Source organism: Oncorhynchus nerka, linkage group LG27 (genome assembly GCF_034236695.1).
Source record: "Oncorhynchus nerka isolate Pitt River linkage group LG27, Oner_Uvic_2.0, whole genome shotgun sequence".
Taxonomy (NCBI): domain Eukaryota; kingdom Metazoa; phylum Chordata; class Actinopteri; order Salmoniformes; family Salmonidae; genus Oncorhynchus; species Oncorhynchus nerka.
This window is the reverse complement of record NC_088422.1, coordinates 10687229-10809124: the sequence shown is the minus strand read 5'-3', so window position 1 is coordinate 10809124 and position 121896 is coordinate 10687229. Positions and strand designations below refer to the sequence as shown.

The following is a 121896-nucleotide window of genomic DNA, read 5'->3' as shown; positions in this document are numbered from 1 at the left end:
GTTGTCTTCTCTCGAATGAGACATTGGTCGTATTTTTTTGCGATATTCCTACCTCTAGAAATGTGTAAGTTAACAGAGGGTCTAACACATATATTTGTGCATTGCATAGTGCCGCCGCGAAGGTCAGACTCCACTCTTTGAGCCACATCGACCTGCAAGTTGAACGTGATGAGATTGTAGACTCCTAAAAAGCTACCCAACCAGCCCATAGAGAGAACATTACATTCTGGGTTTTGTTGTCGACTTCAGCTGCAACATATTTCAGCAACGATTTTCACATGTTGCTACCAACCTTATTATAACGACAAAATAAAACATTTGTTCACAAAAAATATTGTTCTCACGTAGTGTTATGTAACACTGTAAAGTATAGGAATGAGTGTATTTTTCCTTTAATGTTTAGACAATTATTGTTCATATCATGAATAAATACAGGTTACTGATACTTCTCTACTATTCGAAATTCCGTTACCCGGAAGTACTTTTTAAGTGTTACTGACGAGACGCTGATCTAGTCTGGATTCATCAGTCTTCACAACGGTATCGCCAGTATTTATAACTTCTTCCACCTTCAATCCATTTCACCCTCAAAATGTCTAAACTACAGCTGCTTAATGTGATTCTCAAAGAAAAATTAACTTCAGTTCCTTTGGAGATATCAGTGGCAGTCCAAAAAACGATGGCAGAGTACCTAGATGAAATCTTCCGTTTGAAACGGGCGAATGCACGTCTACGAAAACTGCTGGATTTGGTTTTTAAACCAGAGATAAAGTTGCATAGATTAGCAGGTTTGTGTCTTTTTGTCATTCGTTATGCATTGTAGCCTAATTGTCGTCATTTACATTTTAGATGTATATCATATATGACCGCGTTTTTCATGAATTTCATGATATTTTGAAGCATTTTCAAAACTGGTACTGGATACCGGAAGTAAAGCAGAAATTTAAGTAACTATCCCTATTTTTAGTGGAAGTCACTAGACCTATTTCTTGTCTCTTTTCAGTGTTTACGGTTTAATCAAATGTCATCCTTTCTCGTTCCCTCCAGTCCTCCAGCAGCTCAGTCTCACTGAAGAGGAGATTAACCCAGAGCAGCAGGAATGGAACCCTGGTCTGGGTCCAGTGGAGTCTGATGCAGAAGAGTCTATATGGGACTCTTTCAACATCATAACTGAAGAGAACCAAACAGAATCTGATGGCGAGAGCTACGGTGAGTCCGAATTAACCAGTGATTATGAGCCCCCCTCTGAAGTAAATGCAGACAGTGACAACAGTGGAAGTCATAAAGGAAAATGGGATGGAGTGGAGAAGAGAATATCACTGTCAGGGTTAAAGCCTCTTAAATCAAAGCGAAGAAGAGGACGGCCAAGAAAAGAAACCAGTGAGTTGCCTGATCTGATATGTGACGTGTGCGGGAAATGCTTGGCGAATGAGCGTAGTCTGAAAAGGCATCGGCAAAGCCGGCACAGTAAAGACAGACCATACATGTGTGACACATGTGGACACTGTTTTGCCATGAACTGCTCCCTGAGGAGGCACATGAAGATTCACATGGAGGAGAGACAACATGGCTGCACTGAATGTGGCAGACGTTTTTTTCACAAGAAAAGCCTGAAAAATCACATGGATACTCATAAAGGGCTAGTTTTTAAATGTGATTTTTGTGGAAAATGTGTGACGACAAAAGCAAGTCTGAAACTGCATCGGCGAATTCACACTGGGGAGAAATCGCATCCGTGCAAAGAATGTGACAAAGCCTTCTACCGTGAGTCAGACTTGATAAAGCACACGAGAACTCACACTGGGGAGAAACCATTCCGGTGCAAAGAATGTGGCAGATGCTTCGTGGAGAAGGGAACCCTGACAAAGCATATGATGACTCACACAGAGGAGAAACCACATCGCTGCAACAAATGTGGCAGATGCTTCGGTCTGAAGGGAAACCTGACAGTGCATATGAGGACCCACACAGGGGAGGGGGTTCAGTGTCATATGTGTGGAACTCACTTGAAATTAGCATCAAGTCTGAAAAGACATCTACAAACTCACAGAAGGAATATTAACAATAACGCACTCTCCCCTGGTTCCCAGTCGAAGCGTACATCCTCTTCAATACCCTGGTGCTTGTCTACGGAGCAGCAAGGGGAACTGCCCCTCCCTACCTTCAGGCTATGCTCAAACCCTACACCCCAATCCGAGCATTCCATTCTGCCACCTCTGGTCTCTTGGCCCCCCCATCCCTATGAGGGGCTGGCCCCCACTCATACCAGTCAAAGCTCTTCTCTTCCCTGGCACCCAAATGGTGGAACAAGCTTCCCCCAAATGAAAATGACTGAAAATCTACTTCTTCACTAAATATCTTGACTAAATCCCACAGCCCCCCCCCCCCCCCCCCCCCAAATAAAAATAAACAATAACAAACAAGCATTTGCACTTGTCGTTTCTAGCACTGACCTTGCTGACTACTTTGAGGTCAAATGTACTTACTAAGACTGATATGTGGTTGTCTCACTGAGCTGTCTTAAAGCTATAATCTGCAGTTGAAACATTAACAAAGCGTCACCCTACCACTGTTTTGGTAAACAACTGAGGGAAGGGCCTGGAGAAATGTAACCAGTCAGATTCATAGACCGAGTTATGGATGCAAGTTTTAACCATGTTTTGAGTCTATGCAGTGTTCATATTTAAGTTGTTTTACAAACATTGGAGCTTATATTTTGGGTTCTGAAGTGGTATGACAGTTGAACTAAGCTATTTTATTTATTTAACCTTTTTTTAACTGGGCAAGTCAGTTAAGAGAAAAATGTATTTTACAATGACGGCTAAACCCTCTATTAACCCGGACGACGCTGGGCCAATTGTGCCCCACCCTATGGGACTCCCGATCACATCCGGTTGTGATACAGGCCCGGGATCGAACCAGGGTCTGTACTGACGCCTCTAGTACTGAGATGCAGTGCCTTAGACTGCTGCACCACTCGGGAGCCTTATAATGACGCATTTAAAGTTTTATATTCTTCAAGAATCAATGGGTATTTCTAAATAATTTCTAAATCCAAAAATGGATGTAGCAACTAAGGATTTGAGCTTTAAGTCGAATGCACTAACTGTAAGTCACTCTGGAGAAGACCGTCTGCTAATGTTAATGTCTGAGAACACGTAACAATGCCTTCTGTTTAAAATGGGTTTGTTCGAAGATCGAAGAGACAACTATCAAGAGGACATACCCATCAGGTAGGTCACTGCTCTTGGTTAAAAGAACAGCCTGCAATCTTGGAATCTGTTCAATGGTAATTTGAATTAATACAGCCTACCCTATTCATTTCTGACATATGTAACTTTGTAATGCACAACTGAAACTCAGAATATTATATTATATTACTATGTTGTTTACTAACAAGAAGAATGTAAACAACCAATATCTTCAAAATGTTAAAATATAATGTGGATGTTATGGCTGTCAGTCTTTGTATATAGAGTGCTGTCTATGAATGTAAGAGGGTTACATTTCCCTATCCCCATTTTTGTTGGAAAAACAATTGGTGGGGGCAATTATAGCCTTGCAGACCTTTGGCATTCTAGTTGTCAATTTGTTGAGGTAATCTGAAGAGATTTCACCCCATGCTTCCTGAAGCACCTCCCACAATTTGAATTGGCTTGATGGGCACTTCTTTCGAACCATACGGTCAAGCTGCTCCCACAACAGCTCAATAGGGTTGAGATCAGGTGACTGTGCTGGCCACTCCACTATAGATAGAATACCAGTTGACTGCTTCTTCCTTAAATAGTTATTGCCTAGTTTGGAGCTGTGCTTTGGGTCATTGTCCTGTTGTAGGAGGAAATTGGCTCCAATTAAGCGCCATCCACAGGGTATGGCATGGCGTTGCAAAATGGAGTGAAGATCCCTTCAAGATCCCTTTTACCCTGCACAAATCTCCCACTTTACCACCACCAAAGCACCCCCAGACCATTACATTGCCTCCACCATGTTTGACAGTTGGCATCAAGCACTCCTCCGGCATCTTTTCATTTTTTCTGCGTCTCAGGAATGTTCTTCTTTGTGATCCGAACACCTCAAACTTAGATTTGTCTGTCCATAACACTTTTTTCCAATCTTCCTCTGTTCAGTGTCTGCGTTCTTTTGCCCATCTTAATCTTTTAATTTGATTGGCCAGTCTGAGATATGGCTTTTTTTCTTTGTAAGTCTGCCTAGAAGTCCAGCATCCCGGAGTCACCTCTTCAATGTTGACGTTGAGACTGGTGTTTTGTGGGTACAATTTAATGAAGCTGCCAGTTGAGGACTTCTGAGGCGTCTGTTTATCAAACTAGATTCCTCTTTGTCCTCTTTCTCAGTTGTGCACCGGGGCCTCCCACTCCTATTTCTATTCTGGTTAGAGGCAGTTTGTGCTGTTCTGTGAAGGTAGTAGTACACAGCGTTGTACAAGATCTTCAGTTTCTTGGCAATTTCTCACATGGAATAGCCTTCATTTCTCAGAACAAGAATAGACTGACGTGTTTCAGAAGAAAGGTCTTTCTGATTCCCAGCCACATGGGCACCCCTATAATTAACACATACCACTACTTTCCCCAGTACTACACATTCCTTTGTCTCATACCCTTCTGCACACCTAGGAACCTCCCTCTAACACACTGCTGCCACATGCCCATAAGCTTGACACCTGTAACAACTGTGGATGCACGATATATCAGTGAGCATTTCAGAATCGGCCCGATGTCTAGTTTAACGCCGATGTGCACAACTGATGTCAAAGCTGATACCTATATAACGTATGTAGATGACGTGCATAATTACATAATGTAGGTAGATGACGTGCATACCTATATAACGTAGGTAGATGACGTGCATACCTATATAACGTAGGTAGATGACGTGCATACCTATATAACGTAGGTAGATGACGTGCATACCTATATAACGTAGGTAGATGACGTGCATACCTATATAACGTAGGTAGATGACGTGCATACCTATATAACGTAGGTAGATGACGTGCATACTTATATAACGTAGGTAGATGACGTGCATATATAACGTAGGTAGATGACGTGCTTATATAACGTAGGTAGATGACGTGCATATATAACGTAGGTAGATGACGTGCATACCTATATAACGTAGGTAGATGACGTGCATATATAATGTAGGTAGATGACGTGCATACCTATATAACGTAGGTAGATGACGTGCATATATAATGTAGGTAGATGACGTGCATACCTATATAACGTAGGTAGATGACGTGCATACCTATATAACGTAGGTAGATGACGTGCATACCTATATAACGTAGGTAGATGACGTGCATACCTATATAACGTAGGTAGATGACGTGCATACCTATATAACGTAGGTAGATGACGTGCATACTTATATAACGTAGGTAGATGACGTGCATACTTATATAACGTAGGTAGATGACGTGCATACTTATATAACGTAGGTAGATGACGTGCATATATAACGTAGGTAGATGACGTGCATATATAACGTAGGTAGATGACGTGCATATATAACGTAGGTAGATGACGTACATGCATATAACGTAGGTAGATGACGTGCATACCTATATAACGTAGGTAGATGACGTGCTTATATAACGTAGGTAGATGACGTGCATACCTATATAACGTAGGTAGATGACGTGCATACCTATATAACGTAGGTAGATGACGTGCATACCTATATAACGTAGGTAGATGACGTGCATACCTATATAACGTAGGTAGATGACGTGCATACCTATATAACGTAGGTAGATGACGTGCATACCTATATAACGTAGGTAGATGACGTGCATACCTATATAACGTAGGTAGATGACGTGCTTATATAACGTAGGTAGATGACGCGCTTACCTATATAACGTAGGTAGATGACGCGCATACCTATATAACGTAGGTAGATGACGTGCTTATATAACGTAGGTAGATGACGTGCTTATATAACGTAGGTAGATGACGTGCATACCTATATAACGTAGGTAGATGACGTGCATACCTATATAACGTAGGTAGATGACGTGCATACCTATATAACGTAGGTAGATGACGCGCATACCTATATAACGTAGGTAGATGACGTGCTTATATAACGTAGGTAGATGACGTGCATACCTATATAACGTAGGTAACTGATGTGCATACCTATATAACGTAGGTAGATGACGTGCATACCTATATAACGTAGGTAGATGACGTGCATACCTATATAACGTAGGTAACTGACGTGCATACCTATATAACGTAGGTAGATGACGTCATGCCGCCACAGAAAATACAGCGCTACACAGAACAAAGGCAGAAAAATACTAAGCTCATACTTCCAAATAAACAAGTTCAAGTCCAGCAGTCATTTGAAAGAGTAAGAACATTTCAGCGAGACAACTCAAAAGGTGAAATCCATTAATGCCAAGATAATGGAATTTATTGCCCTTGACAATCAACCATTATCTGTTGTGGATGATGTTGGCTTTCGCCGACTGGTCGAGCACCTCGAGCCCTGGCACACAATGCCAAGTAGGCGCTATTTTTCAGATGTTGCCCTACCGGAGTTACACAGTATTTGAGCTACTTGCTATGGGCGTCACTGCTATTAGCTTCACGACTGACATGTGGACCAGCGATGTCAGCCCCATGACCATGCTGAGTCTGACAGCACAGTGGGTTGACGAGGATCTCGTACTGAGGAAAGCCGTATTGCATGCTCAAGAATGTGCTGGTTCTCATAACACTGCTGCCATTTCAATGGCATTTGAGAACATGTTTGAAACTTGGAAAGATGAACACACAACTAGCTCCATTCGAACAACTGACTGGAGAAATAAGCTCATCAACTGTGCCTGCAGCAGACGTGATACCCTCTGTCATGGTATTGAAACTCCTGCTCAACAAAACTGCCGACACAGACCATGGGGTTAACACTTGCAAAAGTACTGTACTAGAGGCTGTGAACAAGCGATTCGGTGGCATTCTCTCTGAGCCTTTTTACTGTGTCGCCACCGTGCTCGATGCTAGGTACAAGGACCGTTACTTCGATGCAGACAAGAAACAGGGTTTACGTGAAATGTTAGACACAGCTGGACAAGATGGAAATGGACACAGTGACAGTGAAGCACAGAGGAAGAGAGACCACGAACAGATAGCTGAAACTTCGCTGCTTGACATGTATGATTAAATCCTGGTTGAGACTGAACAAATTAACAATGAAACAGCACAGCAAGTAGGTGAAAGAAAGAGGTTTTGATTATGTTTTACTGGTAATGGGGACATACCATGGGGCGGCAGGGTAGCCTAGTGGTTAGAGCGTTGGACTAGTATCCGGAAGGTTGCAAGTTCAAACCCCCGAGCTGACAAGGTACAAATCTGTTGTTCTGCCCCTGAACAGGCAGTTAACCCACTGTTCCTAGGCCACCATTGAAAATAAGAATTTGTTCTTAACTGACTTGCCTAGTTAAATAAAGGTAAAATAAATGTTAAAAATACCGAAATGCCAACTAAATTTCCTTGCGAGCAAAACAATTCACATCTCTTGCCCCAGAAAAGTGGGATGCATGCCAGCAAAGCCACTACACAACACTAAACAATACATTAATTGCACTATAACGGTGCCAAACTGTGCCCACAAACTGTTAGGGCCTACATAAAGCTGTCCCAACATCTTACCACTGCTACACCTGGCTATCATTGAAACCGTTCATTTACTGCCTTAAAAAAAAAACGTGGTTTCTAATAACAATTGATATGTATAAACTATGGCATAGGGGGACGACAAGCGGATAGGCGTTATTTCGATTAAGAAATTAATGTTTGTAAGTCGCTCTGGATAAGAGCGTCTGCTAAATGACTTAAATGTAAATGTAATGAGCGAGCTAGGATGGACGTCAACTATGTAAAGAAAAAAGTATTTAATAAGAATATTTCATTCATTCAGATCTAGGATGTGTTATTTTAGTGTTCCCTTAATTTTTTGGAGCAGTGTGTATATATATATATATTAGTATGTTGTTTGTTTGCTGATGTGACACATATTAATGCCAAAATAACATGCTAAACGGGCACCCCCCCAAAAAAACTGTATATATATATATATATATATATATATATATATATTATTTTTTAAGTCAGATGTTTACATACACATTAGCCAAATATATTTAAACTCAGTTTTTCCACAATTCCTGACATTTAATCCTAGTAAATATTCCCTGTTTTAGGTCAGTTAGGATCACCAATTTATTTTAAGAATGTGAAATGTCAGAATAATAGTAGAGAGACTGATTTATTTCAGCTTTTATTTCTTTCATCACATTCCCAGTAGGTCAGAAGTTTACATACACTCAATTAGTATTTAGTAGCATTGCCTTTAAATTGTTTAACTTGGGTCAAACTTGGGTTTTCAGGTAGCCTTCCACAATAAATTGGGTTCATTTTGGCCCATTCCTCCTTACAGAGCTGGTGTAGGTGTGCTCACACACACCTTTTTGTTCTGCCCACAAATTTTCTATGGGATTGAGGTCAGGTATTGATGGCCACTCCAATACCTTGACTTTGTTGTCCTTAAGCCATTTTGCCATAACTTTGGAAGTATGCATGGGGTCATTGTCCATTTGGAACACGAATTGTGAATTATAAGTGAAATAATCTGTCTGTAAACAATTGTTGGAAAAATGACTTGTGTCATGCACAAAGTAGATGTCCTAACCAACTTGCGAAAACTATAGTTTGTTAACAATACATTTGTGGAGTGGTTGAAAAACGAGTTTTAATGACTCCAATCTAAGTGTATGTAAACTTCCGACTTCAACTGTACATACATACGTGTACAGTACACTTGTACATACATTCAAAACTGCCCCCCCCAAATTCTTCCTCCATATTCCAAGTATACGTGTCCTTATTATGAAAATACTGAACTTCTCCTGACAAACATCTTGTTCTTACCCTCTCAAGGGACGCGATTTTACTGGCTGTCACAATCTCCGTACAATCAGCACGAACACCTCGAGATGTAGCGCTCAACTGTGCATCCCACTTGTAAAGCCATTGTGAATATTTTCCATCATTTGCGCCTTAATTACTGGTATTAATTTAGTGACCCGGCAGGGGTTTAACCATGCCGCGTTCATGTACTAGTCGGAACTACTTAACTTGGAAATGTCAGAATTGCTAACTGGTTGTAGTTATACACGTGCTGCGTTCAAATCAGCAAGTCGGACATTTCCGAGTTTTCTATTTGCGACTAGCACGTGAATGCGGCATTATTCTTGCTGACTTCATAACGGTGTTTCTTCCGGGATCACCGTCATCACTCCGCTACGGAGGTGTCCTTACTGGCAGCTAATTGTTAATCTGTATTTAAACGGACCTAATTTAATACAATTCACGACTGGAGTAGTATTGCACATCTGAAATATGAAGGGAATGAAACCGCACCTCATTCTGTTGCTGCTCTTCGCGTCTTTGCTTTGTGCAGAGACGGCCAGAAGCCGGAAAGATTCCACCAACCAGAATAGTTTCAGAAGGGCGGCTAACGGATTCTACCAAATGTTAAGCAATATTTTTGGAGAGGACAACATCAGAGGTCTTTACAAGGTTAGTAATGATTGATCAGCAAACCAAGTGTTCCGTCCAATTTAAGCTAATGTTATATGACAAGAGGTGTCCAAAGAAATGGTGGTAGTAGCTAACGGGCAGGTAGAGAGCTTGCTAACCAAGGGCGCCTAGACATTAAATGCATAAATGGTTGCCATTTTGAAAATAGTCTAGCTAGCAAGATAAGATGGACAAGCCAATAAGTAATATATTTAGATATCTAATTTTTATGTGGCACGACACATTTTCATGACTATTTATAGGTAGAAGAAACTAACGCTTTGAATCCTGACCAGACACAGACTTCATGCACCTGACCTAGCCTCAGAGAGGAAAGGGGAATACCTAGTCCGTTGTACAACTGAATGCATCTTCCGCATTTAACCCAACCCCTCTGAATCGGAGCGGTGAGGGGAGCTGCCTTAATCGATATCCACGTGATCGGGAAACGTGGGTTCACTTCCTTGCTCAGGCGCAGAACGACAGATTTTTACCTTGTCAGCTCGGGGATTCGATCCAACAACCTTTCGGTTACTGACCCAACGCTGTGTCTCGGTTTCGGCCACTCATCTGCCTTGGCAACATTTCAGTGTTCTCTTGGAATCGCATCTTTAAAAAAAATTAAAGCCTATTTGAGTTGTCCCTGTTGAAATTCGAGACATGAGGCTAGCATAGCGTCTCCCTCTCCATTGAATACCGGTGGTTGACGTCACATTTTATATCTATATATCACACACACACTGGATTTGACTGTATAATTTAAAACAGATATGCCCATTCAGGTCAACATTCTCTGATGTGCGCACCAACTATCTTTGTGGTATCATTTGAAAGTTTACATTTGAATTTATTTATATTTTAGTTCGGGCTGTGAAGATATCAGTATCACTATTTTTTTCCCCCATGGATAAAATGAAACCACAAAGCAAACTCTTTGGTCCTTTTATAAACCTGCTGTATGCAAAATAATGTGTGCTATATCTTGGAAATAAATACAATTGAATCTAGATGAAAACATAATGATGTTTGTTTCCAATATTAGGGCTGTTTGCCTAACGAAGTAAAATGATTTTTGTTTAATTGCCACGACACTATCAAGCATCTTGATTAGAGGTCGCCCGAATAATCGGCATGGCCAATTTGATTAGGGCCGATTTCCAAGTTTTCATAATAATCAGCAATTTTGGACGCCGATTCCATTGCACTCCATGAGGAGACTGCGTGGCAGCCTGACCACCTGATACGCGAGAGCAGCAAGGCGGTGAGGTAAGTTGCTAGCTAGCATTAAACTTACCTTATAAAAAACAATCAATCTGAACATAATCACCAGTTGATCAACACATGGTTGATGATATTGCTAGTTTAACTAGCTTGTCCTGCGTTGCAAATAATCAATATGGTGGATGCTAATTTATCGTCGAATCACAGCCTACTTCGCTAAACGGGTGATGATTTAACAAGTGTATTCGTGAAAAAAACACTGTCGTTGCACCAAAGTACCTAACCATGAACATCAATGCCTTTATTAAAATCAATACACAAGTATATTTTTAAAAACCTGCATTAGTTAAAAGAAATTAATGTTAGCAGCCAATATTAACTAGGGAAATTGTGTCACTTCTCTTGCATTCTGAGCAAGCAGAGTCGGGGTATATGCAGCAGTTTGGGCCGCTGGCTCGTTGCAAACTGTGAAGACCATTTCTTCCTAACAAAGACCGTATTTAATTTGGCAGAATTTTACATAATTATGACATTACATTGAAGGTTGTGCAATGTAACAGCAGTATTTAGACATATTGATGCCACCCGTTCGATAAAATACAGAACAGTTTTACTTATTTCACTGAAAGAATAAACATTTTGTTTTCGAAATGATCGTTTCAGGATTTGACCATATTAATGACCTAAGGCTCGTATTTCTGTGTGTTTATTATATTATAATTAAGTCTAGGATTTGATAGAGCAGTCTGACTGAGCGGTGGTAGGCAGCAGCAGGCTCGTAAGCATTCATTCAAACAGCACTTTCCTGCGTTTGCCAGCAGCTCTTCGCAATGCTTGAAGCACAGTGCTGTTTATGACTTCAAGCTTATCACCTCCCGAGATTAGGCTGGCAATACTATAGTGCCTATAAGGACATCCAATAGTCAAAGGTATATGAAATACAAATGGTATAGTGAGATATAGTCCTATAATTCCTATAATAACTACAACCTAAAACTTCTTACGTGGGAATATTGAACACTCATGTTAAAAGGAACCACCAGCTTTCATATGTTCTCATGTTCTGAGCAAGGAACTTAAACGTTAGCTTTCTTACATGGCATATATTGCACTTTTACTTTCTTCTCCAACACTTTGTTTTTTCATTATTTACACCAAATTGAACATGTTTCATTATTTATTTGAGGCTTAATTGATTTTATTGATGTATTATATTAAGTTAAAATAAGCGTTCATTCAGTATTGTTGTAATTGCCATTATTACAAATGAATAAACACCAATTAATCGGCCAATTTTTTTATTTATTTTTGTATCGGCCTTTTTTGGTCCTCTAATAATCGGTATCGGCGTTGAAAAATCATAATCGGTCAACCTCTAGTCCTTATTTTAGTACATTTATCTGCAAAAACATAATATCCAAAATGACTTACTGTCACGCGCGCGTACATTTTACATATGGATGGTCCCAGGAATCGAACCCACTACCCTGACATTACAAGCGCCATGCTCTACCAACTGAGCTACAGAGGACCATGTGTCACACCCACTCAAGAGAATATTGTGTCTCAAACGATGGGGCGCAACACAGAGACCTTAAATGATATAAAATAGGGCCTAAACTACAACTTGCTAAAGGTAAAAGTTCAAAAGAAAATCTATAAAATTCTCCAGAAATATTTTTTTTGACAACCCTGTTTTTAAACTTTCAAATTATATAAATCTCAACCATTTATGTTTTCCAGAGATGAAGACATGGATGTCTCATGTTATGGTGGGGTATGCTAAATGGGTCAACTTTAAGCACCTCTTCAGTGTTTTGGCATTAAGTTCCATAAAGCACATTCTACAACGCGTACATACGTATGGAAGGTTTCATTCAAATCAAAAGGGGTGCTGTCAAGAAGGGATTGAAGTCAAATGGATTTCCCCAAAATGTCACCTCTTTGTTTACAGTTCTTCTCCAAGACGACGGAACGCTTTGTCCATGGTGTCGACTCTTTCCTGGACACTATTTGGAAGATGTGGACAGATCTGTTGGATGTGATGGGCATTGATGGTAAGTGGATTTTTATTTAGTGGGTATGTTCGATGTCGGGACATGTCTGTGATATGTTGTAAATTATGACTGTGCCTGGGAAGTTTGTCTATTGTCCTCTGTTATCCATGTACTGTCGCTTATTCTTTCCTCTCTCCCCAGCCTCCAACCTGAGCCACTACTTCAGCCCAACGTCTTTGACAAACTCCCCGGCTCGTGCCCTGCTCCTAGTGGCTGCTGTGTTGGTGGCTTACTGGTTCCTCTCCCTGTTTCTGGGGGGATTCTTCTACCTGCTGCACATCGTATTTGGCCGCTTCTTCTGGCTGGCCCGAGTTACACTCTTTGCCCTCTCTTGCCTGTATATCTTGCAGAAGTTTGAGGGGGACCCCGAGCGTGCTGTGCTCCCTCTCTGCTTCGTAATGGCTGTGTACTTCATGACAGGGCCTGTGGGGGCGTACTGGCGTAGAGGTGGGGGTACTGCCTCTCTGGAGGAGAAGATCAATCACCTGGACACCCAGATCCGCTTGCTCAACATCCGGCTGAGCAGGGTCATCGACAGCCTGGAGCGCGCCGGGGAGAAGTAGAGCTGACCCCACACACCCACCGCTGACAACGGCTGTATCCATAGGGTGGCTGGAGGTTTGGGTGTATAAGGGCAGGAGAATCTAAGCAGATCGAGGCTTTCTGTTATGAGAAAGAGCTTGTTTTTTAGTGTTTTTTAATTTGTATTTTTATCCTGACTTGTTGATATTTTGTTATATTGTTTAACAACTGCTGATGGTTGCTCTTTTTGGAAATTGTGTTCAATGAAAAAATGGGATGGATGTTTGTTTTGGGTATGTGATGGTGTCATAGCGGGACCAGACACAACTGTAAGTATTTCATCCCAGTTAGCTCAGTAGTTAGTAGACCAATGGCAGTTTTACTTATTGCATTTTTTCCGTCCTGACACTGAGATGTATAGTCAAAAATAATGTCACCATTCCATTTTAGCAGTAGGTCATTCCTGGCGTATTTCAGGACCTCTCTTTCTATATAATGGACATACTGTGTGTGTGTGTGTGCAAGCGTGTGCGTTTCATGCATGTGAATCATTGGAAAAGCACTGGGGAAAAAAGTTAAGACTGGCGAAACCTGGGCAGGCACGAAAATCTCAGGGAGACATTTTTAAAAAAGAATATCAAGAACAATTATGTGAATATACCCCACATCAATATCAACTTAACCCTTTACACTCATGGGAATTGACCTATATGGATAGGGCTAAATTGGTAGCAATTGAAAGGCAACAGTTTGGAGATTAGGGGAAAATGATTAAGACAAGTTGAGGACACAATAGTTCACACGACTGAATCCAAACATTACACTGTCGATTTTATGTGCATTTTACATTGACTGTACTTTTCACCCCATTTGTTGATAACGAAATCTGAAAATACTCTGGATACATTCAGTAACATGATGAGAATATTCCTGGATTAAAAATAAATAAAAAATCCTCTCACTAATAGGTCTTTTGACCAGGGAAACAGATCATATTTTTGGTGCACATAGAAAAGAGTCATGAGTGTATTCAGGTGTGTGTTCTTCAGCGATATTTTTTTCTTCACAATAGACAAACGGGTTCATTTTGTTTAAAACAACCCAGGGTATGACGCCATGTCATCTTGTAACTATACATCAAACAAAGTGATCATAAACGGTGACACTGTATGTATTAGTTTAATGATATGGAAATGTGAAGTGCACATTTGGACTCACAGGTGTTTGGCTTGTATCACATCAGTGGTATTTATTCTGATCCTCAATGTCTCATCTTAGAAATTACATAGAGTCCTCTTAATTTACAGCATTTCCCTCAGACAACAGAAAAAGCAGAAGTTGCCAAATTAGTGGGAGGGATGGTGACCACTTCTTGTGGCTTGAGGTGCTCAAGTTCAGAACATCTGTCAGTCAAAACCCAAACAGAGCTGTGAAGCGCAGAGCCTGAGCTATGATGTCATATATAGCATGTTACTGTACAGACACTGAGCTATGATGTCATTTATAGCATGTTACTGTACAGTCACTGAGCTATGATGTCATCTGTAGCATGTTACTGTACAGACACTGAGCTATGATGTCATGTATAGCATGTTACTGTACAGTCACTGAGCTATGATGTCATTTATAGCATGTTACTGTACAGTCACTGAGCTATGATGTCATGTATAGCATGTTACTGTATAGACACTGAGCTATGATGTCATGTATAGCATGTTACTGTACAGTCACTGAGCTATGATGTCATTTATAGCATGTTACTGTACAGTCACTGAGCTATGATGTCATTTATAGCATGTTACTGTAGTCACTGAGCTATGATGTCATGTATAGAATGTTACTGTAGTCACTGAGCTATGATGTCATTTATAGCATGTTACTGTACAGTCACTGAGCTATGATGTCATGTATAGAATGTTACTGTACAGTCACTGAGCTATGATGTCATTTATAGCATGTTACTGTAGTCACTGAGCTATGTCATCTGTAGCATGTTACTGTACAGTCACTGAGCTATGATGTCATTTATAGCATGTTACTGTATAGACACTGAGCTATGATGTCATTTATAGCATGTTACTGTACAGACACTGAGCTATGATGTCATTTATAGCATGTTACTGTACAGACACTGAGCTATGATGTCATTTATAGCATGTTACTGTAGTCACTGAGCTATGATGTCATCTGTAGCATGTTACTGTACAGTCACTGAGCTATGATGTCATTTATAGCATGTTACTGTAGTCACTGAGCTATGATGTCATCTGTAGCATGTTACTCAACAGCCACTGTGTTCCAATTTAGGCGTTTATCAGTGCCCAAATCTGTCATTTTCAACCCGTATTATAGGTGTCAGTGTAAAGGCCTACTATGTTACAGTGACACTGATTTTGTTGCACAGCCGTGTTTGAATCGTGGCCAGCCATCTGCAGAGGGATGGAAGGTCTACCTTTATACTCGGGCTCATCATCCACATTGAGATAAGGGTGTTAATGGTAGAAATACCATAATAAAGTATAGTTATAATGGAAGCGTATTAGTAGTTCCCATAAAAACATAATTCTATTTGCCGTGTGACAAGTCCTCCCTGTTTCAGTGGATGGCACATTATGCATGCCTAGACTATATCTGTACTTGTTGTGAATTTGGATGCACTTTTTGGTCATTCCTGCTTTGCATAATTGTACATCGCAAAGTGTACATTTTTATAGGGCTATAGTGTGTAATTTCTTAAAAGGGAATTTTATCATTTAACTCTAATCTACTTTTGTGCTACATTTGATTGTGTTTTCATTAGAATTATATATATATATATATATATATATATATATATAGGCTCATAGAAGTCCATTTTGTTGGGCGGGTGTTCAGTAAGTGGTTTGGTTTAGTTGGTGCCAGTTCAAATGTTGTCATTGGCTACCATACCATCTCTCCAACCCCACCCCTCCAGAAGTGAACTTGTCTACACAAATGTAGTTTTGATTATGTACTGTATAGCGTATGTGCTATTCTATAGCAAAATGTTACAATGTTGTATTTGTTAAGTCAGTATTTTAACATTGTAAGCGTTGGAAATATTTAAGAATTTAATGAGTATTAAATGTGTATTGATTTGTAAAAATAGGTCATCTTGGATCATTTTGTACTGATTCATGTACTGTAGAGACAACCATGTATTTTCCAGCCAACACACATCATGCTGTCATCCATAGGTTCATCACAGCAGAGGGTAGACTTGAGTATTTGCGACAACTGTAAGATGTAGTCTGCTGCTGAGTTGTCATACAAATCCTCAATAATAGAATTCTCAGCATTTGATCTTTATTTCAGGTTTGAGAAAGGACTAGGCCCAATATTGAATGATGGTGTATGAGGTCCCAACCCCTTATACATTCTCTGTCTCTCTCTCTTTCCCTCTCTCTCTTTCGCTCTCTTTCTCTCTCTCTCTCTCTGCATCTCTCTTTCGCTCTGTCTCTCTCTTTTGCTCTCTGTCTCGCGCTCTCTGTCCTCTCTCTCTGTCTCACGCTGTCTGTCTCTTGTGCCTCTTTGGCCTTGACACTGCAGCAGATTTAGTCAGATCTTTACTATCCATCACCTTGATGATGTTGACACAGTAAAATGGCAGCAGAATGTCTAGACTTGATGAACTTTAAATCTCTCACTGAGTAGAGTAATAACTATAACGGTCAATAAGACCCATATCCATTCCAACTGAACATCCGTTCTTTTCCGTCTATGTAGTCCCCACATGTGCTGTGCCAAAATGAACGTTCTTCATCTTTCTGTTTGAAGCACTTAGTCTTGTGAAACTTGAGTATATTTCCCTGTAGTTTTTTTAGCATTTCCTTTTGTGTTCATATCTTGTTTTTCTACCTCCTGTTTTCCTTTGTGGGGATGTTCTTCTACCCTACTGCCTGCTGTTGAACCATGTCATATATTGAAAAGTGTTGTGGAAATGAGTCTTCGAGAGGAGAGAGGAGTCATTTTGAAGTGAAATTGAGGTCCCAAGATTTGAATAAATCAACTTTATCACCACATTAAGGCTTGACTGTTTGCTTTGCACAAAGTCAAAAACATAAGCAATTCGATATATAATTTCAGTGACGTGACCACTAAGTACATGTTCTCTTCTCTCTTTGTGTTTTGCGTAATGAATGCTGAATAACTAGAAGAGTTTGGTTTCCACACAAGTGTAGCTGATTAGTAAAGTACAGACAAAAAAAGTAAAGAGACATCTTGCACATCACATCATTGCTCAAAATTGGCAGTGGCTATCTTTCAAGTGATGTAATTGTGATGTGGACACAGGAGTACACTCACTCACTCCCGCCAATTGTGGCCTTGACAATGACCTTAGGCCACTGTTACAGGAGCCTTTTCCAAACTTTTACTTTGACTCTCCCTTCGTTCATATTTCAGCCAGTCCCACCAAACCTGGCGTTTTTGGCAGGTGGAACAGGTCTTTCACATCTTCCCAAGCCATGTACAAAGATCTTTCCCAATTGCTGCACTTCAATCCAGCTTGTTTGTCTTCTCACTGCATAGGCTGAGTGTACTCCAATGCTTCCCGCAGTTGTGTCAAGTTGGCTGGATGTCCTTTGGGTGGTGGGCCATTCTTGATACACACGGGAAAAACACAGCAGTGTTGCAGTTCTTGACACACTCAAAATGGTGCGCCTGGCTCCTACTACCATACCCCATTCAAAGGCACTTAAATATTTTGTCTTGCCTATTCACCCTCTGAAATGCACACATACAAAATACATGTCTCAAGGCTTAAAAATCCTTCTTTAACTTGTCTCCTCCCCTTCATCTACATGTCTCCTCCCCTTCATCTACATGTCTCCTCCCCTTCATTTACACTGATGGAAGTGGATTTAACAAGTGACATCAATAAGGGGATCACAGCTTTCACCTGGATTCACCTGGTCAGTCAATGTCATGGAAAGAGCAGGTGTTCTTAATGTTTTGTCTTACTCAGTGTATAATGAGCATGTGTTGGTACAGATGGCATTGATGCCCTCAACATATTGATTCAAATCTATAAGCTAATTAGGCTTGACTTACTTACTCATCAGTGAATCAAGGTCTATTCTTTCATTAGGCTGAGATGTTCATTCTTGCTTTATTTGCACTATTATTTAGGATTTCTCATATCCAAGGAATGCTTCCATACACTAATGGTCATGCAAACAGATGGACAGTGGGCTTACATTTTTCTGGCCTCATCAACACGAGTATTAGTAAGTCAAAAACATACCAATTTATGAATTGCTCTCTTAAAAGGTGCAATATGCAATATATAGTGCTCTTGAATGGTCATTTCAATTCATAATCTATACCCATTGCTGAAGAATATAATTTATAAATTCCCAATGAGCTTTACAACGGTCTCAAGTGTCATAAGCAAGCAATGCCTTTAAAAACAAGTCATTTATAGGTTCAATGTATTGTATGTTTCGAACAGGGGTGTCAAACTCATTCCCCAGGAGGCCTGAGATTCTGCGGGTTTTCTTTCAATTAGGACCTAATTAGTGCCCTTTATTCATCAATCTAGTACAAGGGAGGAGTGTGAAACCCCACAGACACTCGGCCCTCCGTGGAATGAGTTTGACAAGTGGTTTAGAACTGTCATGTTGATTGAAGTCCTGGACTGTCAGTCCTTGTGTTCATAATTCTGTCAATTTGGCAGAATTCCCCTAAGCTTTGTATCAAACCAAGTGGTGGGGTTGCTGTACAACTGGAAAACAAATTAAGGATTGTGTCTTTAACTGTAACAAATGAGTGATATCTACACATCCTGTTAGAGGAAGCTGGTGATGAGATAACCCTTTTCATGTGTATTAACTAGTTCACTCACTCACTGTTAAAAATGGAATAGTATCAAACACTGTATGCTAATATTAACAATCAAGAACATGAGATATGTGCTAAATAAAAAGTTGACCGTGTTCAGTGCTACTTTTACTGTAGTCGATGAACAGGGCACAGGTACAGCATCTATTGTACAAGGTGCTGGGATCTTTTATTGTGGGTTTCACAATCTGATATAAACAAAAGTTTGAACAAAAGTCTCACAGTTTTTCTTACTTGGGTAGAAGGTGGCAATGGATGTTATCTGACCTGCACTGGCCTTTATGTTGCTGGTCCATCAACTAGCTACACAGGTCTCAGTTCTAAGTCCAGGGCGTAGTGCGTTTTCCTCCACTCGTAATCACACCATGACCTGGACCAGAGCTATAATATGGCATGTTGCGTTAGACACACTGATCTACAGGCTCCCTCTCATTGATCTTTCACAACACAAGTTCTCGCTCTCTTTTCACTTGCATCATCGCCCCGATCCATAATCAGACTTTGATTTGGCATTCAAGAGTAATGAAAATCCATCCACTCAGCTCTTTTTTTTTTTTGGTAAGCTGGACTGCTGCTTTAGAAATAATTATCTAGGTGTTTCAAAACTCTTTGCTTTTCAAAACTATTTTCTCTTTCACTGTGAAACAACAAAGCATATTTGTCTACCTCATGCTGTAGCAGTCTGAGAGTTATCAAGAAAAACAGTGAAATTATTTATTGAATGTAAGCATTTGATATAGTTTATTTTCTGAAAATAAACAACTGATCTTCTCTTTCACGGTTCTGGACAGTGAAAGTGACTGAGGAGGGGCATGACATATAGCAATTTGATTGGGAACACCTCTAAAACGCTCTCTAGTTCTGAGAGTTTTATTGGTGAATCCCCTCATTCGAGAGCTGTCACTGATCAAGATTGTATATTTCATTGGACATCAGTGCCGCCAGTCAACACGGTCGACCCATACTTTTGCATACGACGTGTCTCGGCTGATGTGGAGCCAGTTTTTATTCGACCAATCAGGTTGCAGACAAACTGGTGGCGTGCCCCCGCGTGATATTATTCCGCTTGAACGTTCTGACCCCCAAAGATCACAGTCTTTTACATGTATTTTGATCAAACATATTTTGTAACTTGAACATATTATGCAATTGCAACCATTCTACAAAGTTAACAGCGTATTGTCATGATTTTATAGAAAAGTGTGCTTGTTTGTATTTAAAAATAAATTTACCAAAAAAATATTCATAACAATGCACAACACCCGTTTATGCCCCAAGTGCATGTTTTTGTGAAAGAAATGAGGCTGAGGTGGAACAGTTTAAACAGGACTTGAACCAAACCCGATGGTCAGGGGTCCGCACAATACCATCTGTGCCAAAAAGGTCCAGACCTATTGGCAGAGGCCTCAGTGCACATGCCACGCATGCATTTTGCTCTCTCAAAAAACAGCCTGCCATTAAAATCCCTTTTGGAACAGTAGGTCAATAATTCTGATGAGAAACGACAGGTACACCGTCCCTTGCCACCAGTGATTGAGGGAAAGTACTTTTGTAATGCAATTTACTCGTATTTTTTTTTACAGTTTGTATCCAATAATCATGCACAATTCGAGGATATTGGTTAGATATCACACTGGTTTAACACTAAATTGATTTATTATGGAAGAAATAGATTGCGTCTTTAAGCGGAAGGATACTTTGTGTTATTGTGACAGCCGCGTCACCTCACGGTGGGAGGGATCTTTACTGGCTTTATCCTTGCAGCTTGTCCGCATGGAATGACAGTCCAATCTGGCCTTCTGTCTCATACTCATTCTTGGAAGTGTGCTGCCTGTTTTAGCTACAGTAGCTAGCTTGTTATAAAGGACGACAGACTCATTTTTTAACGGAGGCGACAACAAGGCAACAACAATGTCAAAAGACACCGAACGTATGAGCGAGAAGATAATGGAGTCGAAGGTATTATGGTACCCAGACTCAAAGAAGAACACACAGATGGACAGATTCAGGACACAGGTGAACAGAGACTTTGGGCTTAATCTAGGTGAGTGACCCGGCGAGGGAGCAGCTTTTCAGACGGGACAGTCATGCTAGTCACCTCTAATTTAACGTTCGGTACCAATCGATTCATTTTGCTAGGGAGAATCAACACACTGCATCATTAGCAAATGTAGCTGTGTGCATATTTCATAATATTGCTATATGCTAGCCTAAGTACTGTAGTTGCCCCACGATGGAGCTGTCATAATTTCCAATCGTTTTTCCACCATACATGTTTTTCCCATAGGGAATTTTAGAAACACTGTTTCGTGTAGGTTTACCGTGGCGTGTTTTGATAACTTGTCCGAGAGACATTTACATGGTTAACTTATCAATATATCCTGCTCAGCTGTATTCACTCTCAGATTCGAAAACGCTAATTAGCGTCAAAGTAGACGGCATACAAAACAACAAATCCCTGCAAGCTATCTCTAGCCGACACCTTTGCTAACAGGTATTGTGCCAATTTAAAACTTGCACAAGACCGCTTTCAGAATTGTCAATTAAAAAAAAAAGAAGACTTTATTAATGACTAATTAGTTAATCCAAAAATTCTGACATTCGGCTCGATTCGGCACTCTCGTCCAAAGCATGGCATTTGTAGTTCTTTATGATAGCCACATTAGCAGTTTAACATTTCATTTTGCCGGGGTGTGGTGAATATATTGATGTCACCTTGTCCCAGAGAGATCGCCAGTTATCAAAACATCACGCCAGGGTAAGCCTACACAAAACACATACCTTATTTTAAGTGTTTTTAAAATCCCCTATGGGGAAAATAGAATAGTGGAAAATCGATTTGAACCATTTCCTTGTATGACCGCTAGGTTTTATGGGTATTATGAAACATACTGTGGTTCTCTATAGTTATTGAACCAAGCATGCCATTACAATGGTATATTCTGAATCAGGGGAGGATGGCGAACAATCAACACTTTTTTTTATTTTTATTGTGACTTATATTCTTCAGAAGATTTAAATCTGTAAAAATGTTGTTTTGCTTGATTGGTTCAATAGCTACTGCCGAGGGAACTGAACATGCAAATATAAAACTAACTTTACCAAGGTGCAAAACCAAACCATATACAAAATAGGGTAAACGGTATGTTCCTGTAGTTATTTTTGTCTAAAATGTGTAGCAGCTGGAGGACAAACCTTGTGATTGATCTCTTTGATGTCATTCCCCCTTGCAGCCAACTACAATGACCTGTACCAGTGGTCTGTGGAGAGCTACCCTGAGTTCTGGGCTGAGGTGTGGCGTTTCTGTGGGGTAGTAAGCTCCAGGATGTATGAGGAGGTGTGTCTACCCACTGTTTCCTGCTCTCTTATGTACATAACACTGAATAAATGGATGGGTGCATCCTAAATGCCACCCTAATCTCTATAGTAGTGCACTTCTTTTGACCATGGTCCATAGGGCTCTGACAGCTGTTTGGGACACAGACTGTTTGGGACACAGACATTGCCTTTTTTTATTGTGCTTTTTCATCCATCTAGTGCAGTAACACCTTCTACAATGTGATCTCTCACAATTTGTGTCATTATGATTAGGTAGAGTTTATAAAGTTCTTTGAGCGGTCCAATCGATTTATCTATTCAGTCAGTTATTACTTATCGGTACCCTTGTGCTTCGAGCAGAGCAGTATTACGTTGTAGTCATTATTCCCTTACCCCAGGTTTGAACCATGTAGAACATTAGCCATTTCCCCTCCTCCCCTCTTCCTCAGGTGGTGGATATCTCCAAGAGGATATCGGACGTCCCAGAGTGGTTCAAAGGAAGCCGCATGAACTATGCTGAGAACCTGCTAAAGCACAAAGACCAGGACAAGGTGGCCCTCTATGCTGCTAGTAAGTACGGCTGAGGCAATTCAGTCCATTTTTTTAGGCTTTTTTTCTCAATTTTTATTGGTCAGTTTCCAAGATCCCATTCATCTGCAGTTGTGTAAATGTCCTAAATCAGCACCAGCACCCTGTGCTTCCAGACATGTTTTTATACTATAATTATTGTGCTTTAAAAATATATATTTATAGCTAGTGTGTCAACTATGAAATAAAGGGTCACAATGATATTCTTAATGGCCATTATAATTCCTTAGCTTAATTCCTGTTGACTGTACATTTCTTTGGATAAAAATGTCTGCTAAATGGCATATCTTACACATATAGATAATTTTCTGAAGCACTGAGAAGATTATTCCAAAGGTCACCTTGACAACCCCGTCCAAAATAGTACCTGTAATTCTGCTGTTTTATTTCCCCCAATAAGCTCTCCTAATTCAACATGTTTTTGGCCGACGACGGGTCCATACGGTATGCAGGGCAGTGTGATTTCATTAGGAGCCACAGGGTTTTCAGGCTCCTGCTCGCTCCTTGGGTTTTTAATATCCTGATGGGGATCCTCTTGTTATCATTCGATGCGGTCTCCACCCCACCCACCGCCCACCTCCTGTAAGTTAATTAGGAGAGGAGCGCTATTATTCAGGTGGCAGTGCACTACTGCTTAATGTGTCCTGTATCAGCACTGTAGGTCAGAGCAGGTTCCTGTATCGTTCCTGTATCGGCCCTGTAGGTCAGAGCAGGTTCCTGTATCTGCCCTGTAGGTCAGAGCAGGTTCCTGTATCGTTCCTGTATCTGCCCTGTAGGTCAGAGCAGGTTCCTGTATCGTTCCTGTATCGGCCCTGTAGGTCAGAGCGGGTTCCTGTATCGGCCCTGTAGGTCAGAGCGGGTTCTTGTATCGGCCCTGTAGGTCAGAGCGGGTTCTTGTATCGGCCCTGTAGGTCAGAGCAGGTTCCTGTATCGTTCCTGTATCGGCCCTCTAGGTCAGAGCGGGTTCCTGTATCGGCCCTGTAGGTCAGAGCGGGTTCCTGTATCGGCCCTGTAGGTCAGAGCGGGTTCTTGTATCGGCCCTGTAGGTCAGAGCGGGTTCTTGTATCGGCCCTGTAGGTCAGAGCGGGTTCCTGTATCGGCCCTGTAGGTCAGAGCGGGTTCCTGTATCGGCCCTGTAGGTCAGAGCGGGTTCCTGTATCGGCCCTGTAGGTCAGAGCAGGTTCCTGTATCGGCCCTGTAGGTCAGAGCGGGTTCCTGTATCGGCCCTGTAGGTCAGAGCAGGTTATTACTTGGATAGCTTTGCATACACTAACTATAGCCCTTTTCTCTGTAATTTGGTCTGGTAAAGCACAGGACTAGTATTACAAGAGAATGTTGGTTATGTATTTATTACCCCAGAATGTCCATTATTCCAGAGGACGTTTCAGCCCGGATTTGTGTTATTACCAAACTGACCCACTGTAATTCACATTTATTTATTTTTCATTAAATTGACAGATTTGTAATCTAGACGTGAAGATATTTCACCATGTCTAGGCGATTAACAGGCACCGCTGATCACTAGGCGATTAACAGGCACCCAACGTTCTAGAACCATACCAAAGCATCCTCGGTGTAGTGTCGCCACAATGTCTGGATTGAGGAAGTTTAATCATTAGGATAGTTTAGTGCTCTGCAGTACAAGACTTCCTAAATGGCCCCATGCCTGCAGATGCAGTTTAGCTGCTTTGCGATGTATTAACAACAAGGGTTGAGTTAAATGGTTTTTATACGGACTCATTTGGCGACGTTCAATTCATTGGCGCACAACTTATAAGCACAAGCATTCACTGAAACGCTCTTCATATATTGGCTATGCGCAGCACTTTATTTATATATTTTTACCCCCTTTTTCTCTCCAATTTCGTGGTATCCAATTGTTAGTAGTTACTGTCTTGTCTCTACAACTTCCGTACGGGCTCGGGAGAGAAAAAGGCCGAAAGCCATGCGTCCTCCGAAACACGACCCAACCAAGCCGCACTGCTTCTTAACACAGCGCGCGTCCAACCCGGAAGCCAGCCGCACCAATGTGTCGGAGGAAACACCGTACACCTAGCGACCTGGTCAGCGTGCACTGTGCACGGCCCGCCACAGGAGTCGCTGGTGCGCGATGAGACAAGGATATTCCTACTGGTCAAACCCTCCCTAACCCGGACAACGCTAGGCCAATTGTGCGTCGCCCCACGGACCTCCCGGTTACGACAGAGCCTGGGCGCTAACACTGAGTCTCTGGTGGCACTGCACTTTGTTTTTAAACTCCATTTATCAAATCAAGTGACTGTTTTTGTTTTTCTTGCTGAAACTGCCATAAACACCTGTCAAACATTTCTCTTCGCATGGGACTAATATTATCAGAGGACCTTGGAATTAGTCGATTCGGACGGGATTTAACTTACGGATGTGCTGATTTGTGGTCATGCACCTAGGTTATGTAATTGTCTCCACCAGCAAATCTAATCCAGTGCGAATAGGGCTTTAGTTTCTGTCTACCTCTCATTTTCTCTCACGGTCTCTCCCTCCTCTCTCTCCTCTCTCCCTCCTCTCTCCTCTCTCCCTCCTCTCTCCCTCTCTCCCTCCTCTCTCTCTCTAAGCCGAGGAAAATGACGAGATCACCAAGGTGACTTTCGGGGAGCTGAGGCGCGATGTGGCGCTGTTCGCCGCCGCCATGAGGAAGATGGGTGTCGGGACAGGCGACAGAGTCGTAGGTGAGTCACCATGTAGCATTACCACCAAACCACTACACTCACAAAGGTCAAGAGGAGAGGCTCTCTGTCTGACGACAGTGTGACAGTCCAGCTAGAAACATGCACACCACAAATCACCCTGACGTTTCGTCAAGCACTAGGCTCTGCATCTGAAATGGCACCCTACTCCCTACACCGAGTGCACTACTTTTGACCGACCAGGGTCCATAGGGAGAGTCCTACCATAATCTCCCCTTCTCCCTCACTCTGGGCCCCCTGCACGGAGCTTGTCAGACCTTCTCTTCTGCAATTGGTCAAGGAACACCCCTGCCTGCTTCATCCTGACCTGTGATTGGTGCAGATTTAACCCCCCCCCCTGGCCTCTGTCTATATAGAGGCCTTTGTTGGCATGGGGTAACTGCAGCAAATTCTAAATGGCCCTATTCATCCATCCCTACTCCCCACCACAGTAGAACACTGTAATATAACTCAGGCAGTCTAACATGTTTCACCCGACTAGTCCTACTTGAAGAGCTAGTTTACTTTGATTTGATCCAAAGCAATATGTTTTGGTATGGGACTCAAACCAAGTGTCCTGGCGTGGCAACAATATGTTTTGGTATGGGACTCAAACCCAGTGTCCTGGTGTGGCAGCAATATGTTTTGGTATGGGACTCAAACCCAGTGTCCTGGTGTGGCAGCAATATGTTTTGGTATGGGACTCGAACCCAGTGTCCTGGCGTGGCAAGCCCCATGCTGTACCAACTGAGGCAGACCGGACCTGCTTCCCTCTTCACAAGACACTAGTATTTAATGCCGTGGTCAAGGCTACGAAGGCGCCAGTGTTCAAAAGCTCATATCAGACAGAGGGCCTAATGCTTCTTAGGTAGTAATGAGTTTTAGTTTAGAAAGTTCTCTCTCCACAGAAGCGACAGTTACAGGGGTGGTTAAAAACAGCTTGGTTGCCGTAAGAACATCAGGGGAAACTGTACGGAAGGGAGGTGTGCTTCAAAATAGCCCTTTTACATAGACAAAAAGAGGGACAACCACCGACCGAGAGCTTTTTAACAGACAGAATTAGGAAAAAAAGACACGCAGAGAAACAGCCAGGAGGACTTCTCAAGTTTACCTTAATTGCAGCATATTTGTGTCGGCTTTTAGCCAGACAATCTGCTGAGTTCAACTATAAATAGAGGCTACATTTATCCTCAAGCTGACTACTACTACTCTCCCCCCCCCCCCCCCCCCCCCGCCTATTTTGATGTGTCATTTTTATTGAAGTTTATAAATAACAGCTAAATACTGCATACATCTATAAATAGTAGGCTACCCCGCATTATGAAACCATCCTGAGTAAGCCGGTGTTTTGATGGTGGGCTGACTGTATTATTTGGTGTTAATAATGTTGTTTTTTTTAACGCACAACCACTTTCTATTCACTCTGGAACAGCGGGTGAGGACAACTCAAATCATGCAGGGTCAGGTAGGCTACATAGGGACGGCAGGGTAGCCTAGTGGTTAGAGCGTTTGACTAGTAACCGGAAGGTTGCAAGTTCAAACCCGCAGTTAACCCACTGTTCCTAGGCAGTCATTGAAAATAAGATTTTTTTCTTAACTGACTTGCCTAGTTAAATAAAGGTTAAAAAAATATATATAGGACAGTTTATTATATATACAGTTGAAGTTGCAAAGCAACCCCACAACATGATGCTGCCCACCCCTGTGCTTCACGGTTGGGATGGTGTTCTTTGGCTTGCAAGCCTCCCCTTTTCCTCCAAACATAACGATGGTCATTATGGCCAAACAGTTCTATTTTTGTTGCATCAAACCAGAGGACATTTCTCCAAAAAGTACGATATTTGTCCCCAGGTGCACTTGCAAACCGTAGTCTGGCTTTTTTTTATGGTGGTTTTGGAGCAGTGGCCTTTCATTTTACTGTGGATATAGATTTGTATTACAGCACACACACCCACACAGAGATACACCTAGTATTACAGAACGCACTCATATATCACCAATTAGTGTAGGGGCAGTTTCACCACATACCAAGGCAAGATGACCGACATGGGCTAGTCTGCTAGTTCTATGGTAGCTTCAGTAGGAGAGCTGAACAAACCTTTTGAATCACAGAAAAAGACCAACGACTGTGACTTGTATTATTATTTTTAGAGATGGACTCTCCCTGCTGTTCTGTGTTGTCATTTTGGGTTTTCAATTTGTGCATAATAGTCTTCAATCATGTTTTCAAATTGTCCGGTGCAAACCTAAAGATGGCGGAAGCAGTATATCATAACATTACTCAACCTGTAGGTTGCACTGTATCTGCACAGTGTACGGTAAACCATAATTGTTGATATATGTGTGCGTTCTGTAATACTAGGTGTATCTCTGGGTGTGTGCGTGCTGTAATGCTAGGTGTATCTCTGTGGGTGTGTGCGTTCTGTAATGCTAGGTGTATCTGTGTGCGTGCTGTAATGCTAGGTGTATCTCTGTGGGTGTGTGCGTTCTGTAATGCTAGGTGTATGGGTGTGTGTGTGCGTGCTGTAATGTTAGGTGTATCTCTGTGGGTGTGTGCGTTCTGTAATACTAGGTGTATCTCTGTATGGCTGTGTGTGTGCTGTAATACTAGGTGTATCTCTGTATGGGTGTGTGCGTGCTGTAATGCTAGGTGTATCTCTGTATGGGTGTGTGTGTGCTGTAATACTAGGTGTATCTCTGTGGGTGTGTGCGTGCTGTAATGCTAGGTGTATCTCTGTGTGTGTGTGCTACGTGTCCTTGTCCCACTGTTTGATAACGTGTGGACTTCCTTTTCAGTGTGGGGGAGAGAAATATAACCACTCAGCAGATGAAACCAGTCAAGGTTTATGGCTGCAGTCAAAACACACTTCTCCATCTATCCTTCTAGAAATGAACCCTTCAGCTGCAGACTGCTGGTTCTCACTGTTCTCTCCTTCATTTAACCTTGTGTGTATTACATAGAAATGTCATTCTAGTTCTGTGGTGTCCTGTTTGACCTATGTCCGTCTATTAATATCACATGTAAACTGCAGATCAATTCATTTGGTAAGAGAAACATGAATACATGTATTGCTGAGTAAGTTCCAGTTAAATGTTTTTCTCTCAGAAGCTTTTGGAAGATGGACTTGTAAACTCAGCAAAAAAAAAAGAAACGTCCTCTCACTGTCAACTGCGTTTATTTTCAGCAAACTTAACATGTGTTAATATTTGTATGGACATAACAAGATTGACCAACTGAGACATAAACTGAACAAGTTCCACAGACATGTGACTAACAGAAAGGGACACATTATTCCATGAACAAAGAGGCGGGAGGTCAAAAGTAACAGTCAGTATCTTGTGTGGCTGCAATGTACTGCAGTGCATCTCCTCATTGACTGTACCAGATTTGCCAGTTCTTGCTGTGAGATGTTACTCCACTCTTCCACCAATGCACCTGCAATTTCCTGGACATTTCTTGGGGGGAATGGCCCTAGCCCTCACCCTCCGATCCTACAGGTCCCAGACGTGCTCAATGGGATTGAGATCCGGGTTCTTTGCTGGCCAAGGCAGAACACTGACATTACGGTTTTGCAGGAAATCATGCACAGGACAAGCAGTATGGCTGGTGGCATTGTCATGCTGGAGGGTCATGTCAGGATGAGCCTGCAGGAAGGGTACCACATGAGGGAGGAGGATGTCTTCTCTGTAACACACAGCGTTGAGATTGCCTGCAATGACAACAGGCTCAGTCCGATGATGCTGTGACACACCACCCCAGACCATGACGGACCCTCCACCTCCAAATCGATCCCGCTCCAGAGTACAGGCCTCAGTGTAACGCTCATTCCTTCGATGATAAACGCAAATCCAACCATCACCCCTGGTGAGACAAAACCGTGACTCGTCAGTGAAGAGCACTTTTTGCCAGTCCTGTCTGGTCCAGCAATGGTGGGTTTGTGCCCATAGGTGACGTTGTTGCCGGTGATGTCTGGTGAGGACCTGCCTTACAACAGGCCTACAAGCCCTCAGTCCAGCCTCTCTCAGCCTATTGCGGACAGTCTGAGCACTCATGGAGGGAATGTGCATTCCTGGTGTAACTCGGGCAATTGTTGATGTTGCCATCCTGTACCTGTCCCGCAGGTGTGGTGTTCGGATGTACCGATCCTGTGCAGGTGTTACACGTGGTCTGCCACTGTGAGGACGATCAGCTGTCCGTCCTGTCTCCCTGTTGCGCTGTCTTAGGCGTCTCACAGTACAGACATTGCAATGTATTGCCCTGGCCACATCTGCAGTCCTCATGCCTCCTTGCAGCTTGCCTAAGGCACGTTCACGCAGATGAGCAGGGACCCTGGGCATCTTTCTTTTGGTGTTTTTCAGAGTCAGTAGAAAGGCCTCTTTTAGTGTCCTGAGTTTTCATAACTGATCTTAATTGCCATCCGTCTGTAAGCTGTTAGTGTTTTAACAACCGTTCCACAGGTGCATGTTTATTAGTTGTTTATGGTTCATTGAACAAGCATGGGAAACACTGTTTAAACCCTTTACAATGAAGATCTGTGAAGTTATTTGGATTTTTACAAGTTATCTTTGAAAGACAGGGTCCTGAAAAAAGGGATAGTTTTTTTGTTGCTGAGTTTAGTTAGACACTAACACTTTGACCAGGCCTATATCTAAACCGTATGATCAAAGCCCCAACCAAGCAATACCTACAACATGCTTTTCTGTTGAAGACCAACCAATCTCCTCTTGACTATCTCCCGGGCCTTCCTCATTGTTCAGACTGATACTGTATCCTCTTAGCACTTCCTTATTACCCCAGGCTCATTAGCATGGTTGTACACTCACAACTTTATCATAGTCAGTTTCTCTCTACCACACTAGTTCCATCTAGTTTGTGGATGGAGGAAGTAGGTTACACAATATAATTAGGTTACATATTGTGTTTAAAGTTTATTTTTATTTTTTTAGGATCACCATAAACTATTGCCAGTGGCGGCAGCTAGTCTTAATGGAGTCCAGTGTTGTAGGCTACATTAATTGGCCCAGTGGGTCCTGGTCCTGGGGACCCAAAGAGTTGCACAGTTATTTTTTTTCACACCTTATTTCAAATAATAAAAGGGTTGGTGATGAGTTGATTAATGTGTTAGTACGAGGACCAAAACAACAATGAGTTCTTTGCGTCCCAGGAACAGGATTGCGAGAGTCTGACAGCCAATAGGTGTGGCTCTTGCTGTTGAAGGTTTCCACCGAGTAAGTGCAAGGTGTGTGTCACAACTCTACAGACAGTCATGAAGGCTTCTACTTTCTTTTTTACATTTTTTTTTTAAAGCTTGGATTGTGTCCTTTCTCCCTACCCCCTCTGTGTGCCTCTAAACCAGTTAGGGGATTACCTGATCACCAGGATATCAGGTCAGCCCGTTTGCCACACTGACTACCTGGATTAACCTACAGGAGAGACACACGCTCATACCGGTTACCTGATTTATCAGACACTTACTGTAAGGCGCTAGGTAAAACTACACGGCACAGTTCATGGAAGTCCATTTTTGTTTTTCAATAAAGCAGCTATCGGCTAAATCAGTCCGAGTAATAAAAAACAGACAAGTGCAGAACACACAATAGCCAGCGAAAGTGTGATTTGTTACAGGGTTATGGTTGCAGGCCGATGCTTGACATTGCTGGCATACTTGTTTTGCCACCTAAACATGCTGCTGTTCACCTAAGTTAGCGTATGCTTCCCAGACAACATTTTATTTTAGGTTTGTTTTGGTGTTTGGCAGGTGTTTTTGTGGGGCTGTTTGAGCTCATTTTTTTCCGGAGGCAAGCTGACGTTCGGTAGCCGAACGTACTTGTACATTTTACACCTTTTTCTCCCCAATTTCGTGATATTCAATTGGTAGTAAGTCTTGTCCCATTGCTGCAAATCTGTACGGACACGGAGAGGCGAAAGTCGAGAGCCATGTGTCCTCCGAAACGCGACTGTGTCTTGACACACTGCTCGCTGCACCAATGTGTTGGAGGAAACACCATCCAGCTGGCAACCGAAGTCTGCTTGAATGCGCCCGGCCCGCCACAGGAGTCGCTAGAGCGCGATGGAACAAGGACATCCCGGCCGGGTCTGTAGTGACGCCTCTTGCACAGCGATGCACTGCCTCAGACTGCTGCTCCACTCGGAAGGCCTGTCGACGGCCCTTTATCTGTGATTGGTCGACTGTAGGGAATCTTCAATCAAGTCTTTGTCTCTGCAAAAATGTATGTTTATGACGGATTTCTTGAGTTATCTTAGATTGATTTTGACTTTTGAAGTGTTAGTGTGTACCCTGTTGATACGGTGTCTCAAGAGGGACAAATGAGTAATATTGCATTTTTTTTTTCTTGTTTTTCAAGTATTTTAGGGAGTATGAGAGACACGGACTTGCACTTCACCTAGCCCAGTTCTGCTAGGAGCAAACTGAACCTATGTATGTGGACACCTTCTTTAGGCAGCGTACATATCACTGCTGATACCTGACCCCTGACCTGAGGCAGCACTCAAGCTGCTGGAGGCGTGTAGGACTCAACTAGGGCTTGCGTCCCAAATGGCACCCTATCCCTTACAGAGCTCTGGTCAAAAGTAGTGCACTATATAGGGGAAAGGGGTCCAAAGTAGTGCACCCTAGTCCTCTGATTTTCACTCTTATTGGTTTCTTCCGGGGATGACTACCTGTTCCTAGAATGAACGCCCCACAGTGTTATACGCTTCATTATCCTGCTCTCTGTTCCACGACCTGTCCTTTTATCCTGCGCTCTCTGTTCCACGACCTGTCCTTAATCCAGTTCCGTAAGCTGCTGGTTTCTCTCCACCCTATGAAATTAGATTTGTGTCCTGGTGAGTCACAAGTAACAAGGGCGATGGCGTTCCTGCCGGAGAAAGGATTCATGAGTTATCGTAACATTGATCATTTGAATGCCCTCCAAAATAAACCATCTCTTTTTTCCTCTCTCTGTCGCTCTCTCAGGCTATCTACCCAATGGGATCCATGCAGTGGAGGCCATGTTGGCTGCGGCCAGCATCGGGGCCATCTGGTCGTCCACATCTGTGGACTTTGGAGTCAACGTAAGGATGACCTCGACTGCATCTTATGACACCCTGTTCCCCGTCCAGTCCACCGCGACGCCCTGTTCCCCGTCCAGTCCACCGCGACGCCCTGTTCCCCGTCCAGTCCACCGCGACGCCCTGTTCCCCGTCCAGTCCACCACCGCGACGCCCTGTTCCCCGTCCAGTCCACCACCGCGACGCCCTGTTCCCCGTCCAGTCCACCACCGCGACGCCCTGTTCCCCGTCCAGTCCACCACCGCGACGCCCTGTTCCCGTCCAGTCCACCACCGCGACGCCCTGTTCCCCGTCCAGTCCACCACCGCGACGCCCTGTTCCCCGTCCAGTCCACCACCGCGACGCCTGTTCCCCGTCCAGTCCACCACCGCGACGCCCTGTTCCCCGTCCAGTCCACCACCGCGACGCCCTGTTCCCGTCCAGTCCACCACCGCGACGGCCTGTTCCCGTCCAGTCCACCACCGCGACGCCCTGTTCCCGTCCAGTCCACCACCGCGACGCCCTGTTCCCCGTCCAGTCCACCACCGCGACGCCCTGTTCCCCGTCCAGTCCACCACCGCGACGCCCTGTTCCCCGTCCAGTCCACCACCGCGACGCCCTGTTCCCCGTCCAGTCCACCACCGCGACGCCCTGTTCCCCGTCCAGTCCACCACCGCGACGCTCCAGTCCACCACTTTTGACCACGGGGAAGTGAGGGGGGGGGGTGGTGTATAAGAGGGTCTAGGTCAGCAGTCATGGTTAATGGGCAGGTGAGGGTATCCTCTAATTTAGGAATAGTACTTTGTTTGTCTTGCTAATGGCTCCGGGGGGGGGCTCTGTTATGGCCCCTAGTTGGATATACAGTACTTTTGGGACTGTCTCTGTGTGATCTTTTACTGCCCCCTTGTGGCAAAGAGTATTTCAGCACCAAGCAGTGTAGCACATCAGCATCGTCAAAATGCATGTTAGATATGGCTTGTATGTAATACTAAAGAGAAAGTCTTGTCTATTTGTAGTGTTTCACTGCCGTTTCGGATGATTTGGATCACAGTTCCCTAGCTGACTGTGGAATAGGAATTTCCAGGTGAACAAGGAAGAGAACTTATCAAGAAGAAAATAAGAAATTACTAGTTTGCAAACAGGGTGAACAATATCCCACACAGGAGCAGAGAATGTCTAGTTGGCCTTATCTGAGGAGAACATTTTAAAATCTTATTTCAAAATAGTTTAAGCTAGTTTACTATTAAAAATATATATATATATATATAACTCTTAATGCTTTGTGGAGAACAGTAGAAATGGCCCAAGTCATTATCACATTGGTTGCTGTAGCTTCGTTCACCTCATGCGATCTACAAACACACAGCCTATTTAGCTATACGATTAGCTGCTACCCATTAACTCCGCGCCAGGATTAAAAACTATAATTGAAAAAGTTCACAGGGATCTGTCAGCAGAAAGTTTTTTTAAAAAGCATTTTCATTACAAAACTCTTTTTTTTTTCAATTTCTACGGCTAATATTTCTGCACATTTTGCCGTAGATAATATATTAACATGGCATAAGCTGAGTGAGAGTGACTAACAAAATCTGTGGGGGCACCCTGGAGGTCAAGGGGCACCCCGTGCCTGGTTTTGAATTTTTCCATGATAGCTGGTCAAATTAGTCTAGCCAATCTACATTTAATAAAAAATATATATATATATTTACTAACATGGTCTAATTGGGGTGACTTTTCTTTGAGTGACAGAGTGGGGAAATACTGATGCACCTTGTGTATTCTACTATTCTAACTGTCAACAGGAAGTTGAAAACCAGACTTATTTCTTCATGTATCTACGGCCCAGTTGGTACTGTATGTATGCTCCGTGCTCATTAGAAACCCTCTGTGACTAGTGTCCATACTGAGGACCACATTAATCTCAGTGTGACTAGTGTCCATACTGAGGACCACATTAAACTCAGTGTTACTGTAGTGTCCATACTGAGGACCACATTAAACTCAGTGTGACTGTAAAGTCCACATTAGAAACCAGTGTAATCAATGTCATCCTCTGGGGTTCTTTTTTCATTTTACGTTGTTTAACTGTATGAATAGTTTTTCCCAAAAATGTATCCATTGTCTCTGTGCTCTCTCTGTCTCTGTGCCCTCTCTGTCTCTGTGCCCTCTCTGTCTCTGTGCTCTCTCTCTGTCTCTGTGCCCTCTCTCTGTCTCTGTGCCCTCTCTCTGTCTCTGTGCCCTCTCTCTGTCTCTGTGCCCTCTCTCTCTGTCTCTGTGCCCTCTCTCTCTGTCTCTGTGCCCTCTCTCTGTCTCTGTGCCCTCTCTCTCTGTCTCTGTGCCCTCTCTCTCTGTCTCTGTGCCCTCTCTCTCTGTCTCTGTGCCCTCTCTCTCTGTCTCTGTGCCCTCTCTCTCTGTCTCTGTGCCCTCTCTCTCTGTCTCTGTGCCCTCTCTCTCGGTCTCTGTGCCCTCTCTCTCGGTCTCTGTGCTCTCTCTCTGGGTCTCTGTGCCCTCTCTCTGGGTCTCTGTGCCCTCTCTCTCTGTCTCTGTGCCCTCTCTCTCTGTCTCTGTGCCCTCTCTCTCTGTCTCTGTGCCCTCTCTCTCTGTCTCTGTGCCCTCTCTCTCTGTCTCTGTGCCCTCTCTCTGTGCCCTCTCTCTCTGTCTCTGTGCTCTCTCTCTGTCTCTGTGCTCTCTCTCTGTCTCTGTGCTCTCTCTCTGTCTCTGTGCTCTCTCTCTGTCTCTGTGCTCTCTCTCTGTCTCTGTCTCTGTCTCTGTTCTCTGTCTCTGTGCTCTCTCTCTGTCTCTGTGCTCTCTCTCTGTCTCTGTGCTCTCTCTCTCAGGGTGTGTTGGACAGGTTCTCTCAGATCCAGCCAAAACTCATCTTCTCAGTTGCAGCGGTGGTGTACAACGGCAAACAGCACGACCACATGGAGAAACTACACAGTGTGGTCAAAGGTAGTGCAATACCTTGTTTCTGGGTCCTTTTGTGTGTGTGTGTGTGTATAATGTCACTACCACGGTCTGTTCATAGGACTGCCCGATCTCCAGAAGGTGGTTGTCATTCCCTACGTACGAAGCAAACAAGACACTGATCTTTCCAGGATCCCTAATAGGTGTGTATTTCTGACTGAGTCAGGTTGACCCTTTTATGGGAGCTGGTCAAACGTAGTGCTCTAATATAGGACACAAGGTGCAGTTTGGGACGTACTTTCTGTGTTTTCTCATTTAACCTCGTTTACCTAATGTGAAGTGTTTGTGGTATGTTAATTTTCTTCAACATAACTAATACTCTTGCAGCTCTGGATAAGAGCGTCTGCTAAATGACTTAAATGTAAATGTATGTCTCTCCCACATGGGCTAAACATTTATCTGAGTTGTCTCTTTTTAACCTCTTCCTGTTTTACTCTTTTACCATGTCTTCATCTCTTTGTTTCCGCTCTTTCTCTCCCTCCCTCCCTCCCCTCCCTCCCAGTGTGTATCTGGATGACTTTTTGGCCACAGGGAAGGAGGGGGACCAGGCCCCTCAGCTGGAATTTGAGCAGCTGCCCTTCTCTCACCCCCTGTTTATCATGTACTCCTCTGGGACCACCGGATCCCCCAAGTGTATGGTGCACTCGGCAGGGGTAAGATACAGCTGTCTCTCTGATACCCACGCACGCATATGGCTGCTGGGTCAGACCTCATCTGTACACCGTTCTGTCACCCACATCACACTGAACTCCAACAGACATTGGAACACAAAGTAGGATTCAGAAAATAAATAACATTCCAGAAGAAATGCCAAACCAAAGCAACTATCCTGCATTGTTGGGTGCATCACCGTGTGACTTTTTAAAACAGTTATTATTTCTAAATTAAAACAACATTCAAACAACATCCTTGCTACAAATTCCATATAGGCTACAACACTGCCCTGGTTTCTTCCACCAGATGGCAGCAACTGTCCATCAGACAAACTTTTCCCATTTGTATTTTTTCCCCTTTATGTGACTGTTTCACATAAAGGCCTGTTTTTATAGAGGTGTATTAATCTGAGCATAAGTGTGATCTATGTTTAGTAGGGAAATAAACTGTAGACAACACCATTTTAAATGGATGGAATAAGGCTGGAACAGATGAATGTGGATGGTGTTTTTAGTTATGGCGAGCTGTTTAAAAACACTGGAGTGTACTGTATGTCTAATTCACAATCATTTAGCCTTCCAAGGGGTGAAACAATTGAAACCCCCCCCCCCCCCCCCCACTAAGTTCACTTGTTAGTTCAGACATCCGTGTGTGTTTGAGGGTTTCGACACCACTTTTAGCTTCTCTCGGTCTCCCTCCCTCTGCGTCCTGCTTTCCTTGCATTGTACAATTTCCTCTTCGTTCTCTCTCGCTCTCTTTCCCTCCTCTCCACCCCTTCTCCGGATAATTAGATAGTTATGCGGCATTCGACTCTGGTGGTGCCCGCCAGCACAGGCAATTAAACTGGCACTAGAGGCACCTTGTTAGGCTTTGTTAGGAATGCTGTCAAACCCAAACATCGCCCGCTATGGAAACAAGAGAAGAGGCATGGCATCTCTCTCACAAATCAGCCATCGGAGCACGCTCTCCGCATACACTTCTCATCCCGCTCTCCTCATCTCGTAATTACTTACCCCCCCCTCTGGCTCCAACGGCCCTGGCACTCACACAGTCACTTAAACGCCAAAAGTCCTTCTGCCAATGCACACTTAGATTAGAGACAGAGGGGTCCCGTTGTGTCAGGGATGTCAACTTTTTTTCTTCCTCAGGCATAAGGACAATGTAGGAATGTTGAGGGATGCACTGACAAATTATTAGCTAGCCTATTTTCCCAGACTGGGACATTTAGGCTACACACACTGAAAAATATAATTTTTAAAAAAATCTAAATTTCCATAATTTGACTAAATGCTGTTTAAACAATGCCAACAATAAGAGCGTCTGCTAAATGACTTAAATGTAAATGTAAATGTTTTAAGGCTTTGAAGTGTTTGATATGTGTCAAAGATATTGGGATGTTCAGGAAAGGACAATCAACATGTCAAAACACTCTCAGGCCATCTTGGTTGGATGCACGTGGTACGTTTATGTAGTGGAGAAGTGAACTAGCAGTTTAGCTCGTGTAGATTTTGGAGAGAGGTGCCTCTCAGTCCAGGGCCTGTAGAGGGCTGATCTACTGCAGGATCAGTTCAGAGAGGTGCCTCTCAGTCCAGGGCCTGTAGAGGGCTGATCTACTGCAGGATCAGTTCAGAGAGGTGCCTCTCAGTCCAGGGCCTGTAGAGGGCTGATCTACTGCAGGATCAGTTCAGAGAGAGGTGCCTCTCAGTCCAGGGCCTGTAGAGGGCTGATCTACTGCAGGATCAGTTCAGAGAGGGTGCCTCTCAGTCCAGGGCCTGTAGAGGGCTGATCTACTGCAGGATCAGTTCAGAGAGAGGTGCCTCTCAGTCCAGGGCCTGTAGAGGGCTGATCTACTGTAGGATCAGTTCAGAGAGAGGTGCCTCTCAGTCCAGGGCCTGTAGAGGGCTGATCTACTGCAGGATCAGTTCAGCCTTTTAGATCATAATGAACCAGATGATATGGATAAGAGACACCTCATTCTAGATCAGCACTCCTACTGGACCAGGGGTTAGTGCAGTCTCTCATTCAGGGGACAGGGTAACCTCTGGTAACTGGGTCACCAGGATACGTCTCTGAGCTATGGAACGCCGTTTGGGTCTTCGCGTGTCAAAGATACATGTCAAATAAGCTTGTTGAACAATCAGGACCTGATAAATGATTGCGCGTCACATGATTTAACAAGTTCATTAAAAAAAATGTTTCCATACTTAGTACACTTTAACTCGTGTTTCGTATGTCACAGCGATTCAACGAGTACATACGGTATGAAGCTGGTAAAGTTTTGTCCCACGCACACGCTTCTGCCGCACACACGTCCCCAAGTTCTGGGACACTGCTGGCTGGTCAGAAAACAAAGCTAGCTAGCTTGTGAACGCAAACAATGTCCCCCCCCCCCCCCCAAAATGCAGCAAAATGACATCTGTTCAGTAGCTACAGTTGAAGTGGGAAGTTTACATACACCTTAGCCAAATGCATTTAATCTCAGTTTTTCACAATTCCTGACATTTAATCCAAGTAAAGATTCCCTGTTTTAGGTCAGTTAGGATCACCACTTTATTTTAAGAATGTGAAATGTCAGAATAATAGCAGAGAATGATTTCTTTCAGCTTTTATTTATTTCATCACATTCCCAGTGTATCAGAAGTTTACATACACTCAATTAGTATTTGGTGGCATTGCCTTTAAATTGTTTAACTTGGGTCAAATGTTTTGGGTAGCCTTCCACAAGCTTCCCACAATATGTTGGGTGAATTTTGGCCCATTCCTCCTGACAGAGCTGGTGTAACGGAGTCAGGTTTGTAGGCCTCCTTGCTCGCACACACTTTTTCAGTTCTGCCCACAAACTGAATTTAGGTCAGGGCTTTGTTATGGCCACTCCAGTACCTTGACTTTGTTGTCCTTAAGCCATTTTGCCACAACTTTGGAAGTATGCTTGGGGTCATTGTCCATTTGGAAGACCCATTTGCGATCAAGATTTAACTTCCTACCTGATGTCTTGGGATGTTGCTTCAAAATATCCACAATATATTTTGTGAAATGCACCAGTCCCTCCTGCAGCAAAGCACCCCACAACATGTTGCTGCCACCCCCTTGCTTCACAGTTGTCATGACGTTGGCCTGGCGGTAGGTTTATGACAGTTGTAAATATCTCCCCCCCCCCCTTTGTCCTCTCTCTACCCTACTGAGGTTACATTTGCAAACCCCTTGTTTAACATAGGGATCCTGGGAACATCAGAAGGTGGGGGGAAATGAACAATATTCTGGTAATCCGATCAATTGAACATATGCGGTGGTACTTAATGAATATGATGTCAGTTCGGTTGTCATCTGAGACATTCATCAATGATAGGATGACATAAACTCTACAGTGGAAAGTCTGCACATTGTAGTTATCGGGTTCACATGGAATTGTTGTTCAATTTAAATGTTTGAAAAAATATATATTGGTGAAGAGATTAAATGTAATTTTAGCTTCCAAATGAGAGATTTGGGTTTTCATAAGGTTAGGGCTCTGCTCAATCAGTGGCCCGCCCCTGTGAAGAGACATGGGTTAAAAAAATTCAAACACGCCCTCCTCTCCCTTCCTATATAAAGCCTTGACGACAATAAACCTCTGAGGATGACGGTCCAATGTCAGAATGGTTCAGATGATAACTACAGAACGAAGCCAACATCAGCGTGAGCTTTGGTTGCGGATGGTATGAACTTTGAACTCTTATTCACTACAGAAGTGATACCTCCCAGCCGTTGAGTTAGCAACAGCAGCTGCAAATGAGGGTTAGGAAGGAACAGACAAGAGTATCCCATCTATCACACAACAATGTTGGTACAACGTATCCAATTGACCACCAGAGACATTCTTCAAAGTACTCGGTTTGGCAATACGGCCTTCCATCTACCACCAACCTACTGAAGCGCAGCTCAGAGTAAATATTTATTGCATTTTCCTTTTCCAAATGGGCGGTAATTTAGAATGCATAACATACTGTATTTACGATAGCACAGCTTCTTCCTTTGTTACTCAGTCTTCCCGCTCTTTCACTCAAACCCAGCCCCTTTTCTTTTGTAACATGCTGTCATATCTGTTCCGCCCGCTAGGGATGTTTTCCTTTATGACGTAACTTGTAATCAAGTTACGATTAATTATTTGTATGTGTGTTTAGTTAGGTATTTAACAAATAAATAATTAAACCCAATTTTGTATTGCTGATTCAACTTGTTAGCCAGGGTTCGTGCAGATAGTTGACTGAATTAAGATGACGATTAATATCGACTGCTATTGATGTAAAATATTACTACGTCTTTAAGAGTTTATTCGGAAGATAACAGCTCTATAAATATTATTTTGTGGTGCCCTGACTCTAGTTAATTACATTTACATGATTAGCTCAATCGGGTAATATTAATTACAGAGAAATGATTTTATAGAATAATATGTCATATCACTTAATCCGGCATAGCCAAAGACGCAACAGTTGGGATTGTGTTCTTCGGTTTGCAAGCTCCCCCTTTTCCTCCAAACATAACGATGGTCACTATGGCCAGACAGATTTTTTGTTTCATCAAACCAGAGGACAATTCCCCAAAAAGTAAGATCTTTGTCCCCATGTGCAGTTGCAAAATGTAGTCTGGCTTTGTTATGGCAGTTTTGGCGCAGTGGTTTCTTCCTTGCTGAGCGGCCTTTCAGGTTAGGACTCGTTTTACTGTGGTTTTTGATACTTTTGTACCTGTTTCCTCCAGCATCTTCTCAAGGTCCTTTGCTGTTGTTCTGGGATTGATTTGCACTTTTCGCACCAAAGTATGTTCATCTCTAGGAGACAGAACGTGTCTCCTTCCTGAGCGGTATGACTGCTGCGTGGTCCCATGGTGTTTATACTTGCGTACTATTGTTTGTACAGATGAATGTGGTACCTTCAGGCGTTTGGAAATTGCTCCCAAGGATGAACCAGACTTGTGGAGGTCTACAATTTTTTTTCTGTGGTCTTTGCTGATTTCTTTTGATTTTCCCATGATGTCAAGCAAAGAGGCACTCAGTTGGAAGGTAGGCCTTGAAATACATCCACAGGTACACCTCCAATTGACAGTTAGCCTATCAGAAGCTTCTAAAGCCATGATGTAATTTTCTGGACATTTCCAAGCTGTTTAAAGGCACAGTCAACTTGGAATTGTGATACAGCGAATTATAAGTGTAATAATCTGTCTGTAAACAATTATTGTTAAAATTACTTGTCATGCACAAAGTAGATGTCCTAACTGACTTGCCAAAACTATAGTTTGTTAACAAGAAATTTGTGGAGTGGTTGAAAAACGAGTTTTAATGACTCCAATCTAAGTGTATGTAAACTTCCCACTTCAACTGTAGGTGTCATCTAAAATCGTGTGCGTATTTGGTTGATGCTGGACGGACCTGTTCCGGTCAAGCCACACTAGTCAGATGAAGCTAGCCAGCTGCTTATAACGTTAGCTTGGGGCAACAGGGTTAGGTAGCTGGCAAGCTTCTTTAGTTTGTTATTTAGCTTAGGGCTGTTCCTAACTTTAAAAATCTATATATTATCCAACTGACAGTCGTCTGACCAATTGATTGGTTGAAAGAACAATTTTCAAATGTGTATTTTTCCATACAGTGCATTCCTAAAATATTCAGACTCCTTTTTCCACATTTTGTTACGTTAGTCTTATTCTAAAATATATATATTTTTTAAAGTCCTCATCAATATACATCCCATAATGACAAAGCGAAAACAGGTTTTTAGACATGTTTGACTTAACTATTCTGACCCTGAGCTCAGTTGCATCCTGTTTACATTGATCAGATCTTCAGATGTTTATTGATTTCAATCCACCTGTGTTAAATTTAATTGATTGGACATGATTTGGAAAGGCACACAACCATGAGGTCAAAGGAATTGTCCGTAGAGCTCTGAGACAGGATTGTGCCGAGGCACATCCCTACAGTGAAGCATCATGCTGTGGGGATGTTTTTCTGCGGAAGGGACTGGGTCACCAGGATCGAGGGTAAGATGAACGAAGCAAAGTACAGACATCCTTGATGAAAAGCTGCTCCAGAGCTCTCAGGACCTCACTGTTTGATTAAAATAACTAAGACAAACAAATGACTCGGGAGCCAGAGGTCAAGATAACCAGAAGGGGGGGGGGAATATATCTCTGTCGCTCGTCATGTTAACTCTGTCTCTCCCTCCCCGTAGGGGACGCTTATCCAGCATCTAAAAGAGCACGTTCTCCATGGCAACGTGACCAGCAGTGATGTCGTCATCTACTACACCACGGTGAGTCATCTTGTCAGATCAAAATGTCTTCCTGTCGTCGCTAAAACCACAAGTTGACAAAACATCCCATTATAACCTGATCAAGTCGTCAACACAAAACGTCCCAATGACCCCCCCACACACACACACACACACACAAAAAAAAAGAGTTATTCGCAACCTGTTTTGCCAGTCCGAATACAGGTTGACAAGTAACTAACCAATCACTTTTTTTTTTTTTTCTTCTTCGAAGACCACAAGAACACAGGATGCTAAAGTTAAAATCCTATTCGTCAAGTGGTTGAAAACCTTTGGGGAAAGGTCAAGACTGATAAAGTGCAACCTCGCCGCAATGTAATTGACAGCCACGTACTGACAGGGGTACCAGAGAAATCACAGTGGAATTCATTCCTTACACATAGAAGGGTAGCAAACATTTTTTTACAGAACAGACGCATTCACGTACGTCTCACACACACACATAAACACACCACAGATATGCTCTCTTTTGCATTCCTACCATGGGCCTATGAGGGTGGGAAGCCTGGGTGTTTCCTGACGGTCCCTTCCCCTCTTGTTTCCATCAGACGGGCTGGATGATGTGGAACTGGCTGGTGACGTCGCTGGCCATAGGGGCCTCTGTGGTTCTGTACGACGGCTCACCTCTCATGCCCACACCCAACGTCCTCTGGGACCTTGTGGACCAATTGGGGTGAGTCTAATCTTTACCAACTTCCCTAACTAAATACGTCTGTTGGGAAAATAGGGGATACGAGCGAACAATTCTTCTGATGTGCTGTTTTTTTTCCACGGGGAGGTCTGCACCTGGCATTTGTGGCATCTATCACCCCCCCGAACCAAATCCAGTAGCCGTTCTGAGATTGTGGGAGGAAGGATGACAGTTTTAAGGATGGCATTACCTAGACCAGTGTTTCCCAACCCAGTCCTCAGGGCCTGCCTGACATTCAACAAGATTTAAATGATGTACAAATAGCTGTTCTGTTAGTTCTATTCTGCCACAAGCTCACCTGATTCATGATTTAGTTGATTAGATAAATTGGGTGTGATCATGCTGAAAAGTCCCATAGGGGGAATGGCTCGGGGAGGGGGGGAGAGGATGTTGGTAAGCACTAACTTACTGCATGTAGCAGTCCACTCAGGTCCCCAGAGTGTCTGCACCAGTGCCCTCTAGGTTGAGCTTCCCCTTCCCCAATCCTAACTTTAACCATTAGTAGGGAAATTATTCAACTGACCATGCTCTGCAATCTAGGGCAAACTTCACCCTGGAGCGAAGAGGGAAGGTGGGCTGTTAGCTGGCAGTTACCGTGGAGACTGACAAGCCTGTAAACCAAATGGGAGGTGTGGTGGGTGACATTTATTTAAATGATGTTGAGAGTGGGATGAAAACAACTTGGATTCCACTAGGCTGCAGGCAAGATTATTTTGGGTTTTATCGATTCATCCTTGGGAATCATTCCTCGTCTAGGTATATGTAATAGTAGTCGCCTGTTGAGACTCCCCTCAGAACACGTGTGTGTGTGTGTGTACACACCTAATCCTGTGTCTTGGCTGGGATGAAGCGGCCCCTTGTTTTCTCATTGTGTTCCCACCACTGTTCTCCCTCAAAGGGGGGAAATCAACAAAAAAAACAGTTATAAAAATATCTAGTTGTAGCTGACGTACTGCAGGACGTTCAGGCCTACGCACACCAACCCATTTGATGTACATACAGCCTGTATGAAACATCCTCACACTCGTAGTTTATACATATCAAATGAACCCCTAGTCTGCTGTATCTTTAGTGAGGGACCACTAGACTCTGGGGGTTAATCCAGACCTCTTTAGTGAGGGACCACTAGACTCTGGGGGTTAATCCAGACCTCTTTAGTGAGGGACCACTAGACTCTGGGGGTTAATCCAGACCTCTTTAGCGAGGGACCACTAGACTCTGGGGGTTAATCCAGACCGCTTTACCTAGGATAGGATAAAGTAATCCTTCTCACCCCCCCTTAAAAGATTTAGATGCACTATTGTAAAGTGGCTGTTCCACTGGATGTCTTAAAGTGAACGCACCAATTTGTAAGTCGCTCTGGATAAGAGCGTCTGCTAAATGACTTAAATGTAAATGTTTAGCGAGGGACCACTAGACTCTGGGGGTTAATCCAGACCTCTTTAGTGAGGGACCACTAGACTCTGGGGGTTAATCCAGACCTCTTTAGTGAGGGACCACTAGACTCTGGGGGTTAATCCAGACCTCTTTAGTGAGGGACCACTAGACTCTGGGGGATAATCCAGACATTTTGGCTGCTCTTCATCCCACCTTCCTCTGTTCTTTCTCTTCTGCATCCATCTATATTCCTCATGAGTGTGTTATGTTTTCCTGATTATGGTTGTCCAAAGAGGTATCTCAGACATTGTGGTCGTCTGAGTGTTGAACACTATCTTGAAATGCTGGAAAGCAACAACATGAAAAAATAACCTTTTTTTATTTAGGCAGGGTGACTCATTGAGACCAATGTCTATTTTTCAAGGGAGCAAATGGTTAAAATTAACTAGGCAAGTCTGTTAAGAACACATTCTTATTTACGACGGCCTAGGAACAGTGGGTTAACTGCCTTGTTCAGGGGCAGAAGGACAGATTTTTAACTTGTCAGCTCGGGGATTCGATCTAGCTACCTTTCGGTTACTGGCCCAACGCTCTTGCATGGCAAGACCAGCAGCAATTAGGTCCTCTACCAACAATCTGTATTGGTGGCTGGCATGTGAGAGCCACGTTTTCCTTGCAGATGAAATCACAACATGTCATCTTTTTTGACTAACATTCTACTAACCTTATCGTCGAGTTACCTTCACGAGCAAAGTTGATCTCGAGTCGAATGCCAACTCGCTCTGTAACTCCCTGTCCTCCCCATCCCCCTTTGTGACCTGCTGGTAGAAGGTTGTTTGGGGATTGTCTGAAGGTTGTCAATGGGTTCTCTGATACATGGTGCTTGTCTGAGGAATTGAGAGAGCAGGAGGAGACCTCTAGGAGGAGCTCACACTACATAAATGGCTGATCATTGATTCCCTATGGAAGAAACATGGACAGAGACTGTTCAGCTGTGCAAAAAGATCCCAATGAAGCACTCATTCAGGCAGCCCACTCTAAAAACAATCCCCTTTTTTTAATATCTCTCCCATTGAATGGTGGAAGTAGACGGTAAAACAGGATCGATACATGTGATTGTCTTCCTCTTGTATTCTACCTGAATGAGAACAGAAGGGCGGGTGCGTGTAGTCGAGGATAAAGGAGAGTTGTTCCTCTTCAGCAGAGTCCCTTTGTTTCTCAGTCTGATGGATTTCCTGGGACAAATTAGCCTGGTTTCTTGTTCACCACTGGACAGTGTCCGCGTGGAGCCGACCTACACAGAGGACTTGTTGGTCTACAATACCAGGCGCCGTTGGAATGACTGTTTCTGTGATCTTATGGAAACCCGTGCAGCGCTGTAATCCATACCAGACTTGGCCCTAGTTTTGCAGTGGAGTGAATGCCATACACCCAGTTAGTCTGCTGCATACAGTGGTTCCCTCTTTTAAAAGTTGAGAGCTTACGCCGCGGGACTTGGAGGTAATTCGTGGTTTAGTACGGTACCCTGCGTCACCACTTCTTTGCTCCAGACCACCACAAGGGGGAGTTGGAGCACTGATATATGATTTTGGGTCCTACTGTGTCTCTGACAATGAATGGGCGACATACACCTAAATAGAAGACTTCAGTATTACTTACTGAAACTGTTACACTAAGGTTTTTATTCTTTAGTTTTGGTTTTACTGTAGTACTGTAGCCCACTCCCGATCAGTCATGTTGTACAGTGCCTGAGTGCATAACAGTGTCTTGCTACAGATGCTGGTTCAATATCGTGCTGGCCTTGACCGGGAGACCCATGAGACTGTTGATTTTTGGTTTCTCTCCCTCTTAAAAACAAAAATTATTCTAAATAACAAACGGGCTATATTTACAAATTAGTAACAGTCTCACCCCATGTTCAAAAATGGCATTTTTCTCACTCGTATGTTAGTAGATAACCAAATCATCTCCAAAAATATATATATTTTTAAACAAAGCGATTTATTATTCATTTAGAATGATATAAAAGCCTGTTGGATATTCTCACAGATCTGTTATTAGCAGGACAATATATATTGGTCGTATTGGTCATGGCTCCCGAGTGGCGCACAATGGGATTGCCTTGCAGTTCTCCAGCTGTATCCACTGAAAGTGCTCAAGGTTCAGGGCACGGGATGGTCCTCAGAGCCGCGCACAGAAGACTTACCTAGCCCATGGGGAAGGACCCCCACCCTGCCACAATAGCTACACTTTAAGGGGCATTGCATTAATAATGGCGCTGACTAAGGAAACGTTCCCTCTGTTCTTAGTGCCAGTCTGCACATTCAAACTAAAACAATAGAACTAATTATGGCATCCTTATGCTTTAATAAAATTATGATAAAAATAGTCTTTCAAAATGCTAATGTTTATTTAGTTATGGATCCATAATGAATTACTATGGGAATAAATAGCACTGAATTACAGAAATATCCTTCAATCCTCTATGTAATTATTGGCGGAGAGTCACGTCATATTTTTCGATATACTGTAGGCCTACCGTAGGTGACACGAGTCTCTCTAGTGTTGCGTTATGTGCTGTTAAAAGTGGTGTAGGTGTTATTTAATTAAAGAGCATATTGAAGCCCGAGGCAATATGATTTATTTAACTAGGCAAGTCAGTTAAGTGTTAAGAACAAATGATTATTTACAAGGACAGACTTCCTCCCTGTCGGGGAATTGAACCCCGGTCTCCCGCAGGACACTGGATTCTTTAGCTAAATAGACCAGTACTGTCCTCCCAACCTTCACGTTGTACAGTGCCATCTTTTCCATTCCATCCTAACAGAAACCCAGAGGCTTTTTTTGTTTTCCATTGAATAGAAACACCATAATATTAATCTAATGAATTAAACATAATAATAATAATAATAATATATATCTTAGTACCAGTCATGTCTGGACACACCTCATTCCAGGATTTTTCTTTATTTTTACTAATTTCTACATTGTCGAATAATAGTGAAGACATCAAAACTACTATGCCATTTGTTAATAACAAATTCCTATTTACAAGGACAGCCATTGGTAAATTGAACCCCAGTCTCCCGCGTGCTCGCAATCCCCATTACAGCCATAATTGAAGGCTACCAAATGCTTTTCAAAGATTCCCTCTGGTGGTCAAACTAGCACTCACTAGCATTAATGGTGCCGGTGGTTCACACTTGAATAACGTACCATAGAATTCTGTGGCACCGTTCAAGCTACGCCTCAACTTTCAAAGGAGGAACAACCGTATCATGTCCTAATGAGGTGACCGGTGTATTGTTGGCATATACACTGCATGGTCTTAAAACAAGTGTAAGCTAGTAATGATGACATTTAAATACACACAATAAAACCATCCATTTGAGTCTTATTGCTTAAGGCAACTATTAATATTAAGGGCTCAATATAGTTTGTTGTAATGATGGTTTGTTGTTGAAACATCATGGCTCATAGCTCTCCCAGGGGCATTGATGTGCAGTGAGTGTGCGAAATGCACTCTACACATTTTAAATATTATTATTAATGTGTACAGCTGGGTGTTTAGTGAAGCGAACAGCGCCATCTAAAGGTTACAGGTGAAAGGTCGGGCCCAAACACAGCTGGCTTTATATCATTATTCTGCCATAAAAAAAAAAATGAACTACCTTCTTCTGTCCATAAAATATCCAAATAAATGTTGGATAATGTATGGCTGCTTTTAGCTAATATTACTATATACAGCGCCTTCAGGAGGTATTCAGAGCCCTTGACTTTTGCCACATTTAGTTGTTCCTGCCTGATTTTAATTAGAGATTTGTTTTCTCACTGGTCTACATACAATACCTCATAATGTCAAAGTGGAATTACGTTTCTACATTTTTTTTTAAAACAAATTTAATAAAAAATGGGAAAAAAATGTCTTAAGTCAATAAGTATTCAACCCCTTTGTTATGGCAAGCCTAAATAAGTTCAGTAAACATTTTCTTAACTATTCACATAATAGTGATTTAACATGTTTATAATAACTACCCCAGCTCTAAGGTCCACTCTGACATGTCTTAATCCATTCCTTACATATGTTGTTGAAACTGTTTGATATTACTGCCCTGTCGGAGTTAGAAGCATATTGCTACACATCCGCTGAACACACGTATGTGACCAACACATTTGATTTGTCTTTTGTTTTGTAACATATTTTCACTTTGTCATTATGTGGATGGTTGAGGGGAAAAAAATCTGTTTCGTCCATTTTGAATTCAGGCTGTAACATAATAAATTGTGGAATAAGTCAAGGGGTACCTATACTGTTGATTATCATGGATGATCAGTCCTTGCATCCATAGCTCTGTCTATGAATTTGATTGGTTACATTTTCTCCAGCCCCATCCCTCAGCTTTTTACCAAAATAGGGGCAGATATTTTTGGAAAAATAGATTAATCTGATTACAATATTTTTGCTGGTATTGTAACTGATTACAGTTAGTTTTTTTGTTATCAGATTACATAAATCAAAATCAAATCAAATGTGTGTGTGTATATATATATATATAGCCCTTCGTACATCAGCTGATATCTCAAAGTGCTGTACAGAAACCCAGCCTAAAACCCCAAACAGCAAGCAATGCAGGTGTAGAAGCACAGTGGCTAGGAAAAACTCCCTAGAAAGGCCAAAACCTAGGAAGAAACCTAGAGAGGAACCAGGCTGTGTGGTGGCATTTACCGATGGACTATGTACAGCTGCAGCGATCGGTTAGCTGCTCAGACTGGCTGGTCTAATGATACAAATGAACAGTCACATGAGACATTGTAGGAAAAGCATTAAAGGTCCAATGGAGCCATTTTTATCTCAATATCAAATAGTTTCTTGGTAACGATTTTAAGTACCTTACTGTATTTGGTATTTCATTAGGATTCCCATTAGCTGTTGCAAAAGCAGCAGCTACTCTTCCTGGGGTCCACACAAAACACAAAACATGAACCATAATACAGAACACTTAATAGACAACAGCTCAAGGACAGAACTACGTACATTTTGGAAAGTGACAAAAACACAGCCTACATATCAATACAAACTATCTAGGTCAAATAGGGGCGAGACGTTGTGGTGAGGTGTTGCTTTGTCTGTCTTTTTAAACCAGGTTTGCTGTTCACTTGAGCAATATGAGATGGAATGGAGTTCCATGCAATAATGGCTCTATATAATACTGTAGGCTTTCTTGAATTTGATCTGGATTTGGGGACTGTGAAAAGAACGCTGGTGGCATGTCTGGTGTGTGTGTATAGATATCAGTGCTGTGTGTAAGTTGACTATGCAAACAATTTTGGATTTGAAACACAATGTTTCTTATAAAAAGAAGTGATGCAGTCACTCTCCACTCTCCACTTAACCAAGAGACTGGCATTCATAGTGATTGTTTTCAATTAAAATGGTCAAAAATGAACAACTTCTCAGCAAATAGCAATTTCTCAAGCATCAATTTAGCTAGGACTGTCTGGGAGTGGTCTGAGGGGGGAGGGACCACAAATGGTGCTGTTATTGACCGAAAGGTTTGGAACTCCTTATTGGTCTGACTAATTTACTGTCTGGTGACATCACCATGGAAGGGGAAAACTGTCCAACCAAAAACAGGCTGACAATTCAGGCGGTGTTTTTCAAACAGCTCTTACACTAAAGGGGAATTTTCATAATTTTCACAGTATTGTTTCAACCTCCATATTGTGGAAGTATAAATATATGTTAAACACAGGAATATCACGTTTTTCACTGTACTGGGCCTTTTTTTTTTAAAGCACCGTTCTGATTTTGACGATGTGTGGGTTGAAATGAGTAACGAGCTCGAGCTGTCGCTTGTCTTAAGGCCATTCAACCTTTTCAATGCATGTATCCCTATGGACCCTGGTCTAAAGTAGTGCACTATATAGGGGATACGGTGCCATTTGGGGACAACTCAGCTGCTCATTTATTTTATCAGGGCTGTGGTGGGCGGGGCAACAGGACAGGGGTGGGACCTCGTCACCTCATCCGTACTACGATATTGCTTTGTTAAGAACAGGCTCCATCTGAGCCCCCCCCCATCGTGTGACCCTCTCACAGCCTTGGTTGGGGGCTTCCATTTACGGGTTATCGATCGCCATCAAGACAGGACAAATCACGGTCACCAATCAATGTCTGCTTATTGCTGCGGGTCGTTGTGTGGTCCACCTGAACAGAACAAGGACCATTTTATATTATTTTGTGTCTCTTACTGTCACAATAGAAACTGTATACATTTGTTGATTGGTCAGGTGGTTGTCGTCCAGATTGAGGCGTTTTTGTCGATTCAGAGCATTTTATTTACGCATTCAGAAAGTGTTCACTGCCCTGGACAACCTGAATTTAAAATGGATTACATTTACATTTTGTCACTGGCCTGCACACTATTCTATAATGTCAGTGGAATCACGGCTTAAAGGGAAATCCAACCACGTCCGGAAGCAAGACAGTGTACGCGACATGTCTAACATGTTCTTCGCTGGCTTTGATACAGCGTCATCGACGCGGCCCGCTATCAGGGACTGTGGGCTCTCCTTCTCCGTGGCCGACGTGAGTAAAACCGTTTAAGCGTGTTAACCCTCGCAAGGCTGCCGGCCCAGAGGGCATCCCTAGCCGTGTTCTCAGAGCATGCGCAGATCAGCTGGCTGGTGTGGTTACAGAGATATATTCAATCTCTCACTATCCCAGTCTGTTGTCCCCCACATGTTTCAAGATGGCCACCATTGACTGGTCAAGGATCATATCACCTCCACCCTACCTGACACCCTGGAGCCACTCCAATTTGCTTACCGCCCCAATAGATGCACAGACGATGCAATCGCCGCCACACTGCTCTGTCCCATCTGGACAAGAGGAATACCTATGTAAGAATGCTGTTCATTGACTACAGCTCAGCATTCAACACCATAGTACCCTCCAAGCTCATCAAGCTCGAGGCCCTGGGTCTGAACCCTGCCCTGTGCAACTGGTTCCTGGACTTCCTGATGGGTCGCCCCCGGGTGGTGAAGGTAGGAAAGAACACCTCTTCGCTGATCCTGAACACTGGGACCCCATAAGGGTGCCCTCTCCTGTACTCCCTTATCACCCATGACTGCGTGGCCGTGTACGCCTCTAACTCAAACATCACATTTTCAGACGACACAACAGTGGTAGGCTTGATTACCAACAATGATGAGACAGCCTACAGGGAGGAGGTGAGGGCTCTGGGAGTGTGGTGCCAGGAAAATAACCTCTCACTCAACGTCAACAAAACAAAAGATGCTCGTGGACTTCAGGAAACCGCAGAGGGAGCACGCCCCCCCAATCCACATCGACGGGACAGCAGTGGAGAAGGTGGAAAGCTTCAAGTTCCTCAGCGTACACATTACTGACAAACTGAAACGGTCCTCCCACACAGACAGTGTGGTGAAGAAGGCTAAACAGCGCAACAGGAGGCTGAAGAAATTTGGCTTGGCACCTAAAACTCTCACAAACTTTTACAGATGCACAATTGAGAGCATCTGTCAGGCTGTATCACCGCCTGGTACAGCAACTGCACCGCCCACAACCGCAAAGCTCTCCAGTGGGTGGTGCGGTCTGGGGGAGAACTTCCCACCCTCCTGGACACCTATAGCACTCAATGTTATAGAAAGGCCAAAAAGATCATCAAGGACATTAACCACTGGAGGCACTGCCTGTTCACCCTGCTTAACATCCAGAAGGTGAGGTCGGTACAGGTGCATCAAAGATGGGACCAATAGACTGAAGAACAGCTTCATTCTCAAGGCCATCAGACTGTTAAACAGCCATCACTAGCACATCAGAGGCGGCTGCCTATAGACATAGATTAGGAATCACTGGCCACTTAGAAATGGATCACTAGCCACTTTAATAATGTCTCCGTATCTTGCATGACTCATCTCATATGTATAAACTATACTATTCTACGGTATCTTAGTCTCTTTAATTGTGTGTAAATATTGCATCACCCATCTCTTGTGTGTATATAGTGTATTCTATACTATGCCACTCTCTTAGTCCAATGCCGCACATGTATGTATATATTCTTAATCCATTCCTTACACCCAACATGGACGTAAATCGAAGTATGTTACGAAACTGTTAGATGTTACTTGTTAGATATTACTGCACTGCATCTGCTAACCACGTGACCAATAACATATGCTAAACACGTGTATGTGGCCAATGAATTTGATTTTGAGTGTCTTAGCCTTTGTCTTATCCTTTATGTTCTTATTATCCTCTTATCCTTTGTCTTATCCTTTGCTCTTATTATCCTCCTATCCTTTGTTCTTATTATCCTCTTATCCTTTGTCTTATCCTTTGCTCTTATTATCCTCTTATCCTTTGTCTTATCCTTTATGTTCTTATTATCCTCTTATCCTTTGTCTTATCCTTTGTCTTATCCTTTGTCTTATCCTTTGCTCTTATTATCCTCTTATCCTTTGTCTTATCCTTTATGTTCTTATTATCCTCTTATCCTTTGTCTTATCCTTTGTCTTATCCTTTGTCTTATCCTTTATGTTCTTATTATCCTCTTATCCTTTGTCTTATCCTTTGCTCTTATTATCCTCTTATCCTTTGTCTTATCCTTTGTCTTATCCTTTGTTCTTATTATCCTCTTATCCTTTGTCTTATCCTTTGCTCTTATTATCCTCCTATCCTTTGTTCTTATTATCCTCTTATCCGTTGTCTTGTTACCATGTCTTATTTTCCCCACCTTGTTTTTCTCTTCTTTAGCATCACTATTTTTGGGACCGGGGCAAAATGGCTGGCTGTTCTGGAGGAGAGAGATCTGAAGCCTGGTGAGTAGACCGACAGAGACCCGCAAGACTAGTGGACAGGTATAGCAACGATTTTATGTGACTCCGTTGTTAAAGGCACGACGCTTACAACTCCAGGGTCACGAGTTCCAAACTGCTGCTAAATGACATCCTGTATAGCAGCGCATCTGAACCTACCGTCTCCAGGTAACTGCCAGAATAAAGGAAATGCCCATATAAAGAGTCTTAATAGGGTGTCGGGTCACCACAAGCCAGAACATTGGACTGAGATCTGAGACTGAGAATTATGGCGTATGGCTTCCATCATCATCTTCATGCTAATCAATGGAGGCATTGTCATCCTATGGTGGCATAGCCACGGTAGTCAAAATAATGGCCTGCCCAGCATTTTTCCGACATGACCCTAAGCATGATGGGATGTTAACTGCTTCATTAACTCAGGAACCACACCTGTGTGGAAGCACCTGCTTTCAATATACTTTGTATCCCTCGTTTACTTACAGGCTTCCATTATTTTTGACAGTTACCTGTAGCCCTTAGAGGCTTCAGCCTGAGTGTGGCCCAGTGGGATGCTTGTTAAAAGCAAGGTCTGCGCTCCTTGTCACCTCCCCAAGTATTCATTCATTTGAAACTCCTCTCTGCTCTTCAGATGCTGGGTGAGTGCGTTGGAAGAGGAATGATGATGAACTAAATTAGTGGAGAGGCCCATCTCTCCTCCCTCGTTTAAACATGCAGATGAGCTTTAATAGCGGAGATGTATTCTACAGTCGGCTCTAGGGGCTCCACTAGTCCCAACCCACTGTTATAATCACAACCCCATCTTTATTCAGTGTGTGTGTAGGCCTAGTGGCTATCTCAGTGGGGAGTTGGTGTGTTGGCATATGCTCCTGGTGAGTCGCTGATATTTTAGGGGATGGGGGATGCTTCCTGGCCCCTCCGGAGGTCCTGTGCCTGTGTTGACATTTTTGACTGACACCTGGTGGCCTGGTGGGGCGTGGCGACTCCTGTGGTGGGCTCAGATCTGGGAGGTACACCCCTCCCAACCAGCCCAGCGGGGAACACTGGCACATCGCCCAACTTCTGTGTGTACGCCGTCTCCGTCTTGCCCTGTACATCCCAGTCAGTTGTAGTTATGTGCTGTAGTCTGTTCTGTGCTGTTCTAGATGTCTCTGAGAGATCTGGGCATATATTCATGAAGTGTCCTAGAGATTTAAAAGGCTCGACTCCCCTCTGTTGAGTACTGGTCTGTCGTCTCATGTCTCTCTCCTTTCTTTCGTTGCAGCGAACACACACGCGCTGCAGACCCTGCACACCATCCTGTCCACGGGCTCTCCCCTGAAGCCCCAGAGCTATGAGTACGTATACCGCTGCATCAAGAACAACGTGCTGCTGGGCTCCATCTCAGGTGAGACGCACACCATGACACCATACAACACAAAGCATCTGACGACTCACACTCATATGTGTTTTACATTTGACACGGTACGAAACCGAGGGGGAGAGAGTCAAGTGGGAGGAACAGTGGGAAGGGTGGATTGAGGGTCTTGAACCCCCGGTCTCCGTTGGGGAGTATTATGTGTGTGTGTGAGATCATCCTTACCACTAGACGACCGGCTCTGAACAAATCACAGTGGGTACGCTCGACTCAATACACTGTAATGGCATTATGATGCCGGGTAAAGGAACATGCAGCCTTTTCATCTAGAAGATTCTCAGTACTGCCAGACAACTGGTTGCCTGTCCGTTCGTCCCGATTTTTAACTGCACCTTTTAATTGGACGTTGCACCCCATATAAAAGCGGCAGGTGTGTATCTGAGGTCAGGTGGAGTCCACGACTCAATCATTCACTCCTGAAGGAAACGACACCTTGTGATGTCCCTGTATGTGTGCTGTCTGTGTCACTTTCCCATCGGGGGCGGCGGGCACAAAGGAAGGAGAATTAACACGGTAAGCTATGCCGTTGGGCACGTCTGATCCGCTCAACAGCACTCCTAAAATAACATTATCACTTGAAGCTGCTGCCACTCAAGTCCACCGTGTGCATCTGACAGTGGGAACAACTTCCTGCAAGATTAGTTCTGTCTTAGAAAAAGTTTATTCTCAAGGCAGCCAGGACCCAAAGACTCCATTCTTCAAGTGGCACATTTTGGCACTCCGGATGCATTTATACCCATGCAGATCTGTATAACCGACTGGCCTGTTACACACTGTCCGTTTGTCCCGATGCAGACCGACTGGCCTGTTACACACTACCATGTACCCTACCAGTGAGTTAAAGTGTACAGTTTTTCCTACCACACTTCCATCATCTAAGCCTTGACATTATTGTAAATGAGTGTGGGTGTGAGCCCTGTTCCAGGAGTCTGTCTGCATCCCAAATTACATCCTATTCCCTAGATAGTGCACTACTTTAGACCAGGCCCCATAGGATCACATGGCCATAAGGTTCTGGTGGAAAAGTAGTGCACTATGTAGGTAATAGTGGCATTTAGGACACACATGTCATTGGTGGTGGGAGTATTTCTTCAGTAGAGAAAGGTTCAGCTTTCTACAGTGCTCGCTTGACAGACGGGCTTTCAGAGAAGTCTCTGACACCCTTAGCACCACTCGGCACTTAACATTTACAAGATGGATTTGAGCGACGTTTCGTGGCAGTGGACGCCATGTGTCTTTCATCGAAATGTCAGCTGCCGCAGGCACAAGTGTCTGCTGCCTGAAAGGAACACACACAAGCAAAGCAGACTGAGGAATCTTGTGTGTGACTCAACGCATGGCTGTGTGTTTTTACAATGTGAACGTACGATGCATTCGGGAAAGTATTCAGACCCCTTTTTCCAAATGCTTATTCTAAAATTGAATTTCAAAAAAAAATTCTTACCCTCATCATACAATACTCCATTAATGACAAAGCAAAAACCAGTATTGTAGAAATGTTTTGCTAATAACAAAATTAAATCACATTTGCTTAAGTATTCAGACCCTTTACTCAGAACTTTGTTGAAGCCCTTTGGCAGCGATTACAGACTCAAGTCTTCTTGGGTATGACGCTACAAGCTTGGCACACCTCTATTTGGGGAGTTTCTCCCATTTCTTCTCTGCAGATCCTCTCAAGCTCTCAGGTTGGATGTGGAATGTTGCGGGCACAGCTATTTTCAGGTCTTGAGATGTTCGATCAGGTTCAAGTCCAGGCTCTGGCTGGGCCACTCAAGGAAATTCAGAAACTTGTTCCAAAGTTACTCCTGCGTTGTCTTGTTTGTGTGCTTAGCGTCATTGTCGTGTTAGACTGGGGGCGAAAGTTCCCCTTCCGAGGTCCAGAGCGCTCTGGAGCAGGTTTTCATCAGGGATATCTGTACTTTGCTCCGTTCATCTTTCCCTCGATCCTGACTAGTCTCACAGTCCCTGCCGCTTAGAAACATCCCCACAGCATGATGCTGCCACCACCATGCTTCACCGTAGGGATGGTACCGGTTTCCTCCAGACTTGACGCTTGGCATTCAGGCCAAAGAGTTCAATCTTGGTTTCATCAGACCAGAGAATCTTGTTTCTGGTCAGAGTCCTTTAGATGCCTTTACGCAAACTCCAAGCGGGCTGTCATGTGCCTTTTACTAAGGATTGGGTTCCGTCTGGCCACTCTACCGTAAAGGCCTGATTTGGTGGAGTGCTGCAGAGATCGTTGTCATTCTGGAAGGTTCTCCCATCGCCACAGAGGAACTCTGGTGCTCTGCCAAAGTGACCATGGGGTTCTTGAAAACCAGGATGCACCTGAGCTAAATTCTAAATTCTTGCCCCAAGTCCTGGTTAAATACCTACGCTGGTCTGTCTGCGCATGTAAACTCAGCAAAAAAAGAAATGTCCCCTTTTCAGGACCCGGCCTTTCAAAAATAATTTGTAGAAATCATCTAAATAGATCTTCAATGTAAAGGGTTTAATCACTGTTTCCCATGCTTGAACCATCAACTAATGAATATGCACCTGTGGAACGGTGATTAAGACACTAACAGCTAATGTCACATGAGAGTTATGAAAACTTAGGACACTAAAGAGGCCTTTCTACTGACTCTGAAAAACACCAAAAGAAAGATGCCCAGGGTCCCTGCTCATCTGCGTGAACGTGCCTTAGGCAAGCTGCAAGGAGGCATGAGGACTGCAGATATGGCCAGGGCAATATATTGCAATGTCTGTACTGTGAGACGCCTAAGACAGCGCTACAGGGAGACGACAGCTGTTCGTCCTTGCAGTGGCAGACCATGTGAAACAACATCTGCACATGATCGTTATATCCGAACATCACACCTGCGGGACAGGTACAGGATGGCAAAGACAACTGCCCGAGTTACACTAGGAACGCACAATCCCTCCAATGCTCAGTGTCAGCAGTAGGCTAAGCGAGTCTGAACTGAGGGTTTGTAGGCCTGTTGTAGGGAAGGTCCTCACCAGATATCACCGGCAACAACGTCGCCTATGGGCACAAACCCACCGTTGCTGGACCAGACAGGACTGGCAAAAATTGCTCGTCACTGACAAGTCGCAGTTTTGTCTCACTAGGGGTGATGGTTGGATTTGCGCTTATCATCGAAAGGAATGAGCGTTACACCGAAGCCTGTACTCTGGAGCGGGATCAATTTGGAGGTGGAGGGTCCATCATGGTCTGGGGCGGTGTGTCAAAGCATCATCGGACTGAGCCTGTTGTCATTGCAGGAAATCTCAATGCTGTGCGTTACAGGGAAGACATCCTCCTCCCTTGTGGTACCCTTCCTGCAGCCTCATCCTGACATTACCCTCCAGCATGACAATGCCACCAGCCATACTGCTCGTTCTGTGCGTGATTTCCTGCAAGACAGGAATGTCAGTGTTTTGCCAGTGAAGAGCCCGGATCTCAATCCCATTGAGCACATCTGGGACCTGTTGGATTGGATGGTGAGGGCTAGGGCCATTCCCCCCCCCCCAGAAACGGGAACTTGCAGGTGCCTTGGTGGAAGAGTCTCACAACAAGAACTGGCAAATCTGGTGCAGTCCATGAGGAGATTCACTGCAGTACTTAATGCAGCTGGTGGCCACACCAGATAAGGACTTAGGAGGGTGGTGCTTGGAATCATTGTTCTTCCTCTGTCAACCATTGTTACCTGCAAGGAAACATGTGCCGTCATCATTGCTTTGCACAAAAAGGGCTTCACAGGCAAGGATATTGCTGCCAGTAAGATTGCACCTAAATCAACCATTGATCGGATCAAGAACATCAAGGAGAGTGGTTCAATTGTTGTGAAGAAGGCTTCAGGGCACCCAATAAAGTCCAGCAAGCGCCAGGACCATCTCCTTAAGTTGATTCGACTGCGGGATTGGGGCACCACCAGTACAGAGCTAGCTCAGGAATGGCAGCAGGCAGGTGTGAGTGCATCTGCACGCACAGTGAGGCGAAGACTTTTGGAGGATGGCCTGGTGTCAAGCACGGCAGCAAAGAAGCCATTTCTCTCCAGGAAAAGCATCAGGGACACACTGATATTCTGCAAAAGGTACAGGGATTGGACTGCTGAAGACTGGGGTAAAGTCATTTGCTCTGATGAATCCCCTTTCTGATTGTCTGATTGTTTCTGATTGTTTGGGGCATAAGAAAAAAGCTTGAGCGCTACCATCAGTCCTGTGTCATTCCAACATTAAAGCATCCTGAGATCATTCATGTGTGGGGTTGCTTCTCAGCCAAGGGAGTGGGCTCACTCAAGAACACAGCCATGAATAAAGAATGGTATCAACACATCCTCCGAGAGCAACTTCTCCCAACCATCCAGGAACAGTTTGGTGACGAACAATGCCTTTTCCAGCATAATGGAGCACCTTGCCATAAGGCAACTAAGTGGCTCGGGGAACAAAACATCGATCCATGGCCAGAACTCCCCAGACCTTAATCCCATTTAAGATTTTATGGTCAATCCTCAAGAGGCGGGTGGACAAACAAAAACCGACAAACTCCAAGCACTGCTTATGCAAGAATGGGCTGCCCTCAGTCAGGATGTGGCCCAGAAGTTCATTGGCAGCATGCCAGGGTGTGGCCCAGAAGTTCATTGGCAGCATGCCAGGGTGTGGCCCAGAAGTTCATTGGCAGCATGCCAGGGTGTGGCCCAGAAGTTCATTGACAGCATGCCAGGGTGTGGCCCAGAAGTTCATTGACAGCATGCCAGGGTGTAGCCCAGAAGTTCATTGACAGCATGCCAGGGCAGATTGCAGAGGTCTTGAAAAGGGTCAACACTGCAAATATTGACTCTCTGCATCAACTTCATGTAATTGTCAAAAGCTTCAGTATTTCATAGTAACACCTGACAAAAAATATCTAAAGACACTGAAGCAGTAAGCTTTGTGACACAAATATTTCCATTCTCAACTTATGGCCACGACTGTGTGTGTGTGTGCATGGGTCTTAGCATAGGACAGCAGTGCCTGATTCAGTCAACCTTTTTAGCAGCCAGGACCACGGGGAGGCCACCCCTACAGGCTGCTGACAGGGGTCTGCCTTAGCATATGTGTGCAGTGTTCACTTCCTTCTGCTCCTCCTGTCCCCCTGCTAGCCGGATCCCTGTAGACTTTAACACATTCACGGCTAAGACTCCCAACTCTATACTTCCAGCTGACTGCCACATGGCCTCTTCTCTACTGCTCCCCCCACGTGTGTGTGTGTGTGTTGTATTTACAATGGTGTTTGTTCTTCAGTGGTTGCCCTTTTCTCGTGGCAACAGGTCACAAATGTTGCTGCTGTGATGGCATACTGGTATTTCACCCAATAGATATGGGAGGTAATCAAAATTGGATTTGTTTTCGAATTCTTTGTTGGACTGTGTAATCTGATGGAAATACGTGTCTCTATGGTCATACATTTGGTTCGGAAGTGCAGCTCCGTTTCCCCCAGATGATGTGGACAGTGTGCACATAGCCTGTCTTCTCTTGAGAGCCAGGTCTGCCTACAACGGCCCTTCTCAATAGCAAGGCTATGCTCACTGAGTCTGTACATAGTCAAAGATTTCCTTAATTTTGGGTCAGTCACAGTGGTCAGGTATTCTGCCACTGTACTGTCTGTTTAGTGCCAAATTGCATTCTAGTTTGCTCTGCTTTTTTTGTAAATTCTTTCCAATGTGTCAAGTAATTCTCTTTTTGTTTTCTCATGATTTGGTTGTGTCTAATTGTGTTGGTGTCCTAGGGCTCTGTGGGGCTTGTTAACAGAGCACCAGCTTGCTTAGGGGACTCTTCTCCAGGTTAGTTTCTCTGTTCATTACTCTATTTGTTATGGAAGGTTTTGGAATCGTTTCCTTTTAGGTGTTTGTGTAGAATTGAACAGCTCTAATCAGGCTTTTGACCATTAGCGGGTATTGCCCTTCTGCTCTGCATGCATTATTTGGTGTTTTACGTTGTACACAGAGGATATTTTTTGCGGAATTCTGTATGCTGTCTCTCAATTTAGTGTTTGTCCCATTTTGTGAAATCTTGGTTGGTGAGCGGACCTCAGACCTCACAACCATAAAGGGCAATGGGTTCTGTCACTGATTCAAGTATTTTTAGCCAGATCCTAATTGGTATGTTCCTTTTGATGGCATAGAAGGCTCTTCTTGCCTTGTGTCTCAGATCGTTCACAGCTTTGTGGAAGTTACCTGTGGTGCTGATGTTTAGGCCGAGGTATTTATAGTTTTTGTGTGCTCTTGGGCAATGCTGTCTAGATGGAATTTTGTATTTGTGGGTCCTGGCAACTGGACCTTTTTTTTTAAGCCATTATTTTGGTCTTACTGAGATTTACTGTCAAGGCCCAGGTCTGATAGAATCTGTGCAGAAGATCTAGGTGCTGCTGTAGGCCATCCTTGGTTGGTGACAGAAGCACCAGATCATCAGAAAACAGTAGACATTTTACATTAGATTCTAGTAGGCTGCATCCCGGTCTTATCCACAGCACTGTGGAAAGAAATGTGTGTATCTTTTGTCAATTTTAACCGCTTGAGGAGACTTTGCCTTTGTTTGTTTGTCAATTAGGGTGTGCAGGGTGAACACGGTCTGTCGTATGGTAATTTGGTAAAAAGCCAATTTGACATTTGCTCAGTACATTGTTTTTCGCTGAGGAAATGTACGAGTCTGCTGTTAATGATAATGCAGAGAATTATCCCAAGGTTGCTGTTGACTTGTAGTTATTGTCAAATTTTTGTGGCTTGGGGTGATCAGTCCTCGGTTTCAAATATTGGGGAAGATGCCAGAGCAGAGGATGATGTTTAAGTATGTAGAAAATCTGAATTTGTGTTCTCTCTTTCTCTGTGTTTTAATAGTCTCCATCCTGTTCTCTTCCTCCTTTGTCTCCCACCTCTTGCTGCTGCTCTCCTGATCAGATCTGGTGTCTGTTATTTCTCTGCCCTGGTTTCCTGTGTAGTTTGTGTGTGTATGTGCACTCGCTGGGTGCCACTCCTCAACGGGGAGTTTATTTTTGGAACAGAACAAACCCCTCTCTGACTTTAAAGAGCACCAGAGGATGTTCAAAGTTTTCCTCAGCAAAAATTGGAATATTCATAAGAGTAAGAGGTAACCAATAAGGATGTCAGGAATGTGTGGGGGGGGGGACAAAACAATTGTGACTGGCTGCTGTAGTGATACTGAAGTGTGCCTAAACTGAGAGGCAGGCATGGCATTTTCCCCACGGATCCAATTAAGCTCCACTAAAGAGCCAGGCAGAATTTGGGGATGCGACGAAGTGACTGATAGGTGGAGGGGTGGCTGGATGGATGGATGAATGGAAAGGTGGGAGGAGAGATGAATAGAACATCTGTCAGAAACAGCAGATTTAAGAGGTGGATAGAGAGAGGTATCACCCACAGATAAAGAGGGGGTGGGAATAGCTCCATGTTGGCTCCATGTTGCGTAACTGTACTACTGTAGAATAACAAGCCTGCACCACAACACTATCCCACACCATATCACACTTTACAATACGACGTCCGTCGCACATCACCTTACTGAATTCCCTACACTTAACCATGACCGTATTCTCTACGTTGATCACTACACCCCTCATCACTGTCAAACGCTCCCTAAAACACTTCAGCGAGCAGGCCTTTCTAATCGAACTGGCCCGGCTCTCCTGGAAGGATATTGACCTCATTCCGCCTGTAGAGGTTACCTGGTTATTCTTTAATAGTGCCTTCCTCACCATCTTAAATAAGCATGCCCCATTCAAAACATGTAGAACCAGGAACAGATATAGCCCTTGGTTCACTCCAGACCTGATTGCCCTTGACCAGCACCAAAACATCCTGTGGCGTTCTGCTTTAGCATCGAATAGCCCCCGTGATATGCAACCTTTTCAGGGAAGTTAGGTACCTATATACACAGGCAGTTAGGAAAGCTAAGGCTAGCTTTTTCAAGCAGAAATGTGCATCCTGTAGCACAAACTCTAAAGTTCTGGGACACTGTAAAGTCCATGGAGAATAAGAGCACCACCTCCCAGCTGCCCACTGCACTGAGGCTAGGAAACACTGTCACCACCGATAAATCCACTATAATTGAGAATTTCAATAAGCATTTTTCTACGGCTGGCCATGCTATCCACCTGGCTACCGCTACCCCGATTAACAGCCCTGCACTCCCCACAGCAACTCTCCCAAACCTCCCCATTTCTCCCTCACCCAAATCCAGATAGCTGATGTTCTGAAAAAGCTGCAAAATCTGGACCCCTACAAATCTGCCGGGCTAGACAATCTGGACCCTCTCTTTCTAAAAAATTATCTGCCGAAATTGTTGCAACCCCTATTACTAGCCTGTTCAACCACCTTTTGTATCGTCTGAGATTCCCAAAGATTGGAAAGCTTCTGCGGTCATCCCCCTCTTCAAAGGGGGAGATGCTCTAGACCCAAACTGCTATAGACCTATATCTATCCTACCCTGCCTTTCTAAGGTCTTCGAAAGCCAAGTCAACAAACAGATTACCGACCATTTCGAATCCCACCGTACCTTTTCCGCCTTGCAATCTGGTTTCCGAGCTGGTCATGGGTGCACCTCAGCACGCTCAAGATCTTAAGCGATATCATAACCACCATCGATAAGAGACATTACTGTGCAGCTGTATTCATTGACCTGGCCAAGGCTTTCCACTGAATCACCACATGCTTATCGGCAGACTCAACAGCCTTGGTTTCTCAAATGACTGCCTCGCCTGGTTCACCAACTACTTCTCAGACAGAGTTCAGTGTGTCAAATCGGAGGGCCTGTTGTCTGGACCTCTGGCAGTCTCTATGGAGGTGCCACAGGGTTCAAGTCTCAGACCGACTCTCTTCTCTGTATACATCAATAATGTTGCTCTTGCTGCTGGTGAGTCTCTGATCCACCTCTACACAGACGACACCATTCTGTATACTTCTGGCCCTTCTTTGGACTCTGTGTTAACTAACCTCCGGACGAGCGTCAATGCCATACAACTCTCCTTCCGTGGCCTCCAACTGCTCTTAAATGCAAGTAAAACTAAATGCATGCTCTTCAACCGATCGTTGCCCGCACCTGTCCGCCCGTCCAGCATCACTACTCTGGAAGGTTCTGACTTAGAATATGTGGACAACTACAAATACCTAGGTGTCTGGTTAGACTGTAAACTCTCCTTCAGGACTCACATTAACCATCTCCAATCCAAAATTGCAACAAAGCATCCTTCACTCATGCTGTCAAACATACCCTCGTAAAACTGACCATCCTACCGATCCTCGACTTCGGCGATGTCATTTACAAAATAGCCTCCAACACTACTCAACAAATTGGATGCAGTCTATCACAGTGCCATCTGTTTTGTCACCAAAGCCCCATATACTACGCACCACTGCGACCTGTACGCTCTCGTTGGCTGGCCATCGCTTCATACTCGTCACCAAACCCACTGTCTCCAGGTCATCTACAGGTCTCTGCTAGGTAAAGCCCCACCTTATCTCAGCTCACTGGTCACCATAGCAGCACCCACCCATAGCACGTGCTCCAGCAGGTATCTCACTGGTCACCCCCAAAGCCAATTCCTCCTTTGGCCGCCTTTCCTTCCAGTTCTCTGCTGCCAATGACTGGAACGAAAATCACTGAAGCTGGAAACGCTTATCTCCCTCACTAGCTTTAAGCACCAGCTGTCAGAGCAGCTCACAGATAACTGCACCTGTAAATAGCCCATCCAACTACCTCATCCCCATACTGTATTTATTTATTTATATATCTTGCTCCTTTGCACCCCAGTATCTCTACTTGCGCATTAATCTTCTGCACATTCCACCATTCCAGTGTTTAATTGCTATATTGTAATTACTTCGCCACCATGGCCTATTAATTGCCTTATCTCTCTTATCCTACCTCATTTGCACATACTGTATATAGACTTTTCTACTGTATTGACTGTATGTTTGTTTATTCCATGTGTAACTCTGTGTGGTGTTGTATGTGTCGAACTGCTTTGCTTTCTTGGCCAGGTCGCAGTTGTAAATGAGAACTTGTTCTCAACTAGCCTACCTGGTTAAATAAAGTTGGAATAAATAAAAACGTAACTTATTAGCTACGTTGTTCTTTACACGTATTAACTACGTTGATCTTCCAACGTGAAAGAAATAAAATGTATGTTTTTTTGTGTAAAGGTGGAACAGATATTGTGTCCTGCTTTATGGGCCAGAACGTGACGGTCCCCGTGTACAGAGGAGAGATTCAGACCAGGAACCTGGGCATGGCTGTGGAGGCCTGGAGCTGTGACGGTGAGTGTCGTTGGTCAACTAAATTCAGTCACAGGCCTATTTATTCATTTCATTCAATTAATTTCAATTCATCGTGCAGATGGTCAGGGGCCTGGAAAGTAATTACCACAAGAATCCCAAATTAAATAATAGTTTAAAACATAATACTTTCAAACCTTGCGTACATTTGTATGGATCACATACTGTACTATATGTCTCTATTATGCATGGGAATACTTTGGAACACATTTCCAAAGTTAAAATCACTTGGCGCTGGTGTTTTTGAGGGGTTAAATAAATCACCCGCGGGCCATATTTTGCGCACAAACCGCCAGTTGGGGATCCCTGCTCTATATGGTAATTCACTTTGTGTCATTTGTAAATGGTATCCCCACTCTAGGACGTGCATGATGACACGTGTGTTTCCCTCCCTCAGGAAAGCCAGTGTGGGGGGAGAGTGGTGAGCTGGTGTGTCTGAAGCCAATCCCCTGTCAGCCCACCCACTTCTGGAACGACGAGAATGGGAGCAAATACCACAAGGCTTACTTCTCTTCCTTCCCAGGTCAGTCCGTTAGAGGTGGAGCTTCTCCGGTCAGTCCTGTCCATGTTTAAATGCTAAATTGTAATTATTTCACCACTGGCTTATTTATTGCCTTACCACCCTAATCTTACTACATTTGCACACACTGTATATAGACTTTTCTATTGTGTTATTGACTGTACGTCTGTTTATTCCATGTGTAACTCTGTTTGTCGCTTTGCTTTATCTTGGCCAGGTCACAGTTGTAAATGAGAACTTGTTCTCAACTAACCTACCTGTTTAAATAAAGGTGAAATAAAAAATTAGATGGATAGACAGCTTTTCCTTTCCATAGGAGATGAGCGCTCTAGTACATCTCGATCTTTGCAATGGCTGCTTCTGTGATGGCATGTACAGCACCATTTAAGGGCTATTTCCATTGTAAAGGAGTCTGTACATGATCAATATCCGTCTCAGTTTACTAACAGGCCTGCTCCTCTGCAGGTGTTTGGGCCCACGGTGACTACTGTAAAATCAACCCAAAGACAGGAGGAGTTGTCATGCTTGGCAGAAGGTGAGTCATCAGGCTTACTAATTACCTCGGGAGACAATAAGCGACTAAGCCACCATAGTGTTTTTCTTTGTTTACCTTCAACTCATCCTTGTCTCGATCACAGCGATGGAACTTTGAACCCCAACGGCGTGCGCTTTGGGAGCTCGGAGATCTACAACATTGGTGAGCTATGGGTTTTTCTTACCCCCCCCTACAATGGTTTGTGGTAACAGCAGTTTAGTCTCATTTAGCTGGTCATCATTGATATGACGGAATGTAACAGTCCTCTCTTCTTTCTCTGGTGTTCTTGTTGTCCTTATGAATACTAACGGGCCTAGGCTACATCCCAAATAGCATCCTGTTTCCTGTGTAGTGCACTACTGTTGACCAGAGGCCTATGGCCATTTTTTGCTACTAATCCTGAAGTATCTGCTACTAATCCTGAAGTATCTGCTACTAATCCTGAAGTATCTGCTACTAATCCTGAAGTATCTGCTACTAATCCTGAAGTATCTGCTACTAATCCTGAAGTATCTGCTACTAATCCTGAAGTATCTGCTACTAATCCTGAAGTATCTGCTACTAATCCTGAAGTATCTGCTACTAATCCTGAAGTATCTGCTACTAATCCTGAAGTATCTGCTACTAATCCTGAAGTATCTGCTACTAATCCTGAAGTATCTGCTACTAATCCTGAAGTATCTGCTACTAATCCTGAAGTATCTGCTACTAATCCTGAAGTATCTGCTACTAATCCTGAAGTATCTGCTACTAATCCTGAAGTATCTGCTACTAATCCTGAAGTATCTGCTACTAATCCTGAAGTATCCGCCAATCTGTCAGATATTTTCTAAATGTGTACGCTTTTGTTCTCATCTTGTCTCCAGTGGAGGCCTTTGAGGAAGTGTCCGACAGCCTTTGCGTTCCACAGTACAATGGGGACGGTGAGGAGCGAGTGATCCTGTTCCTGAAGATGACGCCCAACCAGTCCTTCGGCCCGGAGCTGGTACACAAAATTCGCGGAGCCATCCGGAAAGCCCTCTCCGCACGCCACGTACCAGCGCTGTTCCTGGAGACCAGAGACATTCCCGTGAGGACATTCTTCTGTCGTCATTTTCAATGTGTTATGTAGTCACACCCAAAAAGAGCTTTTAAATCGAGAAGAAGAACCCTAATGTTGATGGGCAGAGTAATGCTAACACATTTCCATTATTGTACACGTGTGTACCAGGACACACACACACACACACACAGGCCTGTAAGTGCTGTTATGCATCCCTGGGGCTGTATTCACAGACTGTCTCAGAGTAGGAGTGATGATTTAGGATCAGTTTGGCCTTTTGAGATCACAGTGAATAAGATTACATGGACATAAGTGGGAACTGATGCCAGATCAGCACTCTTATTTAGAGAAGCTTGGTACATGTATATGTCCCCTGACCCTTTGTGTTATGCTTTCTGTCTGTCCAGTACACCCTCAGTGGGAAGAAGGTGGAGGTGGCTGTGAAGCAGGTGATCGCTGGGAGGGAGGTAACACAGCGAGGGGCCTTCTCCAACCCGGACTCCCTTGACCTCTACAAGAACCTGCCAGAGCTCCAGAACTTCTGAGAACTTCTACAGTACACATGAAAAACAAACAACGAGGAGAGAAAAAAAAAGACGGTTTCCCCCAGAAACTCTTGTCCAGTTGAAGAGGAGAGGAGCTGGGTCATTGGGTACAGGCCATTGAATGGTGGCCCTGGTTTCTCTTCCGCCTCTAACTCTTCAGTGATCTCCTGACCTCACCTGGCCATCCCATTGGCTCCCTCTGGGTTCAGGACTGACCAAAAAAAAAAAGAATAAAAAAGGAATCCAGAAAAATGCGACGTACTAACATCCCCCATTGCCCTTTTGGGAATGCCTTTGCTTTGGCTTGTGTACATTTCTAGATATTCCTCTTTTTACGGGACTGGAGATGTGCTTCTCACTGTTGTGCTAGTGGTGTTAACGTCGTGGCCTAACTTATTATGATAAAACAGAGGTGAGTAAGTATGGACCTGCCAATGGGACCCAGGTGTTTTAAAAGAACGTTGCCTTTTTGTTTTTATAGCTTTATTGCTATAAAGGGATGAGGGAGTGGTGGTGTTGAAAGATCATTTTGATCACATTTTAACTTTACTGTTACCTTTTTTTAAATGAACACAGCCAGTCAATCTTCAAAACAGAGTTAAAAAAAAAAAAAATAGCATCCCGTCCCACTTAACACATTGTAGTCCTGCCCACCTGCTAGTCCCACCCACACAAACGTCGTTAAGTTTGTTGCAAAGAAGAGAGTGGACTCGGTTATTATTACTCTGGCTATTCACCCTTATTTATGGCAGCTCCTCAGTGGGTGGAGGAGACACACTTTTTTCCAAATGACCAATGAAATGGCTGTGATGAATACACAGCAGATTTTAGGCAATTAACGAGCCCCCTAGAGACTTCCTGGTTTTATGTTATTACGGCGATCACAGCTGAGCTGGTATTATACTGTATTGGGGTTTTCCCCCCCCCCCATAGAGTAAGGCTTTGTTGTTTAACTCTAAAATAGATTTTAGACACTACTGAACGCTAGTCATTGGCACTGAGATGTTCCTTGATCTGTTTTTTTTTTTTTTTTTTCGATTTTTATTTGATTTGATTTTTTTAGTTGTGTCGTCAGTTTAGATTAAAATGCGTGTTTAGATGCATGTCTCCAAACAGCTATACTTATCTCTTGTTGTGGTGAGCCATGAAATCACCTCAGTTAAACACTATTGATAGTGGTGTTGTGCTGTAGTCAGTTGACCAATCACTACACTAATTCTACATAAAATAGTCAAATCATCTGTTTTCATTTTATAAAACTGACCCATCACTGCAGTACAAAAATAAAGCTTGCCATTTCAACCAATCACCACACATTTAGCACGTTTCAATCAAGCCACACGCCAACAAACGTTTTTCCCTCGTCAGCGTATTTTCACCAAGTTAGACAACGTCATCGACAGTTACTGATATGGACATCGTTCCAAAGTGACCTCGACGGAGACTGAGTTGGGTTTAAGACCCTCGTAAATTGTGTTTAGGGTGGGGGAGCTTTCATGGTTTTACTACAGGGTTTTATTCTCTGTTTAGGGAATCAACTAAGCACTTAGGTCACAAAACATTAATTATCTTTGTCTACGTCCCAAATGCCATCCTAAATGCTCCTAAATGCTCTACATTTGACCGGGAGTTTAGAGTGCCTTTTGGGACGGAACTCTCCGTCAGATTCACATTCCTGAGAATATTCCATTTTAGTCTTCTTTCATCTGGTTTCACTTCTGTTGCTGTACCTTCCTCCAAGAAACATATGTCTATTTGAATGCGTTCATTTCCTCCATATATTTTAAGGTACAGCCTTTTTTTAAATTTAATGTGTTTTTGCGTAAACAATTATATTGGTTCATGTATGATGAATGTGTCATTGACTGTGATACAGTATATGGAGATATATATATATGTAATGTGTTCTTGTACCGTGAACTACTTTGCATTGTCCCTGTAACCAATAAATGGACAAAGATGCATATTCTATTCAATACAGCACCTGTTGGTGATCAAATAAAATGTAACAACTCTTAATTTCATCACCGTTGCACGGGTTACCAAGTGGCGCAGCAGACTTAGGCACTGCTAGAGGCGTCACTACAAACACCCTGGTTTGAATCTAGGCTGTATCATACCTGGCATTGATTGGGAGTCCCATAGGGCTGCGCACGATCGTCAGCATCCGGGTTTGGCTGGGGTAGGCAGTCATTGTAAATAAAAAATGTGTTCTTAACTGAAGTTTAAATAAAATGACTGTTTCAAATACTGTTGTCAAACACCACTTTTGGAAAATAGCATCAGGTATCTCAAATGAAAAACACTATTTCAATATGGGGTATCCTTCAGAATGAGGGATCCTTTAAAAAAAAATAGTTTTCCTTTTGGAAATTCATGGGTGAATTCATGTCATTCACCGACCACAACGAACAGGCACTTTTTTTAATTGACCTTTAAGAACAAATTCTTATTTTCAATGACTGCCTAGGAACAGTGGGTTTTACTGCCTGTTCATGGGCAGAACGTCCAACGCTCTAACCACTAGGCTACGCTGCCGCCTCTACACTCTAACCACTAGGCTTTGTACCTTGTCAGCTCGGGGGTTTGAACTTGCAACCTTCCGGTTACTAGTCCAACGCTCTAACCACTAGGCTACGCTGCCGCCTCTACACTCTAACCACTAGGCTACGCTGCCGCCTCTACACTCTAACCACTAGGCTACGCTGCCGCCTCTACACTCTAACCACTAGGCTACCCTGCCGCCTCTACACTCTAACCACTAGGCTACGCTGCCGCCTCTACACTCTAACCACTAGGCTACGCTGCCGCCTCTACACTCTAACCACTAGGCTACGCTGCCGCCTCTACACTCTAACCACTAGGCTACGCTGCCGCCTCTACACTCTAACCACTAGGCTACGCTGCCGCCACTTAAAGCACTCTTGGGTTGTAGACTGCTGCTGGTCCGGTCCCCTTGGCCTAGAAGGTTGAAGTAGGGTGACGTGGCACCAAGAATCAAAGCTGTTTTTTTTTAAATTTATTTAAATTGATGTATAGCAGAAGGTGAAATACCTTGCAGGATTTATTTGTATTTATTTATTTTTACAAACAAAATAATTGATACATCAAAAGGCGAAGGTGACCACTGCTTTACATACTGATGACAATGGAGTCGGTGGAGGAGCGCTGTTACCCCACAAGCCTGTTCCTGCTTCAGTCCTTCCTCAGTGTCATATCAGAGGGGGATGAAGCGCAGGAAAAGGCCACGGCTACACAGAGGATCTATATATAATGTCCAACCCCATGATTGATTGCTGCGACGCGTGATACATTCTTTGTGATGAAAAGATCCGTCAACAATACAACCCCCAGATGCACAACAACCCCCCCACAGGTCAGGGATTTCCCTGACTGCAAATCAAGATCCCTCCACCGTCCAATGGATGATATACTAGGGCCATTCTATTGTAAATGAACACACACAACAACGACAAAAAATAGCATTTGGACTGGCTTGTTGAATTGACATGGAATGACACATTTAAAGAGGCGGTACATTATTTGCTGAGGCAAAAATGTTCTGTATCTTTAACTGATTATGAAACGGTGTTCACTTTGATTCTGCTGCAGTCTGCTGGGAGACTGTAGATGCAGTCTGCTGGGAGACTGTAGATGCAGTCTGTAGATGCAGTCTGCTGGGAGAATGTAGATGCAGCATGTGACTCCGTGTGCCAGCTCAACATGTCCAGGTTTTCCACAGGAGCAGCCAGGGCTGTGTTCAGTGGGGCCCAATGCATAGAAACACACAATGTAAACCTACACATACAGACTTGATTACAATACAAACACAGATGCACACACACACACACAATCATGCACTTACAATACACACACACAATCATGCACTTACAATACAAACACACAATCATGCACTTACAATACAAACACACAATCATGCACTTACAATACAAACACACAATCATGCACTTACAATACAAACACACAATCATGCACTTACAATACAAACACACAATCATGCACACACACAATCATGCACTTACAATACAAACACACAATCATGCACTTACAATACAAACACACAATCATGCACTTACAATACAAACACACAATCATGCACTTACAATACAAACACACAATCATGCACTTACAATACAAACACACAATCATGCACACACACAATCATGCACTTACAATCATGCACTTACAATACAAACACACAATCATGCACTTACAATACAAACACACAATCATGCACTTACAATACAAACACACAATCATGCACACACACAATCATGCACTTACAATCATGCACTTACAATACAAACACACAATCATGCACTTACAATACAAACACACAATCATGCACTTACAATACAAACACACAATCATGCACACACACAATCATGCACTTACAATCATGCACTTACAATACAAACACACAATCATGCACACACACAATCATGCACTTACAATACAAACACAGATGCACACACACACACACAAATCATGCACATTCATATATAATGACATTAGGAGTATATGCCATAGAATTGGATTATTTTAATAGTTCATTTTCATAATGTATTTTTATTTATTGAACCTTTTATTTAACAAGGCAAGTCTTAGAATGTACCTAATTATGACATAGCCACTCAATTGTAATGAGGATTTTGGGTGACAGAAATTCAATTACATTTACACACACACACACGTTTGTTTTACTATCCTAGTGGGGACCAAACAATTGATTCTCATTGAAGATCCTATTTTCCACCAACACCTAAACCTTAACCCCCAAACCATAATCCTAACCCGGTGAAATGTTCCCACTTGAATTTTCTTTGTTTTACTATCTTTGAGAACTTTTGGTCGTCACAAGGATACTAAAACCAAATAAACACCAAGCAACACTTTACTTGAAGGAGGTATAGACCAGCATTGATAACACACCATCATTCACACGTGTTCAATACCAATGGAAAGAGATTTCTTTTAAATAAAAATCCTCACAGAAACACATCTTTCTTTGGCCATTGTACAACTGGAATGTTTTGGTGTCACAGTACCCAGTCCCCTGAAACACCACCACACACACATCAGACAATACGTTATTACATTATTGAAAGGTATTATGTTATCCTGTGCTATTAGTTTAGGCCTATTCATTCTTACAAGCCTCTTGACTCTTTTTACTAGGCACATTTCACATGAGTATCCATGTTGTTTTCTGAAATGGCGTTTTGTGGAGCCGATATCTTTGCTATTTGTTTAAAGTTCTAAATCGACAGATTGAGAAACGAGGAGTTTCAGACTGCGGTTGGAAAGCCGCCCACAGAGCTCCAACTGAAAGGTGCAGGATGAGTCTCGACAAGGCGATGTCAGTGACAGCACAACCACATCCGGAAATAAATTGGAAGGAATCGTGACGCTCAACCCATCTTGTCTGTGCAATCTCAAATATGATTCATCTACCCCTCTTTCCCTCTCGCTTGTGTGTTTTTTCACTCCTGACAGACACGGTGATCAAAAAGGCAGGATGAACAGGATCGGCTTCAAAAGATCAGGGGATGCTCTCTCCATGTTAATGCTGTCATTTGTAGCAGTAGGACAGGCAAATACACATGTTCCATTTGGAGCTCGGTGCCCTATTGAGAAAGAGAGGAGGCGGGTGTGGGTCACCCACTGGCAGATACGGTGTGTCAAGCTTTCCTATCACCTCGCCAATATCCCAATCTGATTGAAATGTTAAACGCATGCTCTTCTGTAAATTGCCCGTGCTTAACATGCAATCTCTGTTCTAGGCCTCTGCACAGTGGGAAGTTGTTCATTTTACATTGATGTCTTCTTCTCTGGTATAATGTTACATGGGTGTCTTCTTCTTCTCTGGTATAATGTTACATGGATGTCTTCTTCTCTGGTATAATGTTACATGGATGTCTTCTTCTCTGGTATAATGTTACATGGGTGTCTTCTTCTTCTCTGGTATAATGTTACATGGATGTCTTCTTCTCTGGTATAATGTTACATGGGTGTCTTCTTCTTCTCTGGTATAATGTTACATGGATGTCTTCTTCTCTGGTATAATGTTACATGGGTGTCTTCTTCTCTGGTATAATGTTACATGGGTGTCTTCTTCTCTGGTATAATGTTGACATAGATGTCTTCTTCTCTGGTATAATGTTACATGGGTGTCTTCTTCTCTGGTATAATGTTACATGGGTGTCTTCTTCTTCTCTGGTATAATGTTACATGGATGTCTTCTTCTCTGGTATAATGTTACATGGATGTCTTCTTCTCTGGTATAATGTTACATGGATATCTTCTTCTTCTCTGGTATAATGTTGACATGGATGTCTTCTTCTCTGGTATAATGTTGACATGGATGTCTTCTCTGGTATAATGTTACATGGATGTCTTCTTCTCTGGTATAATGTTACATGGATGTCTTCTTCTTCTCTGGTATAATGTTACATGGATGTCTTCTTCTTCTCTGGTATAATGTTGACATGGATGTCTTCTTCTCTGGTATAATGTTACATGGATGTCTTCTTCTCTGGTATAATGTTACATGGATGTCTTCTTCTTCTCTGGTATAATGTTACATGGATGTCTTCTTCTTCTGGTATAATAATGGTATAATGTTACATGGATGTCTTCTTCTCTGGTATAATGTTGACATGGATGTCTTCTTCTCTGGTATAATGTTGACATGGATGTCTTCTTCTTCTCTGGTATAATGTTGACATGGATGTCTTCTTCTCTGGTATAATGTTACATGGATGTCTTCTTCTTCTCTGGTATAATGTTGACATGGATGTCTTCTTCTCTGGTATAATGTGACATGGATGTCTTCTTCTCTCTGGTATAATGTTGACATGGATGTCTTCTTCTTCTCTGGTATAATGTTGACATGGATGTCTTCTTCTTCTCTGGTATAATGTTGACATGGATGTCTTATTCCTCTCTGGTATAATGTTGACATGGATGTCTTCTTCTTCTCTGGTATAATGTTGACATGGATGTCTTCTTCTCTGGTATAATGTTGACATGGATGTCTTCTTCTCTGGTATAATGTTGACATGGATGTCTTCTTCTTCTCTGGTATAATGTTGACATGGATGTCTTCTTCTTCTCTGGTATAATGTTGACATGGATGTGTTCTTCTTCTCTGGTATAATGTTGACATGGATGTCTTCTTCCTCTCTGGTATAATGTTGACATGGATGTCTTCTTCTCTGGTATAATGTTACATGGATGTCTTCTTCTCTGGTATAATGTTACATGGATGTCTTCTTCTTCTCTGGTATAATGTTACATGGATGTCTTCTTCTTCTCTGGTATAATGTTACATGGATGTCTTCTTCTCTGGTATAATGTTACATGGATGTCTTCTTCTTCTCTGGTATAATGTTACATGGATGTCTTCTTCTTCTCTGGTATAATGTTACATGGATGTCTTCTTCTCTGGTATAATGTTACATGGATGTCTTCTTCTCTGGTATAATGTTGACATGGATGTCTTCTTCTCTGGTATAATGTGACATGGATGTCTTCTTCTTCTCTGGTATAATGTTGACATGGATGTCTTATTCCTCTCTGGTATAATGTTGACATGGATGTCTTCTTCTTCTCTGGTATAATGTTGACATGGATGTCTTCTTCTCTGGTATAATGTGACATGGATGTCTTCTTCTTCTCTGGTATAATGTTACATGGATGTCTTCTTCTTCTCTGGTATAATGTTGACATGGATGTCTTCTTCTCTGGTATAATGTTACATGGATGTCTTCTTCTCTGGTATAATGTTACATGGATGTCTTCTTCTTCTCTGGTATAATGTTACATGGATGTCTTCTTCTTCTCTGGTATAATGTTACATGGATGTCTTCTTCTCTGGTATAATGTTACATGGATGTCTTCTTCTGGATGTCTTCTGGTATAATGTTACATGGATGTCTTCTTCTTCTCTGGTATAATGTTACATGGATGTCTTCTTCTTCTCTGGTATAATGTTACATGGATGTCTTCTTCTCTGGTATAATGTTGACATGGATGTCTTCTTCTCTGGTATAATGTTGACATGGATGTCTTCTTCTTCTCTGGTATAATGTTGACATGGATGTCTTCTTCTCTGGTATAATGTTACATGGATGTCTTCTTCTTCTCTGGTATAATGTTGACATGGATGTCTTCTTCTCTGGTATAATGTGACATGGATGTCTTCTTCTCTGGTATAATGTTGACATGGATGTCTTCTTCTTCTCTGGTATAATGTTGACATGGATGTCTTCTTCTTCTCTGGTATAATGTTGACATGGATGTCTTATTCCTCTCTGGTATAATGTTGACATGGATGTCTTCTTCTTCTCTGGTATAATGTTGACATGGATGTCTTCTTCTCTGGTATAATGTTGACATGGATGTCTTCTTCTCTGGTATAATGTTGACATGGATGTCTTCTTCTTCTCTGGTATAATGTTGACATGGATGTCTTCTTCTTCTCTGGTATAATGTTGACATGGATGTGTTCTTCTTCTCTGGTATAATGTTGACATGGATGTCTTCTTCCTCTCTGGTATAATGTTGACATGGATGTCTTCTTCTCTGGTATAATGTTACATGGATGTCTTCTTCTCTGGTATAATGTTACATGGATGTCTTCTTCTTCTCTGGTATAATGTTACATGGATGTCTTCTTCTTCTCTGGTATAATGTTGACATGGATGTCTTCTTCTCTGGTATAATGTTACATGGATGTCTTCTTCTCTGGTATAATGTTACATGGATGTCTTCTTCTTCTCTGGTATAATGTTACATGGATGTCTTCTTCTTCTCTGGTATAATGTTACATGGATGTCTTCTTCTCTGGTATAATGTTACATGGATGTCTTCTTCTCTGGTATAATGTTGACATGGATGTCTTCTTCTCTGGTATAATGTGACATGGATGTCTTCTTCTTCTCTGGTATAATGTTGACATGGATGTCTTCTTCTTCTCTGGTATAATGTTGACATGGATGTCTTCTTCTCTGGTATAATGTTACATGGATGTCTTCTTCTTCTCTGGTATAATGTTGACATGGATGTCTTCTTCTCTGGTATAATGTGACATGGATGTCTTCTTCTCTGGTATAATGTTGACATGGATGTCTTCTTCTTCTCTGGTATAATGTTGACATGGATGTCTTCTTCTTCTCTGGTATAATGTTGACATGGATGTCTTATTCCTCTCTGGTATAATGTTGACATGGATGTCTTCTTCTTCTCTGGTATAATGTTGACATGGATGTCTTCTTCTCTGGTATAATGTTGACATGGATGTCTTCTTCTTCTCTGGTATAATGTTGACATGGATGTCTTCTTCTTCTCTGGTATAATGTTGACATGGATGTCTTCTTCTTCTCTGGTATAATGTTGACATGGATGTGTTCTTCTTCTCTGGTATAATGTTGACATGGATGTCTTCTTCCTCTCTGGTATAATGTTGACATGGATGTCTTCTTCTCTGGTATAATGTTGACATGGATGTCTTCTTCTTCTCTGGTATAATGTTGACATGGATGTCTTCTTCTCTGGTATAATGTTGACATGGATGTCTTCTTCTTCTCTGGTATAATGTTACATGGATGTCTTCTTCCTCTCTGGTATAATGTTACATGGATGTCTTCTTCTTCTCTGGTATAATGTTACATGGATGCCTTCTTCTCTGGTATAATGTTGACATGGATGTCTTCTTCTCTGGTATAATGTTGACATGGATGTCTTCTTCTTCTCTGGTATAATGTTGACATGGATGTCTTCTTCTTCTCTGGTATAATGTTGACATGGATGTGTTCTTCTTCTCTGGTATAATGTTGACATGGATGTCTTCTTCCTCTCTGGTATAATGTTGACATGGATGTCTTCTTCTCTGGTATAATGTTACATGGATGTCTTCTTCTCTGGTATAATGTTACATGGATGTCTTCTTCTTCTCTGGTATAATGTTACATGGATGTCTTCTTCTTCTCTGGTATAATGTTGACATGGATGTCTTCTTCTCTGGTATAATGTTACATGGATGTCTTCTTCTCTGGTATAATGTTACATGGATGTCTTCTTCTTCTCTGGTATAATGTTACATGGATGTCTTCTTCTTCTCTGGTATAATGTTACATGGATGTCTTCTTCTTCTCTGGTATAATGTTACATGGATGTCTTCTTCTCTGGTATAATGTTGACATGGATGTCTTCTTCTCTGGTATAATGTGACATGGATGTCTTCTTCTTCTCTGGTATAATGTTGACATGGATGTCTTCTTCTTCTCTGGTATAATGTTGACATGGATGTCTTCTTCTGGTATAATGTTACATGGATGTCTTCTTCTTCTCTGGTATAATGTTGACATGGATGTCTTCTTCTCTGGTATAATGTTGACATGGATGTCTTCTTCTCTGGTATAATGTTGACATGGATGTCTTCTTCTTCTCTGGTATAATGTTGACATGGATGTCTTCTTCTTCTCTGGTATAATGTTGACATGGATGTCTTCTTCCTCTCTGGTATAATGTTGACATGGATGTCTTCTTCTTCTCTGGTATAATGTTGACATGGATGTCTTCTTCTCTGGTATAATGTTGACATGGATGTCTTCTTCTTCTCTGGTATAATGTTGACATGGATGTCTTCTTCTTCTCTGGTATAATGTTGACATGGATGTCTTCTTCTTCTCTGGTATAATGTTGACATGGATGTGTTCTTCTTCTCTGGTATAATGTTGACATGGATGTCTTCTTCCTCTCTGGTATAATGTTGACATGGATGTCTTCTTCTCTGGTATAATGTTGACATGGATGTCTTCTTCTTCTCTGGTATAATGTTGACATGGATGTCTTCTTCTCTGGTATAATGTTGACATGGATGTCTTCTTCTTCTCTGGTATAATGTTACATGGATGTCTTCTTCCTCTCTGGTATAATGTTACATGGATGTCTTCTTCTTCTCTGGTATAATGTTACATGGATGTCTTCTTCCTCTCTGGTATAATGTTGACATGGATGTCTTCTTCTCTGGTATAATGTTACATGGATGTCTTCTTCTTCTCTGGTATAATGTTGACATGGATGTCTTCTTCTTCTCTGGTATAATGTTACATGGATGTCTTCTTCCTCTCTGGTATAATGTTGACATGGATGTCTTCTTCTCTGGTATAATGTTACATGGATGTCTTCTTCTTCTCTGGTATAATGTTACATGGATGTCTTCTTCCTCTCTGGTATAATGTTGACATGGATGTCTTCTTCGTCTCTGGTATAATGTTACATGGATGTCTTCTTCTTCTCTGGTATAATGTTACATGGATGTCTTCTTCCTCTCTGGTATAATGTTGACATGGATGTCTTCTTCTTCTCTGGTATAATGTTACATGGATGTCTTCTTCCTCTCTGGTATAATGTTGACATGGATGTCTTCTTCCTCTCTGGTATAATGTTGACATGGATGTCTTCTTCTTCTCTGGTATAATGTTGACATGGATGTCTTCTTCTTCTCTGGTATAATGTTGACATGGATGTCTTCTTCTTCTCTGGTATAATGTTACATGGATGTCTTCTTCTTCTCTGGTATAATGTTACATGGATGTCTTCTTCCTCTCTGGTATAATGTTGACATGGATGTCTTCTTCTCTGGTATAATGTTACATGGATGTCTTCTTCTTCTCTGGTATAATGTTACATGGATGTCTTCTTCCTCTCTGGTATAATGTTGACATGGATGTCTTCTTCCTCTCTGGTATAATGTTACATGGATGTCTTCTTCTTCTCTGGTATAATGTTACATGGATGTCTTCTTCCTCTCTGGTATAATGTTGACATGGATGTCTTCTTCTTCTCTGGTATAATGTTACATGGATGTCTTCTTCTTCTCTGGTATAATGTTACATGGATGTCTTCTTCCTCTCTGGTATAATGTTGACATGGATGTCTTCTTCTTCTCTGGTATAATGTTGACATGGATGTCTTCTTCTTCTCTGGTATAATGTTACATGGATGTCTTCTTCTTCTCTGGTATAATGTTGACATGGATGTCTTCTTCTCTGGCATAATGTTGACATGGATGTCTTCTTCTCTGGCATAATGTTGACATGGATGTCTTCTTCTCTGGCATAATGTTGACATGGATGTCTTCTTCTCTGGTATAATGTTGACATGGATGTCTTCTTCTCTGGCATAATGTTGACATGGATGTCTTCTTCTTCTCTGGTATAATGTTACATGGATGTCTTCTTCTTCTCTGGTATAATGTTGACATGGATGTCTTCTTCTCTGGCATAATGTTGACATGGATGTCTTCTTCTCTGGTATAATGTTGACATGGATGTCTTCTTCTTCTCTGGTATAATGTTGACATGGATGTCTTCTTCCTCTCTGGTATAATGTTGACATGGATGTCTTCTTCTCTGGTATAATGTTGACATGGATGTCTTCTTCTTCTCTGGTATAATGTTACATGGATGTCTTCTTCTTCTCTGGTATAATGTTGACATGGATGTCTTCTTCTCTGGCATAATGTTGACATGGATGTCTTCTTCTCTGGCATAATGTTGACATGGATGTCTTCTTCTCTGGCATAATGTTGACATGGATGTCTTCTTCTCTGGTATAATGTTGACATGGATGTCTTCTTCTCTGGCATAATGTTGACATGGATGTCTTCTTCTTCTCTGGTATAATGTTACATGGATGTCTTCTTCTTCTCTGGTATAATGTTGACATGGATGTCTTCTTCTCTGGTATAATGTTGACATGGATGTCTTCTTCTTCTCTGGTATAATGTTACATGGATGTCTTCTTCCTCTCTGTTGACATGGATGTCTTCTTCTCTGGCATAATGTTGACATGGATGTCTTCTTCTCTGGCATAATGTTGACATGGATGTCTTCTTCTCTGGTATAATGTTGACATGGATGTCTTCTTCCTCTCTGGTATAATGTTGACATGGATGTCTTCTTCTCTGGTATAATGTTGACATGGATGTCTTCTTCTTCTCTGGTATAATGTTGACATGGATGTCTTCTTCTTCTCTGGTATAATGTTGACATGGATGTCTTCTTCTCTGGTATAATGTTGACATGGATGTCTTCTTCTTCTCTGGTATAATGTTACATGGATGTCTTCTTCTCTGGTATAATGTTGACATGGATGTCTTCTTCTTCTCTGGTATAATGTTGACATGGATGTCTTCTTCTTCTCTGGTATAATGTTGACATGGATGTCTTCTTCTTCTCTGGTATAATGTTGACATGGATGTCTTCTTCTTCTCTGGTATAATGTTGACATGGATGTCTTCTTCTTCTCTGGTATAATGTTGACATGGATGTCTTCTTCTTCTCTGGTATAATGTTGACATGGATGTCTTCTTCCTCTCTGGTATAATGTTGACATGGATGTCTTCTTCTTCTCTGGTATAATGTTGACATGGATGTCTTCTTCTTCTCTGGTATAATGTTGACATGGATGTCTTCTTCTTCTCTGGTATAATGTTGACATGGATGTCTTCTTCTTCTCTGGTATAATGTTGACATGGATGTCTTCTTCCTCTCTGGTATAATGTTGACATGGATGTCTTCTTCCTCTCTGGTATAATGTTACATGGATGTCTTCTTCCTCTCTGGTATAATGTTACATGGATGTCTTCTTCCTCTCTGGTATAATGTTACATGGATGTCTTCTTCTTCTCTGGTATAATGTTACATGGATGTCTTCTTCTTCTCTGGTATAATGTTACATGGATGTCTTCTTCTTCTCTGGTATAATGTTACATGGATGTCTTCTTCCTCTCTGGTATAATGTTGACATGGATGTCTTCTTCCTCTCTGGTATAATGTTGACATGGATGTCTTCTTCCTCTCTGGTATAATGTTGACATGGATATCGAGCGGGAAAAGACTGTAGCAGGAAGGAGCAATACAGATCAGAAGAGGCAGATTGATGTTGATGGTTATTGGCACTATACTATTAATAATGTGTCACCAGGGGCTTGTGTCGTTCTGAATGGACATTATGGAAATACTCAGTATACTATGGAAATGTTTATGCTGTTTATTACATTATTTCACATTACACTTGTTGACTGATGCAGTATAACGGGGCGGCAGGTAGCCTAGTGGTTAGAGCGTTAGGTCACTAACTGAAAGGTTGCTTGGATCAAATCCCAGAGCTGACAAGGTAAAAATCTGTTGTTCTGCCCCTAAACAAGGCAGTTAACCCACTGTTCCTAGGCCGACATTGTCAATAAGAATGTGTTCTTAACTGACTTGCCTAGTTAAATTTAAAAAATAATTATAATTTCCTGTCTCTGGAAGGTGCAGGCAACAGCATGTAAACCAGTCAGTGTGTGTGAATGCACAACCAGGAAGTGGTTGAGAGAGAGAGAGAGGTCACAGCTGATTTAGATATGGAACATAAAATGTAGCAAAAGTCAATTTTACACCCCATTAGTTTTATTACACAAAGGGCCGTGAGAGTCTCCCCAGCGAATCATCTGTCAGCCTTTTAGTTTATTAAATGAATAAGAAGTAGCGGCGACGGATCTACTACTCTTAGGTTAACCACTGCTGCCTGGGACATTACAGGGAAATAGCATGGTCGTGTGGGACAAGCCAAGAACACCATTGTGACAAGCTCCAAGAGTGATTGACAAGTTGGGGCTGCTATGAAAGTTGTCACACTGGTTCCAACCATTACATTCAGCGCCTGACCACTGTTAGTGCCCAGCCAGCCAGCAGGAGCATCTCAGCTGGGAATGTACCCTTTACAAACGACACAAAGGAGATGTTGAAAGTAGTTTGCAGGCAGCTAACTAGAAATGACGTTTTACATGGGCTTTGATATAGCTGAGAGACTGCTGCAGCCCTGTAAAAGAGAGACCTGGGTTCTCAGTCTGTATGACTGCTGTAGCCCTGTAAAAGAGAGACCTAGGGTCTCAGTCTGTATGACTGCTATAGCCCTGTAAAGGAGAGACCTGGGGTCTCAGTCTGTATGACTGCTGCAGCCCTGTAAAAGAGAGACCTAGGGTCTCAGTCTGTATGACTGCTGCAGCCCTGTAAAAGAGAGACCTAGGGTCTCAGTCTGTATGACTGCTGCAGCCCTGTAAAAGAGAGACCTAGGGTCTCAGTCTGTATGACTGCTGTAGCCCTGTAAAAGAGAGACCTAGGGTCTCAGTCTGTATGACTGCTGCAGCCCTGTAAAAGAGAGACCTGGGGTCTCAGTCTGTATGACTGCTGTAGCCCTGTAAAAGAGAGACCTGGGGTCTCAGTCTGTATGACTGCTGCAGCCCTGTAAAAGAGAGACCTGGGGTCTCAGTCTGTATGACTGCTGCAGCCCTGTAAAAGAGAGACCTGGGGTCTCAGTCTGTATGACTGCTGCAGCCCTGTAAAAGAGAGACCTGGGGTCTCAGTCTGTATGACTGCTGCAGCCCTGTAAAAGAGAGACCTAGGGTCTCAGTCTGTATGACTGCTGGGGTCTCAGCCCTGTAAAAGAAAAGAGACCTGGGGTCTCAGTCTGTATGACTGCTGCAGCCCTGTAAAAGAGAGACCTGGGGTCTCAGTCTGTATGACTGCTGCAGCCCTGTAAAAGAGAGACCTGGGGTCTCAGTCTGTATGACTGCTGCAGCCCTGTAAAAGAGAGACATGGGGTCTCAGTCTGTATGACTGCTGTAGCCCTGTAAAAGAGAGACCTGGGGTCTCAGTCTGTATGACTGCTGGAGCCCTGTAAAACTGAGCAGCCCTGGGGTCTCAGTCTGTATGACTGCTGCAGCCCTGTAAAAGAGAGACCTGGGTTCTCAGTCTGTATGACTGCTGCAGCCCTGTAAAAGAGAGACCTAGGGTCTGTCTGTATGACTGCTGCAGCCCTGTAAAAGAGAGACCTGGGGTCTCAGTCTGTATGACTGCTGCAGCCCTGTAAAAGAGAGACATGGGGTCTCAGTCTGTATGACTGCTGTAGCCCTGTAAAAGAGAGACCTGGGGTCTCAGTCTGTATGACTGCTGCAGCCCTGTAAAAGAGAGACCTGGGGTCTCAGTCTGTATGACTGCTGCAGCCCTGTAAAAGAGAGACCTGGGGTCTCAGTCTGTATGACTGCTGCAGCCCTGTAAAAGAGAGACCTGGGTTCTCAGTCTGTATGACTGCTGCAGCCCTGTAAAAGAGAGACCTAGGGTCTGTCTGTATGACTGCTGCAGCCCTGTAAAAGAGAGACCTGGGGTCTCAGTCTGTATGACTGCTGCAGCCCTGTAAAAGAGAGACCTGGGTTCTCAGTCTGTATGACTGCTGCAGCCCTGTAAAAGAGAGACCTAGGGTCTGTCTGTATGACTGCTGCAGCCCTGTAAAAGAGAGACCTAGGGTCTCAGTCTGTATGACTGCTGCAGCCCTGTAAAAGAGAGACCTAGGGTCTCAGTCTGTATGACTGAAGCAGCCCTGTAAAAGAGAGACCTGGGGTCTCAGTCTGTATGACTGAGGATCCGCGTTTATAGATTAATTTAAATGAAATGTTTGCAGAGACTGCATTCAAGGTAAATGCTGCCTATGTCAGCTCAATCAATTTGAACTCAGATCTTCTTCAGATTGAATCCAGCCCAACTTTATATTTTTAACCTTTTTTTGACAGGAAGTCAAAGCTGAGACCAAGGTCTCTTTTACAGGTGAACCCTGTTTAGCACAACAATACACATCAAAATACACATCCCAATGTATACATTAATATACACGCTAATATGTACAACTATACACATAAAACTTCCCATCCCAATGTATACATTAATATACACGCTAATATGTACAACTATATACATTGAACTTCACATCCCAATGTATACATTAATATACACGCTAATATGTACAACTATATACATTGAACTTCACATCCCAATGTATACATTAATATACACGCTAATATGTACAAATATACACAAACTTCACATCCCAATGTATACATTAATATTCACGCTAATATGCATAACTATACACAAAAAGCTAAACACAATCAGTCTTAAAAAACAACAATATTGTTCTTCAGTTAAAAAAGGTCCTCTTAACAGCTGTCTGCCATAAAAGCACCAATTCATCAACTTTTAGAGCGTTTGGAGATTATTCCACACGTAAGGTGCAGAAATACAAAAACATAATCACATCTTTCAAACATTAATATTTCCAAAGCATAGAATGCACTTTTAAATTCTCAAACTTTTTAAACATACATTTTAGATTATTTATTCAAAATAGAAATTCTGAGCATGATAGTTTTACAAAGCAAAATAATTTATAATCCAAAAAGATAACGCATAGTATAGCTGCAGCTCTCTGGCTGCTCCCTACTCGGCCATGGGGGGAGAAACGCAAAAATACAGGAAAAAGACAAGAAGGTCATGTCAGACAATGTAAATGAATCTGCTTGAAAGAGTCAAATAAAGAGTTCATCAGGCTCAGTATAGTTAAATGTTTTAATTTAGTTATGCAATGTTTAATTTGAGCCGGATCCTGTTCACCTCTCAGATTTGGACGCCTACTTACCCAGATCCATTACCTCTCGTGACATGATTTATGAATTAGTTCACTGTTTGCACTGTAGACATTCTAATAAACGCGATCAGAATTACATCAAGTTGCCTCCCAGAAAGACCATCAGGCAAAAGCTTAGTGATCTTTCTATGTTGTCATCCTATCCTGCCACACTGATTCCAGACCTGCTCTCTTATTTGTACATAGAGGTTATGGGGAGGGCCAGTGGGGTATGTAACTGATCTTGACACAGGTCTTGGTAGTGGTGGTCAGCTAGTGAAGAGGTCCCTAAATAAAATAAAAAAATAAAATAAAATTACAGTGAAATGCACCTTACAGTGAAATGCTGAATACAACAGGTGTAGTAGACCTTACAGTGAAATGCTGAGTACAACAGGTGTAGTAGACCTTACAGTGAAATGCTGAATACAACAGGTGTAGTAGACCTTACAGTGAAATGCTGAATACAACAGGTGTAGTAGACCTTACAGTGAAATGCTGAATACAACAGGTGTAGTAGACCTTACAGTGAAATGCTGAATACAACAGGTGTAGTAGACCTTACAGTGAAATGCTGAATACAACAGGTGTAGTAGACCTTACAGTGAAATGCTGAATACAACAGGTGTAGTAGACCTTACAGTGAAATGCTGAATACAACAGGTGTAGTAGACCTTACAGTGAAATGCTGAATACAACAGGTGTAGTAGACCTTACAGTGAAATGCTGAATACAACAGGTGTAGTAGACCTTACAGTGAAATGCTGAATACAACAGGTGTAGTAGACCTTACAGTGAAATGCTGAGTACAACAGGTGTAGTAGACCTTACAGTGAAATGCTGAATACAACAGGTGTAGTAGACCTTACAGTGAAATGCTGAATACAACAGGTGTAGTAGACCTTACAGTGAAATGCTGAATACAACAGGTCTAGTAGACCTTACAGTGAAATGCTGAATACAACAGGTGTAGTAGACCTTACAGTGAAATGCTGAATACAACAGGTGTAGTAGACCTTACAGTGAAATGCTGAATACAACAGGTGTAGTAGACCTTACAGTGAAATGCTGAGTACAACAGGTGTAGTAGACCTTACAGTGAAATGCTGAGTACAACAGGTGTAGTAGACCTTACAGTGAAATGCTGAATACAACAGGTGTAGTAGACCTTACAGTGAAATGCTGAATACAACAGGTGTAGTAGACCTTACAGTGAAATGCTGAATACAACAGGTGTAGTAGACCTTACAGTGAAATGCTGAATACAACAGGTGTAGTAGACCTTACAGTGAAATGCTGAATACAACAGGTGTAGTAGACCTTACAGTGAAATGCTGAGTACAACAGGTGTAGTAGACCTTACAGTGAAATGCTGAATACAACAGGTGTAGTAGACCTTACAGTGAAATGCTGAATACAACAGGTGTAGTAGACCTTACAGTGAAATGCTGAATACAACAGGTGTAGTCGACCGTACAGTGAAATGCTGAATACAACAGGTGTAGGTAGACCTTACAGTGAAATGCTGAATACAACAGGTGTAGGTAGACCTTACAGTGAAATGTTTACTTACAAGCCCCTAACCAACAATGCAGTTTTAAGAAAAATAAGTGGTAAGAAAGTATTTACTAAAACAAACTGAAGTAAAAAATAAATAAATAAAATACAAAATAATATTAACAAATAATTAAGGAGCAACAATATAATAACAGTAACGAGGCTATATACAGGTAGTACCGGTAGAGAGTCAATGTGCGGGGGCACAGGTTAGTCGAGGTAATTGAGGTAATATGTACATGTAGGTAGAGGTAAAGTGACTGGATAATAAACAGAGTGTAGCAGCGGCATAAAAATGGGGGGAGAGGGGTGCAAATAGTCTGGGTAGACATTTCATTAGCTTTTCAGGAGTCTTATGGCTTGGGGGGTAGAAGCTGTTATGAAGCCTTTTGCACCTAGACTTGGTGTTCCGGTACTGATTGCCTTACGGTAGCAGAGAGAACAGTCTATGACTAGGATGGCTGGAGTCTTTGGCTATTTTTAGGGCTTCCTCTGACACCGCCTGGTATAGTGGTCCTGGATGACAGGAAGCTTGGCCCCAGTGATGTACTGGGCCTTCCTCTGACACCGCCTGGTATAGTGGTCCTGGATAGCAGGAAGCTTGGCCCCAGTGATGTACTGGGCCGTACGTATTACCCTCTGTAGTGCCTTGCGGTCGGAGGCAGAGCAGTTACCATACCAGGCAGTGATGCAACCAGTCATGCTCTCGATAGTGCGCCTGTAGAACGTTTTGAGGATCTGAGGACCCATGCCAAATGCTTTTCAGTCTCCTGAGGGGGAATAGGCATTGTCGTGCCCTCTTCACGACTGTCTTGGTGTGTTTGGACCTTGTTAGTTTGTTGGTGATGTGGACACCAGGGAACCTGAAGCTCTCAACCTGCTCCACTGCAGCCCCGTCGATGAGAATGAGGGCTTTCTCGGTCTTCCTTTTCCTGTAGTTCACAATCATCTCCTTTGTCTTGAACACGTTGAGGGAGAGGTTGTTGTCCTGGCACCACACTGCCAGGTCTCTGACCTCCTCTCTATAGGCTGTCTCATCGATGTTGGTGATCAGGCCTACCACTGTTGTGTCGTAGGCAAACGTAATGATGGTGTTGGAGTCATGCTTGGCCACGCAGTCATGGGTGAACAGGGAGTACAGGAGGGGATTAAGCACGCACCCCTAAGGGGCCCCCGTGTTGAGGATCAGCGTGGCATAACTTGTAGACTTGTTTACATGCTGAGGTGCGGTTTGATGCTAACCTTACTTTGCTACCTGACAACTTTATGGTTTTTACTTTTTAATTACCGTTTATATTTTTAGTTTTTTCTTCACTCAACTTTTTGAGGACGCTTTATCTGGATGTGGTTCGTCAGGACCTCCACCAGCCGAAGCTAAGTAGTAACATTAACATGACGCTTTATCTGGATGTGGTTCGTCAGGACCTCCACCAGCCGAAGCTAAGTAGTAACATTAACATGATGCTTTATCTGGAACATTAACATGATGCTTTATCTGGATGTGGTTCGTCAGGACCTCCACCAGCCGAAGCTAAGTAGTAACATTAACATGATGCTTTATCTGGATGTGGTTCGTCAGGACCTCCACCAGCCGAAGCTAAGTAGTAACATTAACATGATGCTTTATCTGGATGTGGTTCGTCAGGACCTCCACCAGCCGAAGCTAAGTAGTAACATTAACATGATGCTTTATCTGGATGTGGTTCGTCAGGACCTCCACCAGCCGAGCTAAGTAGTAACATTAACATGATGCTTTATCTGTTCGGACCTCCACCAGCCGAAGCTAAGTAGTAACATTAACATGATGCTTTATCTGGATGTGGTCCTCCACCAGCCGAAGCTAAGTAGTAACATTAACATGATGCTTTATCTGGATGTGGTTCGGGACCTCCACCAGCCGAAGCTAAGTAGTAACATTAACATGATGCTTTATCTGGATGTGGTTCCCACCAGCCGAAGCTAAGTAGTAACATTAACATGATGCTTTATCTGGATGTGGTTCGTCAGGACCTCCACCAGCCGACATTAACATGATGCTTTATCTGGATGTGGTTCGTCTCCACCAGCCGAAGCTAAGTAGTAACATTAACATGATGCTTTATCTGGATGTGGTTCGTCAGGACCTCCACCAGCCGAAGCTAAGTAGTAACATTAACATGATGCTTTATCTGGATGTGGTTCGTCAGGACCTCCACCAGCCGAAGCTAAGTAGTAACATTAACATGATGCTTTATCTGGATGTGGTTCGTCAGGACCTCCACCAGCCGAAGCTAAGTAGTAACATTAACATGATGCTTTATCTGGATGTGGTTCGTCAGGACCTCCACCAGCCGAAGCTAAGTAGTAACATTAACATGATGCTTTATCTGGATGTGGTTCGTCAGGACCTCCACCAGCCGAAGCTAAGTAGTAACATTAACATGATGCCTTCTAATTGCAGTCACTGTACTCATAATATACAGGAGAAGGATCGCCTTACGGCGAGGATAGCTGTGCTGCAAGCCCAGCTTCAGACGCAATCGTTAGGCAAGGGTCATTTCAGTGTAGGAAAGGATGAAACAGCGTCTGTGCCACCAGTAAGTACAGATAGTAGTTTAAATCCCCTCTCACAGTCCCCGCAGCTGGACAATTTTCTCATGGCTTCTGGAAGGAAATGCTCAACCAGTGTCGCTCATTCAGCCGACAGAAACTTTCAACCGGTTCTCCCCATAAAGCAACGGGTCAGAGGCTGAGCCTTCTCTGGTCTCTACTCCTCCCGTTACGGGGTCTGAGACGCTGAAGCCTCCCACCATTAGCTCTGACAAATTGAAAACCCTAGTCAATGGCGACTCCATTACCCGCAGTATTAGACTTAAAACGAATCATCCAGAGATCATACAATGTTTACCAGGGGGCAGGGCTTAAGGCTTATCTGAAGATGGTGCTGGTTAAAGCTAAAACTGGCGAGTGTAGAGAGTATAGAGATATTGTTATCCACGTCGGCACCAACGATGTTAGGATGAAACAGTCAAGAGGTCACCAAGCGCAACATAGCTTCAACGTGTAAATCAGATAGAAAGATGTGTCGGCATCGTAACTGTCTCTGGCCCCCTCCCAGTTAGGGGGAGTGATGAGCTCTACAGCAGAGTCTCACAACTCAATCGCTGGTTGAAAACTGTTTTCCGCCCCTCCCAAAAGGGGGGAGGAAAATTATTTGTAGATAATTGGACCTCTTTCTGGGACTCACCCACAAACAGGACCAAGCATGGCCTGTTGAGGAGTGACGGACTCCATCCTAGCTGGAGGGGTGCTCTCATCTTATCTACGGACATAGACAGGTCTCTAACTCCCCTAGCTCCACAATGAGATATGGTGCAGGCCAGGCAACAGGCTGTTAGCCAGCCTGCCAGCTTAGTGGAGTCTGCCACTAGCACAGTCAGTGTAGTCAGCTCAGCTATCCCCATTGAGACCGTGTCTGTGCCTCGATCTCAGTTAGTCAAAACTAAACATGATGGTGTTCGCTCTAGCAATCTGACTTTAATAAAGACCTCCTCCATTCCTGCCATTAATGAAAGAGATCGTGATACCTCACATCTCAAAATAGGGCTACTTAATGTTAGATCCTTCACTTCCAAGGCAGTAACAGTCAATGAACTAATCACTGATCATAATCTTGATGTGATTGGCTTGACTGAAACATGGCTTAAGCCTGAAGAAATTACTGTGATAAATGAGGCCTCACCTCCTGGTTACACTAGTGACCATATCCCCCGCGCATCCCGCAAAATTCAGAGGTGTTGCTAACATTAATGATAGTAAATTTCAATTTACAAAAAAAACCTGACGTTTTCATCTTTTGAGCTTCTAGTCATGAAATCTATGCAGTTCCTCACTGAGTTCCCTGAATTGCTATCGGACCCTGTAGTCATGGCTGATAATATTCACATTTTTTGGTGACTTTAATATCCACATGGAAAAGTCCACAGGCCACTCCAATAGGCTTTCAGAGCCATCATTGACTCAGTTAGTTTTGTCCAACATGTCTCCGGACCTACTCACTGCCACAGTCATACTCTGGACCTAGTTTTGTCCCGTGGAATAAATGTTGTGGATCTTAATGTTTTTCCTCATAATCCTGGACTATTGGACCACCATTTTATTACGTTTGCAATCGCAACAAATAATCTGCTCAGACCCCAACCAAGGATCATCAAAAGCCATGCTATAAATTCTCAGACAACCCAAAGATTCATAGATGCCCTTCCAGACTCCCTCCACCTACCCAAGGAAGTCAGATTACAAAAATCAGTTAACCACCTAACTGAGGAACTCAATTTAACTTTGCGCAATACCCTAGATGCAGTTGCACCCCTTAAAACAAAAAACATTTGTCATAAGAAACTAGGTCCCTGGTATAGAGAAAATGCCCGAGCCCTGAAGCAAGCTTTTGAAACAGAAATGGCGCCACACCAAACTGGAAGTCTTCCGACTAGCTTGGAAAGACAGTACCGTGTAGTATCGAAGAGCCCTCACTGCTGCTCCATCATCCTATTTTTCCAACTTAATTATTGAAAAGAACAATCCAAAATGTATTTTTGATACTGTCGCAAAGCTAACTAAAAAGCAGCATTCCCAAGGAGAGGATGGCTTTCACTTCAGCAGTGATAAACTTCTTTGAGGAAAATATCATGATCATTAGAAAGCAATTACGGACTCCTCTTTAAATCTGCGTATTCCTCCAAAGCTCAGTTGTCCTGAGTCTGCACAACTCTGCCAGGACCTAGGATAAATGGAGACACTCAAGTTTTTTAATAATATATCTCTTGACACATTGATGAAAATAATAATGTCCTCTAAACCTTCAAGCTGCATACTGGACCCTATTCCAACTAAACTACTGAAAGAGCTGCTTCCTGTGCTTGGCCCTCCTATGTTGAACATAATAAACGTCTCTCTATCCACCGGATGTGTACCAACCTCACTAAAAGTGGCAGTAAGAAAGCCTCTCTTGAAAAAGCCAAACCTTGACCCAGAAAATATAAAAAACTATCAGCCTATATCGAATCTCCCATTCCTCTCAATTTTTTTTGAAAAAGCAACTCACTGCCTTCCAGAAGACAAACAATGTATATGAAATGCTTCAGTTTGGTTTTAGACCCCATCATAGCACTGAGACTGCACTCGTGAAGGTGGTAAATTATCTTTTAATGGCATCAGACCGAGGCTCTGCATCTGTCCTCGTGCTCCTAGACCTTAGTGCTGCTTTTGATACCATCGATCACCACATTCTTTTGGAGAGATTGGAAACCCAAATTGGTCTACACGGACAAGTTCTGGCCTGGTTTAGATCTTATATCAGTTTGTCTCTGTGGATGGTTTGTCCTCTGACAAATCAACTGTAAATTTCGGTGTTCCTCAAGGCTCCATTTTAGGACCACTATTGTTTTATCTCTTGGTGAGGTCATTCAGAAACACAATGTTAACTTCCACTGCTATGTGGATGACACACAGCTGTACATTTGGATGAAACATGGTGAAGCCCCAAAATTGCCCTACGTGGAAGCCTGTGTTTCAGACATAAGGAAGTGGATGGCGGCACATTTTCTACTTTTAAACTCGGACAAAACAGAGATGCTAGTTCTAGGTCCCAAGAAACAAAGAGATCTTCTGTTGAATCTGACAATTAATCTTGATGGTTGTACAGTCGTCTCAAACTGTGAAGGACCTCTGCATTACTCTGTACCCTGATCTCTCTTTTGACGAACATATCAACACTTTTTCAAGGACATCTGTTTTCCATCTACGTAACATTGCAAAAATCAGAAACTTTCTGTCCAAAAAATGATGCAGAAAAATGTATCCATACTTTTGTCACTTCTAGGTTGGACTACCCGGATAAATAAATAAATAAACTTCAGTTAGTGCTAAACACGGCTGCTAGAATCTTGACTAGAGCCAAACAATTTGATCATATTACTCCAGTGCTAGCCTCCCTACACTGGCTTCCTGTTAAGGCAAGGGCTGATTTCAAGGTTTTACTGCTAACCTTCAAAGCATTACATGGGCTTGCTCCTACCTATCTTTTCCGATTTGGTCCTGCCGTAAATACCTACACGTACACTATGGTCACAAGACGCAGGCCTCCTTATTGTCCCTAGAATTTCTAAGCAAACAACTGGAGGCAGGGCTTTCTCCTATAGAGCTCAATTTTTATGGAATGATCTGCCTACCCATGTGAGAGATGCAGACTCGGTCCCAACCTTTAAGTCTTTACTGAAGACTCATCTCTTCAGTAGGTCCCATGATTGAGTGTAGTCTGGCCCAGGAGTGTGAAGGTGAACGGAAAGGCACTGGAGCAACGAACCGCCCTTGCCGTCTCTGCCTGGCCGGTTCCCCTCTCTCCACTGGGATTCTCTGCCTCAAACCCTATTACAGGGGCTGAGTCACTGGCTTACTGGTGCTCTTCCATACCGTCCCTAGGAGGGTGCATCACTTGAGTGGGTTGAGTCAATGATGTGATCGTCCTGTCCGGGTTGGCGCCCCCCCTTGGGTTGTGCCGTGAGGGAGATCTTCAAGGGCTATACTCAGCCTTGTCTCAGGATGGTAAGTTGGTGGTTGGAGATATCCCTCTAGTGGTGTGGGGGCTGTGCTTTGGCAAAGTGGGTGGGTTTATATCCTGCCCTTTGGCCCTATCGTCGGACGGGGCCACAGTGTATCCCGACCCCTCCTGTCTCAGCCTCCAGTATTTATGCTGCAGTAGTTTGTGTCGGAGGGCTAGGGTCAGTCTGTTATATCTGGAGTATTTCTCCTGTCTTATCCGGTGTCCTGTGTGAATTTAAGTATGCTTTCTCTAATTCTCTTTCATTCTTTCGGAGGACCTGAGTCCTAGGACCATGCCTCAGGACTACCTGGCCTGATGACTCCTTGCTGTCCCCAGTCCACCTGGTCATGCTGCTTCTCCAGTTTCATCTGTTCTGCCTGTGGCTATGGAAACACCTGATCTGTTCACCAGACGTGCTACCTGTCCCAGACCTGCTGTTTTCAACTCTCTAGAGACAGCGGGAGCGGTAGAGATACTCTGAATGATCGGCTATGAAAAGCTGACATTTACTCCTGAGGTGCTGACCTGTTGCACCCTCTACAACCACTGTGATTATTATTATTTGACCCTGCTGGTAATCTATGAACATTTGAACTTCTTGGCCATGTTCTGTCATAATCCCCATCCTGCACAGCCAGAAAATAACTGGACACCCCTCATAGCCTTGTTCCTCTCTAGGTTTCTTCCTAGGTTCTGGCCTTTCTAGGGTTGTTTTTCCTTGCCACCGTGCTTCTACACCCGCATTGCTTGCTGTTTGGGGTTTTAGTCTGGGTTTTAGTCTGGGTTTCTGTACAGCACTTTGGCTTTATAAATACATTTGATTGACATTTGATTGTTACCTACCTTTACCACCTGGGGGCGGCCCTTTAGGAAGTGTATGACGGGTCGCCACGAATTGGAAAGGGGATTTTTTTTCTCATTCGTTCCGGTAGGTCAGATCTCCCCAGGTCACACCCCTCTAGCACTCACTTTTTGTCCCGATTTACAAATTAAGCCCTGGCTATGACCAAACAAACAAACAAACAAACAAACAAAACGATGAACAATGCCACACGCAGGGCCATGCACAGATCTTTCAGGGGGAAGGTGCTCAAGCAGGTGGTTGGAAAAATGTTAATCTCAAAATTCATAACATACCAAATGCCTCTGTAGTGAAATGTATATATATTTTTGTTGCATAGGCCTATGTATTTGTCCACCCACTGGGCACAGACGTCAATTCAAATTCTATTTCAGTGTGTGTGCTGTTGTGGAAAATTGCAAGACTGTTATAATGCTTGTATTGCATTATAATGGTTGTTTTATTCGACAGAATAGAGTATTCTGTTAACTATTGTGTTCTACTGAGGATGGGCTTCTATGAGATAACACTGACAGAGGAGATTTACCATGTCTTTGGGTATTAAAGCCTAAAGAGCATTCCAGATAACATGAGGTAATGTTTTTGTGTCTATACCTTTCATACAAATCTTAACCTTGGGTGAGACTGGGTTCCAGGTTGGAGTGGTGTAGGAGGCTCTGTCTTTTGTGTTGACACTTTGAACAATGGTCTTAGAAATGGAGCATCATGAAAACTGTTGATTATTAAAGCAGTAACTGTCTGGTATGTTTTATAGACATCTTACATACAAATCTTAACCTTGTGACCATTCTATGTATCTGTTGTTCGTCATGTAGGTTGAGAGTGGTGTATCTTGGCTATAAAAGATCTCTGTACTTTTGTGTTGACACTGAACAATGGTTCATTAGAAATGGAGCATCATTGAAAGTCAAAGGCTATTGCAAAGCTCTTATTATTAAAGATGTAGTTTAAGTATAACTCTGACTGGTGTGTGAAGTGTTTAACTCCTCATTTGGCAAAGCAGAAATAATTGGGCAATACACTCACTCATCATCACATTGTAAGCAAGCTCGTTACAGTGGCTTATTAAGACATGATTGACATGGGGTAAATCAGCTGATCAATTATGTTGATGATTGACGTAAATCTGCTAGTCAGCTAGCTAGCACAATTTCTTTAACTGGTTGTGATTTATCTTTAATGCTCGTATTAAATAATAACCTCATAGTATAACATTCATAATCTTCTAACTCATGATATATGACTGGCTGGCTAGTGGCTTGTGTGGATACTTTAGTATATGGTGGTTATCTAGCGTGTACACCATTCATAGATACTATCGTCAATAAGTGCTAAAGTAGATAGCATCTTCTGACGTGGAGTTTAGTTGCTCTAAACATGAACACGCATCGTTTGCGGTAAGGTAAATTACCTTTTTTTAGGGTTAGGATTGGAAGGAGGGTTTCGGAGAGCTAGCAAGAGTGTACATTACCTGTGTTGCCACTCCTCTGTCTCTCTCGCAGCCAACCAGACCGAATATTGATGCTGATGATGTAGGCTAAATCAAGTGTCAAACAAATGTTATGCTGCTGTGGCAGTACTGTTGATATTTAAACTCTGTAGCAACACACACTCCACCGGTGAACGCATTTCTCAAGCCATGTATGTTTGGATACCAGGCGCTGGCCATCTCTGTACAGGGCAGACGGGGAAACAGGCCCGCGTGAGCTGCCGTACAAGGCGGATCAACATGCGTGTCACGGTCTTCCTCCTCTTCATCTAAAGAGGAGAGGCGAGAAGGATCAGAGGACCAATATGCGGCGTGGTAGGTGTTCATAGTGAAGTTTAATAAAGAAAACACTGAACACTGAAACACTATACAAAAGAGTAACAAAAACAATAAACCAATGATGACCGTGAAGCTACAAATGAGACCTGTGCTGAACACAAGCCACTAACATAGACAATCACCCACAAACAAACAGTGCAACCCAGGCTACCTAAGTATGATTCTCAATCAGAGACAACTAATGACACCTGCCTCTGATTGAGAACCATACTAGGCCGAAACATAGAAATACCCAAATCATAGAAAAACAAACATAGACTGCCCACCCAACTCACGCCCTGACCATACTAAATAAATACAAAACAAAGGAAATAAAGGTCAGAACGTGACAAGGCGCAACCAACAGATGAGGTAGGGGGTGGCGAACTTGACATCATGATGACTCATGGGCAGTGGGTTCCAAACAACAATGACCAAAAATGTACACAAAAATAATTTTGTGGGAAATTATACCACCACCCAAAAGGGACCTTTTGGAGACTGGAAGAGCCCTAACTGTGCACGTGCCTGACTGGACAGTAAGAGTTGATACGGCTCCGGGCTCTGCGTATTTCAATGCAACAATGTTTTAACTTAATCATCGCCAAACAAACAAATCAATATCTCATGGCATTATAACCGGCATTAAGCTTCCAGGCTGGATCACAACCGGCCGTGATTGGGAGTCCCATAGGGCGGCGCACAATTGGCCCAGTGTCGCCCGGGACAGGGTTTGGCCGGGGTAGGCCACCATTGTAAATACGAATTTGGTCTTTACTGTCTTGCCTAGTTAAATAAATACAGTGGCTACCACTAATTGGAACAATGAAATGTGTGAGTCTAATGTGAAATGGAGGAGCGCTCTACGCTTCACAGGCCCCTGGGTTCTTTTGAACCAGTGCTTAGTTAGACTGTTTGGAAACATATTCACTTTGGACCTCTAAAATAATAGATTTGCCATCTGCCACACCTACTTTTGAGGACTGGGCAGACCAGGAAATACTGTATTTTCTTCTGTCCATTTCTTCAACAGAATCTTACTGGTGTGACTGTGACCTGGATAAAACATGCCCCGAACTGAGTAAAAGGCAGGACATTTATCAATGGCCGAAGTCACAACCCATTTTACACCTTGGAGTACATACCCATTGCTAAACAAGCGTCAAAACCCAGAGTAAAACATTATACTCTGTAAAAGTATAAATCATTCATAACTCTTCAGTGTAATCAAACTGAGCAGTTGAGCATCAGATTTATTTTCCCAGGACTTTGCTTCATTAACAGATCTTGGTATTGACTGGGAGCGGGAGTGTATCCTTGACCGCGGACACACAATCTCCCTCTGTCACGGCTCTGGGATTATAGGGATAACTCTCATAACTCATATTGACTCAATGTACCTGCTCTGGCTCTCTCTCTCCTGCCCTCCAGCCACATAAAGACAGTCTCTCTCACATCAGTAATTAAAGTGTATTCGTGACATAGCCACTGGCCAGGCCTTGCTCTTTTGACCAATAACAGAGCCCTGAGATCAGAGTTATCAAGGCAAAAAGGGGCTGACCCCTCTCCTCCCCTCTATCCCTGGGCTGTTACCCCTCTGCTCTCCTCTATCCCTGGGCTGTTACCCCCCTCCTCCCCTCTATCCCTGGGCTGTTACCCCCCTCCTCCCCTCTATCCCTGGGCTGTTACCCCCCTCCTCCCCTCTATCCCTGGGATGTTACCCCTCTCCTCCCCTCTATCCCTGGGCTGTTACCACTCTGCTCTCCTCTATCCCTGGGCTGTTACCCCTCTCCTCCCCTCTATCCCTGGGCTGTTACCCCTCTCCTCCCCTCTATTCCTGGGCTGTTACCCCTCTCCTCCCCTCTATCCCTGGGCTGTTACCCCTCTCCTCCCCTCTATCCCTGGGCTGTTACCCCTCTCCTCCCCTCTATCCCTGGGCTGTTACCCCTCTCCTCCCCTCTATTCCTGGGCTGTTACCCCTCTCCTCCCCTCTATCCCTGGGCTGTTACCCCTCTCCTCCCCTCTATCCCTGGGCTGTTACCCCTCTCCTCCCCTCTATCCATGGGCTGTTACCCCTCTGCTCCCTCTATCCCTGGGCTGACCCCTCTCCTCCCCTCTATCCCTGGGCTGTTACCCCTTTCCTCCCTCTATCCCTGGGCTGTTACCCCTCTCCTCCCCTCCATCCCTGGGCTGTTACCCCTCTCCTCCCCTCTATCCCTGGGCTGTTACCCCTCTGCTCCCCTCTATCCCTGGGCTGTTACCCCTCTCCTCCCCTCTATCCCTGGGCTGTTACCCCTTTCCTCCCCTCTATCCCTGGGATGTTACCCCTCTCCTCCCCTCTATCCCTGGGCTGTTACCCCTCTGCTCCCCTTTATCCCTGGGCTGTTACCCCTTTCCTCCCCTCTATTCCTGGGCTGTTACCCCTCTGCTCCCCTCTATTCCTGGGCTGTTACCCCTCTCCTCCCCTCTATCCCTGGGCTGTTACCCCTTTCCTCCCCTCTATTCCTGGGCTGTTACCCCTCTGCTCCCCTCTATCCCTGGGCTGTTACCCCTTTCCTCCCCTCTATTCCTGGGCTGTTACCCCTCTGCTCCCCTCTATCCCTGGGCTGTTTCCCCTCTATTCCTGGGCTGTTACCCCTCTCCTCCCCTCTATCCCTGGGCTGTTACCCCTCTCCTCTCATCTACCTAATATATTGGTTTCTAGCAGTAACCCACAGTGTGCTATTGGCTCCTAGCAGTAACCCACAGTGTCCTATTTGCTCCTAGCAGTAACCCACAGTGTCCTATTGGCTCCTAGCAGTAACCCACAGTGTCCTATTGGCTCCGAGCAGTAACCCACAGTGTCCTATTGGCTCCTAGCAGTAACCCACAGTGTTCTATTGGCTCCTAGCAGTAACCCACAGTGTTCTATTGGCTCCTAGCAGTAACCCACAGTGTTCTATTGGCTCCTAGCAGTAACCCACAGTGTTCTATTGGTTCCTAGCAGTGTCCTATTGGCTCCTAGCAGTAACCCACAGTGTTCTATTGGCTCCTAGCAGTAGCCCACAGTGTTCTATTTAAGCAGTAAGGTCGAGGAGGTGTGGTATATCGTCAATATACCACAGCTAAGGGTTGTTCTTAGGCACGATGCAACGCGAAGTGCCTAAGAAACCACCCGGACAACGTGGTGGAAAAGGCACGACAGCGACTCTTTAACAGGATGCTGAAGAAATTATGGCCCATCCCAGAGGGCCCTCACAGTGTTCTACAGGAACACCATTGAGAGCATACTGTCGGGTTGCATCACCGCCTGGTACGGTAACTCCACCACCGAGGACCGCAAGGTGCTACAGAGGATGGTACGGTCAGCCAAACACACCATTGGGCGTGCACACCGACTGCTTCCCAGGACACCTACAACACCAGGTGTTGCAAGAAGGTCAAGAAGATAATCAGGGACCCCCACTTCCCGGCCGCCACTCCAATTAACCCTGCCCCCCCCTCCTCAATGGACATTAACCCTGTCCCCCCCCTCCTCCTCCTCAATTGACATTAACCCTGCCCCCCTCCTCAATGGACATTTACCCTGCCCCCCACCCCAACGGACATTTACCCCCCCCCACCCCAACGGACATTTACCCCCCTCCTCCCCCCCCCCCCCAACGGACATTTACCCTGCCCCCCCCCACCCCAATGGACATTAACCCTGCCCCCCTCCTCCTCAATGGACATTAACCCTGCCCCCCACCCCAACGGACATTTACCCTGCCCCCCACCCCAACGGACATTTACCATTGTTAGTGTTAAATAAATATAAATAATATATTTATATTTTATGTTGTTTGTTATTACAGTTATTGTTTTTAATTCACTTTCACCTGCGTTGTTGGAGCTCGGAGCTTAAGATTTTTCCTGTACCTTAAAACTTCTAATATAATTTAAATGGCATTATAATTTAACAATTATTGTCCAAAAAGTGTTTAGTGCTTGTGTTGTTTAATTTGAAAATAAACCTTTTAAAATCTATAACGCAAATCTCCAAACTTGTTTTGATTTATAGTTTTGAAACTGGGCATGGTGCCACACTGTCAAAAACTCCCCATAATTGTGAACAGAACAAAATGGTGTGTGTGTGTTGTGTGTGCGTGCGTGCGTGTCCCCTGATCACTCCTACCCGGTACCAGTTTACAGGATGATAGAGCCGAAAGGGCCTCAATTGCACACGGGTTAAATTTGGCGCCTAGATTTCAATGTATACCAGAGTATTAAAGGGCCTTTGTTCTCGGGCAAATCCAAAAACCTGCTGTGGATCAAGCGTTCCTTTAATCCTGCCTGGATTACAATGATCAAATGTTCTTTGCAAGTGAATACGCTGACCGTTTGACAATGATTTTTTCCCTCAGGATGATACAAAAAGCACTGTCTAACATGGGGAAATACAAAACAAATATAGCCTGCATTTTCAGAGGCACCGATTTCTGAAGAAGCCTAGGATGAAACAGGAGATGCAATGACATTCAGGAGGCCTCTCATTCCAACTCCTAAATCTTGATTCCTTACTGAAGGAAAAATGAAAAATAAATGCAGATTTGGCTACTAAAACAGACCGGGACAAAAAGCAAGAACACAGGACAGTAGCTGATGTATGAAAGAATATGAAAAGGTATGTGTGTAAGGTATGTGTGTAAGGTGTGTGTGTAAGGTATGTGTGTAAGGTGTGTGTGTAAGGTATGTGTGTAAGGTATGTGTGTAAGGTATGTGTGTAGTATGTGTGTACGGTATGTGTGTAAGGTGTGTGTGTAAGGTATGTGTGTAAGGTATGTGTGTGAGGTATGTGTGTGAGGTATGTGTGTGAGGTATGTGTGTAAGGTATGTGTGTAAGGTATGTGTGTAGTATGTGTGTACGGTATGTGTGTAAGGTGTGTGTGTAAGGTATGTGTGTGAGGTATGTGTGTGAGGTATGTGTGTGAGGTGTGTGTGTAAGGTATGTGTGTGAGGTATGTGTGTGAGGTATGTGTGTAAGGTATGTGTGTGAGGTATGTGTGTGAGGTATGTGTGTAAGGTATGTGTGTGAGGTATGTGTGTGAGGTGTGTGTGTAAGGTATGTGTGTGAGGTATGTGTGTAAGGTATGTGTGTGAGGTGTGTGTGTAAGGTATGTGTGTGAGGTATGTGTGAGGGTCTTTTCTCACTTTAAGGCCTAGTTCACCCAAATCATAATATTCCATATTGGTCGTCCTTATCCATAAACCATATTTAGATACAGACGGACAGCAATCCATGCTTTTTGGGGTTTACCTGGCTACTGTTGCTGTCAATGCACATTTTTTGCGTATTTTTCCAAAAGCCCCTAAATATCCCCTAAATTAGCATGTTTTTGAATGAGAACGTACCTCCTATGAGTCATCTGTAAGACTGTGGGAAGGGTGTGAATTCCTCACCTCTCAGTTAGCTAGAGATCGATAGTCAGCATCTAAAATAATACAGGAGACTCTGTAGCAGGGATCATTTTCCACGTGAAGACCTCAGGGAACATTCCAGTACCTCATCTTCACTAATAAGTATATTTACGATTCGTCTCACCTTTAATGCTGATTTCTGTTCCCACCGCCACAACCTAAAGTGTATCAATCAGGCCTCCTCTACCAGGATTATTTTGAAAGCATTCCTTCCGTCCAAAACGTGCAAGAAACATTTAATTGGCCTGAAAATAGCAGCAGAGAAGAGAATCCAAGGCCTAGCCTCCCTCCTTCCCTCCCTCCACTCACTGATGGGATTAATAAGAGGATGTGTTGAGATGGTTGTTGAAGGTTCGTAGTTCGCATTCTCCCAGAGCTGCACAAACAAACTGGAAATGGTCAATACAAAAAAACTGACTGCATACATTTCTTACAGCCCAATCGGTTATACTAATGCCCGATCACACCTACAGCCTCATTACGCAAAGCTACCATTTCTTACAGCCCAATCGGTTATACTAATGCCTCGATCACACCTACAGCCTCATTACGCAAAGCTACCATTTCTTACAGTCCAATCGGTTATACTAATGCCTCGATCACACCTACAGCCTCATTACGCAAAGCTACAATTTCTTACAGCCCAATCGGTTATACTAATGCCCCGATCACACCTACAGCCTCATTACGCAAAGCTACCATTCCATGTGTTGCCTACGTTTGATAAATCCAATGTATTCACCACACAGAATGCACTGCAGCTGCCTCTGCAAATGCCTTGTACCATGGCAAACACAGCGTTTCATTTGGAAATGAATGTGCTTCTGGTGTTCCATAACACAATGATGCAGTCTGTGTGATCCAGGCATAACAGTAGTTATTACCCCAAATGTTCATGATGCGCAGCCTGATAAGGATGCTATCCATGTGAAAGGGGCATATTCTCTGAGCGTGTCAAAAATGCTGATTGGGCCAAAGTACTGTCTAATCCCTTTAGTCATTGTGAGTTGCATCAGCTAATTACAAAACGATTTCATTATCTATACCCATCCAATTAGCGCATGATATTACGCTAGCAAAAACCACTTTGTCATGAATTACAACTATTAGTGCTCATGGTCTCTGAAATGTACAAACAGGACTGGTATGTAATCCATGTTTAATCGCTGTTTTAGTCAGCGGGTCGCATTTAAAGCAGAGACTGACGGCAGCACTTCCCATTCGTTTAAATCGGCTTTTTCTCCAGACAGATTCAGCCGGCTAAAGTACCTGGCTCAACTGGTGGCACTCGACTGGCGCCGTGCTTTCATACAGCCTCACAGACTAACCGTCCAAAATGGCTTCCTCTCAGGGTGCCTCTGTAGACCCGGATTATCCAATCCGGTGTCCATCACCGCAAACAAAGCTGACACTGGCACTGAATATTCATGAGAAGCTGTTGAATCTCTGGTCCGCGTCCAAGAATCAGCCACCGTATGCAAGATAAATAAATAAACACATTATCCACTCGCACACAAACAACCTGCCTAAGTGTCCTGTAGGGGGTAGGTAGGGGTGGTGAGAATGGAGGCGGTGGTGGGGCGAAGTGGGGATTGGATAAAGATAAGAATGGGGAGGGGATTGGGGTGTTCGCTGCAAAACGTGCGTTCCAAGTGTGGTGGGCACATTTGGTGCTGTGCGGCGGTTAATGTCCCACAGACGCGCTGGTTTAATGGCTATTAGATGGATTAGTGACACAATCTGTGACAAGAATACCATTCTACCGTGTGCCGCCCACAAACATGAGCTCCTCAAAAAACTTTGAAAGTTCACTTGCCAAACAGTCTTACTGCTCATGATGAGTATGATTACATGACATGGATTCCAAATTACATTCTATTCCCTATACAGTGCACTACTATTGACCAGATCCCTTTTAGATCCCTATTTATACTGTAGTGTACTACAGTATAAAGGATTCGGGATGCAGTCAAGGACTCTGCGGTTGTGACTGCTTTGTGTGTAGTCAGAACCTGGGTGGTCACTTAAGACAGGAACCTGGGTGGTCACCTAAGACAGGAACCTGGGTGGTCACCTAAGACAGGAACCTCGGTGGTCACCTAAGACAGGAACCTCGGTGGTCACCTAAGACTGGAACCTGGGTGGTCACCTAAGACAGGAACCTCGGAGGTCACCTAAGACAGGAACCTGGGTGGTCACCTAAGACAGGAACCTCGGTGGTCACCTAAGACTGGAACCTCGGTGGTCACCTAAGACAGGAACCTCGGTCGTCACCTAAGACAGGAACCTGGGTGGTCACCTAAGACAGGAACCTCGGTGGTCACCTAAGACAGGAACCTGGGTGGTCACCTAAGACAGGAACCTCGGTCGTCACCTAAGACAGGAACCTCGGTGGTCACCTAAGACAGGAACCTGGGTGGTCACCTAAGACAGGAACCTGGGTGGTCACCTAAGACAGGAACCTGGGTGGTCACCTAAGACAGGAACCTGGGTGGTCACCTAAGACTGGAACCTGGGTGGTCACCTAAGACAGGAACCTCGTGGTAACCTAAGACAGGAACCTCGGTCGTCACCTAAGACAGGAACCTCGGTGGTCACCTAAGACTGGAACCTGGGTGGTCACCTAAGACAGGAACCTCAGTGGTCACCTAAGACAGGAACCTCGGTGGTCACCTAAGGCAGGAACCTGGGTGGTCACCTAAGACAGGAACCTGGGTGGTCACCTAAAACAGGAACCTGGGTGGTCACCTAAGACAGGAACCTCGGTGGTCACCTAAGACAGGAACCTGGGTGGTCACCTAAGACAGGAACCTGGGTGGTCACCTAAGACAGGAACCTCGGAGGTCACCTAAGACAGGAACCTGGGTGGTCACCTAAGACAGGAACCTCGGTCGTCACCTAAGACAGGAACCTGGGTGGTCACCTAAGACAGGAACCTCAGTTGTCACCTAAGACAGGAACCTGGGTGGTCACCTAAGACAGGAACCTCGGTGGTCACCTAAGACAGGAACCTCGGTGGTCACCTAAGACAGGAACCTGGGTGGTCACCTAAGACAGGAACCTCGGTGGTCACCTAAGACAGGAACCTGGGTGGTCACCTAAGACAGGAACCTCGGAGGTCACCTAAGACAGGAACCTCAGTGGTCACCTAAGACAGGAACCTGGGTGGTCACCTAAGACAGGAACCTCGGTGGTCACCTAAGACAGGAACCTCGGTGGTCACCTAAGACAGGAACCTCGGTGGTCACCTAAGACAGGAACCTGGGTGGTCACCTAAGGCAGGAACCTGGGTGGTCACCTAAGACAGGAACCGGGGTGGTCACCTAAAACAGGAACCTGGGTGGTCACCTAAGACAGGAACCTCGGTGGTCACCTAAGACAGGAACCTGGGTGGTCACCTAAGACAGGAACCTCGGTGGTCACCTAAGACAGGAACCTCGGAGGTCACCTAAGACAGGAACCTGGGTGGTCACCTAAGACAGGAACCTCGGTCGTCACCTAAGACAGGAACCTGGGTGGTCACCTAAGACAGGAACCTCAGTGGTCACCTAAGACAGGAACCTGGGTGGTCACCTAAGACAGGAACCTCGGTCGTCACCTAAGACAGGAACCTCGGTGGTCACCTAAGACAGGAACCTCGGTGGTCACCTAAGACAGGAACCTCGGTGGTCACCTAAGACAAGGAACCTCGGTGGTCACCTAAGACAGGAACCTGGGTCGTCACCTAAGACAGGAACCTCGGTGGTCACCTAAGACAGGAACCTGGGTGGTCACCTAAGACAGGAACCTCGGTCGTCACCTAAGACAGGAACCTCGGTGGTCACCTAAGACTGGAACCTGGGTGGTCACCTAAGACAGGAAAACTCAGTGGTCACCTAAGACAGGAACCTGGGTGGTCACCTAATTTTTTTATTTTTTTATTTCACCTTTATTTAACCAGGTAGGCTAGTTGAGAACAAGTTCTCATTTGCAACTGCGACCTGGCCAAGATAAAGCATAGCAGTGTGAACAGACAACACAGAGTTACACATGGAGTAAACAATTAACAAGTCAATAACACAGTAGAAAAAAATAGGCAGTCTATATACAATGTGTGCAAAAGGCATGAGGAGGTAGGCGAATAATACAATTTTGCAGATTAACACTGGAGTGATAAATGATCAGATGGTCATGTACAGGTAGAGATATTGGTGTGCAAAAGAGCAGAAAAGTAAATAAATAAAAAACAGTATAAAAACAGTATGGGAATGAGGTAGGTGAAAATGGGTGGGCTATTTACCAATAGACTATGTACAGCTGCAGCGATCGGTTAGCTGCTCGGATAGCTGATGTTTGAAGTTGGTGAGGGAGATAAAAGTCTCCAACTTCAGCGATTTTTGCAGTTCGTTCCAGTCACAGGCAGCAGAGTACTGGAATGAAAGGCGGCCAAATGAGGTGTTGGCTTTAGGGATGATCATTGAGATACACCTGCTGGAGCGCGTGCTACGGATGGGTGTTGCCATCGTGCCCATGAGATAAGGCGGAGCTTTACCTAGCATGGACTTGTAGATGACCTGGAGCCAGTGGGTCTGGCGACGAATATGTAGCGAGGGCCAGCCGACTAGAGCATACAAGTCGCAGTGGTGGGTGGTATAAGGTGCTTTGGTGACAAAACGTATGGCACTGTGATAGACTGCATCCAGTTTGCTGAGTAGAGTGTTGGAAGCCATTTTGTAGATGACATCGCCGAAGTCGAGGATCGGTAGGATAGTCAGTTTTACTAGGGTAAGCTTGGCGGCGTGAGTGAAGGAGGCTTTGTTGCGGAATAGAAAGCCGACTCTTGATTTGATTTTCGATTGGAGATGTTTGATGTGAGTCTGGAAGGAGAGTTTGCAGTCTAGCCAGACACCTAGGTACTTATAGATGTCCACATATTCAAGGTTGGAACCATCCAGGGTGGTGATGCTAGTCGGGCATGCGGGTGCAGGCAGCGATCGGTTGAAAAGCATGCATTTGGTTTTACTCGCGTTTAAGAGCAGTTGGAGGCCACGGAAGGAGTGCTGTATGGCATTGAAGCTCGTTTGGAGGTTAGATAGCACAGTGTCCAATGACGGGCCGAAAGTATATAGAATGGTGTCGTCTGCGTAGAGGTGGATCAGGGAATCGCCCGCAGCAAGAGCAACATCATTGATATATACAGAGAAAAGAGTCGGCCCGAGAATTGAACCCTGTGGCACCCCCATAGAGACTGCTAGAGGACCGGACAGCATGCCCTCCGATTTGACACACTGAACTCTGTCTGCAAAGTAATTGGTGAACCAGGCAAGGCAGTCATCCGAAAAACCGAGGCTATTGAGTCTGCCGATAAGAATATGGTGATTGACAGAGTCGAAAGCCTTGGCGAGGTCGATGAAGACGGCTGCACAGTACTGTCTTTTATAGATGGCGGTTATGATATCGTTTAGTACCTTGAGTGTGGCTGAGGTGCACCCGTGACCGGCTCAGAAACCAGATTGCACAGCGGAGAAGGTACGGTGGGATTCGAGATGGTCAGTGACCTGTTTGTTGACTTGGCTTTCAAGACCTTAGATAGGCAGGGCAGGATGGATATAGGTCTATAGCAGTTTGGGTCCAGGGTGTCTCCCCTTTGAAGAGGGGGATGACTGCGGCAGCTTTCAATCCTTGGGGATCTCAGACGATATGAAAGAGAGGTTGAACAGGCTGGTAATAGGGGTTGCGACAATGGCGGCAGATAGTTTCAGAAATAGAGGGTCCAGATTGTCAAGCCCAGCTGATTTGTACGGGTCCAGGTTTTGCAGCTCTTTCAGAACATCTGCTATCTGGATTTGGGTAAAGGAGAACCTGGAGAGGCTTGGGCGAGGAGCTGCGGGGGGCGGAGCTGTTGGCCGAGGTTGGAGTAGCCAGGCGGAAGGCATGGCCAGCCGTTGAGAAGTGCTTATTGAAGTTTTCGATAATCATGGATTTATCGGTGGAGACCGTGTTACCTAGCCTCAGTGCAGTGGGCAGCTGGGAGGAGGTGCTCTTGTTCTCCATGGACTTCACAGTGTCCCAGAACTTTTTGGAGTTGGAGCTACAGGATGCAAACTTCTGCCTGAAGAAGCTGGCCTTAGCTTTCCTGACTGACTGCGTGTATTGGTTCCTGACTTCCCTGAACAGTTGCATATCACGGGGGCTATTCGATGTTATTGCAGTCCGCCACAGGATGTTTTTGTGCTGGTCGAGGGCAGTCAGGTCTGGAGTGAACCAAGGCCTGTATCTGTTCTTGGTTCTGCATTTTTTGAACGGAGCATGCTTATCTAAAATGGTGAGGAAGTTACTTTTAAAGAATGACCAGGCATCCTCAACTGACGGGATGAGGTCAATGTCCTTCCAGGATACCCGGGCCAGGTCGATTAGAAAGGCCTGCTCACAGAAGTGTTTTAGGGAGCGTTTGACAGTGATGAGGGTGGTCGTTTGACTGCGGCTCCGTGGCGGATACAGGCAATGAGGCAGTGATCGCTGAGATCCTGGTTGAAGACAGCGGAGGTGTATTTGGAGGGCCAGTTGGTCAGGATGACGTCTATGAGGGTGCCCTTGTTTACAGAGTTAGGGTTGTACCTGGTGGGTTCCTTGATGATTTGAGTGAGATTGAGGGCATCTAGCTTACATTGTAGGACTGCCGGGGTGTTAAGCATATCCCAGTTTAGGTCACCTAACAGAACAAACTCTGAAGCTAGATGGGGGGCGATCAATTCACAAATGGTGTCCAGGGCACAGCTGGGAGCTGAGGGTGGTCGGTAGCAGGCGGCAACAGTGAGAGACTTATTTCTGGAGAGAGTCATTTTCAAAATTAGTAGTTCGAACTGTTTGGGTATGGACCTGGAAAGTATGACATTACTTTGCAGGCTATCTCTGCAGTAGACTGCAACTCCGCCCCCTTTGGCAGTTCTATCTTGACGGAAGATGTTATAGTTGGGTATGGAAATCTCTGAATTTTTGGTGGCCTTCCTGAGCCAGGATTCAGACACGGCAAGGACATCAGGGTTAGCAGAGTGTGCTAAAGCAGTGAGTAAAACAAACTTAGGGAGGAGGCTTCTGATGTTGACATGCATAAAACCAAGGCTTTTTCGATCACAGAAGTCAACAAATGAGGGTACCTGGGGACATGCAGGGCCTGGGTTTACCTCCACATCACCCGCGGAACAGAGAAGGAGTAGTATGAGGGTGCGGCTAAAGGCTATCAAAACTGGTCGCCTAGAGCGTTGGGGGCAGAGGATAAGAGGAGCAGGTTTCTGGGCATGGTAGAATATATTCAGGGCATAATGCGCAGACAGGGGTATGGTGGGGTGCGGGTACAGCGGAGGTAAGCCCAGGCACTGGGTGATGATGAGAGAGGTTGTATCTCTGGACATGCTGGTTGTAATGGGTGAGGTCACCGCATGTGTGGGAGGTGGGACAAAGGAGGTAACAGGGGTATGCAGAGTGGATCTAGGGGCTCCATTGTGAACTAAAACAATGATAACTAACCTGAACAACAGTATACAAGGCATATTGACATCTGAGAGAGACATACAGCGAGGCATACAGTAATCACAGGTGTTGAATTTGGAAAGCTAGCTAAAAACAGTAGGCGAGGCTAATCCGCTAGCACAACAAACAGCAGGTAAAATGGCGTTGACTAGGCAACGGGGCCGACAGGTAAAACAAACAAGCAGAATGGAGTACCGTGATTAATGGACAGTCCAGCGTGCGTCAGCTATGTAGCCAAGAGATCAGTGTCCAGGGGGCAGCGGTGGATGGGCAGGGAAGCTGGGCTGGCGAGTGTTATCCAGGTTTTTAAAAAACTAACAATGACTAAATAGCTTGTAGCTAGTTAGCTGGTTAGCGTCTGGAGGTTCTTGAGTGTGTCATAAAAATAAAATTAAAATTAAAAGTAATAGCGATTCCGTATCACATTGGGTGAGGCAGGTTTCCGGAAGGTATAAACAAATTAAAAATCAAAAAGAGATAGAAAGTAAATGGGGTCAGAGAGTGATTGGGACGCGGTGGTTCAGACGGTTAGCAGGCCTGTGCTAACAAGCTAACAGTTCGTAGGCCCGGGCTAGACAAGGTAGCAGTTAGCGGACCGGAGCTTGACAAGCTAGCCGTTAGCAGGCCGAATTAGCAAGCAGGGAGATAGCGAGGGCTAGAGAGTTAACCTTTGGGGGACGTCGCGATGGGGTGAGTCTGTTTATTCCTCTTCATGCGGTGACATCGACAGACCGGTCGTGGGCCCGGGTAATTGTAGCCCAGGAGTATGCTACAGGTGCTCTAGTACGCTAGGTGAGCTGGAGACACAGCGATTCAGAAAGCTCGCGGGCCTTGGCCAGCAGATGGATCTTTGGCGATGTCGCAGCGGAAAAGCCTGTTGAAACCACCTCGGACGATTATGTCGGCGGACCAGTCGTGATGGATCGGCGGGGCTCCGTGTCGGCAGTAGAGGGTCCAGGCCAATTGGCAAGATAGGTATTGTTGGACCTCTTCGGCTTGTCGGGAGATGGGCTTAGCTCGAGGCTAGCTCAAGGCTAACTGGTGCTTGCTCTGGGACAGAGACGTTAGCCAGGAGTAGCCACTCGGATTGCAGCTAGCTAATTGCGATGATCCGGTGTAAAGGTTCAGAGCTTGCGGTAGGAATCCGGAGATGTGGTAGAGAAAAAGCAGTCTGATATGCTCTGGGTTGATGTCGCGCTGGTGTCCTATTTAGCTTTGAAGACCGCTAGCAGTGGCTAGCTACTAGCTAGTAGCTAGTTAGCTGGCTAGCTTCTGATGAGGGTTCCGGTTCTAAAGTATAGAAAAAGCAGATCCGTACCACATTGGGTGATGCGGGTTGCAGGAGAGTATATTCAGCCTGTAGTTGGAAAGTGAGATTGTACGAAATATATACAGAAAAAAAAACGAGGAAAACTATATTTACACTATATTTACACCAGACAGGACGGGACAAGACAAAACACACGTCCGACTGCTACGCCATCTTGGTTTGCTCACAGGAACCTCGGTCGTCACCTAAGACAGGAACCTGGGTGGTCACCTAAGACAGGAACCTCGGTGGTCACCTAAGACAGGAACCTCGGTGGTCACCTAAGACAGGAACCTCGGTGGTCACCTAAGACAGGAACCTCGGTCATCACCTAAGACAGGAACCTCGGTGGTCACCTAAGACAGGAACCTGGGTGGTCACCTAAGACAGGAACCTGGGTGGTCACCTAAGACAGGAACCTGGGTGGTCACCTAAGACTGGAACCTGGGTGGTCACCTAAGACAGGAACCTGGGTGGTCACCTAAGACAGGAACCTGGGTGGTCACCTAAGACTGGAACCTGGGTGGTCACCTAAGACAGGAACCTGGGTGGTCACCTAAGGCCGGAACCTGGGTGGTCACCTAAGACAGGAACCTGGGTGGTCACCTAAGACAGGAACCTGGGTGGTCACCTAAGACAGGAACCTCGGTGGTCACCTAAGACAGGAACCTGGGTGGTCACCTAAGACAGGAACCTGGGTGGTCACCTGAGACAGGAACCTCGGTGGTCACCTAAGACAGGAACCTCGGTGGTCACCTAAGACAGGAACCTGGGTGGTCACCTAAGACAGGAACCTGGGTCGTCACCTAAGACAGGAACCTGGGTCGTCACCTAAGACAGGAACCTCGGTGGTCACCTAAGACATGGGCTCCTAAACATTTCAGAAATGTTATAAATAACTTTCTAAGGCAATTACCAATTTTGAAATTCCACCTTGTGTATTGTACTATTACACATTTCAAGAGTAAGCTGAATGCCGGACTGAGTTCCTTTAAAAATAGTAATTAGTTATAAAAAATGTTTAAAAAATGTTGGCCACCCCTGTCGATCCCCCCCAGAGGGTGGGAACTACTGGCATAATAGGTATTGTTGCCTAAAATGTTCATCTTTATTGGTTATTCACTGGAGGTATCTAACCAGACAGGACCCAGAGACAGACATGTTCAATACTGTCTATATTCTGATATGTACAAAACACTAGAACACATCGGCACTGCCGTTTAGGGACCTTGGCCTTTATACAATGAACAGTTCACAGTCCTACAGTACGTCAAGCTCACCTCAAGCAGCCTGAGAGAGTGGGTTTAACCACTCCACCCTTTCACTCACAGGCAGCTGTGGGCTCAGAGCTGGTCCACCCTCATAGTAACAGGCAGCTGTGGGCTCAGAGCTGGTCCACCCTCATAGTAGCAGGCAGCTGTGGGCTCAGAGCTGGTCCACCCTCATAGTAACAGGCAGCTGTGGGCTCAGAGCTGGTCCACCCTCATAGTAACAGGCAGCTGTGGGCTCAGAGCTGGTCCACCCTCATAGTAACAGGCAGCTGTGGGCTCAGAGCTGGTCCACCCTCATAGTAGCAGGCAGCTGTGGGCTCAGAGCTGGTCCACCCTCATAGTAACAGGCAGCTGTGGGCTCAGAGCTGGTCCACCCTCATAGTAACAGGCAGCTGTGGGCTCAGATCTGGTCCACCCTCATAGTAACAGGCAGCTGTGGGCTCAGAGCTGGTCCACCCTCATAGTAACAGGCAGCTGTGGGCTCAGAGCTGGTCCACCCTCATAGTAGCAGGCCGCTGTGGGCTCAGAGCTCGGCTAATGCTGGCTCACCCTCCCCGCTTGCCTTGGCACCCCACACCTTAAAATTACTGCTCAAATGGGGGGGGGGGGGGACCAGATGGTGAGGTGGCCAGGTGGCACTAGGCACCGCCGTGTGTTTGATAAACACACGTTTCCTTTCCCTCTCTTCCCCCTCCTCCTCTAACAAGCCGCCTCTGTCAGCCGAACATCTGGAGCATGGCGTCTCGTTAGCTCTCCTCTTTGACTAGCCGTGACACGAGGCGACGCCCCTAAAAAGTTCTGCCGATGCCTGACGCCTCGATGAGTGACATACAGTTCTCTGTTCTCGTTTCAGGTCATTAGCGATGTTTAAAAGGTGCCATTGTTGTCATTAGCATTAGCATAACATTAGCATAGCATTAGCATAACATTAGCATTAGCATAACATTAGCATCAACAAACATTCTTTCATTTCATTTCACCTATATGTTTAAATATTTCCAATTTCATTACAATTTTTTGCTACATGTAATCTTTTGGTTCAACCGTAATAAGCATCATCAACTGGGGGAACATATTGGGTGTACACTGATAAGCTGTAGAAATAATATATTCATTTATAAGATTTGTTCACAGAAAATATAATTGTTCATAAGAAGGGCCTGAGATCAAAGTCAATATTCAGACCACTAGGGGTCAATGTTTTTAAATAAGATAGCCAGTATGCCCAGGATCTCAGTGTTTCCTCCTCTCCTTGGTAGAGCAACATGCTCAATACCTGTGTATTTGAGGGAGGAGATGGGATGGTTAGCTTCAACAAAGTGATCTGCTACTGGATAGTCATTGTTCTTACACCTGATTGAGCTGCGGTGTTCAGCCATGCGTTGTTTTAATTGTCTTTTTGTTTGTCCTACGTAGGCTTTTCCACATGAACAGGTTATGAGATAGATTACTCCCTTGGTCTTGCATGAGATGATACTCCTAACAGGGATTTATCTACCTGTATGTGGGTGTCTGAAGAAGGATGTTTTATAGTGCTATTGCACTGTGTGCATTAGCCACATTTGTAGTTCCCATTTGGATTCGGTGTCAAGAGTGTCTCAAGTGGGCTCAAGGGGCAGGTCAGATCTCACCAAAATATCTCTAATATTGTGACCACGCTTATAGACCACCAGTGGGGCTCCTTGAAGAGGTGTGCAATTTTTTGTTGTTGTCTGATTGCAGAATATACCAGTGCTTTTTCAGGATTGCTTTCATTTTCTCTGAACACTTGGTGTACTTAGTGCAAAACACGTTTCTTTTCTTCATTGGTTTTGTTTTTAGCAATTCCTCTCCTGGTTTTTGAGATATTTTCATCATTGCAACATTTAAGAGTTTTGTCCTTGTTGCCACTCATTTTGAATTAATCTGTAATTTTCTTAGCATTGCTGTCAAAATCTGACTGGTGGCCACAGATTGGTTTAACCCTGCATAACTGGCTATATGCTAGACCATTCCTGAGGGGAGGGGATGCACACTATCTGCACGTAGCAGGGTATTGGGGTCTGTGGGCTTTGTGTTTAAGTCTGTGTGTAATGCATGTCAAAACCTTCCTTGGCCAAAAGTCCTCAACAGAGTGAAACTATATTCTTTAGCTGACAGAACGGAGAGACATTTGTTTTTAATTCTCAGGTTTTCAGGGAGACAAATTGAGGTGGTTGTGTTCCTTAATACACCCACACCCACACCCACACGCACGCACGCACGCACGCACGCACGCACGCACACACACACACACACACACACACACACACACACACACACACACACACATACACACACACACACACACACAAAGACTCTCTTCAGAGAATAGCCTAAGAAAGGAGAGTGACACTTGTTTTCCCTGTAGGTTTGCCAAAACACGAAGCACCTTTCAGCTGTTATTTCTGGCATAAAGGAGGTAATGAGGGTGCGTATATGCATGAGCCACCTTATGAATATCAGATTGAAGGAGACTACAAGGTATCTCCAGCATCCTGATACCCACCTTTCACAAACAGAAGGTGGAAGAGTGTCAGAGAGAGAGAGAGAGAGAGTGTGTGTGTATGTGTGGCTGTGTTTATGCAGCTGTGTGTGTGGCTGTGAGGCTGTGTTTATGTAGGTGTGTGTGTGTGGCTGTGTTTATATAGGTGTGTGTGTGGCTGTGTTTATGCAGCTGTGTGTGTGTGTGTGTGTGGGTGTAGCTGGGTGTAGCTGTGCAAACACGGCTGTTTTTTCCATTATTGTGCACACAGTGTCATCTATTCAGCCAATAATTAGCACACAGCAGAGCAATCTGTCTAAACATTTGGACATTTTCTGAAACACTCGTTTGAACTCATTTCCACAATAATTTCTCCTCTCCATTTGGATTATCTACCTCTTTTTGGCCATCCAATACCAAGAAAAACACTTGGCTTACTGTCAATGCACTCCAGTTCAGATAGAGCCAGTTGGGGACCTTTCACCAGTGTTTTCATCATACCTGAGTCAGTCGCTGTTCCATTTACAAGCCTCACGTATGCTCCCCTGACTGTCCCATCTGCTTTGATTGGCTATGTGAACGGTTGCTATCCGTGCTGCTGAAATATGCAGTGCTGAAATTGCAGTTCAGAACATCTAACCATTTCCACTCCAGTCGTTCATACTGCAATGCCAACCAATCTTTCGTCATTTCAACAAAATTGCTTTTGAGAGATAGAATTCTTTATGCCCTAACTTGGCCTTTATAAAAAAAATAAAAAAATAACACGTCAATGTGAATCAGGGGCCAAATGTATCAAACTTCTCAATGTAGGAGTGCTGATCTAGGATCAGGTCCCCCCTGTTCATCTAAACTTAATCATTATGATCTAAAAGGCTAAACTGATCTTCGACCAGCACTTCTATACTCTGAGACGCTTTATGAAAACGATATCAGTTATTTGAAATTTGCCAGATGTAACATCCAGTCACTATCAGGAAAGGCACAGTAATAATTAGTCTCATCAGCAGTGTTGTGAACGGGCCTGTCTCACTCGGTCTGAGACAGTCATATCCACAGTGTTGTGAATGGGCCTGTCTCACTCGGTCTGAGACAGTCATATCAGCAGTGTTGTGAACGGGCCTGTCTCACTCGGTCTGAGACAGTCATATCCACAGTGTTGTGAACGGGCCTGTCCGACTCGGTCTGAGACAGTCATATCCACAGTGTTGTGAACGGGCCTGTCCGACTCGGTCTGAGACAGTCATATCCACAGTGTTGTGAATGGGCCTGTCTCACTCGGTCTGAGACAGTCATATCAGCAGTGTTGTGAACGGGCCTGTCTCACTCGGTCTGAGACAGTCATATCAGCAGTGTTGTGAACGGGCCTGTCTCACTCGGTCTGAGACAGTCATATCAGCAGTGTTGTGAACGGGCCTGTCTCACTCGGTCTGAGACAGTCATATCCACAGTGTTGTGAACGGGCCTGTCCGACTCGGTCTGAGACAGTCATATCCACAGTGTTGTGAACGGGCCTGTCTCACTCGGTCTGAGACAGTCATATCCACAGTGTTGTGAACCGGCCTGTCTCACTCGGTCTGAGACAGTCATATCAGCAGTGTTGTGAATGGGCCTGACCGACTCGGTCTGAGACAGTCATATCCACAGTGTTGTGAACGGGCCTGTCTCACTCGGTCTGAGACAGTCATATCAGCAGTGTTGTGAACGGGCCTGTCCGACTCGGTCTGAGACAGTCATATCCACAGTGTTGTGAACGGGCCTGTCTCACTCGGTCTGAGACAGTCATATCCACAGTGTTGTGAACGGGCCTGTCTCACTCGGTCTGAGACAGTCATATCCACAGTGTTGTGAACGGGCCTGTCTCACTCGGTCTGAGACAGTCATATCCACAGTGTTGTGAACGGGCCTGACCGACTCGGTCTGAGACAGTCATATCCACAGTGTTGTGAACGGGCCTGTCTCACTCGGTCTGAGACAGTCATATCCACAGTGTTGTGAATGGGCCTGTCCGACTCGGTCTGAGACAGTCATATCCACAGTGTTGTGAACGGGCCTGTCTCACTCGGTCTGAGACAGTCATATCCACAGTGTTGTGGACGGGCCTGTCTCACTCGGTCTGAGACAGTCATATCCACAGTGTTGTGAACGGGCCTGACCGACTCGGTCTGAGACAGTCATATCCACAGTGTTGTGAACGGGCCTGTCTCACTCGGTCTGAGACAGTCATATCAGCAGTGTTGTGAACGGGCCTGTCCAACTCGGTCTGAGACAGTCATATCCACAGTGTTGTGAACGGGCCTGTCTCACTCGGTCTGAGACAGTCATATCAGCAGTGTTGTGAATGGGCCTGACCGACTCGGTCTGAGACAGTCATATCAGCAGTGTTGTGAACGGGCCTGTCCGACTCGGTCTGAGACAGTCATATCCACAGTGTTGTGAACGGGCCTGTCTCACTCGGTCTGAGACAGTCATATCCACAGTGTTGTGGACGGGCCTGTCTCACTCGGTCTGAGACAGTCATATCCACAGTGTTGTGAACGGGCCTGACCGACTCGGTCTGAGACAGTCATATCCACAGTGTTGTGAACGGGCCTGTCTCACTCGGTCTGAGACAGTCATATCCACAGTGTTGTGAATGGGCCTGTCCGACTCGGTCTGAGACAGTCATATCCACAGTGTTGTGAATGGGCCTGTCCGACTCGGTCTGAGACAGTCATATCCACAGTGTTGTGAATGGGCCTGTCTCACTCGGTCTGAGACAGTCATATCAGCAGTGTTGTGAACGGGCCTGTCTCACTCGGTCTGAGACAGTCATATCCACAGTGTTGTGAACGGGCCTGTCCGACTCGGTCTGAGACAGTCATATCAGCAGTGTTGTGAATTGGCCTGGTCTGACAGTCATATCAGCAGTGTTGTGAACTGTCCGGTCTCTGAGACAGTCATATCAGCAGTGTTGTGAACGGGCCTGTCCGACTCGGTCTGAGACAGTCATATCCACAGTGTTGTGAACGGGCCTGTCTCACTCGGTCTGAGACAGTCATATCAGCAGTGTTGTGAACGGGCCTGTCTCACTCGGTCTGAGACAGTCATATCCACAGTGTTGTGAACCGGCCTGTCTCACTCGGTCTGAGACAGTCATATCAGCAGTGTTGTGAACGGGCCTGTCTCACTCGGTCTGAGACAGTCATATCCACAGTGTTGTGAACCTGCCTGTCTCACAGTGTTGTGAATGGGCCTGGTCTCTGAGACAGTCATATCAGCAGTGTTGTGAATGGGCCTGACCGACTCGGTCTGAGACAGTCATATCCACAGTGTTGTGAACGGGCCTGTCTCACTCGGTCTGAGACAGTCATATCAGCAGTGTTGTGAACGGGCCTGTCTCACTCGGTCTGAGACAGTCATATCCACAGTGTTGTGAACCGGCCTGTCTCACTCGGTCTGAGACAGTCATATCAGCAGTGTTGTGAACGGGCCTGTCTCACTCGGTCTGAGACAGTCATATCCACAGTGTTGTGAGGGCCTGTTGTCTGAACAGTCATATGTGTTGTGAATGACCTGTCCGACTCGGTCTGAGACAGTCATATCCACAGGTCCTGTCCGACTGGTCTGAGACAGTCATATCCACAGTGTTGTGAATGGGCCTGACCGACTCGGTCTGAGACAGTCATATCAGCAGTGTTGTGAACGGGCCTGTCCGACTCGGTCTGAGACAGTCATATCCACAGTGTTGTGAACGGGCCTGTCTCACTCGGTCTGAGACAGTCATATCCACAGTGTTGTGGACGGGCCTGTCTCACTCGGTCTGAGACAGTCATATCCACAGTGTTGTGAACGGGCCTGACCGACTCGGTCTGAGACAGTCATATCCACAGTGTTGTGAACGGGCCTGTCTCACTCGGTCTGATACAGTCATATCCACAGTGTTGTGAATGGGCCTGTCCGACTCGGTCTGAGACAGTCATATCCACAGTGTTGTGAATGGGCCTGTCCGACTCGGTCTGAGACAGTCATATCCACAGTGTTGTGAATGGGCCTGTCTCACTCGGTCTGAGACAGTCATATCAGCAGTGTTGTGAACGGGCCTGTCTCACTCGGTCTGAGACAGTCATATCCACAGTGTTGTGAACGGGCCTGTCCGACTAGGTCTGAGACAGTCATATCAGCAGTGTTGTGAATGGGCCTGACCGACTCGGTCTGAGACAGTCATATCAGCAGTGTTGTGAACGGGCCTGTCCGACTCGGTCTGAGACAGTCATATCCACAGTGTTGTGAACGGGCCTGTCTCACTCGGTCTGAGACAGTCATATCCACAGTGTTGTGAACCTGACCGGGCCTGTCTGTCTCACTCGGTCTGAGACAGTCATATCCACAGTGTTGTGAACCGGCCTGTCTCACTCGGTCTGAGACAGTCATATCAGCAGTGTTGTGAACGGGCCTGACCGACTCGGTCTGAGACAGTCATATCAGCAGTGTTGTGAACGGGCCTGTCCGACTCGGTCTGAGACAGTCATATCAGCAGTGTTGTGAACGGGCCTGTCCGACTCGGTCTGAGACAGTCATATCCACAGTGTTGTGAACGGGCCTGTCTCACTCGGTCTGAGACAGTCATATCACAGTGTTGTGAACGGGCCTGTCTCACTCGGTCTGAGACAGTCATATCCACAGTGTTGTGGACGGGCCTGTCTCACTCGGTTTGAGACAGTCATATCCACAGTGTTGTGAACGGGCCTGTCTCACTCGGTCTGAGACAGTCATATCCACAGTGTTGTGAACGGGCCTGTCTCACTCGGTCTGAGACAGTCATATCCACAGTGTTGTGAATGGGCCTGTCCGACTCGGTCTGAGACAGTCATATCCACAGTGTTGTGAACGGGCCTGTCTCACTCGGTCTGAGACAGTCATATCCACAGTGTTGTGAACGGGCCTGTCTCACTCGGTCTGAGACAGTCATATCAGCAGTGTTGTGAACGGGCCTGTCCGACTCGGTCTGAGACAGTCATATCCACAGTGTTGTGAACAGGCCTGTCCTTGGGCTCTTTGTCTAAATAGTCTGTCTTACTCTTGTCTCCAATCTTTTACTGCACTGATCTGAATGAACTGATGGTGTAATTCACTAGGAACCAAACGGAAGCAGACAGGCCAGAACAAACCTGGGGTGTATTCACTAGGAACCAAACGGAAGCAGACAGGTCAGAACTGACCTGGGGTGTATTCACTAGGAACCAAACGGAAGCAGACAGGCCAGAACTGACCTGGGGTGTATTCACTAGGAACCAAACGGAAGCAGACAGGCCAGAACAGACCTGGGGTGTATTCACTAGGAACCAAACGGAAGCAGACAGGCCAGAACTGACCTGGGGTGTATTCACTAGGAACCAAACGGAAGCAGACAGGCCAGAACAGACCTGGGGTGTATTCACTAGGAACCAAACAGAAGCAGACAGGCCAGAACTGACCTGGGGTGTATTCACTAGGAACCAAACGGAAGCAGACAGGTCAGAACTGACCTGGGGTGTATTCACTAGGAACCAAACGGAAGCAGACAGGCCAGAACAGACCTGGGATGTATTCACTAGGAACCAAACGGAAGCAGACAGGCCAGAACTGACCTGGGGTGTATTCACTAGGAACCAAACGGAAGCAGACAGGCCAGAACAGACCTGGGGTGTATTCACTAGGAACCAAACGGAAGCAGACAGGCCAGAACTGACCTGGGGTGTATTCACTAGGAACCAAACGGAAGCAGACAGGCCAGAACTGACCTGGGGTGTATTCACTAGGAACCAAACGGAAGCAGACAGGCCAGAACAGACCTGGGGTGTATTCACTAGGAACCAAACGGAAGCAGACAGGCCAGAACAGAGAGGGACCCACCTACATTTATTTGTACAATAAGAAACACATGTTTTTCTTCTTCGTGTGAATTCACCCCAGGTGTTTTTCTTCTTCATGTGAATACACCCCAGGTGTTTTTCTTCTTCGTGTGAATACACCCCAGGTGTTTTTCTTCTTTGTGTGAATACACCCCAGGTGTTTTTCTTCTTCGTGTGAATACACCCCAGGTGTTTTTCTTCTTCGTGTGAATACACCCCAGGTGTTTTTCTTCTTCGTGTGAATACACCCCAGGTGTTTTTCTTCTTTGTGTGAATACACCCCAGGTGTTTTTCCTCTTTGTGTGAATACACCCCAGGTGTTTTTCTTCTTCGTGTGAATACACCCCAGGTGTTTTTCTTCTTCGTGTGAATACACCCCAGGTGTTTTTCTTCTTCGTGTGAATACACCCCAGGTGTTTTTCTTCTTCGTGTGAATACACCCCAGGTGTTTTTCTTCTTCGTGTGAATACACCCCAGGTGTTTTTCTTCTTCGTGTGAATACACCCCAGGTGTTTTTCTTCTTCGTGTGAATACACCCCAGGTGTTTTTCTTCTTCGTGTGAATACACCCCAGGTGTTTTTCTTCTTCGTGTGAATACACCCCAGGTGTTTTTCTTCTTTGTGTGAATACACCCCAGGTGTTTTTCTTCTTCGTGTGAATACACCCCAGGTGTTTTTCTTCTTCGTGTGAATAAATCCCATGTGAAAGACACACTAATTTACGAGATTCCATCATAGTGTTTACCCATCTATCAATCAGTGCAGATTAAGGAAAGTGAACAAGGAAAGGAGGGATTTGTAAGATAGAGCCTTCACCTCATTGGCAAGATGCTTCCTAAGTGGTGCTTTCCTGATCAAGAGAAAACTGAGGGATGGGTCTAAGGCTCTGAAAGAAAGGACTGAGGAGGAGAGAGGGCACAATTCTACATTAAATGTTATCATCTCATTTTCCCCAAACCCTCCCCCAGCCTATCTCTTACTCCTGTGTGTGTGTGTGTGTGTGTGTGTGTGTGTGTGTGTGTGTGTGTGTGTGTGTGTGTGTGTGTGTGTGTGTGTGTGTGTGTGTGTGTGTGTGTGTGTGTGTGTGTGTGTGTGTGTCCGCCTTTGTGCTTTTTTTGTTTGTTTGTGTGTGTGTGTGTGTGTGTGTGTGTGTCTATACTTCCCCCGGGGGACATGTGTCTAAGAGTTAACTCAGGATATCACATTGGTATTCTCAGCATGCCCAACAGAACTGTGTTTACGTCAGTGGAAGGTGGTGAAAATAAGACATGAAAACAAGACTGTTCAGAGAAGGGTATAATTGTGTCTCTCTCTTCTATAGACCTCCCCTGTAGAAGCTGGGGGAGGTGCGGATTGTAACCGTTGGCCACAGTTTAGCCCAGCAGCCATTCTGTTTCACCTCCAGTATACCTGTGTCCCAAATTACACCCTATTCCTTGCATAGTGCACTATAAAGGAAATAATTTGAGGCACAGCCATACATTAACAACAGTATACTGTAGGGCATGTGTGGAGAGGATCAGAGAGG

The 121896-nt window shown here is 44.2% G+C and overlaps 3 protein-coding genes across 3 annotated transcripts; all 3 read left to right on the top strand.

The window, feature by feature from the left end:
* The first annotated feature begins 469 nt into the window (after nucleotides 1-469).
* On the top strand, nucleotides 470-2381 carry LOC115110971 (zinc finger protein 771-like). The gene is made up of 2 exons (XM_029636855.2): nucleotides 470-788; nucleotides 1048-2381. Exons 1-2 carry the CDS (start codon nucleotides 593-595, stop codon nucleotides 2352-2354), a joined length of 1503 nt encoding a protein of 500 aa, XP_029492715.1. The 5' UTR covers nucleotides 470-592; the 3' UTR covers nucleotides 2355-2381.
* Nucleotides 2382-9287: 6906 nt separating this feature from the next.
* Nucleotides 9288-17449, top strand: bri3bp (bri3 binding protein). Its single transcript, XM_029637110.2, has 3 exons — nucleotides 9288-9611; nucleotides 12787-12889; nucleotides 13031-17449. The coding sequence occupies exons 1-3, from the start codon at nucleotides 9432-9434 to the stop codon at nucleotides 13450-13452; spliced, it is 705 nt and encodes a 234-aa protein (XP_029492970.1). The 5' UTR covers nucleotides 9288-9431; the 3' UTR covers nucleotides 13453-17449.
* Nucleotides 17450-21012: 3563 nt separating this feature from the next.
* aacs (acetoacetyl-CoA synthetase) lies at nucleotides 21013-70378 on the top strand. Its single transcript, XM_029637112.2, has 18 exons — nucleotides 21013-21314; nucleotides 22504-22607; nucleotides 23038-23158; nucleotides 25768-25881; nucleotides 32856-32953; nucleotides 35767-35881; nucleotides 35958-36039; nucleotides 36399-36549; nucleotides 42754-42834; nucleotides 43401-43525; nucleotides 53700-53764; nucleotides 55026-55148; nucleotides 65357-65470; nucleotides 65886-66011; nucleotides 66474-66543; nucleotides 66647-66705; nucleotides 67410-67612; nucleotides 67993-70378. The coding sequence occupies exons 1-18, from the start codon at nucleotides 21182-21184 to the stop codon at nucleotides 68128-68130; spliced, it is 2022 nt and encodes a 673-aa protein (XP_029492972.1). The 5' UTR covers nucleotides 21013-21181; the 3' UTR covers nucleotides 68131-70378.
* Nucleotides 70379-121896: the final 51518 nt, after the last annotated feature.

Coding starts and splice junctions, on each gene's coding strand:
- LOC115110971 (XM_029636855.2), top strand. CDS start 593: ATGTCTAAACTACAGCTGCTTAATGTGATTCTCAAAGAAAAATTAACT. Junction 789..1,047: donor AAAGTTGCATAGATTAGCAG/GTTTGTGTCTTT, acceptor CGTTCCCTCCAG/TCCTCCAGCAGCTCAGTCTC.
- bri3bp (XM_029637110.2), top strand. CDS start 9,432: ATGAAGGGAATGAAACCGCACCTCATTCTGTTGCTGCTCTTCGCGTCT. Junction 9,612..12,786: donor ACATCAGAGGTCTTTACAAG/GTTAGTAATGAT, acceptor CTTTGTTTACAG/TTCTTCTCCAAGACGACGGA. Junction 12,890..13,030: donor GGATGTGATGGGCATTGATG/GTAAGTGGATTT, acceptor CTCTCTCCCCAG/CCTCCAACCTGAGCCACTAC.
- aacs (XM_029637112.2), top strand. CDS start 21,182: ATGTCAAAAGACACCGAACGTATGAGCGAGAAGATAATGGAGTCGAAG. Junction 42,835..43,400: donor TCGTCATCTACTACACCACG/GTGAGTCATCTT, acceptor TGTTTCCATCAG/ACGGGCTGGATGATGTGGAA. Junction 67,613..67,992: donor TGGAGACCAGAGACATTCCC/GTGAGGACATTC, acceptor CTGTCTGTCCAG/TACACCCTCAGTGGGAAGAA.